This window comes from Panthera tigris, chromosome D2 (genome assembly GCF_018350195.1).
Source record: "Panthera tigris isolate Pti1 chromosome D2, P.tigris_Pti1_mat1.1, whole genome shotgun sequence".
NCBI lineage: Eukaryota > Metazoa > Chordata > Mammalia > Carnivora > Felidae > Panthera > Panthera tigris.
Window position 1 is genome coordinate 49,338,441 of NC_056670.1, and position 144,179 is coordinate 49,482,619.

Here is a 144,179-nt window from a genome sequence, read left to right on the forward strand (position 1 = left end):
ATGAACATGGATGCAAAAATCCTCAACAAGATATTAGCCAACCGGATCCAACAATACATTAAAAAAATTATTCACCACAACCAAGTGGGATTTATATCTCAGATACAGGGCTGGTTCAATATCCGCAAAGCAATCAATGTGATTCATCACATCAATAAAAGAAAGGACAAGAACCACATGATCCTCTCAATAGATGCAGAGAAAGCATTTGACAAAATACAGTATCCTTTCTTGATAAAAACCCTCAATAAAGTAAGGATAGAAGGATCATACCTCAAGATCATAAAAGCCATATATGTAAGATCCAATGCTAATATCATCCTCAATGGGGAAAAACTGAGAGCTTTCCCCCTAAGGTCAGGAACAAGATAGGGATGTTCATTCTCACAACTGTTATTCAACATAGTATTGTAAGTCTTAGCCTCAGCAATTAGGCAACACAAAGAAATAAAAGGTATCCAAATCGGCCAGGAGAGGTCAAACTTCCACTCTTTGCAGATGACATGATACTCTATATGGAAAACACAAAATATTCCACCAAAAAAATGCTAGAACTGATCCATGAATTCAACAAAGTGGCAGGATATAAAATCAATGCACAGAAATCAGTTGCATTCCTACACACCAATAATGAAGCAACAGAAAGAGAAATCAAGGAATCAATCCCATTTACAATTGCACCAAAAACCATAAAATACCTAGGAATAAGTCTAACCAAAGAGGTAAAAATCTATACACTGAAAACTACAGAAAGCTTATGAAAGAAATTGAAGAAGACACACACACAAAAGGAAAAATACTCCATGCTCCTGGATAGGAAGAACAAATATTGTTAAATGTCAAAACTACCCAAAGCAATCTACATATTCAACACAATCCCTAACAAAATAACACCAGCATTCATCACAGAGCTAGACCAAACAATCCTAAAATTTGTATGGAACCAGAAAAGACCCCAAATAGCCAAAGCAATCTTGAAAAAGAAAGCTAAAGCTGGAGGCATCACAATCCCGGACTTCAAGCTATACTACAAAGCTGTAATCATCAAGACAGTATGGTAGTGGCACAAAAACAGACACTCAGATCAATGGAACAGAATAGAAAACCCAGAAATGAACCCACACACGTATGGCCAACTAATCTTTGATAAAGCAGGAAAGAATATCCAATGGAATAAAGACAGTCTCTTCAGCAAATGATGCTGGGGAAAACTGGACAGCAACATGCAGAAAAATGAACCTGGACCACTTTCTTACACCATACACAAAAATAAACTCAAAATGGATGAAAGACCTCAATGTAAGACAGGAAGCCATCAAAATCCTCGAGGAGAAAGCAGGCAAAAACCTCTTTGATCTTGCCTGCAGCAACTTCTTACTCAACATGTCTCTGGAGATACAGGAAACCAAAGTAAAAATGAACTATTGGGACCTCATCAAAATAAAAAGCTTCTGCACAGTGAAGAAAACAATCAGCAAAACTAAAAGGCAACTGACGGAATGGGAAAAGATATTTGCAAACGACATATCAGATAAAGGGTTAGTATCCAAAATCTATAGAGAGCTTATCAAACTCGATACCCAAAAACCAAATAATCCAGTAAAGAAATGGGCAAAAGCCATGAATTGACACTTCTCCAAAGAAGACATCCAGATGGCCAACCGACACATGAATAAATGCTCAACATCACTCAAAATACGAATCAAAACCACAATGAGCTACTACCTCGCACCAATCAGAATGGCTAACATTAACAACTGAGGCAACAACAGGTGTTGGTGAGGATGCAGAGGAAGAGGGTCTCTTTTGCACTGCTGGTGGGAATGCAAACTGGTGCAGCCACTCTGGAAAACAGTATGGAGGTTCCTCAAAAAATTAAAATAGAACTACCCTATGACCCAGCAATTGTACTACTAGGTATTTATCCAAGGGATACAGGTGTGCTGTTTTGAAGGCACACATGCACCCCCATGTTTATAGCAGCACTATCGACAATAGCCAAAGTATGGAAAGAGCCCAAATGTCCATTGATGGATGAATGGATAACGAAGATGTGGTATATATATATACAATGGAATATTACTTGGCAATCAAAAAGAATGAAATCTTGCCATTTGCAACTACATGGATGGAACTGGAGGGTATTATGCTAAGTGAAATTTGTCAATTGAAGAAAGACAATTATCACATGGTTTCACTCATATGAGGACTTTAAGATACAAAACAGATGAACATAAGGGAAGAGAAGAAAAATAATATAAAAACAGGGAGGGGGACAAAACAGAAGAGACTCATAAATATAGGGAACAAACAACAGGTTGCTGGAGGGGTTGTGGGAGGGGGGATGGGCTAAATGGCTAAGGGGCATTAAGGAATCTACTCCTGAAATCATTGTTGCACCATGTGCTAACTTGGATGTAAATTATAAAAAATAAATAATTAGCTTAAAAAAAAAATCCAGGGGTGCCTGGGTGGCTCAGTCGGTTGAGCATCCAACTTTGGCTCAGGTCATGATCTCATGGTTCATGAGTTCAAGCCCCACATCAGGCTCACTGCTGCCAGTGCAGAGCCCGCTTTGGATCCTCTGTCCCCTTCTTTCTGCCCTTCCCTGGCTCACATGCTCTAAAAATAAATTAAAACATTAAGAAAAAAACACATCCAAATAAAAAGCAGGCAAAGGCTTGAACCTAAAGTTCACTAAAGAGGTCACTGTATATGAAAGGCAAGTAAGAGATCCTCTTTCTCCACAGTACCCAGTAGCATGGCTAATGTAAAAAGCACTGGCAATACCAAGTGATGATGAACAGGCAGAGTGCTAAAACTCTCTTTAATTGCTGGTGTGAATGCAAAAATGGAACAGCCACTCTGGAAGAGTCTGACAGCTACATTAGACCATATGACGTACTCCAAGGTATTTACGCTGCAGTAATGAAATCTTATGTTCACACAAAAACCTCCACACAAATGTTTATAGCAGCTATATTCATAATTGTAAAAAAAAATGGGAAAAACCACACCGTCCTTCCATTGGTGAATGGATGACCAGCTGTGGTCCATCTGTACAGTTGGATACTATTCAATAATCAAAAGGACAGCATCAACAATACACAGAAGAATTGGGATGAATTTCAAAGGCACGATGCTCAGCAAAAGTAACCAATTACAAGAGATTACATAACTCATGCTTCTACTTACATGACATTCTCAAAACAGAGCTATGGTGTGGAAATATATGTCAGTAGGTAGCAGGGCGGGGTGGAGGACAGTTGGGAGGGCTACATTGCATGAGTTAGTGCTTGGGAGAGAGGACTGATTGGGATCTTAGTTGTGGTACTGGTGACATGAATCTATATACATGCTAAAATACAGAGACCTACACACCTCTTTAAAATGGGACCAGACAGGAAATCTAACTTTGAAAATCTGTTCTGTAGCAGTCACTTCGAATGTAACCTCATTAAATCCTCACAGACCGCACGATTGGTTTATTATCTCTATCTTGCGGACAAGGAACCTGAAACTCAGAGATACTCATGAACTTGTATTGAGTCACATCACAGTGAGTGGTGTGGACACTGGAGTCCACTACCCAGACCCTTCCTCCACCTCAGCCCCTGGGATGGTCAAGTCTGCCCACAGAAAAGACAGGCTGTCCTATTTGTTGATGTCACTTACATGTCTGGCTTCTATGCCCAGCTGTGCTTGGCTGGACCTGCTCAGCTCTAGTCACGTGAACCGCAGCAGGATCCCTTGGGCTTCTTGGGCTGCTCATGTGCATATGCGGGTTGGACTTGGTGATTTTGAGGTATGTGATAATATTGACCTAATGGGAAGAATGCTGGACTAAGACCCACCTATGTTCAATTCTGACTCCTCCCTAGGTAACTCCATCCACTTCCAGGAAGGTGTTGCTGTCTCTTAGCAATGCATTTTAAGCCCAGATAGGATGTCAACCTGAGCTTCAGACAGTATTCCTAACTACCTCTTCAGACATATCTATGTGGCTGTCCCACAGGTACCATTTCCTAAAACCAAGTTCCTCACTACCCAGCAGCCCAGACAGCAAAATCCTCAGTGTAAGCCAGACACCTAGGAATCAGAGGGGTCTCCTGAAAACCCCTTGCTCCCCACAACTCTCAGATCCAACATACCTCCCATGTTACATCTAAAGCTCTAGCATCTACCACTTCTCCATCTCTGTACCACCTTCCTGCCTCAGCCTACTTCCAAGACTTATCCCTGGATTCCCTCCAAATTAGTCCCTACCCAGCAGTAATGGGAATTTTTCAAAAATACAAATCTGACCATATTGTCCCAACTAAGTATCCTCCAAGGGCTTTCCAGTATCTTGGGATAAAGATAGTATCTTAATGCAGCTTCGTTGCCTGTCTCTCCATTTCCTTCTCTATCTTCCCCTGCAGCTTCCTGCAACCCTGTGTCCATCCTGGCTTCAAACACAGCGGCTTGCAGGTATCGAGCTGCGTTGTGCCCAAGGCCTTTGGACGTGCATTTTTATTGGCTGACACGCTCTTCTCCTTCCCAGTCCTACCTTTTGCCAAGTTAACCTGCTTCCTTTAAGGAAGCCTTTCCTGATGTTCTACACTATAGAGCCACACTGTCCTCAACGTAGCCATTGGCCATGCAGTCCATCAAGCAACTGAAATGCATGACTGCTGCTGAGAACTGGACATTTTGTTTTAATTTTAATTAATTTCAACTTAAAAACCAGTACCAAGTTCAGTCATATTTAAAACGAGGGGGTATGAATCTTGTTTTTTAAACTATAAACTTAATGAAATCTAAATACAGGTCAAGTATTTCCACAAAATTTAGCATCTGAATTGAGAGGCACTGTAAAAGTAAAGTGCATACGAAATTTCAAAGACTCCACAAAAAATAGAAATGTCAAATATCTCATTATATAAAAACACAGGCTGTATGTTATAATAACATGTTAGATATAATGGCTTAAAAATAAGAATACTAAAGTTCGTTTCACCTGTTTCCTTTTCCCTTGCATTAGTCAACGTGGTAGCATCATATTTCTATCAGATTCAGAGGGCATCATCCAGAGCAGGCATGGATGGCCCTCCAGGCTGGGGTTCTCACTGCCTACCCTCAGTGGAGGGCAGAAGGTCTCGTGGGCTGGGATGGGTATCCTTGATTTGAGCCAGCCTTGTGTACCAGGCCAGTCTTCAGTTCTCTCTTCCGTCAGAAGCCCACCGAAAGGAAAAGAAATTTAAGATGATGGTAAAATAGCTCCACCTAGGTAACAAGTTCCCTACCAGGATATCATTACACGGTTACCTTTGCCAGAAATTAGTTTGTAAGGCACATTATCACATTCAAGTGCTCCCACCTGAGACTGGCAAGCCACCTTGGGTCTCGGGCAGGTAAAGTGTGCTCCACAAGGCAAAGGGAGGAGGCAGAAAGCTCGGCGGCAGCCCCCCTTCTGTCCCCCTATATGCTTTGCTGCCAGGCCACAGCGTATTGGCAGTTATGGAAAAATCGAAGCACATTTAGTGATAGAGCAGGAATTTAATTAATTCATCCCTGCACTTATTGTACTGGCACCAACAGCATTCGGTTCTGGATACACCATAGTGAGCAGCACAGGTGGTCACCTCAGAAGGGAGTAGTTTAGGGCTTGGATCTCCAGATCCTTATTACACTCTTAAAAATGACTGAAGGACTTCAAAGAGTTTTTCTTCAAGTGGGTTGTATCTATCAATTTTTACCATGTAAGAAATGAAAGCTGAGAAAATTTTAAAATATTTTATTAATTTGTTTTAACAGATCAAAACTAGCCCCATATATGGTGACATAAATTAATAGAAGCAGCTGGATTCTTCTATGTGCAGTCAGGTCAGCCTGTTGTGCTATTACCCATCACATGGCCTCTGGGAAATAGCTGTGCACTGAACCATACACTCCTTTCTAACATTTGAAAGCTGAGTTTTCAAGTTAATATTTTTCCCCTTTGGAGGACGCATCATGAGGATGGCAGAATCAGCAATTTATCCACAATCATCAAGCATTCATCCCTGATGAAAACTATTAAGCCAAAATTAAGTATTTTAGTAATATTTTTGTAGCACAAAAAATGAAAACTAAGGTAAGAGGAATGTGAAGGAATCTACAAAACCATAAATAATATTGCTTTAAATCTTGACACAACCTAGGCTCTGAGAATGAATGGGCGTCCTATCAGCTGAGTCTCCATTTCTCTTCTCAAAGGCACAATCTGGGCAACATATCCAACAAAGGGGTCTTCCTTGGGCTCCAGTGCCCTGCTGTCATTTACAGGTACTGTAGTATTTGAAACCATCCCCCTCTGCAGATGCAAAGACTATCTGTTTAAAGCTCATTTTGATGGCTCCCCAGACCCCTTCAGGCTGGACTTCTGATTTCTCCTTTCTTTTTGACCCTGAATTCGGAAGAGCTTCTTCCTGAGGTCCTTCTGTCGCTTCAGTTTCTCTTCTTCCTCCTTCTGCTTCACCTTGAAGTGTTCTTTATTGTGCAAATGCCGTTGTTCCTTGGCCTTCTTCATCTTCTGACTGTGCACCGTACTTAGAGCATCCAGCAGTGCAAGGATCTGACAAGGACAAAACGCATGAGCATCAGAATACTCTTACAGCATGCTTTCCTTCTAAGTTTCCAGGGGCCTAAACACCTCAGCTGATGTATCAAAACTAGAAGCAATCCATGATCCAAATGAACATTAACCTAGGAAAAATTTACCCTGAACTAGGACATCATAATTTGCATGGAAGCAGAAATAGGAGCGTATCTAGAGCAAAATACTTAAATAACGGCTTTCACCACAAAACCACCTTTGTTAATCACTCTGGATACTATGGACAACTACGATACAGTGACTTGTCAGCTGGATGCTTCCATTACTCCCCATTAAAATGTGTAAGACACAGCACGACTAAACAAAAGGGAAATGGACTCTGGCCTCTCCTCTAAATTTTGGTGCTAGTGCCTTGAATAAGTCTGGCCCTTACCCTTTCCCAATGAAAAATGAGAATGCAGTAGAAGCACCACATGTGCTACTTGAAAGTGCTATTTTCACATCTAAATGCAAGATGCAGGAAGCCATTATCGACAGTACCTTCCTTTCATGAGGTTCCCGTATGACGGCTGGTCTCCGCCTGTCCTTCGGTATCTTGCCTGCCTTTGCTTGGGTCTTGGGCTTGTTCTTAAATGGCAGGGCCTTCTGCAAGGCTTTTGGAATGTGCAGTGAATTAAAATGTTTCTTTTGCCTCATGATTGGCTGAAAAGAAAAATAAAGACAGTGATGTATTTGAATGATGCTCTATATGCATTTAAAACTTGCCTAAAATCTTCTCAGTGAATTGACTTTTCCATATGATCAGTAACACCAGAGTCTGCTGATCATCAGAAATGAGGATTCAATTGTCTATCAAATATGGATTGCCTCAATGGATGTATACTTCTCTGTTGCAAAACAGAGAAATACATAGAATATATTTATAGTTCTTCCAAAAAAACAACTGTGTCCATGTCTATGGTATGAACTATGGGGATCTCAACAGAGCAGATCAACAGATCCAAAGTTTCTTTTAATGGAAAACCCACACCTTATTTTGGGGGCACTGAGGTAGTTTCTTGTATCTGAAGAAGAATAATCTAGCTGTTCATCTTCACAGTCAACCTCTGTGAATTTAAGGTCATAGTTCTTCCTCCAATCAGCAGCAGCTGAAGTGTCCCCATCCCTGACTGCCATTAAAAAGTTTAACTTTATTCTGTTTCTAATGGAAAGCCAGCTGAGAAAAAGGAGATTAAAATGACAGATAAAGGCCAAACACCCTCTGCATTCAATTTTTACAGGAGTCTAATTTCACTGCTTAAATTGAGATGATCAAAATTCTTAGCTGCCTCAAAAATACTAATAAGTTGAAAATCTTGCCCTAGGTCTTTACCAAGGCCAACATCAACTATATAGAGAATATTTCTGCCACGTCTTTAAATTTACTATGAAAGACATCATCCATGATAATATTCAATATTCCTCTATTTAGGAACCTAAAATGCTTGGAATGAAGGACCTTGGAGAAGTCACATTCTGAAAAAAAGACTAAGCATCATAAGCTAGACAACAGGTATCACATCCTGTAATACATTTTAACAGAAATTCGCATAACATAATTCAAAACTGTATTATTAACTATTTCATTAAAAAAGTAATGACTGGGAAACTTCTGTTTCTGGCAGAATGGCAGACTGATATCCTGAACTACCCTCTTATTACAAAACAATTAAATACCCAGCATTAAAATAAATCTTTTCAAATGCATTAACGTGTGAAGAAAATAATAAAAGTTCTCCAAGACCAAAATCCAAATGAAATGGGATTTTGACAGGCACTGAGAACTTAAAATAAAAAAAAAATAGTGATGACGCCAACTACTGGCAACTATTGGTGGTGGGAATCTAACCTGGTATGGCTCCAGAATACTACAAGCATCATCCAGTGAAGCTGAACACATGCATACCCTATACCTGGCAATCCTAACCTGGGGGGGGGGTCTATGTAAAAGAAATGTGTGCATATGTATATCAAACAAGTCACACGTAAGTATTCAGGGTAGCATTTATAATGGCTAAAAACTGGAAATAATGTCCAACAATGGATAAAACTGACACTGTCACATAATACAATTCTACTTGACAGTAACAAATGAATGCCTGCTATACAAAGAACACGAATGAGTCTCATAAAACCGAATGAAAGAAAACAGGCAAAATAGTTTATGCTGTATTTTATAAAACTCAAAAAACAGGCAGAAATAATTTACCTGTCAGGAGTCAAGATAGTGGCTATCTTTGAGGTGGAGATGGGGTATTGACTAGCAGTCATAAGGGAGGCTTTTGTTGTGCTGGTAATTCTATTGCTTGATCCAGGTGACAGCAATTTTGGGTGTGTTAAAATTCATGAGCTGTATGCTTATGATCTGTGTAGTTTTCTGTATGCATGTTAACACTTCACTACAAAGTTTATTAAAACTTTCAAAAAAAACTCACCCACATTGCTTCAATAACAATTAGCACATTAGTGTTCTTAAAAGTAATACATGTATATGGCAGGAAAAAAACAGTTCAAAAGAGTATACAGTGAAAAGTCTGTCTCCTTTCCAACCCACGAAAACTATTACCACTTTCCTGCATTCTTGCCAAAATACTCTATGAATATACAACATGTTCATTCAAATTTAACATTAGATTTCCTACTTGAAAATTCAAAACATTCAAAAACATTATGTACAAAGCATCTGGATGACCCCCATCTACAGAGCACATGTGTGACCATACCTTATACAAAGAATCCTTGTTGGGCTTTAGTCGGACACCATGGGCAAGCCGGAGTTGACCGGTGGTCCGCATTCCTGACCATGTGTCTTTCTCACCAACTGGTTTTAACAAAGAAGTCACTGGGTTATAGAAGGCTGGAATGGAGACGGGATACCAAGTCCTCATGAAGACAATATCTGGAAAGAGAGGTAATTTACTTTAACATTTTCAAAAGAAAATTCGTAACGATCCTGTCAAACAAATGAACATTCACTCCAAACTTCTCTAGTTAGTTGCATGGTATTTGAAGAGAGACTTCACCAAGTAAAATTTTAAATATCACAAAACTCTTACTGGGTCTGAATCACATGGCTCCACACACAGCATGACTTAGCCTAAGATGCTCCAACTGGGGAGAGCTGGAGCTGATTCCAATTTCCTAAAACCTAAACTACAGCCTTGAATCCACACTGGCTAGAAATCAACAGTGAACGGTAACATGCTGTTATGATTACACCACGATTATATTTACCACTCATCAACAACTTATCCTCAAAGCTGGCCCGGAAAGCTCCTTCTGGAGCCCGAAGTGCTTTCTTGATCTGTCCCCTTATGCCACTGACAGTTCGAATCACAGCACCTTCAAATTTGGCCACTTCCAAAGCAGAGTTAAACATTCCCTACAGGTATAAGAAAAAAACAGCCCACATAACACAAAATCAGATACGTTACTTCCTAGTTTATAAATAAATCCTTGGTTAAAAAAACAACTCATTTAATGGTGATAAAATAATCAAAATGTATTTTCCCCACTACGAGTGAACTACTACGTCAAAAGGAATACAACTCTATTTCATTTTCCCCAAAATAATATTAAGATTCTACTGTAGGTTCATTAGCATGCTCATCACTGATATCTCTGTAGAAGAAAAGATCAAAAAGATATGTACTAGACTGAACAGCCCTAGATAGCCTCTGCTGTCATCTCACAGGGCTGGACTGCAGCTCATATCCTATGACTTAGGTGCACGTGCTCAGGAAATAATGAGTGTGGATAAATGCTGGTGATATTATTACTTTATATAAAGAATATTTTATGATCTTCACACTGTATTTTTAATGGAAACACCCTACTAATAAAATTTTCAATAAATGCCACTCAAACCACCTTCCCACATTACACTGCAGAACAGAGCGTCCATTTCTCTGTACCCCTGGCCAACAAGTATTTTACAAAATACTTGGTCTATTTTTCTACCGAGCTATTTAACAAACCTATGATCTTCCCCTTTTCTTAACACAAAACAAAAGGACAGGAAACAAAACCCAGTGAATGAGATTATATATTTTCACTATTAGCTCTGTCACAGTCTCACATGGAATAAGGAATAGCCTCAATTAGTAAATATCTCTGTTAACTTGATCTTAAACTTTTCTGAGCATACTTAAGTAACACAGAAACCAATATAAAGAAGTAAACCAATATCAAAGACCAAGTGTATAAAAGATTTCAATACTCTTTTGAATGCATCAGACTGTATTTTAGAAGTATTTCATTCCTTCTTTCACAAAATATACATTCATAAACGTGAATATACAGACATACGGACCTTAATGAATGATGTATTCTTGAAAATTTTATATGGAAAACCAGTTAGCTTTAATTTCTTCACAATTTTTATGGATTTATCCAGATCAAGGACAACTCCTGTGGCAGCTATCCGGAAATCAGGCTGGGAAGAACCCCCAAAATTTGAATACAGGGGTAACATCAAGGAGAAAAACTACAATTCTATGATGCAATAAATTACCATAGTGCATTTCACTTACAATCAACTAAGAACAAGAAAGAATATGTGAACATGCAAAGCAATTATTTTAGAAAAAACAATGTGAAACTATAATACATGTAATAAGCCAAACTAATGATGATGTCTTGAATATTCTCCAGAGGGTGATTTCATAATCACGTAATTTCACAACAATGACTGATTCAGAATGGAAAGCAATATGAAAATCTGGTTACAATGTTTAAGAAATTAAATTTTAGACCCCCAGGGCAGATTCCATCTGCTCATTGTTCAATTTTTATGTCAAACTGGGCCGATAAAACCTGCTCTGATTGATCAAACGAAGACTGTGTGAACATACTCTGCTAAACAAGCAGTACCAAGGGGTAGTCTTATGTCTACCTGGTATCCGGTATATCCCTAGAGCCGAGTACAATGCTTAGTACATGGTGAGCACCACTTAAATATTTTTAGAAAAATAAGTCCAAAAAACGCATACAAATATAAAATGTTATCAGTACCATAATAATTCTTCTACCTCTCCCTTCTCCATTCCCACACCTTACTTAAAAAGACACAGGAAAACTAAAAGCAAAGAGAAGCTTACTATAAATACTAAAAACATGTCACTTGCAACTTAAAGTTTCATGTACATATTCCATATTTAAGATATATTCCTCAAACATAATCTGGAAAATAAAACATTCAAGATATTTACCATTATGCCACTAACAGACTGTACTGCCAAGAACCCAGTTCCCTGTGGAGTAATAGGACCTTAAAGAAAATAGAAAAAAAAAAAAAAAAAAAAGAAATACAGTGAATCACAAATTTTGGATTCTATTTTAAATATGTACTCCAATCCAAAAACAAGAGAAAGAAAAATCTTATGAATTGAGATTTAATGGAGAAAAGCAAAACTATAATGATAACAAGTAAACGGTTTAAATCAATCTACAAGCAAGTTATTCTAGTAGCGTATTACCCCAAATAGTTGCTCCACAATGCATGTGCTGTGGAGTGTACTTTAGAAGCCTCTGTCTCCCATTGTGGTCTTCGATGTAATAGAGTGGAATGGTCTGAAACCTCCTCCACCCCACAGAGAAAATGATTGGATCTCGGGACTTGAGGATTTTCTTATACCAACGATGTTTCTTCAGACGCATCTGAGGGGAGAAGAGATTTCAATTTCAATAAGATTATTGGTGGAAGTACATCCAAAGAACCCCAATTGTCAAGCATGCAGCAAAGGGTACCTACCTGTACATATCCGACATTGCCTTCGCTATTGCCCAAACCACCCAAAATCATTGGGTAATGGGGGTCGAAGTTAAGCACAAATTCACAGGGGACATTTTCTATCTCAATTCGAACATACATCCCAGGTCGAAAACCCTCATATTGAACTCTAGCTTCATCATCTTGATCTTCAAATTCTGCTCGATTAAGCTATATATAAGGGGGGGAAAAACAATAAAAAAAACACATAGCTGTTATCTTAATAAATGTAAGGTTAACATTTTTAAGACAAGCAATTTCTCAATAGAGGAACATGGACAGAATCATTTACACTTTATCCTTATTAAAAATAACATGCACTCTTATCTTTACGGTTTGTTTTCTTCTTTGCTACTCCAAGCACAGCAAACGCAAACAACTCTGAAAGCAGCCCTTCATGCTGGTCAGCGAACACTCTTAACTTCTTTCTTTTCTTACTCTGCAAACAATTGTTTCACACTTTTCCTTTCTTTGAATATCCAGTATCTCCTCCCTCATTCTCACTCTCAGCTGCTGTTTCTTAATTCACTCAGGATCTAAGTAGTCTAAAAGAACTTCCACAGTCAACTCCTCTACCAGGGTTTACGCCCCCATTCAGCCTTTTATTATAGCTTGTTATCATTATATCTATAACTTATTATATTACTGCAATTAATTAAAATTAAAAATTTTAAATTCAGTCCCCCGGTCACAATAGTCACGTTGCAAGTGATCAGTATCAACACGTGGCTCGTGGCTACAATGCAAGACAGCACAGATATACATTTCCATTATCACAGAAAGTTCTACTGGGCAGCCATTATAGCTTATTTATCCGTGCCTCTATTCAATGCCAAACTTCACTTGCAATACTAGCTATCATTCACTTTTATTCTAACAGGTCTTGCCTGTTATTTCTCCGGTCTTAACACCTTCTTTTGACTCTTTCTCCAACTATTGCCCCATTTCTCTGCTTCTCTCTGAAGTAAAATGGCCCAGAATTTTTTTATAGTCATGGCCTCCAGCCTCTGCTCCCATTCTTTTGAATCCTCCCCAAACTGGTCTTTAATCCACACTCCATAACAATGCTTACCAAAATCATGTAAGGCCTCCACATTCCCAACCCAGTTGTCAATCCTGTCTTCATCACAGTTAACACATCAGCAGGATTTAAGATAATGTATCCCTCTTTCCACAGTGGTTTCCAGCATACCTCATGTTCTCTTAGATGTCTTCTATCTCCTGAGCGCTGCTCAATCCCACTGCTGCTTCCTCCTCTCCAGCTGGCCTCTTACAATGGAGCAGCCACTGTCAGTCCCCGTCCTCTCTCCTGTCTCCATGCTCACTCCTCAGGTCATCCCATCCATTTTATGGCTTTAAGTAGCATCTAGATGCTGAGGGCTGTACATCTGAGTCCCTGGCCCCAACCTCTTTCCAGAGCTCCTCACCGACTACTTGATGCTCCACTTGTCTGGGACAGATCTCAAACCAAACAGCTCTAAACTTCACCTTCCTGGACAAACCTGCACCAACTAGAGGCTTTCCTATCTTACTGACAACTCGACTTCCAGTAAGTCATCCTTGTTTCCTCTCACACACCCCACACTCAATCTACCTTTAATCCACCTTTCAAAAGTATACCCAGAATTTGACTCTCTTTTTCCTCCATGCCACACACCACCCCACCCCACAGTGTGAGTCACCTTAATCTTACTGAACTCTTGCCACAGCAATGCTTTCAAAGGTAAGCAGGTCACACATATCTCTCCTCTGTTCAAAACCCCCATTGATCCCCATTTCACTCAGCATAAAAAATTCAAAGTCCTTTACAATGGCCTACAAGATTCTAGGTGATTTTAAGTAATAAATGAATTGAAGCAAAGACTTCAGAACTAGCTTTACATGTCTTAGTTACTTCTATCAAAGGTCAGTACAGACTTGGAACCTACACATTAATGGCTAACCAGGAGGTACTTGAATAGATGAAGGCCTAGGTTGGGCAAAGCCTGCTGACCACATTTTTACAAATCACATTATTTAACCTGTATAAGATGTATTAGGGTATATTCTAGCTTAAAGGCATTCTTGGTACCCCCCACCCTTGTCAAAGCGCAATTCAAACACTCGCCATCACCTGCACACACATCTTTGCGTGTCCTTCAGAGTGAGTTCATCAGCTCAGTCTGTTTAGCATAGCAGGTAGGAGGGCCAGATTATCTCCTTTTCAGCATTCTACATGCTCCCTTTATCTCCATATCTGACCTGACACTTGAAATATCCTGTGAACTCTGCCCAAGGTGAGTATTTAGAAAAGCTTCCCTGGAGAGCATTGGTACATGCATAAGACTGGTATGTGCAAGAATCACCTGCCCATTCAAATTATTTAATTATGGTTCCAGGGACCAGTAATCAGAATGCTACAGCAATGCTTGTATTTAAATAAATAAATCACTACACTGTGAGATCCTCAACAGTTGCAGCCTATCTTAACCATTTTTGCTACCTCAATGCTTGGTACAAAATAGACACTGGTATCTTTCTGGTCCATTTCTGACTGAAGAAACTATCAGATGATCACATGAATAAACACTCATCTGCAGCTTGACCTAAGAGTCCAAACAGGAGGCACAGAAGCAGGTCAGGGAGTAGAGACCTAAACAAAATTACATATTCACAATACTGTACTATAGCCTTGAAATGAAGCTGATAAGAACCAAGTTTTCTTACCTGTGCTTGTTTATGCATTTCTCCTTTAAGATCATCAAAATATGTGCTTTCTCCTTCATCATATTCTGCATCAAACATCTCCTTCAATTTTCTCTTTTTATCCAAATGCTTTTTCTTGGCACTTTCCTCTGCATTGGGGTCAATTTCTTCCTTAACTTCTTCTACATCTTCAATCTTAAATTTCCATAAGAGAAACAGTTGTAAAAGTTTGTGGAGATCTTTTCTTTAAACATTAAAGCAGATTTTTAAAGTTCTTTTTTTTTATGTTTATTTCTTTTGAGAGAGAGAGAGAGAGAGAGAGAGAGAGAGAGAGAGAGAACAAGCAGGAGAGGCAGAGACAGAGGGAGAGAGTGGGTCCCAAGCAGGCTCCACAGTCAGCACATAGCCAGCACGAACCATGACCTTGGCTGAAATCAAGAGTCAGATGTTTAACCAACTGAGCCCTTCAGGCGCCCCAGATTTTTAAAGTTCTATCCGAGCTGCAAAAATCTTGGTTGTGATCATCATGAAAACAAAACAAAACACAGACTTTGGCTCTAAAAAACATGTACTGCTACAAGAGGCATTTAGGCATCTGCAGCACAATAAACTGTCACTCCTTAATCTGGCTGGAATGCCAAATATAAATAAAAATAACAAGTATTCCCACCCAGATGCTCCCCAGAAATTGTTCTAAAGAAATATTGGGGAGAATAGGGATTTAATTATTTTAAATGGTACTTAAATTTAAGAAGAAGAGAATGATGGCAAAAGGAACGGTAGAGAGAGAGACAGTGACTTGGGAGATAAACTTCTATGACTGAAGAATTATAATGATAACAAGAGGCAGTAGGTGTCACCCAAAAGATCAAGAATAACTAACAACTTTGATCTATTCACAACCTCCATATTTTAGGAAAGAATCCATCCACTCTGTAATCTACACAGATAGTAAGATGTGCATTTCTTTTTAATGATAATTTTTTTTAACGTTTATTTATTTTTGAGACAGAGAGAGACAGAGCATGAACGGGGGAGGGGCAGAGAGAGAGGGAGACCCAGAATCGGAAGCAGGCTCCAGGCTCTGAGCCATCAGCCCAGAGCCCGATGCGGGGCTCGAACTCACGGACCACGAGATCGTGACCTGAGCTGAAGTCGGACACTTAACCGACTGAGCCACCCAGGCGCCCCAAGATGTGCATTTCTTAATATGGGCCTCTCTCAAAACATAATGACCACAGATCAAGGACCATAATTCACAGCCAGCCACGGCAAAGTCATACCTGAGTATCTGGGCCTGGTTTTCCCTTGTGTACATCCCCTGTTTCCAGGTCTTCAAAGTCACCATAGAGCTCTTCTGGGAAAAGAACATCCAAATAAATCCTCTGTGAATAGGGCCAGCATGTGACACTCTAGCATTACCACATGCACTGTGCACTCTGAAGCCCAAACCTCATTTTTAGCCTTCTTATTGCTACACACCCCAGGAGAATCCTATACATACATAGCCTTCTTTTTCTTGTTAAATTATCAGTATTTCATTACCTGTTTAATTTTTTTTTTTAATGTTTATTTTTGACAGAGAGACAGAGAGACAGAGCTTGAGTAGGGAAGGACCAGAGAGAGACAGAGACACAGAATCTGAAGCAGGCTCCAGGCTCCAAGCTGTCAGCACAGAGCCTGATGCGGGGCTCAAACTCACGAACTGTGAGATCATGAACTGAGCTGAAGTCGGACACTTAACCGACTGAGCCACCCAGGCACCACTTTCATCACCTGTTTAGATGAAGCAAATGGACACCCGCATTTCCTTACTTTACTTCAACCAAGAGCGATCTTTCTAACACACGTGATAAACACTGTAGCAGAGACGCACACAGAGATGCATGGATTACCCTGCAGGTGAGTCCCCAAGACCAACAGTAACCCAAAAGTGACATGAAAAAAACATGGTTTGATTAATAAATCCCACATGGGAAAAAGAGTCTGAAAGTAAGATCAACACAGCACAATGAGTGACATATCTAGGAAAAGTCTCAGATTACATAAAATACAGCCTTTAGAGTAAGACTGGTAGCTAAAACAGTGCCAAACCACATGAAAAGCTCATTAATTCATTCATCCTTTTGTTTTCGGAACTCTAAGTTTAGCTCTGGGTCCTATCCTTAAAAGAAAAAGATACTGAAACTCCTTCAGGAAGCAGTATTTAGATAAAACATTTTCATATAGGGGCGCCTGGGTGGCTCAGTCAGTTAAGCGGCCGACTTCGGCCCAGGTCATGATCTCGCGGTCCGTGAGTTCGAGCCCCGCGTCGGGCTCTGTGCTGACGGCTCAGAGCCTGGAGCCTGTTTCAGATTCTGTGTCTCCCTCTCTCTCTCTGACCCTCCCCCGTTCATGCTTTGTCTCTCTCTGTCTCAAAAATAAACGTTAAAAAAAAAATTTAAAAAAAATTTTTTTCATATAAAAAAGAGCCAAAGAACCAAAGAGCCAAGGAAGATACAATAAATGAGAAGATTCCATTTGTAATAAAAACACAAAAAGGATAAAATACTTAGTAATGAGCCTAAAGAGAAATGTGCTGGAACTTTATTTTAAAAATTTAAAAAAGCGTTAATATGCTACCAAGGAACACATGGAATAACATTAGCTAACACTTTCAAGTGCTGTATATACCAGGCACTACTCTAAGTGTTTTACATGTCTTAACTACATTCTTCAACATGACCTAACTAAGTAGGTGTTATTAATGTTATCTACTAAACAAATATAGATTACCATATATTTGAAAAAGATGACTCAATATCAGGAAGCTGTCAATTCTCCCTTCACCAGTTATAATAAAAACCACCACCAAGAAAAAGACCACTTATGGAATGGGAGAAGATATTTGCAAATGACATAGCCAATAAAGGGTTAGTATCCAAAATATATAAAGAACTTATACAACTCAACACCCAAGAAAACAAATAATCCAATTAAACGTGGGCAGAAGATATGAATAGACATTTCTACAAAGAAGACAAACAGATGGCCAAAAGACACATGAAATGATGCTCAATATCACTTATCATCAGGGAAATGCAAATCAAAAACCACAATATCACCCTACACCTGTCAGAATGGCTAAAATCAACAACACAAGAAACAAGTGTTGGTGAGGATGTGTAAAAAAAGGAACCTCTTGCACTGTTGGTGGGAATGCAAGCTAGAAAGACACCATGGAGGTTCCTCAAAAAATTTAAAATAGAACTACCATATGATCCAGTAACCATACTACTGGGTATTTACCCAAAGAATATGAAAATACTAATTCAAAAGGAATATGCATCCCTTTGTTTATTGTAGCATTATTTACAACAGCCAAGTTATGGAAGCAGCCCAAGTGCCTATCAATAGATGTATATAAAGAAGATGTGGTATAAATATACAATGGAATATTATTCAGCCATCAAAAAGAATGAAATATTGCCATATGTAACAACATGAATGAATCTAGAGAGCACAATGCTAAGTGAAACAAGTCAGAGAAAGGCAAATACCATATGATTTCACTCATGTGTGAAATTTAGGAAACAAAACAAATGAATAAAGGGGGAAAAAGAGACAAACCAAAAGCCAGACTTTTAACTAGAGAGAACAAATAGATGGTTACCAGAGGGGAGGTGAGTGGGAGGTAAGTGAAAAGGGTGAAGGAGATTAAGTGCATACTTACCATGGTGAGCACTGAATAATATACAGAATTGTTGAATCACTACATTGTACACCCGAAACTAATATAACACTGTATGTTAACCATACTGGAATTAAAATGCAAACAAAACAAAACACCACCAAGGATTTTTGGTCTGGAAAAGATAGTATAGACATTTTCTTCTGTTCCTCCCAACTAAGTATAACCAACTCCAGAAATAACACAGGAGCCTAAGGAAAACCAAAGTACTCTGAAAGGTAGAAAGAAACAGAGAGCTGGCGAGGGTCCCCAGGACCAGAGGAATGACGTAATGACCAGTAGCTCACTACACCCACAGAAAGGCAACTTAGAGCCACTGTTTCCCAACCTCCAAGCTAGCAACCGAAGGTAGACCAGATAGACTCATTTCCTACCCCAGACAAATTTGGATCTCAGCAACACTGGACAAACGAGGCAGCACTGGCAAAGAAGTGCTTTGAGAGCCCCACTGACAATAAGTGATGAGAAGTGTTCACCTTCCTTGAAGAGCTTGAATCTCCTTTCCTCCACACCAAGATATACTAGGTGGCCAAGGGCTATTGGCAAAGGGACATTCTGCCAGGCCTGAGACTCTCCTCCCTCATCTAAAAACAACGTGTGCCCAGGCAGGACCAGCAAAGATCCTCCTACAGCAAGCAAACTTGCCCCACAAGCCAAGACAACCTTCCCCTACCTAGCCAAACCAGGGGGCCCAGACTGAGGAAGCTCCTCTGTCCTCTCAAACAGCACCTGCAGAGAGGCCAATGGCATAAGATAAACTAAGCAGATCAAAATAGCACCACAAAGGCTCTAAAATTGAATTGTCATTAGAACCGCCATCCACAAAGTACACCAGGACCTGCACACTAAACCCAAACAGGATGACTGCCTGCCAAAATAAAAAAATTACACAGGACCAAGTGTCTCCTAACGTAATAACCTAAATGTGCAGGACACAATAGAAAATCACTTTGTCATACCCAAAACTGGGAAAATTATAAGTATAATGTGAAAAGACAACTGACACCAACACTAAAATGAATCAGATGTTGAAACTATCTAAAATCTTACAGAAGCCATTACAAAAATGCTTCATCAAGCAACTACAAATCTTATGGCAACAACCCAAAAACTGAAAATCTCAGCAAAGAAACTGAAGAACCAAAAAAATTATAGAACTGAAAAATGCAATGAAAGAAATTTAAAAGCTTGCTAGATGGGATCAACAGTAAGAGTGGAGATGACAGAGGACAGAACCAGAGAACCTGAGGCTAGATCAACAGAATTCACCTAGTCTGAACAACATAGAGGGAAATAACCAAAAAACAAATGAATAGAGCCTCACGGACCTGTCGGACAGAAACAAAAGATCCACCACTTAGGAGATCTCACAAGGATACTGGGGTTGAAAGAAATACTGATTGAAGCTTCTCAAATTTGGTAAAAGACATAAACTTACAGATTCAAGAAGCTGAGAAAATTTCAAACAGAGTAAATCCAATGACATCTATACCAAACTTCTGAAAACTGAAAGCAAAGATAAAATCTCGAGAGCAGCTAGAAAGAAATGACAGATTACCTGTAGAGGCACACCATCAAAGTGACAGTGCTTTTCTCCTCTGAAATCATGAAGGCCAGAGGAAGTGGTACAATATTTTTTATGTGCTGAAGAAAAGAATGCTTTGCTATGAATTCTACATCCAGTGAAACCCCCCTTCTGAAATAAGGGGGAAAAGACATTCTCAGATGGAGAACTACAGGAATTTGTCACTAGCAGACCTCCCTTGAAAAATGGCTGAAGAAAGTTCTTAAACAGTAAGGAAATTATAAAAGGATAAATCTGGGACCATCAGGAAAAAAAGAAAAAACAACAGAAATAAAGATACATACAACAAACTAGCCTTCTTATGAGTTTTTAAAATCATATTCAATGATTGAAAAAAAATTATAACATTAATATTCAAGCCAATAATATTTAAATGTAGGAAAGATAAAGGGACCTAAATGGAAAAAAGGTTTCCATATATTACCCAAAATGGTAAAATGTTGGCACTAGTAGGCTACTATATTACAATGAGCAACCACTACAAAAACTATACAAAAAGATACTCTCAAAAACACTGAAAACATATCAAGATAGAGGGAAGAAAATGAAAACAGAAGAAAAACAGAAAAAAATAGAAAAACTAAAGCCAGAGTAAACAAACAACAAAATCAGGGCACCTGGGTGGTATAGTCAGTTGAACGTCCGACTCTTGATTTTGGCTCAGGCCATGATCCCAGGGTTGTGGGATCCAGCCCTATATAGAGGCTCCACACTCACTGTGGAGCCTGCTTGAAATTCTCTCTTTCCCTCTGCCCCTCTCCCAGACTCTCATGCTCTCTCTCTCTCAAGAAAAAAAATATCAGACTTAAGCAATTACATATCAGTAAGTACCTTAAATGTAAATGGCATAATGTACCAATCAAAATACAGACAAATACAGAGAGGACAGAAACACATAAAACTATTATATATGCTATTTACAAGAAATTCCTTTCAGATTTAATGACCCAAGTAAGCTGAAAATAATGGAGAAAGATATACCATGCAACTCATCTTTTAAAAAAAGCAAGAATGGTTATATTAATATGTCATAAAATAAACTTCGGAGCAAAGAAGAGGATCAGGGCCAAAGAAGGACTTAACTGAACTGTAAGACCTAAAATTTCATGTGCTGCCTTGACATCTTTGAGCCTCACAGGGTCTCAAAGACTTAGTTGTGAGCAGGCCTGCCAGCCATGTTCCTGCCCTACAAGAAAGGCTCCCCACCCTGTTAGTTCTTTTTCAGTTGGACCACCTGCACCCTACCTACTCCTCAACCTAATACATTTCACTTCACCTCTCTGCCAGCCCACGAATTTATTCAAACACATTAATTACATCATCTCAAGGGAACCAATCGTCATCCTATGCTATTTAGGTGCAAAGCCTGCCTCCCAAAGCCCCCTGGTTGTTCAATCCCTGTGTGGCATGCAGTGTTCTCTTCCCTCAGACTGTGAGCATATGTGACTGATAAACTGTTGTCAATCACATCTGTCCACTGTCAGGTGCTGTGTGTTTGGCCTTCTCCATAACCCTAGAGCGGGAATCTCTCCCTCACCAATGGGGTAAATAGGAGGTGACCATAATACATAGCAATAAAAGGATCAATCTACCAGAAAGACATAATAATCCTAAATGTGTGTGCATCAAACAGAACCTCAAATATAAAAAGCAAAAATTGATAGAGCTGCAAGAGATAGGTAAGTCCAGAATTATACTTGGAAACTTCAACATCCTCCTCTCAGCAACTGATAAAACTAGTCAGAAAATCACCAAAGATGGAGCACCTGGGTGGCTCAGTCAGTTAAGTGTCTGACTTTGGCTCAGGTCATGATCTCGTGATTTGAGACTTCGAGCCCCACATCGGGCTCTCTGCTGTCAGTGCAGAGCCCACTTCAGATCCTGTCTTCCTCTCTCTCTGGTCTTCCCCTCTCTCTGGTCTTCCCACACTCACTCTCTCTCCCCCTCTCTCTCTCAAAAATAAACCTTTTTTAAAAAATCACCGAAGATATAGAAAACTTAATACAACCAACCTAACAGAATCTGACATATATAGAACACTATACCCAACAATTTTTAAAGTACCCACAGAACATCTACCAACACAGGGCACAGTCTGGGTAATAAAGTGAATCTAAACAAATGTAAAAGATTTGAAATCGTAAGGAGATGTTCTTATAATATAATGTAATTAAATTGAAAATCAGTAACAGAAAGACAAGAAAATTTCTAAACATTTTGTAGTTAAATAACACACTAAATAATGCACGAGTCAAAGAGAAGTCTCAAAGGAAATTCATGAAAATGAAAATACAACATAAGAAAATTTGGGCAAAACAAGTAAGCAATGCTGAGAGAGTAATTTACAGCACTAAATGCTCACAGCAGAAATGAGAAAAGGTCTTACACCAATAATCTAAGCAGACTGAAAAGTACAAAATAACCTAACACAAGCAAAGAACAGAAATAATAAAGATATGAGCAGAAACCAACAAAATTAAAAACTGGAACACAGATATGAAACCAAAAGCTGATAATTTTTTAAAAAAATCAACAAAATTAATAAACCTTACTGACAAAGAAAAAGGAGGACACAAATCACCAGTATCAAGAATGAAATGGGGGGCATGTGGGTGGCTCAGTCAGTCAGCTAAACATCCAACTGGCAATTTCGGCTCAGGTCATGATCTCACAGTTTGTGAGTTCAAGCCCCATGTCGGGCTCCACACTGGCAATGCAGAGCCTGCTTGGGATTCTCTGTCTCTCTCTCTCACTGCCCCTCCCCTGCTCGTGCTCTCTTGCTCTCTCAAAATAAATAAACAAACTTAAAACAAACAAAAAAAACAGAACAAAATGGGATTATCACAACAGATTCTGCAGCTATTGAAAGGTTATTGGATGAACACTAGGATTACTACCCACCCATAATACCCAAGCTAGCTTCTTGGAGAAGGCACTTAATGAAACTTCCACTTCCCCAAAGCCTTCGAAATTCCTTGAAAACCAGATAGCAAAATTTGGACAAGATGGAATAAACTAAATTATTTAAAGTATCCTATAACTATTAATGAAATAAAATTTGTCATTATAACTGCCGAGAAAGAAATCTCCAGGCCCTGACCTTTTCACTAGAGATTATACCAAATATTTAAAAAATTACATTCTAATTCTATACAATCTCTCCCAGGAAACAGAAAATTGGGAATACTTTGCAGCTCATTTTATGAAGCCAGTATTATTCCAATACCCAAACTAAATGAAGATGGTACCAAAAAAAAAAAAAAAAAAAAACCCCAAAAACAAAAAACCAACAACACTATAGACCAGTATTTCATAAACTCAGATGCAAAATCCCTTCACAAAATACTATCAAATACGGGCGCCTGGGTGGCTCAGTTGGTTAAGCGTCTGACTTGGGCTCAGGTCATGATCTCGCGGTCCGTGAGTTCGAGCCCCGTGTCAGGCTCTGGGCTGATGGCTCAGAGCCTGGAGCCTGCTTCCGATTCTGTGTCTCCCTCTCTCTCTGCCCCTCCCCCGTTCATGCTCTGTCTCTCTCTGTCCCAAAAATAAACGTTAAAAAAAAAAAAAAAATACTATCAAATAAAGTTCAAAAACATATACAAAGAATTATATATTGGGGTGCCTGGGTGGCTTAGTTAGGCGTCTGACTTCAGTTCATGTCATGATCTCATGGTTTGTGGGTTCGAGCCCCATGTCGGGCTTGATGTGGACTCAGAGCCTGAAGCCTGATTCGAATTCTGCATCTCCCTCTTTCTCTGCCCTTCCCCTGCTTGTGCCTTTCTCTCTCTCTCTCAAAAATAAATATAAATAAATAAACCTTAAAAAAAAAAAAAAAGAATTATATATCATGACCAAGTGGGATTTATTCCAGTATGCAAAGCTGGTTCAAAATTCAAAAACTGGGGCACCTGGTGGCTCAGTCAGTTAAGTGTCCAACTTTTGGTTTTAGCTCTGGTAATGATCCCAGTTTGTGAGTTCGAGCCCTGAGTCAGGCTCCGTGCTGGTAGTGTACAGCCTGCTTGGGATTCTCTTTCTCCCTCTCAAAATAAGCAAATAATCTTAAAAAATTAAAAAATTAATCAATGTAATTTACTGTATCAAAATTCATACATGAAAAAAAATTCATATATGAATAAAATTCATATGATCATATCAACTGACACTGAAAGGCATTTGAAAAAATTTACTACCCATTCATAATTAAAAAAAAAAAAGAAAAACCACCTCCCAGTATACCAGGAATAGAGAGAAATGGAACACATAAAGAGCATCTAGAGAAAAAACAAACTAACATCATACATAACAGTGAAAACCATTGGGAAAAAGGCAGAATTTCCTCTTAGCACTAATCCTAGTCATTACATATAAAAAAATTAAAAATAAATATAAATATATTTAATATACATATAATTATAATTGCACTGCTGGTATTTACCCAAAAAATATAGAAACACTAATTCAAAAGGTACACGCACCCCATGTTTATTGCAGCGTTATCTACAATAGCCAAATTATATAGCAGCCCAAGTGTCCACTGACAGATAAATGGATAAAGAAGATATATATATATATACACACACACACACACACACACACACACACACACATACACACACACACACACAATGGAATATTCAGCCGTCAAAAGAATGAAATCTTGCCATCTGCAACAACATAGATGGATCTAGAGAGTACAAAACTAAACAAAGTAAGTCAGAGGAAGATAAATATGATTTCACTCATATGTGGAATTTAAGAAACAAAACAAACAAGCAAAGGAAAAAAGAGAGACAAACCAAGAAACAGACTCTTAGTGATAGAGAACAAACAGATAAGTTACCAGAGGTGAGGTAACTAGGGGGAGAGGGATTAAAGAGTACACTTACTATGATAAATAAATAAACAAAATGATTATTAATAAATAAAAATAAACGGCACACAGGTTGAAAAGAAACAAATGATACTGTCCCTATTTGTAGGTAACACAATTGTCTATGTAGAAAATCCCAAGCAATCTACAACAAAAATCCTCTCACAACTAATAAGTGAGTTCAGCAAAATAAGATAAACACACAAAAATCAATCAAAACGAAATACTAAAGTATAAACTTATCAAAATATATTCATTATCAGGATGCTGAAAATTACAAAATACTTATGAAGGAAATTAAAGACAAATAAATGGAGAGACATACCATGCTCCTGGATTAGAATACTCAAAATAGTAAAGATTCTCCCCAGTTAATCTATAGGTTTAATGCAATTCCTATCAAAATCCCAGCAGGTTTTCTGTAGACACAGACAAGATTATAAAATTTATACACAAAGTCACAGGCCCAAGGATAAACCAATCTTGAAAAAGAATAAAGTGAGAGGAATCATTCTACCCACTATTAATGTTTACTACATAATCACAGTAACCAAGATATGGGTGGTATGGGTGGAAGGACTGCACATGAATCAATGGAACCCAGAAATAAACCCAAAGATGCTCAACTAATTTTTTTACAAAGGTGCAAAAGCAAATAAATGAAAGAAAAATGCTGGAGGAATATACACCACAGGCAAAAAACATAACCTTTAACCTAAACCTCACACTTTATAAAGAAATCAAGATAGATCACTATCATACATGGAAAAGAACAGTTTAAAACTTTTGGAAAACATAGGCACCTGGGTGGCTCAGTCAGTTAAGCTTCTGACTCTTGATTTCAGCTCAGGCCACGGTCTTATGGTTTTGTGAGTTTGAGCCCTGCGTTGGCTCTGTGCACTGACCACACGCAGAGTCTGCTTGGGACTCTTCCTCTCCTCCCTTTCTGTCCCTTTCCTGTTCACGCTGTCTCTCTCAAAATGAATAAACAAGCTTAAAAAAAAAAAAATTAGGAGAAAAGCTTCAGGATCTAGGAATAGAAAATAATTCCTGGACTTGACATTATTCCTAAAAGTGAAAAAATGATAAACTGGACCTCATCAAAATTAAAAAGTTTTGCTCTGTGAAAGGAACTATATTAAGAAAATGAAAAGATATGCTACACACTAGGAGAAAACATCTGCAAACCACATATCCAATAATGGAATAAAATACATAAATAACTCTCAATATTCAACAGTAAAAAAAAAAAAAATCCAGTAAGAAAAAGGGCAAAAGACATCCACAAATATTTTGTAAAAGAATACATTGCAAATTATAAAATGCAGCAAAAATGGCAAAATGCTAAACATCATTAGCCATCAGGGAAATATAAAATGAAACCACAGTGAAATATCACTATCAGATTAGCTAAAATAAATAATAGGACACTGAATACTGGCAAGGACGTGAAGAAACTGGATCATTCATATATTGCTGGTAGAAATACAAAACAGCCCAACTACTCTGGCAGTTTCCTATAAAGCTAAGTATGCAATTACCATACAGCCCAGCAACTGTATTCTTAGGCATTCATCCCAGAAAAATAGGAAGTTTATATTTATATAAAAATCTGTACACAAATGTTCATAGCAGTTCAATTCTCAAAAGTCAAAAACTAGAAACAACCCAGATGTACTTCAGTGGGTGAATGGTTAAACAAAATGCTACATCCTTATCAGGGAATATTACTCTGCAATAAAAAGGAATGAACTACAGTCACATGGAACAACTTGGATGGACCTCTCTAGGAACTATGATGAACAGGAAAAAAAAAATCAATCATAAAAAGTTACATATTCTATGATTCTATTTAACATTCTTAAAAATTATAAAACTGTAGAAATGAAAAACAGGTAAGTGGCTGATGGGTCAGAACTTGGGGATGGGTGACAGAAAGGAGCTAAATGTATTTGTAAGAGTAATACAAGGTATCCTTATGGTGATGGAAATGTTCTGTCTGGTAACTGTGTGTAGACACATAAACCTACACGAACTAAATATAGAGAACTAAACACACACACAAACAACACATATGAGCATAAGTAAAACTGGGGAAATCTATATAAGATCAGCAGATGTTATCAACGTTAATATACAGGTTGTGGTCTTATACTATACAGTACCCAATACAAGATACAAGAAACCTATCTGTATGAAATATATATTAAAAAAGCTATGCATTATAAATGAGTGATTTGGCATGGTTGCAGGATAGGAGATTAATATACAAAAATCAGCCATTTCGTGTAATAACAAATAAGTGCCAACTAAAATTAAAATATCATTTAAATATTAATAACAATACAAAATATTTAGGAATATATTTGTTAAGAAATAAGTGAGAACAGCATCCTAAAATCACTGCTAAAAGAAATTAAAAAACAGAGGCAGCTGGGTGGCTCAATTGGTTAAGCGGCTGACTTCGGCTCAGGTCACGATCTCATGGTTCGTGAGGTCGAGCCCCGTGTCGGGCTCTGTGCTGACAGCTCAGAACCTGGAACCCGCTTTGGATTCTGTGTCTCCCTCTCTCTCTGCCCCTCCCCCACTCACACTCTGTGCCTCTCTCAAAAATAAACACTAAAAAAAATTAAAAAAAAAAAAATAAATGGAGAGATTTACTTATGTTCATAGATCAGAAAATTCAATATTGTTAAAATGTCAATTTCCCCAAAATTGTTTTACAAATTCCACAAAATCCCAATCAAAACTGCAGGGTTTTTTTTTTCTGGCAGCAATGGGTAAGCTCATCTTAAAACTTAAATGGAAGTGCAAGGGACCCAAAATCGCCAGAACAACTTTGGAAAAAGAATAAAATTTGAAGACTTAAATTACCTAATTTCAAGATTAATTATAAAGCTGTAATAGTGCAGGACACCTGGGTGGCTTAGTCGGTGAAGCATCCAACTCTTGGTTTCAAGCTCAGGTTATGATCTCATGGTTCGTGGGTTTGAGCCCTGTGTCAGGCTCTACACTGCCAGTGCAGAGCCTGCTTGGGATTCTCTCTCTCTCCCTCTCTCTGCCCCTCCCCTGCTTGTGTTCTCATTCTCTCTCTCTCTCAACATAATAAACTTTAAAAATAAATAAATAAAAATAAGTTAAGCTATATATAACAGTGCAGTATTGCTATAAAAATAAACAAATATATGAATGGAACAGAGCCCAGAAATCTTGCCCATATATGGTCAACCAATGAAAGGCAATTCATTGTGGGTAAAGGACAGTCTTCAACAAATAGTGCTGGAAAAAGTGGATATCCATAAGCAAAAATAAAAGGAAACCTTGATCCATACCTAATACCACATAAAAAATTAACTCAAAATGGATCACAGAACTAAATGTAAACCTAAAACTGTAAGAGTCATAGAAGAAAATATACAACCTTGAGTGGGGCAAAGATTTCTTAAATACATTATCAAAAGCACAGTCCGTTAAAAAAAATATGGCCTTCATCAAAATCAAAAACTTTTGTTCTGCAAAAGACACCGTTGAAAATATGAAAAAACAGGGGTGGCTGGGTGGCTCAGTTGGTTAAGCATTCAACTTCAGCTCAGGTCATGATCTCGTGCTTCGTGAGTTCAAGCCCCACATCAGGCTCTGTGCTGACAGCTCAGACCCTGGAGCCTGCTTTGTATTCTGTGTCTCCCTCTCTCTCTCCTTCTCTCAAAAATAAACATTAAAAAAAATTTTTTTTTAGGGGCGCCTGGGTGGCTCAGTTGGTTAAGCGTCTGACTTCAGCTCAGGTCAGGATCTTGCGGTTCATGAGTCTGGGCCCCACACTGGGCTCCGTGCTGACAGCTCAGAGCCTGAAGCTTTGCTTTGGATTCTGTGTCTCCCTCTCTCTCTGCCCCTCCTCTGCTCGTACTCTGTCTCTCTCTCTCTCTCTCTCTCTCTCAAAAAAATTAACATTAAAAAAAAATTAAAAAAAATTTTTTTTAAATATGAAAAGACAAACTACACACTAGGCAAAAATAATTAAAATCACAAGTGATAAATGACTTAAAGAAATTAAATAGATTAAAATACTGGACAAGAGGTTTGACATTCACCAAAAAAGAAACAGATGGAAAATAAGCACACAAAAATGCTCAATATCATTAGTCATTAGGAAAATACACAATAAAACCATGAGGTATCATTCTATATCTAAAACTAAAAAGACTATATCAAGTATTGGCAAGGATGTAGAATAACTGGAAGTCTCATAAAGTGCTAATAGCAATACAAAATGATACAATCACTTGGAAGAACAATTTGGCTATTTCTTAAAAAATTAAACATACATCTGCCATATCCATTTAACCCACTGTGAGATATGTACTCAAGAGAAATCAAAGCAGTTGTTCATGCAAAAACTTGTGTAAGAATGTTCACAGTAGCTTTATTTGCAATAGCCAAAGCCCAGAAATAACTTAAATGTCCACCAACAGGTGAACAGATAAACTGTAGTGCATCATACAATGGAATATTACTCACTAATGAAAAGAAATTAAGTATTCAGCAATAAAAATGGATGGAGATGCAAGAGCATGAACATATCTCAAAATAATTATGCTGAGTAGAAGTTAGCCAGAAAAGGGTACATCCTGTATGATTCCATTTATATAAAATTCTAGAGGGTACAAATTACTGTATAGTGACAGAAAGCAGGTGAGTGGTTAAAAGCACTCAAACACACAAAAATGAAGGATAAATATCCTTTAAAGAATAATTTGCAAATCAGAAAAAAAAAATCTATCTATCTATCTATCTATCTAGATAGATAGATAGATAGATATATCCCATTAGAAAAGTGAGCAAAGAACACAAAGAATTCGCCGAAGAAATGCCATACCCAACACATCTGAAATAAATATTTTCATTTACTGGTAATCAAAAGAATGCCAGTTATAAATTTAAGAAACAATTTTCCTTTATCAAACTGCCAAAAATAACATTTTTTTATGCGTGGTATTCAATATTGAATGAAAGCAGTAAAATGTTAAGTACTAAGATACACTGCTTATGGGCACATAAGAACAACTTTCTGAAAAAGCTTTTGGCAGTTGTAGTCCATAAAAATCACTCAATAATTCTAAATTTTATGAATCTAACTTATGAAAATAAAAAATGTGATCCAAGAGTTATTTCAAGGTGGCCCAGTGTAGAGTTAATTATAATACAGGCGAAGTAAATTGCTTAAATGACAAACTGTGAACTGAATTAGGATATGATAGAATAAAATCGCAAACATGAAACCTTTGAAAAAATTTAACACAGTGTATATAAAGTAGAATTATAACTAGAAAATTTTTAAATTTATAAAAAACTAGAAGGAAAAAAATCTCAAAAAATTAATAAAGGTTTTTTTAACACAGGCGGAGATTATGGTATGACATGAACTTTGTATTCTAAATGTTCTACAATGTATACTACCTTCATCATTAAAAGAAAATGTTATTTGAGTACATTTTTCACACACACAAAAATCCATTTTTAACAAACACATGATAAAAGTTATGGAAAGCTTCCTACTTTTCTTCAAGGTCCATATCTAATAAGTCAGTTAACCAAGGGAAGAAAGTAAGATCATGATAAAAAGAGGAACCAGAATACTACCCATAAACTCCTCTGTCAGCATTCCCCAAAGCATTTCGCGTTTGCCTATTATTTCCGACTGTTAAAGATATGGAATAAAACAAAGTATAGATAACAGTCTTCTCTGAAGAATACTGTCCTTTACTTACCATCTTCTGCTAAGATCTTGGCTGCATCTTTATCATCTTCCCACTTCCCAGTCACAAAGCAATCTCTGATACTGTTCATGACCTTACACAAAAAAGAACACTTAGCTGACATGCTCCAATTACTCAACAAAACAAGTGCTATTAAGAAACAGTAGCAGGTGAAAACTTGCCTTTAAATACTTTTCAAGATACATTTTTTTGGAAATTCTCATTTCAAGTGGGTGAATGAGATAACCTTATCTTTGATGTAGATAGTATAACCACAGAGATAAAAACTTGCGTCTTAACATTAAACAATGGTTGAAGTGCTATTAGCCCACTGACCTCGTAAGTAAACAGATATTTACCAATGCAACTGATTTTCAAAGTTCATTAGTGTTCCTAAGGCAATGCAGTTAGATAGCATTTAGGAAGTTGGTCTTACTATTTGTTAATCCAGACTTATTATGGTTATTTGAAAATTCAACTCTTTGGCCAATGATAATATTCTGACGATGGCAAAATGTCTTATATGAGCACAATAGGGCAAAAAGTACTGATGAGGATCCCAGTCTCGGACCTGCTGGATCATCTAGTATATACATGTAGTAGATTCTGGGTACCCCTCTTAAATATAGTAAAGCCTTGTACATAACTCTCTGTTTCACAGGCTGTTTCCTGGGGAACCTAAGATAGCACATGTCATTTACTACCAAGGCTTCAAAAAGCACACTTATAGAAATCTTCAGACAGGTCCTGGCTTTCACCTCAATCACATTCTGGTCATGAATCATGTTTTTCATACACAACCTCACTCTCAAAGAGTAGCCCTGAGGCTAGCATGATTACAATGGATACAGAATCAAATTCGTTAGCGTTGGTGGTATAGTGGTGAGCACAGCTGCCTTCCAGAATCAAATTCGTTCATTTACTCATTCCTTCATGCCTATAATCACTCACAAAATATTTAAAGAAAATCTGCTCTGTGCTCAGAAGCTTTGCAGGGCACTGAAGGATGAAAAACTGTTAGAAGAAAATCCTTACTTAATGAAGATTAACAACTGACTTAGGGAAACCAAAGACTGAAAAATAATAAAAGAGACCTTTGGTGATAAAAGCACTAAACAAACTAAGAGTAGAAGGGAACTTCCTTCACCTGATCAAGAGCATCCATAAAAAAACCCCACAGCTAGCATCACACTAAATGGTGAAAACTGAGGGCTTTCCCCCTAAGATGAGAAGTAAGACAAGGATGTCTCCTCTGACCACTTCTATTCAACACTGTACTAGACGTTCTAGACCGGACAATTAGGCAAGAGACTGAAATAAATGCATCTAGTTTAGAAAGGAAAACTACCTCTACTCACAAATGATATGATCCCATATATAGCAAATCCTAAGGAATCCACTGAAAAACTATCAGAATAAATGAGTTCAGCAAGGTTGCAAAATACAAGATCAATATAACAACAATAAATTGTTTCTATACACCAGCAATGAGCAATCCAAAAATGAAATTGAGAGAATAGCTCCTTTTGCAATGGTATTGAAAACAATACTAGGAATAAATTCAACAAAAGAAGGTCAGAGCTTATACCCTGACAACTAAAAAATGTTCTTAAAAGAAATGAAAGAGCAGGGGTGCCTGGGTGGTTCAGTCAGTTAAGTGTCCGACTTTGGCTCAGGTCAAGATCTCATAGTTCATGAGGTTGAGCCACGTGTTGGGCTCTGTGCTGACAGCTTGGAGCCTGGAGCTTGCTTCAGATTCTGTGTCTCCCTCTCTCTCTCGCTCTCTGCCCCTCCCTGTTCACAATCTCTCTCTCTCAAAAATAAATAAACATTAAAAAAAAAAAAGAAATGAAATGAAATAAAAGAGGCAAATAAATGGAAAGGCAGCCCATGTTAATGTAACAGGAGACTGACTATTGTTAAGATATCAATACTATCCAAAGTGATCTACAGATTCAGTGCAATCCCTATTAGAATCCCAATTGGCTTCTTTGGAGAAATGGAAAAGCTGATTCAAAAATAAAGAAAACACAAAGGATCCAGAAAAGGCAAAACAATCTTAAAAAAGAAAAGTAAAGCTGGAGAACTCATGCTTTCCAATTTCAAAACTTACACAAAGCATTAGTAATCAAACAGTAAGGTACTGGCATAAAGAAAAATAGAAGTCAGTGAAATATAATTAAGAGTCCATAAATAAGCCCATGTATCCATGGTGAAGTGATTTACACTCAGGGTGCCAAGATAAGGCAATAGGGAAAGAATAGTTTTTTCAACAAATGGTGCTAGGACAATAGGATATCCACATGCAAGAGAATGAAGTTGAACTTTTCTCACACCAAATACTAACATTAACTTGAAATGGATCAATGACTTAAATATAAGAACTAAACTATAAAACTCTTAGATGAAAACATAGGAGTAAAGCTTCATGATCTTGCATTTGGCAACTTTTTTTTAGACAGGATACCAAACATAGAAACAACAGAAACATAAACAAGTTAACCCTCATCAAAATTTAAAACTCTGCACTTCAAAGGGCACAGAAAAGACAACCTACAGAATGGGAGAAAATATTTGTAAATCACATACCTGACAAGTTGAATATATAAACAACTCTTACAACTCAATGACAAAAAGACAATGCAATTTTTTAAATGGCCAAACAGTAAGAATAGACATTTCTTCAAATGGCTAGTAAGCACATGAAAAGATGCCTGGGATGCCCAGGTAGCTCAGTTGGTTAAGCATTCAATGACCGGTTTTGGCTCAGGTCATGATCTCATGGTTTGTGGGTTTGAGTCCCATGTCAGGCTGTGCGCTGACAGTGCAGAGCCTGCTTGGGATTCTCTCTCCCTCTCTCTCCCTTGTTCATGCTCTCTCTCTCAAAATAAATAAATAAACATTAAAAAAAAAAAAAAAAAAAAAAGATGTCCAGCACCATAAGCTATCAGGGAAAGGCAAATCAAAGCTGCAATGAGATACTACTTCACACCAATAGAATGGCTATAATAATTAAAAAAATATATATGCAGATAATAACAAGTGTTGGTGAGGATGTGAAAACTCAGAAGCCACACACACTGCTGGTGAGAATGTAAACCTACGTAGCTACTTTTGAAAAGAGAAATGGGGAAACATGAGGAAAACAACTTTGTTTTCAGTAATCATAGTAATAGTAATACATGTAATGTTATTCTGACACTGTTTTGTACATAGGTGGGGTAAAGCAAATTAGTAATTTTCTAATTTCATCATCTTCAAAGTCAAATGGAATTAATTCTCTAGTGAAAAAACAAAGATACACATGTAAGATAAAAGAGGTTAAATAAGAACTCTGCAGGTCTGCATCTGAATTGGATTCTCCTAGCTCTGGTCACTGAAAGGCCTAGAAACAATGACCAATCCATAGCAGTGTGTATTCCTATGCCTAGACTGTGATGCTGAGATGGCATTTTCCTCTAAAAGGAATCAGGACTTCTTATGGCTGCTTCCAAGTCTGGCATCAGAAGTGTACGAGACGATGCTGGAACACCTCATCAGATCAGGCAGAAACAAAGCAATCAAAGACTACTATCCCATACCCCAAAGATATGGGATAAATATGAAAGAGTATCAAAAAGGATAACAAGTTCAGTGGAAGGAAGCATTCAATGATATTAAATTCTATGAGCTGAAAATGATACTAAAAAACAAAGTCACTTTTGGAGAATCATTCTGAAAACTAACAAAAAGAATCAAATATTCATCCTGCTTGTATAGAAATGGGTAAGCAAATAGATGAGGGGAAGTTTCCCTTTAGCAGGGTATTCCAGCTAATAAATTAAAAGCAATTTGAACAGAATATCACTATTTTACATCCTTAATAAATTAATGGATCTAGCTAGGCATTGAGGCTCAACAGATTTTAAAATCGTAAGATGATTTTATGTGCCTCCTAAAAACAAACACCACGATCTATGGAGCAGTCTTGACAAAACAACAAAAATCAAACCTAAATCTAATCAAATTCTAGATGTGCTGTCCATAGGGTAGTTGTAACCACATGGTTATGTACATTCTAATTAATTAAGATTAAATAAAACTAAAATAAAATTAAAAACTTAGTTCTTCTGTCTCATTGGCTACGTTTAAAGGTCTTAACAGTCACAAGCAGCCACACTGGGCAGCTCAATGATGTACAGATCATTTCCATCATCACAGACAGTTCTATTGGTATTGTTCTGTACCATTTTATAGGAAATACAGAGAGGAGCCTCATAAAGTGTACTTAAGGATGTAATGCAATCCACAGAAACCAAAATATGAGAAACTCTACACATCAAACAGTTTCTTAAATGAATAAAATATAAGAGGAAAAAAAAAAAGAGATGTGTGCAGGGGATTTGCAGACTAAGAGACTGAAAAGGCATAGTGAGAAATAAACCAAAAAAATCTGATAAAACTAACTTATGGTGTTTATTAATGCAAACTTGAAGGATGAAATTATGAAGAAAAGAAGGAAATGATTATCATAAAAGTCACGGTTCCTTCTGCAGGACTATGATTGGGACAGACACATGGGTTACAGGTGTAACCTCATCTAATCCATTAATTTAGATGGTTGTTTTTATGTGATTTTCTATAATCTGTATGAAGTTTTACTTCAAAAAAAATTTACATAAAATCTCTTAAAGTGCCTAAGTGCTACTCAGTGAATTATATTAGGAATATGATAGTGATTGGGCCTCTCTTGAGAAGTGATATTTAAGCTAAACTGAATGATCAAAAGAAGCCAGCCTTAAGAACATCAGAACATTCCAGAAGAGAAAACTGAGGGTTTTCTAAGATGGGATTAAGCCTGTTAAGTTTGAGAACTTAATGAATTCCGGTGTAACTAAAGAATAGTGAACAGGGAAAGAAAATTTACCAGTGTCACGGATTTGTTTGCTTACAAATAGTAGAAATTATAAATGTTAACTCAGGGTCGTGAGGTATATCCTAGTTATAAAACACAAAATATTTCAAATATATGAAAACTTACGTACAATGCTTCAAAATAAAGATTAACACTACCATCCACATTTTCCTTTTCTCCATAACACATGCACATAGTCTACCTAAACCCAAAACACATTATTGCTTAGGATGCATAAAATAAGTAGTCCAATATCTGGGGGAATGTCCTATTATCTTACAAAAATGAGGAGCCAATAACAAATAGGCAATACTGAAATCACATAATCTTCTTTTAGAACAATTCCTTAGATGTCTCTTAAGTCAAACATATTACTTCAGCCTTACCTCCTCTAAATCCCAATCATGGGGCGCCTCCACATGAAATCTGGAGCAGTCCAAAGAATCAAGCTTGTGCTTACATTCTCTTGAAGGCTGGCTGACACGGAACAATCCTCCGAGTTCCTCCCTGGTATCACCATCTTCTTCTTCATTGTCCTCTGTCACTGAAGAGACACCATGACGAAAAAGTGAGAAGAAATCTTCACCCTAAAGGACTGAGGGTCCCTGTTTGTGGTAGGTATGGCGGTGCCCCTGAGTGCATCAGCTATAGGCAGAGAAAAGGCCAGGGAACTACTGCTCACAATGTCTGGAGGACTTAGGCCCTCCTGCAAGAAAGCAACAAAGAATCCAGTAAGGAGATAGAATATTGGGGGCAGGGAAACGAAAGGACACTTAAAGGCAAGCTTTTAACCAGCATAAAGCCATTCTCTTGAAGACTGCTGAGTCTCTAATCACCAACAGTACTTAGGCAAAACCTGAAGGGAAATCAGTACACACCAACCCTTTGATTCAATGCTCTGCTCCTATACACTCCTTTGGCATTGTTCTAACCACACAGTAACTGGTGACCACAATACAAAATGCACCACTTTGTTCTTTTCTGGCACTCAATTCTACCCAAAAAAAATCCCATGAAGGACCTTGTATAGAGGGTATAAAATGACATAATAGAGAGTACTCTCATCAACAGTTTTATGGCAAACCTGTGAGCTGATGATTAAAAACATCTGCCACATACAAACTATGACAGTCAGGGATATCATACGGATATCAAAAGGACCACCCAAATCCTTCAGTCAACTTCATCTCCTTTCCAGAAAATTGTCTAAGAAACTAAAACGTTTCTGGATCTGAACTAGAGCTCTTACCTGTCCCATAAATAAGCTTTCGAAGGTTTGGAGTTGCCTGTTGCTGCCTCAGAAAGGCCTCAGCTGCCTTTCTGGAAAGGTCTTCCTTCCACTTGAGAGCACCTGAAAGGACCAACACCAACATCAGTTAAGTCTGTTTATTTGTCCTCTCTGTATTCATCCTGAAATCCCATGAGGTGCAATATTTGAACAGTTAACAAAATCTCCAAAACAGCAGACTCCCAAATGTAGACATTCTTTTTTTAATTTTTTTAATGTTTATTTATTTTTGAGAGAGAGAGCTAGATCATGACAGGGGAAGGGCAAAGTGAGAGGGAGGCACAGAATCTGAAGCAGGCTCCAGGCTCTGAGCTGTCAGCACAGAGCCTGATACGGGGCTCAAACCCACACACCACTAGATCATGATCTGAGCCAAAGTCAGATACCCAACGGACTGAGCCACCCAGGTGCCCCTGTAGACGTTCTATTGGTAGAACATTTTCAGTGCCAAGTTTATACCAACAGCTACATTAAATTTAAGCACACCTGAAGTTTCTGTGGAATAGTTATTTTCTTCCTTGTAATCTTCTTCCTCTTTGAGTAAGTCTTCTACATCACTGGTCTCATCAATTAAGTTCTCTGACCCCAGTCTCTGACCACTGGCCACTTTAGAAGACTCTGGAAACTTTTTCTTAATAGCCTCTTCATTTTCTGAGTCCTCGTCCTCTGTACTGAGAGAGGAGCTTTCTTCAGTTTCATCCCCAGATGCAAATGCCTCTTCAGCTGTGCAATGACCTGAATCTGAAGTGGTGAGGGTTGCTTTTCTGATTGTCAAAGGATTCTCCAGGTTCAAACTGTCACTCAAACCATTAGTCTGTAAAAGTCCTGGTTTACCACGGTCTCCAACAACCCTAGATTCTAAACTATCCCTCTCTCCTGAAGTGGAATCCTCTTCTTCACTGCTTTCATCAGCTTCCTCTGCGTCTCCTTCTTCCTCTGAACTCCTCTCAAGGTCATCATCACTATCAGCAAATGCTGGCAAATCCACCTCATTGTCTTCTTCCATCTCCTCAAGTCTCTGCCGTTTGACACCTTTACCCACCATATACATTTTATTAGTCATTTCAGCATCTGCTTCCTCTTCCGATTCATCAGCACTAGAGCCATTTTCCAACCTGTCGCCTTCAGACATCTCTTCATCATCTTCTTCATCACTATCTCCAGACTCATCTTCCTCATCTCCAAAAATGGCTTTCCGACGCACTCGACCGGTTTCCAAATCTATCTGCCTTTCTTCTTTTGGCATCCAGTGTCTATATTACCAAGGAAACACAAAATAACTCAATTTGTACAATAACTGGCTACTCTAGGAATGGCAAGTCAATAATTATGCACAGAAATAGAAAATAATATCATGGAATGGTTATAAATAACACAGCATAGAAAGGAATGATTTGATAAAAACTAGAATATATGATATGCAAACTTATGCACAGTTCCCTAACACCTCTCTTCAAACGAACTTACAGAGAATCAAAAGGTAAACTTCAAAAACAAAAATTCTGGCATTAGGGAAAAAGTGCTCCAAAGGGAAGTGACTGTTTAATCAATCTTTTAGAAGACTGATATTTTTTTTTTTAAGTAAAAAAAAAAGTTATTTTTGAGAGAGAAAAGAGCATGAGTAGTAGAAGGGAAGAGACAGAAGCACATACAGAACCTGAAGCAGGCTCTAGGCTCTGAGCCATCAGCACAGAGCCCAATGCGGGGTTCAAACTCACAGAACCATGAGATCATGACCTGAGCCAAAGCCAGACACTTACCCAACTGAGCCATTCAGGCATCCCAAGACTGACCATTTTCAAGCTCAAAATAGATGGTCCTTAAATACTGACTCCAGATCCAAGGCAAGGAAAGTACAAAGTAAGCCTGGAACACATCCTATTGTGTCAAAAGCAGTGCTCAAAGGCTAACAGGGAAGTGCCAAAAGGACAGGAGACAGACTGAAGGGACCATATAGGCATGAAAAAAGAATGATAGCAATGGGATAATAACAAATGGAATTTTTTAAAAAGTCAATTAGTCAACAGTGTTATTAAATAAAAAGGTATAAGAGCTTCCTGTTAAAGAATGACAGCTAACGAATGTAAAAAGAATAACATATCAAGAATATTGTACTTACCTACCATGCTATACCATCTGCTAGTTAGAGCAGATGAATGTTTCCAAAAAATTTTCCATGGTTTGCATACATTTATAATAAATTCTAACCTAGATAATTTCAAACATTTTCAGACTGATTTTTTATTGGGAGTCATACATAAATCACTACAATAAAACCAGAACATTCACTATGTATAAGGTATACAAATTCCCAACCCAGACTGAAAATAATTCACATGAGCCAGATATTAGTGGATACGACCCAGAAGATAATATAAAACAATTTAAAGAAAACTTTTAGAGACAAGATATGTAGCTTCTCAACAGCCACCTGAACAAGCTTCCTTACTCTGCCTGTACTAGTATTTGGCCACTAAGAGAAAGCCAAGTGGCCTCAGGTCTCCTAAGAAACCAAAAGCAACCTACAGAAAACATTTTGTGACATCTGAGGAGTATTCTGGGTCTGCTAAAAACTGAATCTTGTATAATATTTCAAGAATACCTCCACGTAATGTCACATAACTGAAAAGCCCTCAGAAACATATGTACATATAAAGCAGAGCAAACAAAACAAAACCAGCTTGGAATGCATCCCACCAAAATGTATATTGATGGCAGAATTATGGGTGATATAATCTTATAATTATAGGTAACATATTTTTTATGAAAAACAGGAAAATGGTAAACTTACCCTTGATTATCTATATCCTCAGATCCCAGTGGTTTAGAATCAGAAAAAAGTGTCACTCTACTTGAAGCCATCTTGGCATCAATAGTGGAATGGGTAGAAATGAGGCTCTGTACCAGTTCGTGGGTGGGCCTCACCTCGTCCTGTCAAGGCCACCAAGAAAGGGAAAGTGAGGAATACACAAGGATTCTGAAGAGAGACACACTGGTTTCAATCAGTTTCTCAAAATTATCCTAAACATAGTTCCTAAAATCATTTCTTACTGCCTCAAAAATAAATAAAAAGATAAAAAATAAAGAAAATTCTTATAACCAAGTCTAAAATTGACCTCTGTCTTCATTAAACCTTTCCCAGTTCATGGAGTATACAACCTGATAACCTAAATACTTAGCTACACAAACCGTAAGTGCCAATGCTACAGAAAATATTTATTCTGGCCCAATAAAACCCCTCTGCAGAATAAAGAAATGAAAATCTGGAGTCCATTAAAAAAAATTCTGTCTTTTCATCCAAAATTTTCATCTCAAGGAATTTACTGCATAAAAAGATCCCTCCCAATAAGCAAAACTGCATAATCAAGGGTACTAAGTGAGGCAATGTTCAAACCAGGGGAATCTAGGGGTGATCCCCCGCCCCCCGCCACAGACTGCCAAGGGTTGGTTCAATAAACAAGGTTTATCCATACAGCAAAATATCACACAGCTCTAAAAAAAGACCAAAGCAGCTCTACAAATACTAACAGGGAACAATGGAATCACATATTCTTTGGTGCCCCCCCTAAAGTTGCAAAAGCATTTAAAGTTGAAGCCCACATAATATTACTTCTCTCTGTCTCACAGACACCCCTACACACAAAGACCATATATGTACACAAATACATGGTATTGACATGTAATACGTAATAACCTAAATATACATAATATAACCTAGATAAATAAATATATGTTTAGAGAGAAAAATAAAAAAAGAGAAAGACCAAAGAGAGCTAAAAAACATACTGCTATTATGCAGGCATACTCCAGAGATACTGTGGGTACAGTTCTAAACTACCACAATAAAATGAGTCAAATGAATTTTTTGGTTTTCCAGTGCATATAAGAGTTAATGTTTATACTATACTGTAGTCTATTAAGTGTGCAATAGTATTATGTTAAAAAAGCAATGTGCATACTTTAATTAAAAATATTGCTAAAAAACGCTAATCATTACTTGAGTTTTCAGTAAGCGATAATCACTTATCACAGATCACTGTAACAAACATAATAATGAAAACAATCGTTAGAATTGCCATAATGTGACACAGAGACACAAAGTGAGCAATGCTGTTGGAAAAAATGGCACCAACAGACTTGTTCGAAACAGGGTTGCCACAAACCTTCAATCTGTAAAAAAGGTAAATTTTTGGCAAAATGCAATAAAGCAAAGCACAATAAAATGAGGTATGCTTGTATAGAGAGACGGGAAGTACAAGTACAGACCGCATGCAATGTTCACACTAGAAGACCTAGGATCCCCTGTGTGTCTTGGCAACAGAATGGAGGACATGACTTTTACTTTCTCCTTGGTAAAACTACATCATCTGTATATTTACGATACGCATTGTGGTTTTTACCGTAATTACAAATAGAGATAAAAAAGCTTCAGTGTGTAAAAGCTGACTACATCACTTCCTGTGACTTTCCTCTCACCGATTCCTGGAAGCCATGGCTGCCACCAAGATCAACATAGACCGCATCTTTGTCATACAGCACACCACCAACTCCAGACAGCGGCGCATAAACCAACTTCTCTTTCTCATTTAAACAGCGCTTCTTTTGTTGTTCAGGAAGCGCACAGGGGTCTGGGAGGAAACTGACATCACTCACAGCAAAATCTCCTACACCTGGAAGACAGACACAGAAAGACGGCTTCAGCTATAGGCGTATCAACTGTTGGCAAAAATGGCCCACAGTTGGAAGGCTTCAACCACAAGGGTATCATCTGACACTGGTCCCGTGCCTCTCTAGCTAGCTGACACCATCAGAGCAGAGGGATTTGGTCAACTCAACACCTTTGTGAGCTGAGGCAGAGTCGGGTTAGTCTTAAAACGTCTAGCAATGTAGCTCTATCTTGCTTGGCCATTTTTCAGCTTTCCTGAGAAATGAAGCAAGCCATCCTAATGGTTCTACAAATACAGTATATTTTATAACAAAACGATACCTGGCATGTGAATTTGGCTTTTACTTTTCAAGTGTGCTCCTCTTAAATAACCATAAAGAGATACTTTTCGGTCACACTTGATATTTTTTCGAATATCTTCTGGGTTTGTCAAATCTTCCATCCTAGAAAAATAAAACCCAATCATACAGCAGAAATAAATGTCAAAGTTCTTGTACCTCCCTTCACATGTCAAAGATGGATCAAATTCACTAGTTCACTAAACATATTGTTTAGAAAATTATAGAAAATACAGAAAAAATGAAGCACAGTTCACCATCTACCAGAGGAAAAGAAGCAAACAAATGATTGTATTGCTCTTAGGCTTTATGTGATATACGTTCTGTGAATAAGACACCAGAAATGGGAAATAATGTGCAATAGGGGTCAAGAAGAGATTAGAACATATCCAGAAAACCCCTTCATGGAAGAAGATTAAGCTTTAACCCGAGTTTTTTGGTGTGCCTTGAATTCTGGCAAGTAGAGAAAAGGGATTCCAGGCTGAGAAGACAATTTGAAAAAAGGCATAAAGGAAAGAAAGCACAGGACACATCTGGGTGACTGGAGCACAATGATTCAAAGACAGTTATCACTGAAAATTAAGGTTCAAAAAGCAGGATAGGACCACACCTTATAGCCTTAAATGCTCCAAAATCCTCACATTTTTCTAAATGTTTCATATTTTACTCCTGAAGCCACAGCACCTTTTAGGTAATGATGCAAAGAAGTAGATCTCTTCCGCCAACTACAATGGCCCCTTACTATTAAAAAATAAGCACAAAGTAAGCTCTATTACTGCTCTTTTTCTAACCTTTGTAGCTTTGAAATATATGGGCCAGGAAGAAAAACTTCACATGTAGTTTTTACCTGTCTGCCAGGATATAGGGATGAGAGGTCTGCCACGTAAGAGGCCTAAACTTCATAACTGTAATAAAACGGCCCAGATTGTGAATTTCTTGGTTTTGATATTCTCCATGTACCATTCCAGAAAGGTAGAACAGCTTAGCACCCTAAACATTAAAAAAGCAAAAAATTAAATTTCAATTAAATTCTTGTCAATACTACATCAAAATAAAGATGTGTAAATAAGACGCAATCCTAAGGGAGACTTCTGGCATGCCACTTCTCAATGTTTCCTGAACTTCTCCGCCTCTTTCAGGACTCATCTTTAAGGCTTAGTACAGTCAGAACTGCAAATACATTCAAGACTGCTCTCCAGCCAAGCAGTGGTGTCTGGAGTATTGCATGGAGAGGGCAGTGAGGCTCCCAGACACATGAAAAATTCTATGACGCTGAGCCACAGCAGTATGCAGGGGAGGGTGGAGTGGCGATATGTATGCACTGTAGTTGCTGGTCCTATAATTAGGAGAAACTTCTGACAAACTCTTTTAAACAATCACAAATGTAAAATACTTAGAGCCAGATACTGCCTGGTGCTGGGGGGGGGCTACAGAGTAAAGGAGATACACCAAAAGATCTGAAATACAGACTATTTTGAGAAAAAATTGATATATAAGAACAGATATATAAAGGAAATTCCAAAGGTGAATCCTGAAGGATGTTTGTTAAGCTCTCCTATTCCTCCTATTTTTTTTTTTTTTTAAGATTATAGTGTTAGTATTCAAAAACTAATTCTCGGGGCGCCTGGGTGGCGCAGTCGGTTAAGCGTCCGACTTTAGCCAGGTCACGATCTCGCGGTCCGTGAGTTCGAGCCCCGCGTCAGGCTCTGGGCTGATGGCTCAGAGCCTGGAGCCTGTTTCTGATTCTGTGTCTCCCTCTCTCTCTGCCCCTCCCCCGTTCATGCTCTGTCTCTCTCTGTCCCAAAAATAAATAAATAAATAAAAAATTAAAAAAAAAAAAAAAAAAAAAAACTAATTCTCTTCCTACCGGGTAAACTTCTGTCCAGAACCGGTGTTTTAATCGCTTCTTTGTCTTCTTCAGTTGTTTATTATACTTAAAGGAATCTAAGTGAGTGAGAACACCCATAATTTTAGGAAAGCCATGTACTTGACAGATGTTTAGAAACTCAAATGTTTCCATTTCAAAACCAAAGCTGGCATCTATAAGCATCAGAACCTAAAAACAGAAAACACAATTACTCAAGGAAACTACCCAAAATAGACCATAAGCAAACTATGGTCCGTGGACAAAATCTGAGCCATGACCTATTTTATAACTAAAGTTTTATTGGAACACAGCCACATTAATGTATTTATGTATTGTCTACCCCTGTGTCTGTACTCCAACTACAAAGTAAGTAGTTGTAAGAGAAAGTATGACCCGCAAAACTTAAGATATTTACCATCTGGCCCTTTACAGAAAAAGTTTGCCAACTCCTATTCTAGACTAAATCAAAGCATTACTTAGGGATCATCATGACAGAGAAAATACTACCCTCTGACATTCCCCAAAAGGCAACCATGAGGCAATAACCACCACAATATAAATTTCCACTTCAAGAATTTGGATATATTAGAAATAACTCAGAAAAAGCTAGGTCTAACTTGCCCCTCACCTGGAAAATTCCTCACTTCAAGAAATAAAGTTTTGTGTAAGGTATTTTTAAGCCAAATAACAGGTCTCTAACAGGAAAACCAAATAACAGATCTCTGACATCCAGAAAATGGGACAAAGTGGTAATCAATGAAAAATAGCAAAAATATAAGAAAATCAAACATTTTTGTTTCAGTCTTCTAACAGAGGGAAAAAAAAAGTTGCTGGGAGATATACAGTAGGAAAACTCTTCTATGTTAATTTGTAACATGCAATTGCTCAGACACTAAAAAAAGCTTCCAGTTTAGAATTAATCCAAAAATAGTAAAGTTATGAATGCTAAGAAAATAGAAGCATATAAGACAATCTTTAAAATTTTGACTCTTCTGGGGCACCTGGGTGGCTCAGTCAGTTAAGTACCTGACTCTTGATTTTGGCTCAGGTCATGATCTTACAGTTTGTGAGTTCGAGCCCCATGTTGGGCTCTGTACTGGCAGTGTGGAGCCTGCTTGGGATTCTCTGTCTCCCTTACTCTCTGCCCCTCCCCTGCTGGCTCTCTCTTAAAAACAAATATACATTAAAAAATAATAATAAAATTTTGACTCTTCAAACATGCAAAATAACTTCAGAGCTGATTCTTCTAGAAGAAACTTCCAGTTTTAACAACATATTAAAGACATCTCTGTTCTCACCTTTTTGTAGCTAATTCAAAAAACTACACACACAAAACCAGAAAAACTTATCTTTGGTTAAATTAAGGAACAGTCATAAAAGCACAAGATACATGAAGGTGGGCCACCAAGCACTACAAGAAAATGCAGCCGCCACTGCACACCGCAGGCCAAGCTGGCGCAGTTCTTCCTCACCACTGGACCAGGCTGAAGGTGAGTGAGCCTGCAGTGGAGTATCACCACACCCCATCTGACATCAAAGCGTGCCAAGGGGCAAGTGGTTCGTTGTAGAATCACAAGAATAGGTAGCAAACAGTCCTTTAGCGGACAATCTTGTCAACTAAAGATAAATGAAGCCTGTATTATTCCTTCAATGCACACACGTGCACATATACATAAATCCAGGTACTGTATGTGTCTTTGCTGGGACTTAGGAGGCTTTATGACAGACAACCCAGAGCAGAGCGATCAACATAAGACAAGTTAAGTAAATTATGGTACATACAACGAAATACTTAAAAAGAATGAAGTTGAGCTATAGTACTTACATACCTTTAAGACACATTAAATGAAAAAAAGCAAAGTACAGAACAGTGTATATAATAAACAGTGTGTGCTTTAAAAGGGTTGTATGTATATTTCCATACATATCTAGAAGAATACTGCTTTGAGGGAAACTGAGAGACCAGGGGTCAGAGCAGGAAAAACACGCATTGTACCCTGTAGTATAGTTTGAATATTTACCAAATACATGGGTTCCTAAATCTTAAAAAAAGATGTATATGAAAAATATCTTTCTTAACATGTGTATGCTTTTTGTACTTAGATATTTGGTATATTTTACACAAAAAACAAACTAATGGAAAAAAAACAAACAAAAAACAATGACTTATACATGAATCTACCTTAATCATTTCAAAAACACAAGATTTAATATGTTTATACTATTTTTTACTGACAATAACACTTATTTTTATTAATAGTAGCATTATATTAATAGTAGCATTCAAAATTTGAATGGTATTTAGTTTTCTGATATTATAATGGCACAGCTATAACATTCACATTAAATTACTTTTTATTTTCTATTTTAGAAGACTTCTTAGGCCAAAGGATAAAACCTGTAGCTCTTGGTCACCAAGCAGCTTTCCAGAAATTGTTGAACCAAAAACAAACAAAAAGAGGCCTCTGTTACCCCAATCTTCCTAATCAATATGGCCTTACATTTTTTTTAATTGGATTTATTTTTGTTAATTTAAAATGTAACTAGGAACACTTGGTTGGGCGTCCAACTCTGGATTTCAGCTCAAGTCATGATTTCACGGTTCGTGGGTTTAAGCCCTGCATCGGGCTCTGCGCTGACAGCTCGGAGCCGGCTTAGGATTCTCTCTCTCTCTCTCTCTCTCTCTCTCTCTCTCTGCCCTTCCCCTGCTCATGCTTGCTCTCTCTCTCTCTCAAAATAAATAAGTAATCTTAAAAAAAAAGTTAATGAACATTACCACTAAATGTAATCAAAGCTACACAATTTCCATGTGCTGCATACTATCTAGATTTTTTATTATAAATTCTGACAACTTCTCAAAGGCAACTCATGTACTTATTTTGTCACAATCATTAAGAATGGAGGTTCTGGGGGCACCTGGGTGGCTGAGTCAATTAAGCGTCTGACTCTTGATTTCAGCTCAGATCATGATCTCACAGTTCATGGGTTCAAGCCCTGCATCAGGCTCTGTGCTCACAGCTCGGAGCCTGCTTAGGATTCTCTCTCTCCATCTCTCTTCGCCCCTCCCCTGATCATGCTTGCTCTCTCTCTCTCAAAATAAATAAATAAACTTCAAAGAAAAAGTACTTAATGAACATTACCATTAAATGCAATCAAAGCTACACAATTTCCATATGCTGCATACTGTCTAGATTTTTTATCATAAATTCTGACAACTTCTCCAAGGCAACTCATGTACTTATTTTGTCATAATCATTAAGAATGGAGGTTCTGGGGGCACCTGGGTGGCTCAGTCAATTAAGCATCTGACTCTTGATTTCAGCTCAGGTCATGATCTCATGGTTTGTGGTTTCGAGCCCTGTGTCGGGCTCTGTGCTGACAGTGCAGAGCCTGCTTAGGATTCTCTCTCTCCCTCTCTCTCTGCCCCACTCCCAACTCACTTGTGCGTGCTCTCTCTCTCTCTCTCTCTCAAAATAAATTTAAAAAAAACTAAAAAGAAAAAAGAACAAAGGTTATGGCACCATCAAGAGCAGAGTCCCCATCCTCAGACAAACTACCTAACTTCTAGGACCTCCATTTCATCCTATGTAAACTAGAGAAAATACCTACTTACCTCCAGGGCCTACTGGGGGATTAGATGAGCTAAATTTCTAGAAAGGTGTTAGCACAGTGCCTCATAAGAGTCCAAGAAATAGTATTTACTATTATATATTTGTATGCCAGTATGTCTATCTGTATAGCTTAATTAGCAATGATCATTACACGTTTTCTCTGTAATTTGCTTTTAGATTTGAGAATACATTTCAATGTGCATATTCCATTTTTATTATAACAATATCATCATCATCAATTCAAACACATCTATGGTATCCCTGATTAGACTCATCATTCCTTTAATAATCATAAGCCTTTCTTTCCTTCAACATAAGATATAAAATAATCTACCACACTGCTGTTAAGTCCTCCTCAGAAATTCAGACTGTCCCTACTGACTTACCAAATCTGCCACTTTAGCCAGATCAATCATCATATTAATGTCACACCCACATTCAATGATGGTAAGTCTGCGCTTTTTACCTATAAAAAACAAAAAGTTTCCTTCTAAAAAAATCTTGGAAAAATGTAGCTATTAACGCTAATTACTATTTTAAATTGGGTCCAGTAAAGTACCATACACATGTACAGAAAGTATGCCAGAAGTTCAATTTTATAAGAGAAAACTAATAAATTCCATCTTCGTTTTCTTGCTATCTATATTCTTTAATTATAAATAATACCAAAAGTCTATGTACAAGAATAAAGTGCTCAAATAGGGAAAATTCTGACTGGAATGGACAGACAAGAAAGCTTCATGCTGACCGTGATCCTGCTGTTCAGTAGCAGGCCAACATTTCGTTCTTTATCAAAGTTTCCCATGTTCTCGCTATAGCTAAAAACATCCTCAAACCCAACGTAACAGAATCTTCATGGAACAATCGTTATTTCTAAATTAAAAGAAATCAGTCTGCTACTCTTGATCTCAGAGTCAGGAGTTTGAGCCCCAAGTTGGAGTTAGAGATTACTTAAAAAAAAAAAATTAGGGTGTCTGGGTAGCTCAATTATGAAGCATCTGATTTCAGCTCAGGTCATGACCTCACAGTTTGTGAGTTCAAGCCCTGCTGTAGGTGAGCACGAGCCCCACATCGGATGAGCACAAGCCCAGCTTCAGGTGAGCTTGAGCCTTGCTTCAGGTGAGCTCGAACCCCACTTCTAGTAAACACGAGCCCCACTCTGGGTGAGCCCTTCTCCTCTCTCTCACTATCCCTTGTGGGATTCTCTCCCCCTGCCTGTCTCTCTCTCTCTGCACCTCACTCACTTGTGCCCTCTTTCTCTCTCAAAAAGAAAAAAAATTAAAAAAAAAAAAAAAATGGGGCACCTGGCTGATTTAGCCAGAGCATGCAACTCTTGATCTCAGAGTCATGAGTTCAAGCCCCACAATGGGGGTAGAGTTTACTTAAAACAAAAACAAAAACAAAAACAAAACAAACAAAAAAAACAGTAAGAAAGAAAAAAAAAAATCAGTTAAAATGATAGAAATGCCTTTAAGATAAAGAAAAGTCTCAATCCAACTACATTACTGCTACAGTAAGAATTTCAGAAGCACCTAGCTGGCTCAGTAGGTGGAGTGTGCGACTCTTGATCTCAGGGTTGTGAGTTTGAGCCCCATGTTGGGTAAAGAGATTACTTAAAAATAAAATCTTTTTTTTTTTTTTTTAAATAAAATCTTTAAAACACCAACACCACCACCAACAAAGAAATCTTAGATTCTTCCACTGACATTTTGGGAATGTGTTTCACTTTCCCTCAAACAGAAATGTCACCATCTCCCAGAGCAGGCAGATTCTCACAGAAAAAGAGAGGAAAACTCCCTCACTTCCATAACAATGTGGCTTCATGAGGGCGAGTAGGTATGCCTGACATACTAGAGATACTCACTCCCTGTTAAAAGAAGGTGGTCACCGGGACCAACCCAGGGTGCCCAGGCCTGCCAAACCTTTCATAGATAGCAAATCCATGTAGCAGTGAGAATAGGGTATACATCTACATCGTTATTATTTTTGGGAATCTATCCTTTTCTGAAGCTACAGCCAACTCAGCACAAGAGAGGTAATATGAAGTGACAATATTACTTTAACATTTAGAAATGTTCAACAAAGCCAAGCCTGTCCCTCAGACAACATATGCCATATCAATCTGGGGTAGCATGCTCCTACCTGACACGATCGTAACAGGGCCTCTGATCTCTGTCAGTTTCTGCCTAGTGAAGTTCCGAATTAGGCACTGGATCAAAGTGCTCTTTCCAACTTTTGGAGGCCCCATCACCACTACCACTATTGGTGGGGGCTCTAATGGAGTTCGATCAACCACCGGAATGTGATGCTTTTTGGTCTTCAAATCCTGAGTCCTATTTGTAACAAGAAAAAAAAAAAAAGTAAATCCACTTTCAAAATATGAAGGACATCATCCTTATAAATAAAGATTTTTAAAAAGACAGCAGAACAGACAACATGGATACAACTAATTGGTTAACTTCTAGGCCCAATCCAAATGACCCCTTCAGTAAATACACAACAAACTGACTTCGACAATACAAAGTACTGAAAACTACACACAACTTAAATCTAATTGTTTTACTAGATGACTGTAATAGTTTAAAAAAAAAAAAAAAGGTAAACATGCAGGCAGAAGATCCAAATGAATAGCAGCAGAGGCTTTCAAGTTAAATTTGGCTCTCCTATAAGGAGAATTTAATTCAGCAATGTTTAAAGTACACTGCCTCGCATATAATAAGGACTCATTAAATAAAGCTACTCATTACTATGAGTTATATGAAACAAATTCAGAAAAAAACACAAGCACACCTATTACTACAGAACAAACAAATTCTATAAAGAAAAACTCAGAAGCTTTTCTCTTGGGCCAAAAAAAAGCCAATCAACAGGCTGACACTGGAGGCAAAGTGACTTCCACAGGGAAGACTACATGTTCCCATTTTAGTAAAAGGAATATCGCATGTATCTTCATGTCCTTCAAAGTTGTTACAGACTCAGGAATCCAAGCATCATCTGGGGAGGTGCCTTGGTGGCTCAGTCGGTTAAGTGTCCGACTCTTGGTTTCGGCTCAGGTCATGATCTCACAGCGTTGTGGGTTCGAGCCCCACATCAGGTTCTGCCCTGGCAGTGTGGGGCCAGCTTGGGATTCTCTCTCTCTCTCTCTCTCTCTCTCTCTCTCTCTCTCTCTGCCCCTCCCTCACTTGTGCTGTCTCTGTCTCTCTCAATATAAATAAATAAAACCTTAAAAATAAATAAAAATAAAAAGGATAAATGGAACAACAGCTAGATCCCAGCTAAACATACCTGTGAAAAGATCGAGCCATCCGCACAGCAGACTGTACTGCAAAGGCTTTGGGGTTTCTCTTCCGGGCATCTTCCTCATCTCCAATTTGGAGATCCTGCAGATGCCGTTTCTTCTTCTTCTCAGCTTTGGGCCCACTGTTTTTCTTTCTGTGTTTCTTCTGGTCCTTAGTCTCCATAGTGGCTTTTTACCAATTCACAAGTAACTCTAACCTACATTGATGAGGCAGGGATGGGGGAAGCATTTTACAATCCAGACAACACCCAAGGAAAAAGAGTAAATTTCATTTATTTCTTTAGGAAGAAATATGTGTTCACACAGGATAGAAACTGCTTAATACTATCCCTAATTTCATTTCTCTGTTATGCTAGAATTAGATCTGTTAGTTACTTCTGCTTAAATTACTTTTTATTCATCTTAAGTGTCTATATCAGCACTGCCCATTTCTTCAATGATGCAAATACTCCATTATATCTATACTTCCACAGTGGCCACTAACCACATGTGGCTTTGAGAATTTAAAATGTATCCAGTAAAACTGAAACACTGAAATTGTATATAATTTTAGTTAATTCCATTCTAAATTTAAAATGCCGTATGTGACTAGTAGTTACCATACTGGACAGCTCAGCACCTAATATCAATTGGACTAATGAAGTGGTTTCCAAGCTTAAAGTATTTTGAAGACATTTTTCTTTTTAAAACTTAAAGCATTTTAATGAACCTCCAACATGATAGCAGTGTTACTTTCTAGTACCTGTTGACACTGTAAAATTTTTAAATTATAATAATCACGTATATACATTTAAACAAAAACAGTAACATCTACATGTGTAAGATATGGCTGGTTGTGGAGGATGCCTGGAGACCACACGGATTTGCAGAAACTCTTACAAAGATTTCTGAGCATCCCGGAATTCATGGCCCATTAATGAGAACCACCGGATTTGGTGAGCTTTTTAAGGAAACCAGGCTGTATACAATCTGAGCGCTTGGTTAATTAAAACAAAACAAAAAGTCTCTTCACTCAGTTAAGGCACTGAATTAATTTCAGCTCAATAAATACTCGTGTCTGCCTATGATGTACGAGGCATTTTGCCAGGAGGGGACTACAGCTGTTACCTGACTAGCAAAGGAAATCCAAACCACTATCTTCCATGCCACACATTAAGGGCGAAGTCAGAAGGCTGCACTTAGGCGATCAGAGATTTCCCACGGGCACGCACCAGCGCAAACAGAAAGTCCACGTATATACCAGCATAACGTCAAGAAACACTACCCAGGAGTGAGGGGAGCCGAGTTCAGGGAACGCTTTGAAACTAAACAGATATGTGATTTCGGGGCATTATTTTTCTTCTCTACCTTGTTTTGGTCCCGAACTTGTACTGACACTTTTCGCACTTTCAGGACGGGGTGGGGGGAGGCGGAGAGGGATGGGAAAAGCACAACTGGGAATCAACAGATGTAGCTCAGGTCTGAGCCACCTGCTAGGATTACCCCGCCAAGAAAAAAACTTCTCACTTCTCCCTGTCACCTCCCCACCCTGTGCCGACTCTCCGCACGAATTCATTCAGCCATTCCCAACGACCTCGCAGCAAGTCTCCGGCAGGTACGACGTGTGACTCTCCACCTGAGCGCCTGAGGCGCTCTTTGGGGGCAAAGACTGTCCTGAAGGACCTCGTCAAGTGCGACTAGCAAAGCTCTTAGAACCCCAGGTCCCGGGACCCCACCACCGCCGCCTCCCCTAACCCGCGGCCGTTACCGGCTTCACAACTGCTTCTTCTCAAGTCCGCATGGACAGCGCCGGAAACGGAAATGCGCCCTACGCGCGGACTAAACACGCCGGCAGGAAACAGAGAGGCAAAAGAAAGAGACCGACGCAAGGGCGAGTCTGGGAAAAGCCTGAAGGAAGGCTCCTGATTGGCTGAGGAGGGGCGCAGGAGACGACTGCGCGCTGCGATCCAACCTGAAGCCACGCCCGTGCCGCCGCGCTTCCTGTCTGGCGGGGACAGCCGCCGCACTGCAAATACTGGGATTTAGAGTCCCATGCATCCCGCTCGCCCGGGATCCCAGGAGGCTGTGCTGACAGTGCGGCCTGGAGTTCGTTCGTTGGTGCAGGATGAAAGACGAAGTAATATATTTAGTCCTGGTCAACCGGAGTCACGGCACCCGTCCCCTCTAAATGCCAATGGCATCGCGTCCCTCCGTGGCCTAATGGAATATCCTACGGTTGGGAGTCTCTCTGACATATTTGCCTGCCCTTCCTTAAAGATGACAAGAGCTGGAGGCGCCTGGGTGGCTCAGTCGGTTAAGCCTCCGACTTCAGCTCAGGTTATGATCTCACAGTCCGTAAGTTCAAGCCCTGCGTTGGGCTCTGTGCTGACAGCTTAGATCCTGGATCCTGCTTCAGATTCTGTGTCTCGTCTCTCTCTGCCTCTCCCCTCCTCATGCTCTGTCTCTCTGTGTCGCAAAAATAAATAAAAACATTAAAAAAAAATTTTTTTTAAAGATAACAAGGGCTGACCATTTCTCGGACTTTTTTTTTTAATGTTTTATTTATTCTTGAGAGAGAGTACAAGCGGGGGAGGGGCAGAGCGAGAGAGGAACACCCAATCCTAGCAGGCTTCAGGCTCTGAGCTGTCAGCACAGAGCCGATGCTAGACTAGACCTCATAAGCCGTGAGATCACAACCTGAGCCGAAGTCCACGCCCAACCGATTGAGCCACCCAGGAGCCCCTCTCGGACTTCTTTAGTGCTGTAATTCCCGGGTTTTGCCAGCACCAACAGACTCAGGGAAGTGACAAACATCATCAGTTTTTACTGGACCATTCCCATCATCATAAAATATGCAGCTATTTCTCTCCTCTTCCAAAACAAACTCCTCTCGGTTCCATTTTCTGTAACAGACACCACACCTTTTCTCCGTGCCCCTTTGTAGCAAAATTTCACAAAAGAATTGTCAATATGTTCTCCAGTTTCTCTCCTCCTATTCTCTATTAGATTCTCTGCGCCCAGCACACCACCAACAATCTTGGCTGCTCCTTCTCAGTAGCCTTTGCTGAAGATTCTTCCACTCCTACCTGACATGCTTAAGTTAAAGACAACCCACAGGGCTCAGCCTTTGGTCTTCTTTTGTGTCTATACTTATTTCCTAGGTGATCTCATTCTGTGGTGTGATTTTACATGTCACCTGTATCAGTTAATGTATCTCGGCTACAAATTCATTCTTCATTGCCTACTTCGCAAACATTTTTCCTTTGACGCTGGCATATATGTTAAGTTTTGTCAGTAGAGGGCAGTGGAGAGACCTTGTAGGAGCAAGCTTTCCGGTCCTGCTCTGCTCCTTGGTCAGGATTCTGTAGATGGGTCATTTCTCCAGGGCCAGCTCCTCCAGTATGTGGTGGCCAGCAGTGCCCCACTCTTTCTCCACGTTCCTCCACCTCTTGGCATTTTTGTCATGGAGTGACTCCCCTGAGACACTTACCTTTTCCGTAGCACCCGGAGAGGGATTTCCAAGTTCCAGTGGTGCAGCATCATAGGGACCACCCTGACACCCGTGGGCCATGGCCATACCCCTTCAATGAGGTCTAGCTCTCCACAGATGGAGGTTGGGGGTGAGGAGTGGGATTGTTCCTGGGCCCTCTATCTCTGTCCTAGGGTAGTAGCTACTCCTCAAATCTGCTATTCTTAATATTCTTTAGAGTTCTCTTCTTACTAGCCCATACCCCATTGCTCCAATCCCCTGTTGTAGCTAGTAAGTTTTAATGTAAACTTTCCCTGTTCAAATTACAGTGTAGTTTCTCTTTCCTAATTAGACCTTTAAAATACACCATCATTTGCCAACAACTCCCATATTTGTATCAATGACTCAGACCTCTTTCTTGAACCCCAGCTGCCTCCCTCACATATCTATTTGGATGTATAATAGACATTTCAAATGTAACATGCCCAAAGAAAACCCATGATCTCTCTCAAACTGGCCGTCCAGTTTTTTATCTCAGTTGATGACTGTTCTAGCCATGAAGTTGATTAGGCCCAACACTTCAGACACATCCTTGTCTCCTCTCTTTTTCTAGCCTCCATATCCAACCTATCAGGAAATTCCTATTAACTCTACCTTCAAAATGCAACCGCAGGGCACCTGAGTGGCTCAGTCAGTTAAACGTCCAACTTTTGATTTTGGCTCAGGTCAGGATCTCTTGTTTCATGAGACTGAGCCCCAAGTAGGGCTCTGCACTGACTGTGTGGAGCCTGCTTGGGATTCTCTCTCCCCCCTCTCTCTCTGCCCCTTCTCTGCTGTCTTTCTAAGATAAATAAATAAATTTAATTTTTTTTTTAAAAAAAGACATGTACAAGAGTGTTCATAGCATTGTCCAAACTGGGAAAAAGCCAAAAGTCCATCAGCAAAAGCATGACTAAACTATAGTATATTGATACAATGGAATAATATGTAACAATGAAAATAAACTACCATGAGCAACAATATAGATGATATTTAGCAAAAGAAGCCAGACACAAAGGAGAACATATATGTTCCTATTTATATAGTCTGAAACTAGGCAGAATTGACATATGGCAATGGAAGTCAGGATAATTGTTCCTTTTGTAGAGGAGGGGAATATATGAGTGGGAGGGGTCTTGCAGACAGCTCTGGAGTGCCTAGTAGTGAGTGTTCTGTTTCTTCATCTGGTGCTAGTTTCTGGGTTGTTGACTTTGTAATTATTGAGCCATACACTTGGGCTTTGTGTATTTTCAGAATGTATATTCTATTCATGTTTACAAGTCATGTATTTTTTTAGTCAATAAATTGCCATTTTAGGTTCTTTGCCCATTTTTCTTTCCCTTTAATACTTAATTATGGATTAAGATTCCCCATTTATATTTAGGAACCTTCCAGAGATTGCTGAGGGGCTCTTACAGAAAGCGGTTCTTAGCCTACTGGGGGCAATAGATCCCTTGGAGAATTTTATGCATGTCCAGAAAAATTCACTTTTTCACCCTCATATACAGTTGTTAAAATTTCACACATTTCTGGACCCATGAAAGCCTACCATAGCCCAGATTAAAGTTTTCCAAAGTCTACTTCTAAAATTCTCAGGAGTTCTCCTACAGGAAGAGGAGCAGGTATCCAGCGCTGGGCAGGCCTTCTGGGCAGTGGGCCAGGCATGAGGCAGGGCATCCCTAGCGCACAGAGGCAGACCTGGGAGAATGGACAACAGTAAGTGAGGTCCTTATTCATGTCAGCTTATTGAGGTCAGGCTGTTCACCTTCACGGAAACAGCTAAGGTTGAGCATGGCTTCACTGGATGATTTCTGGGCCAGTTCTTGTCAGTGGGATGACTGTGTTCAAAGTTTACCATGAGCACGCCATGGTCAGGCAGGGGCACCCAGACAAAGTGCGTCAGGTTATGTGGCCACCAGCTCAGTCTCTATGGCAGCATAAAGATGCTGTGCACGAAGGACAAAACCATCTCTACTTTGTGGGTCTTCCATTTGCAAGAAAAGGACTTGTATCCCTGGTAAGGAGAAGTGCTCAGGGTGATAGAAGTCAGTACAGGACAAGCACTACTCCTTGGGGCTCCTTACTTGTAAACTCAAGGCAAGCTTCATGAGAGCAATTTCAAAAACAGGCTGGAGGACTTGGGGAGGTGGAATTGGAAGAGCTGATGGCCACAGTGAGTAAGAGGATGCTCTAGGGCCATGGTCTTCAAATATAGCACACATCAGAATCTCCTGTGGGGCTCATTAAAACATAGATTGACAGGGGTGCCTGGGTGGCTCAGTCGGTTGAGCATCCGACTTCAGCTCAGGTCATGATCTCACGGTTTGTGGGTTCAAGCCCCGCCTCAGGCTCTGTGCTGACAGCTCGGAGCCTGGAGCCTGCTGCGGATTCTGTGTCTCCCTCTCTCTCTGCCCCTAACCCACCGCATTCTGTCTCTGTCTCTCTCAAAAATAAATAAACGTTAAAAAAACTTAAAAAAACACAAACAAACATAGATTGACAGTCCCACTGGAGTTCTGATTCAGAAGTGCTTGGGTAGGGCCTGAGGATTTGCATTTTAAGAAGTTCCCAGGTGAAGCTGACGCTGCTGGTCCTGGGACCAGCATTGAGAGCCACCAGTCTACAGGATTTTGGGTTTCCAGGAGTCCCCGCCTTTGTGGATGTGTTGCCTATCCTGTTGATCTTGGAGACTCAGGTCCTGCCCATAATTGTGGCTTACCAAATCCTTCTTTATGGTACAAAGGATGACCAGGAGCCAGTAAGAACCATTTCCTGGATGCAGCAGAAGCCAGCCAAATGCTCCTAGCCGCACAATTCATCTTTCAGTGGCCTCGGTCTTCTCTCCTCTCCTCTCAGTTGCACCTGCTGGGGAATGAGGTGTGGATCTGGCCTCCCTAATAAGCCCTGTCATTCACTGTGGGAGGCAGGTCACACAGCTGCACTGGCCTCAGGTCCTAAGTTGTTAGGTAGGTGAGGGCAGGCAGGTGCTCACAAGAGCTGTGCACACTCATACACAGTCAGGGTCAGACACCTGGACATGCACCATGACTCAGGCCACAGGGGGCAGGTCCAGCAGCTCTAGGGGTCCAATTCACCTCTGCGGTCCTTAGTTAAGCAGCATATCCAGTTTGTAGAGAGAAGAGCAAGACTAAGAGAGTCTGAACACCGCTTTGTTCTTCAGTACTATAACCCCGAGCTCTCTTGCTTAACCCAGAGCCCTTGCTTTCTCCAGCGAGCTGCCCACCAGGGCACACCGTGAGAAGTGCTAGGATAGGAGGACTCAGGGCAAAGTCACCTGCCAGAGTGTGTGCGAGGTGGCATCAGGCCTGCTGCCTCTGGGAGCCTGGATGAATCTAAAGGAAAGAGAGAGGTGGGCCATGACCAGTCAGGTGGAGCTGTGCATCTTGGCCATGGCCCCACCAGGCCCCTGCTCCCCCTTTTCATCCTAATAATATCCATGAATGCCCACTGGATGATCTAGAAGCCATAGGGACAGCCCTGCCTTTAGGGACCCCACAGCCTTGTTGAAAAGAGCAGACACATTATGGATACCTACAAAAATGAAGTGGAAATAAATCAAGAGAGAAAACCACCACTTATTTGGGGAGCACCCAGGAGGGACATCCAGGTGTGCCCTTCCAGCTGCTTCGTTCCTCCGAGAAGCAGCCTAGGGCCCCTCGGCCTCTGATCAGGTGCATGTAGGTCTGAAGCAGAGCACATTTTATGCGGTGAAGGCCTGCCAGCTTGCTCTTCAACACTAGATTTCACCACCTGAGGAGAGCTCAGGCATCATACATAGTCCTTGGAGACATGAGCTCAGAAGATTGGATTCCCAAATATATTTTATGTATGTATATATAACTGATATATTAAAAAATCAATGATATATTAATATATATGTTCTATTATTACTTCCTATTACATTTCACATATTACCAGACCAATTTTGTATGTTCTACTTTTTTATGCTTTCCTTTTGCCTGACTGACCTTGACTCTTGATATTTTATTTTGTAAATTACAGTGACTGTTTTTAGACTCATAGTACGGAAGGGGGTAGTCATCAGAATCATCTGAGGAGCTTTTTTTTTTTTCTTTTGACAATCCATGTGTCTCTTTGTCTCTTTTATCTGAAATTCTCATTAAAATAGTCTAGGGTACAGCTCAGTCTTGGTTATTTAAATTATATATCCCCCAGGTCATTGAGATATGCACATCTAATTTAGAAGAAAAACAATCACATTCTGTAATAGAGCATCTTTAAATATTTCCTAAACATCTTTATCATCAATTTCTCTCACCCACGCAATAAGAATGGTAACCTTTGACCAATTTTTATGAAAAGCTAATTCTTTGTTCTCTTGTATTTTACAGTACTATCCTTCAATTTCCTGTTCTCTCTTGATTTACATTGGGCTGTTACATTCCATATTTTAGTTCTTCTATCATTTCCTTTAAAATATTTCTTTTGTAGTTTGGCATTGTGAAGGCTTCCAAACTAGCACACTTTACTTAGACTTATTAGCACACACTTTCTCCCATTAATGGTTTTATTGGTTTGCTGACCTAATGCTAGCCCCATCCCATGTTTATGTCATTGGCTTTTCAAACATAATGTTTCTCATTCAACAATTATTCTGTTTGTTTATGTGTCATTTCTTTTGAGTCATTGGATGTCTGAGAAAATCTTGGTTTCTCCTACGAGGGACAATCTATTGAATTAAAAAAAAATTGATGTTTGGTTTATTTGTTCTTCTTCAGGAAAACATTTGGGCTATACCGTAAGTATTGCTACTAAAATGTTTGCTTTGCAAACAAATACAAGTGATGTATTTAAAGAAAAAATTGTGAAAATAATGGAAAACTGGAACTATGATTTGTTTAGGTATGAAATTCTATGTCAAATTTTCCCACACCATTATTATCTTGTTTTTCTTAAAGCTTATTTTATTTATTTTGAGAGAGAGAGAAAGAGAATCTCAAGCAGGCCCCACACTGTCAGCACAGAACCCAATGTGGGGCTCGATCTCATGGACCGTGAGATGATGACGTGAGCTGAAATCAAGTGTCAGATACTTAATCAACTGAGCCACCCAGGTGCCCCTCACACTTTTATAGTTCTTAATGAGATGGTTACACTGGCTCCCAAATTCTCTGCAGTTCATGTAGGGACATTTGTCCAGCTTTGGGACTGTGTACTTCTTTTGTCCACTTTTCATGTCTGGGAGTTCCCCCCACTACATGTTGTGCTTTCCTGAGATGAAGTCGGAGCCAGCATTCCAAGATGTCCTTGCAGCTGGTGTGGCTAGACTGTGGGCTGAGTCTGCAGCCCTAATGCTGGGGTGTCCTCACCTGAGACTAATGTTGGTGGTGGGGGAGAGCCACAGACTGCAAAGAATCTTCTGTCAGTCGTGGCAACACAAGTGTTGGCCAGACCTGAATCTCTACCTCTCCTAATGACCAATATTTACAATTAATTTCAAAAACTGTATAAATATGGAAACAGTGACAACCTTAGTAAAATACGGGAAACAAGACTTTTTCTCTGTAGCTAAGAAAAAATACACAAAACCAATTTAGTAGATTCCTATTTAGACCATATAGAATTATAAATGCACACCTGGTACCCAGCTTCTTCTTAGCCCTAAATACATGAGTCAAATACAAACTAATCATCTAGAAAACTTGGAGAACATCTCTTGCCCTTCTCTTACCTTGGGGTGTTAAAGGGAGAAGTTAGGGTTAGGTGTTGAATGACTCAGGAGTGACAGTCTGGCTCCTTCAGGTGAGTGTGATTTTTTTCTCTTATCCATTTAGTTCACAACTACATTCTCCTGCTATGGTTTAAAAGCTAAAACATAAGGTAAGGTGGGTAGGGATAGTGTTATTTTCATCTCTCTATCCCTAACTGTTCTTAGAACACTCATTATATATGAATATCTATGAACAAAATCTCCACCTTCAGAAAAATATTTTCACATAATTATTGATCACAGGCTCATGTAGCTAAGGTGTGATAACCTTTCTAGTGCCAATCCTCTCCAGAGCTGAAATGCTAGAACCCCAGGACCCCAGCACAAAACTTTATTTTCCCCCTTAAAATGACCACATAATATTGTGCTTAAAAAAATTTATACTTGCCAATTAGAAAATAGAATATAAGTAAAGACATCAAAGAGGAGATTTCCATGGGCATGAAATTACATGGCATCTGCAATGGAAGTTAGGCCCCCAACTTGCATCTACCCTGTGTTACTTGCTTCCCAATACACATTCTCTTTTTCACCAGACACCACTATTTTTTTTAAATTTTTTAATGTTTATTTATTCTTAAGAGAGCGAGCATGAGCAGGGGAGGGGCAGAGAGAGACACACACACAGAATCTGAAGCAGGCTCCAGGCTCTGAGCCATCAGCACAGAGCCTGATGCAGGGCTCGAACTCAAAAGCTGTGAAATCATGACCTGAGCCGAAGTCAGAAGGTTAAATGACTGAACCACCCAGGTGCTTCAGACACCACTAGATTTTTCTCCTCAATGCTCCTCTGTTTAGTCAAGGGGGTTTCATAAGGCCTGAGCATATGCTGGAGAGAAATATATGTGGATATAATAGATGATGAGAGGATTTTCAAAAATCCAGGGAGAGAGAGTCAAAGGATGGTGACGTGTTAATACCCAACCCCTAGGCTGGAAACTTTTCCACCATCCTAAGATCATGCCTCCCTCAAAGAAAGACCCTCCTAGGAGACAGTATTAGTCAGGGTTCTCCAGAGAAACAGAACCAAGAGTACATACATACAGAGATAGAGGTAATAGGATTTATTTTAAGGAATCTGTTCATGTGATTTTGGAGGCTTGGCAAGTCCAAAATCTGATGAAGGAGGCTGGCAGACTGGAGACTAAGGCAAGAGTTGCAGTTTGAGTCTGAGGACTATCTGCTTGAAAACCAAGAGGAGCCAATATTGCAGAGGAACTCTGAAGGCAGTCTTCTGGAGAATTCCTTTTAAACCCAGGCCTTCAATTGATTGGATGAGGCCCAACCAGGAGAGCAATCTCCACCAATTTAAATGCAAATCTCACCCAGAACACTCTCAGAGAAACGTCCACAATAATATTTGACCAAATATCTCAATTCTGTGGCCCAGCCAAATTGACACATAAAATTAATCATCACCCTGCTTCTCTAGGGCATGGAAACAAGTACCATCACCCTGGGGCTTCTGCCAGGCTTCCCTTCTGGAAGATACCTACCTCCCTTAATTCCACTACATAGCTATCTCCCCATACTCACGTGGCTTGGTCTAGGGGACATCAAAGGGGCTTCAGATATAATATGAAAAAAAAGTCCGTGCATTTGTTCTATCAATGAGTACATCTGTTTTCATTCAATAAGTTGTCAATATTTTATAAGTAATCCAGAATCTTTTGGATACCTTAATGATGAGATCTAAATTATATTTAGATCTACACTTGATGGAGACAATTATATTGCAGACCCCCAGTAGTCATGTGGGTCTAAATAATGGTGCCTAATCTACTGGTGTTGGTCTTTCCTGAAGCAGCCTTGAGACTATTAAATTTACTGTTCTGCTTATCTATTGCCATTTAACAAACAACCCCAAAACTTGGAACAACCACAAAATTTATTTTGATAGCTTTGTGCAACCCAAGATCACAAACACTTCCTCCTTTGTTTTCTTCTATAAATTTTATACTTTTAGGTTTAACACTTAGGTCTGTATCCATTTTTATCTAACTTTTATATTGTAAAAGGTAAAGATCTAAGGGTTTTTTGCATAAGAATATCTAAATGTTCCAACACCATTTGTGGAAAATACTACCCTTTCTCCATTGAATTGCCTTTGCATTTTGCTCATACAGTTCTCCATATATACTCTGGTCTATTTCTGCACTCTGTTTTCTGTCCAAGTAATATATTTGTCAACATTTATGCCACTACCACCCTGTCTTGATTGATGTAGCTTTACAAAACTCAAAACCAGGAAATCTTTTCTTTTTATTTATTTTTTAATGTTTATTTATTTTTTTAAAGAGAAAAAGAGTGAGCAGGGGAGGGGCAGAGAGAGAGGGAGACACAGAATCTGAAGCAGGCTCCAGGCTGAGCTGTTAACACAGAGCCTGATGCAGGGTTCAAACTCACAAACCTGAGATCATGACCTGAGCAGAAGTCGGATGTATAAACCAACTGAGCTAGCCAGGCATCCCTCGAAACAAGGAAATCTTAATCCTCTTTGTTCTTGTTTTTCAAAGTTGTTTTCATTATTCTAGGCCCTTTATATTTCCATATGAATTTTAGAATCAGCTTCTCAATTTCTATCTTTTCACAAAAGCCTGCTGAAGCAGATGGACAAGGGCCTATAATGGCAGCTGCCAGCAGCTCCTTGCTCTGATTCACAGCAGGTATAGCAATGACCTCCCTCCCTACTCCTCTCCCAACTGGCCTCTACCCTGGCCAGCACAGGGCCACCCCTCCCCTAGCTGTAGGCATCTCACCCTGGGCCCTGGTAGCAGGAGGGACCTGGGACCTAGGAGAAACATGAGCCTTTCTCAGAGGGAGTGGGTAAAGGAAAGGGCCCTGTGATAGGCCCTAAGCTGTCCCAGACACAACAGTACTCCATCTGGGGATGGTGCCCTATATCCAGCTCTAGTGGGTTTGTCTGAAGATAGAATGGAAACACTCAGAGGTGGAAATGGGCCACGCTGCAAACCCAGATAGCATTTTTGCAAGGAGAAAGAAAAGATCAAGAAAACTTGAAGTACTTAGAATAAAGGTGTTAGCATGTGCACTAAAACAAGAAAGGGTAAAATATCACAAACTAAAGTATGGCACAAAACTGAGCCATGATGGTTTGAAAATGCTATCTTTTGAATCAGAACAAACCAAAGATACAGAGGCTCCCGTAGAACCTCAGAAGATCCAGTTAGAGTGGAAGCAAGGCAGCCAGCTGTTACGATAACATCTTCAGGAAGCAGGTTACACAGATACATTCTATGTACAGTGTCAGCAGGTAAGGTCATTACTTGGACAAATTCAGAACCAAATGGAGGGATGGACTCACCTGAATGGAGGTGAGTCTTCTAAGCAAAAGGGACAAACCCAACGGTCTTTTGGTGGTGTTCCTGAGACACTGTTTCTTAGAAAATGCTGATGAGAGTGATGAAGACGATAATGGCATGACTGAAGGCATCCCAGAAAGAAAAGACAAATGTCAGATAAATAAACACAAAATAGGTAATGAAGGTTTTGCTACTGACCTAATGATCCTGATACTGAGGAAGAACTGAAAGAATCTGATTTTTTAGGGACTGCTGAAGACAGTGATGGAGCTGAAGAAACTTGAGGTGCAGGGGAGGGCACAGAACTGGCTGAACCAATCACGTTTCTACCTGGAGGCGGCTAGTCATTTTTTAATGGGTTCTGATGCTAAGCGTATTGGACTTTGGAGACCTTGCAGACTTGCCAGTAATAAATCATGCAGACTATGGTTATGGCTTGTCTGGCTGTCAATAAAGATGCCTTTCAAAAGACATGGAACCCCAAGTATACACTATGGAAGCATTTTGATGGAGTACAGGCATTTGCTTTTCATCCTGTGGAACTTGTGCTGGTCACTGCCTCTGAGGACCTCTCTGAAACTTTGGAACTTAAACACACACACACACACACACACACACACACACACACACACACACACACACAAAACGGCTCCAGCCCCAAAGAGTGCTTCTGTAGATGTAGAGCCTAGCTACACATTTAGGGTCCACACTGGCCATGTTCTGTCATTAGCTATTAGTTCTAATGGAGAACAGTGGTATAGTGGTAGTAATGATGCAACCATCTGGGGGTAGAATATGCCTAGCCCGAATGTGGATCCATGATACATATAAACCAAATGTTTTAGCTGGCACTTTAATTGCTTATACAGATGCTGTTTGGGGTCTTGCTTATACTGGAATAAAAAAAAAAAAAGTCAGTTACTGTCTTTCTTGTTCAGCAGGTGGCACTGTTAAGTTGTGGAATCTGGAAGAAAAATTGCCAGGTATTTGCACTTACAATAGAGACAAGGCGGGTGTAATACTGAATATCGGTTCACTCTCCAGCTGGGATCCAGTTCATGTGGTGACCTCTTTCAACACTGGCAGAACAGTTAATTTATGATTTAGAAATATCAGTCATTGGTGATGTTTCATCACAGATAGATTCTGGTTTACAATTCAATAAACACATTAACAGAGTAGTAAATCATCCCATACTTCCTGTTACAAAAACTGCTAATGAAGATAGACACATCCATCAAAATTTTCACAATATAAAATGGGTAAAATGATCCATTCTATGGTAGTTCCTTTGGATGCTGTTACAAGTCTAGCAGTAGATCCTGATGGAATCTATTGAATGTCTAGAGCCGTGGTTGTTTCATTAGATTGTGGAATTTAGACAGCACATAGGAAGATACTTGGTAAATCAACATGTTATACTGCTTGCCATCCATCAAAAGCATGCATTGCCAGGGCAGAGGCTGATACCCTTGCCAAAGTATTTGTATGAATCAACAAAAACTTGCATCACAACAACAGATGTGCTTAGACAGAAAGAGGATTTTTTTGTTGTTGTCAACTACTGGATTTTCTGTATAGATGATCATGTTTCTGTGAAGATAGTATTACTTATACAATGTGGATGCGTTCTGTTTCTTCTCTGCATTATTGTACTAACTAAAATCCCTGGTACAATGTTCAATGGAAGTGATGAGAACAAATATCCTTTTGTTGTACTGATCTTTGGAGAAGAGCAGTCACTCGCTCACATTTAACATGGTGGTAACTGTACATTTTCATAGGTTTCTATTGTTTCTTTTTCCCCCCTCTTGCTCCTTACCTTTGTGCCTTGGTGATCTTCTGTGGTGGTATGCTCTGATTCCTTTATCTTTTCTACTCGAGGTAGAATCTACTCTAGGTTTTTGCTTTGTGCTTATCATAAAACATCTTATAGATATAGTAGTCCATTTACACTGGTAGCAGCCTATCTTCAATTCCATACAAAAATTCTACCCTTTTATTCTCTTTTGTTTTTATATCAAAATTTCCCTTTTATGTTGTATATTCGTTAACAAGTTACAGTAGCTATAGTTAATTTTAATATGCTTTTCCTTTAATCTTTATACTATAGTTAAGCGATTAACACATATTACAGAATTAGAGTTTTCTAAATCTCCCTATATATTTACCTTTATCAGTATGTTATATATTTTCATGTTTTCATGTTAATTAGTGTCTTTTCACTTTAGTTTGAAGATCTCCTTTCCCCATTTCTTGTAAGGCAGGTCTAGTGGTGATGAACTCCCTCAGCTTTTGTTTATATGGGAAATTCTTTGCTTCTGCTTCATTTTTGAAGGATATCTTTGCCCAATAGAATGTTTTTAACTGGTAATTTTGTTCTTTCAGCACTTGGAATATATCTGCTGAAAATCTAATCTTTTTTTCTCTAGCTGCTTTTAGGGTCTCTCTCTTTGAATTCTGACAGTTTAATTATAACGTGTCTTGGAGAAGATTGTTTGGAATTGAAATAATGGGCTAATGTATTAGCTTTATGAACTTGGATATCCAAGTCTCTCTGAAGATTTGGGAAGTTCTCAGTCATTATTCTCTTTAAATAAGCTTTATGCTCCCTTTCCCTCTTTTCTTCTTCTGAAACCCCAGTTCTGTTATTGGTTCTTTTGATGGTTTCCCAAGGATCGCATAGGCTTTCTCGGCTCTTTTTCATTCTTTTTCTTTGTTCTCTGACTGGGTTATTTCAAAGTGCCTGTCCTCTGGCTTCTGCCTGACCTGCTCTGCTGTTGATGTTCTCTATTGTATTTTTTATTTCATTCATTGAATTCTGCAGTTCTGGAACTGGTTTGGTCCTTTTTATTTTTTGTTAAACTTCTCAATTTGTTCATGTGAGAAATTGAATTTTGTTGAATTGTCTTTCTGTGTTTTCTTCTAGTTCATTGAGTTTCTTCAAAACAGCTCTTTTGAATTCTGTCTCTGGTAGACTGCAGATCTCCATGTCTTTGGGTTTGGTATTGGAGAATTATTATGATTGTTTGGTGATGTCATGTTTCCTTGATTCTTCATATTCCTTGGAGGGTTTTTGTTTTTGTTTTTTTGCATTGCTGTGTTTGCATTTGAAGTAGCAGTCATCTCCTCTGATCTTTACTAGCTGCCTTTAGATGAGAGATACTTTTTGTAGGTCCTGTTTATGTTCTGGAACTTTCCCTAATCTTGTATGAACATATCTTTTCCACACATCTTTCTCCCTCTTGTGGTAGAATTCCGAAGCATGTAGATTTCCTCTTCATCTTATAACTCACCAAGTCAGCTGATGGTAACCTCTTTAGTTTTCCCAAAGATGGCCAAAGAACTTAAATTTGTGGTTTCTCCCTTACCTGCAGACATTGGTTTGTTTTCTGCATATACTCCATCCCCTGATCTTGCTCTTGCTACTGCCCTTGGAAGTCCACATAGGAGCTGGCTGCAAGTGGGGAAAGGTGTGGGTTTGGCACCTGGGGCATTAGTGGTGCCCACACACCAGTAGAGGGGATCTCAGGTGGCACTTTCCCAGCGATTCATGAGTGGGCTTCCTGCTGAAGTCTAGAATGCAGTCAGTAGGAATTGCATCCCTTTAATGCCTTTTAATATTCTTAGCTGCATCTTTACAGATCTCCTCCCCCCCCCATCCCCCACCCCCGTCTTGGAACTCCAGCTTTAATACTCTGGGTGATGTTGGAGAGATGGGTTTCTTTAGCAGCATCCCACACAGCTGGGGAAGTTGGGCATTCACTCTCTCCTCTCCCTTTTCTCCCATGGAAGGGATCCCCAGCCTTTTTCTCTAAGCAGTGCTGCCTTGAGGAAAGAGATGAGGTAGGAAAGCTCCTCTTACTAATATGTCCAAAGTCACTTGTTGTTTTGTTTTGGTTTTGGTGCAAGGGAGTACTGGGATTTCTCCTCCTGAGACCTGGACTTCTACAAAGGATGTCGCATCAGTGGGTGTCTGCCCAATTCAGTGCATTCCAGGTGTTCCTGGACTGCAGCCAACAGGCATTTAATACCATTTCACAGGCTCCTCTCAGTTCCACAGCCCATATGGGGATCTGTCTGCTTATTATGTGAAGCACAGGTGGGTAAGGTACCTCCTGGGTCCCTTGGAGGATTGTACTGGATCTCACAGTTCCCACAAAGTTACTTTTGGTCATGGATAGATGCTGAAACTTAGGTGTTGAAAGAGGGGTGAAAACAAAGGATGTCTTAGGCTGTCATGATAACATTCAGTCCCCTGTATTTTTTCTTTTAATTGTGAAAACATTTTGCAACTTCAGGAAAGTTCAGTACAAAAATTCATGCATATATTTTACTCAGAGACCAAATTCAAGTTTCACCAACTGTTCTAATAATGCTCTTTTAAGAAGGATCCTTCAAGTGCCATGCAGTTTACTCAGGTGTCCAATCTTTCTAGTCTCCATCAATCTGAGATAGTTCCTCAATTTCCTGGACTTTGATTACCTTGGCGCTTTTGAGGATTATAAGGCAGTCACTTTGTAGAATATACTTCAATTTTGCTTGGCCTAGTATTTTCTCATGAGTAGACCCAGGCTATCCCTTGGCTGAACTGCCACTGAAATACTGTTTTCTCACTGTCTCCACTCAGGTATACATGATGTTGATCACAAGGGGCCCATGATGTAGATTAAACCATTTCTGATAGGGTTAACTTTGATCACTTGATTAAGATGCTGTCTGCCATGTTTTCCTGAGTTATCTTTTTCATCTTTTATAATTAATAAATGTTTTGTAGGGAGATACTTTGAGACCATATGATTCCTCATCCATTTTCATCCACTAGTTTTAGTATCTACTGATATTTGCCTGAAGTAATCATTCCTGTGATGATAACGAAAAGTTAATTTCTCAGTTCCATTATCTCCTTCTACATTTACTGATATTATTCTGTAAGTAAAAACATGTTCTTCTCCCCATTAATTCATTTATTAGTATAGACTCGTGGACCCCTATTTTGCTCAGTGTTGTACGATCACATTATTTCAATTCTTATATTGGCCCAGATTCTGTCAGTGGAAGTCCCTTTAAGTGTTCTTAAGCCATGTCCTTTTGACACAGTTCCATTATTCTTTAGCACTTGCTCCCTCTTACACAAAAAAAAATGTTCCAGGCTCATCTTGTAATTTCCCTGACCCAGTCCTGGAATCAGCTATTTCTCCAAGAACCCTGGTTCCTTTTAGTGAAGAATGGTATTCAGAAACCAGAATGTAGGAACTAGCTAGGTCTATTACACTGTTGCTGCTACTGTGCCATTTCAGTGGCCAGAGCTAAGAAATGTATGTGATTGCATACACCCACGTATGCACTTCTGTTTATTTATTATATTAATATTGGAAACCATAAATTCATGTTGGTAGCAATGCAACACCACAGTGTTTATTCCAATCTCCCTTATCTGTAAACGAAACTCTTATTCTGTTCAAAGGAGCCTCACGCAACAGAAATCCTGCCTAATACATATTCCCAAAAGTAAATCCTATTTCATAAATCACTTTTTAACACTTACAAGTAAAATGTAATCATTAGTATTAGCCTTTGAGATTTGTAATTTTTATTAGATTCATTTTCTCTTTCAATTTTCCCCATATTTGTAACCTAATGGGGCTCTCTATGATAGTTTACTCAGAAATTCCCTCTGAAACTTACATTTTTAAAATACACTTTCCAAGTCTTCTTTTTTGCCTTCTCAAAGGCATTTTTGAACAGATACTGAGTTTTTCACATACAGAATTTGGTATTTCTGTCAAATATCCTTAAATGTTGTACTACTCCTACTGATTTTGAAAAATCGCACCCCATCATGATTCCTTATAAGTGACTGATTTTCTTTGTTTGGAAGCTTAGAAGACTCTGGTCTTGAAGTTAAAAATTTTTATTATGATCTATTCATTGTAATCTTCTTAATTAATCCTAACCAGTACACAGTGCCTCCATAACTTTTATCTCTGAGAGAACTGTAATGAATAAGCAAATACTGAACATACATTTTTCATTTGATCCAGTGCCACTACTCATAAATATTTACACAAGTTAAATGAAAATCTGTGTCCACAAAAAGCTTTCTTACGTTAACGTTCATAGGAGATTTATTCATAATAGATGGAAGTTGAAAATAAATGAAATGACCTTCCACAGGTGAATGGATAAACAGGTTGTGGTACATCCACACAATGTAGCACTACTCAGCAATAAAAAAAAATAACAAACTACTGATGCATGCAATAACATGGATGAATCTCAAAAGCATTTGTGTAGACATAAACGATTAAATAATCCATGATTCCATTTATATGACCTTTGAGCAACGGTGAAGTTGTGGGGGTAGAAAACAGGTGAATGGCTGCCAGTCTGTCTTAAGCATGGAGGTAGATACACAATTACATATATTTGTCAAAACTCATCAAACAGTACACGTTTAAAATGGTGAATTTAATTTTATGTAAAATTATACCTCACTAACCCTTATTTCAACAAGGTCTGTCGTTTTCCCATTGCATGTTCTTTTCTCCTTTGCTAAAGATGAACAGATCCATAGAATTACGGGTTAAAGGACTTACTCTATAATAAAAAGCATTATAAAGCCCTATTAAAGCCATATTAAAGAGAACATTACCTTTGGCATAAGCATAAACAAATAATTTAGTGAAACAGAAGGCAGAAATGGATCATGGTACACAGGGGATGTTAACATTTGTTGGCTTAATAAAACAAGAACAAGACAGTGTGCATCTTTGCAATATGCAGAAAAAGGGAGTCAAGCACAGACTGGTTTTGTGCAACAGCAAGATTCCATCTGCCTCTTAAATGTTTCTCTCCACATGTTAACTATTTTCCTTCATGCAGACACTTTCTCATGGCTGCTGAAGTCCCAAGGTCACCAACCCACAGAACATGATGTTCTCCTATTACAAAAGTCCCAGGTAGGGCTCTTACTCACCCACTTGGATCAAACGTCCTTCCCAAAAATAAATGTTAAGCCAAGAATGTTTGGGAGATCTATTAGCTCCTGGGTCACGAGGGCAACTTGGTTACTAAAAAAATAAAGGGATGAAGTCCTGAGCAAAAATACTCCCTAAAAATGGTAATTTAGCACCTGATAAAGATAGTACTTCAAACTTCAATCACACAGTGTTGAGAACTGATTATTCATTTGGGAAAACATTAGATCCTTATCTCACACCATATCTAATCAAGCAATAACACAGAGACAGATCAATGGACAAATTTAACTTAATGTTCATTTCACATATTTTTAATGTGAGACACACGACGTAATGATTTTCCAAGTACTTCTCTTGTGCAGATGCAATGAAAGCTCAATGAATTAAACACTTGTTTCATATAACAGAATAACAAATAGCTTTATTTCTTTTTTTTTTAAGTATTTTTTAAATGTTTATATCTTTATTTTGAAAGAGAGGGAAAGAGAATGTGAGCAGAGGAGAGGCAGGGGGGATGGATCTCACAACTGTGAGATCATGACCTGAGCCGAAATCAAGAGTAGGACACTTAACCAACTGAGCCACCCAGGCGTCCCAAATCGCTTTATTTCTAATGGTTAGGCTCACTACATGGAGATTTACAGGACTGAAAAACAGCCACCCCTGAATCAGTTTCTCATAAGAACATATTCTCCCCTGAGGCTGATTAATATTAATGTTAATCAGTTATACCTCTTCAAAAAGGTATACCTGTAAGTTGATTAAACTACCTTCAGCTCTAAGAAACAGAAAATCTCAACTCAACTCAGGTATCATTAGAAAAATATATACCTCATATAAAGAAGCTCCAGGGGTGGTTAATTCACCTGCTCAAAAGACACTGCTGACCCAACTCCTTCCCAGCTTTGTATTCTGCCATACTCAGATACTACCTTAGGATCAAAAGATATAATTGGATGTCACATCCAGTCATAAAAATATCCAGCAAAATCATAGGCCTTTTATATCAAATGTCTGTTAACCACTGGGGAATCCTGTTCCCCCATATTTCACTGAAAATTATTTTAAAGTTTTTCCCCTGCCAGAGCTGGGTCAGATGCTTATTTCCTTTTCTCTTTAAAACTACCTTTTTAGGGGCACCTGGGTGGCTCAGTCGGTTGAGTATCCAACTTCGGCCCAGGTAATGATCTCGTGGTTCGTGAGTTTGAGCCCACATCGGGCTCTGTGCTGACAGCTCAGAGCCTGGAGCCTGTTTCAGATTCTGTGTCCCCCTCTCTCTCTCTGTCCCACCCCTGCTTGTGCTCTGTCTCTCTGTCTTTCAAAAATGAATAAACATAAATTTTTTTTTAAATTTTAAAACTACCTTTTTAACTTTATTTATTTTGAGAGAGAGTGTAGGGGCAGAGAGAAAGGGAGAGAGAGAATCCCAAGTAGGCTCCGTGCTCAGAGCACAAAGCCCAACATGGGGCTCGAACTCACGATCTGCAAGATCACGACCTGAGCCAAAACCAAGAGTCGGATGCGTCACCGACTGAGCCACCCTGGTGCCCTCAGATGCTTATTTCAAATGAATCATTAATCAGGACACATTTTTCAAAATTAGGTTAGACCATAAGGATCTAATGTATAACATGGGACTAGAGTTGATAACACTGTATACTGTATAAATGAAATTTGCAGAGAGTGGAATGTAAATGTTCTCACCAAAAAAAGCAGGGGTGGTAAATATGTGAGGTGATAGTTGTGTTAATTAACTTGATGGGGGAATCCTTTTACAATGCATACTTAAATCATCACATTATACATTTTAAATATCTTACAATTTTATTTGTCAATTATACCTCAATAAGCTGGGCAAAAATTAGGTTAGATCAATCATTATTTGTTTCCTGAATCATACAGAGGGAGGTGGACAATGAAACAAAAAAACTGGTCTGCTGGCATGGAGGGACAGCTGTTGAGTAGATAATCAAAAGCCTATAAAAGTTCCAACAAATCTATTGCTACTCATATAATAGCTATCATTTGTAACATTCTATACAATGGTCTAGTACATTATATTTATTAATTTACCAAATCCTCACTGGAACTCCATGTGGTAGGGTAATGTCATTATAATCATTTTGCAAATAAGGAAACTGAGGAACAATGTTCAGGGGTTTGCCCCAGGCCACACAACTAATATGCAGTAGAACTGGAAACTTGAGCCTAGGAAGTCTAGTTTCCAGAGTCCACTAGATCAGGGGCCAGCAAACTTGGCTAAATCTGGCCAAGTCTGTTTTTCAATGGCCCATGAGCTAAGAATGAATTTTGCATTTTTAACAGGTTGTAAAAGAAAAAAAAATGTTAACAGGAAGCATATGTAGCCTGTAAGGCTAAAGTATTTACTATATGGCCTTTTACAGAAAACGTTTGCCAACTCTTGCACCATATGTCATGGTTGTTAATACTAGGAAGTAAAGGCAAAGAACAATATATGGCATGCTACCGTACAAATAGTTCCCAGGCTACATCTAAGTTAGGTTTGGCATATTCAAACCTATTTAGGTTCCCCAATTAAACATTTCAGGATATTCAAAGATGGGGTTGTTTTCTTTCTTCCTTTCTCTCTTTCTCTTTCTTTCTTTCTTTCTTTAATGTTTATTTATTTTAGAGAGGGAGAGAGAGAGAGCATCAGCATGGGAGGGGCTTTGTGCTATGAGCACGGAGCCTACTTGGGATTCTCTCTCTCCCTTTCTCTCTGCCCCTACACTCTCTCTCAAAATAAATAAAGTTAAAAAGGTAGTTTTAAAATTTTTTTAAATTTTTTTATGTTTATTCATTTTTGAAAGACAGAGAGAGACAGAGCACAAGAGAGAGAGGAGACACAGAATCCGAAGCAGGCTCCAGGCTCTGAACTGTTAGCACAGAGCCCGAAGTGGGGCTCAAACTCACCAACTGTGAGATCATGACCTGAGCCAAAGTTGGATGCTCAACCGACTGAGCCACCCAGATGCCCCAAAGATGGGGTTGTTTTCTCAATGAGCACATTTTATGGTGGTAAGTACAATGAGCTTACTGTTCCCAGTGGCTGCCTTACATTCAGACTTGTGCTAAATGTAAAAAATGTGTACTTGGCCTTTGTATTTTCTGTGACAACTTAAACATTTTTTTTCTAAAATTTTTTAATGTTTATTTCTGAGAGAGAGAGAGCGAGAGAGAGAGCGGGGAACAGGAGAGGGAGAGAGGGAGACAGAATCCAAAGCAGATTCCAGGCTCTGAGCTGTCAGCACAGAGCCTGATACAGGGCCCAAACCCACATACCACAAGATCGTGACCTGATCCAAAGTCAGATGCTTAACGGACCGAGCTACCCAGGTGCCCCAAACATTTTTTCCTAAAGAAAAAAAAATTTATCTGTATTTTCTTTTCTTTTTTTGTGTTTATTTATTTTTGAGAGAGAAATAGTACAAGCAGGGGAGGGGCAGAGAGAGAGGGAGACAGAGGATCCAAAGCAGGTTCCATGCTGTCAGCACAGAGCCCCATGTGGGGCTTGAACCCACGAGCCACGAGATCATGACCTGAGCCGATGTTGGATGCTTAACTGAGTCACCCAGGCGCCCCTCTCTGTATTTTCTAAATTCAGTTTCCCTCAGTAATAATTCTCTGAAATCTAATAAATTATGTTTTGTTGCAAACTTTCAGAAAACCATGTATTTATAAGGTTTCAGTCTACTATTATTTACCTGAGGTTCAATGAGATAATAACCTTTTCAGAAAGGCTTTTCTAAATTTGTTGTGATCTCTGGGTTTCTCAGTTTGGATTCTCCAGTGACAGTAAGTTTCATTTATGGATTAGGTTTCTAAACATCAAGGTGATGTTTCTACTCTTGTGTGAGTTCACTAACACACAGTGTGTGCTGACTCCTCAACAGAAGGCTTTCTACGTCCTACCCCATAGAGAGGAGAGAACACGAAGAATTGCCGTGGGGGCCTTTATGTGTCAGACCTACAAGTGAATTACCTCATTATGCTCACATCCCATTGGCTAGCTCTCATGCATACTGTCCCACCTGGATGCAACAGCAGCTGAGAGATAAAGACTTGCTCTGTGTCCAGTTTGGTAAAAGCATTGCCAGCTATCTATTGTGTGTGAGTTCTATGAAGGCTGACTTCTGGTAGGACTTCCCACATTCATTACAACCACAGGGAGGGAGGGATATGGATATATCCATATGGATATACTGTCGGGCCAACAGTTCTGAGTTACAGCAAGATGGTTTCACACATCCATCTTTACAGTGTTTCTCTTCTATGTGTATTCTCTGATGTGTGGTGAGATTTGGTTTGTGGCTGAAGGTCTTCCCACATTCATACATTTATATAGGGTTTCTCCCCTGAGTGAATTCTCTTACGTTTAATGAGGGTCGAACTATCATAGAAAGATTTTCCACATTCGTTGCATTCAAAGGGCTTCTCTCCCATGTGTGTTCACTGATGTACATTGAGGGATGCCTTCTGGCAAAATGTTCTCCCACATTCTTTACATTCATAGGGTTTCTCCCCTGTGTGAATCCTCTGATGTTGAATAAGTTGGGACTTCTGGCAAAATGCCTTCCCACATTTGTTACATTCAAAGGGTTTCTCCCCAGTATGAATCCTCTGATGTTTACTGAGGGTTGACTTCTCAGAAAAGGTTTTCCTACATTCTACATATTCATAAGGTTTCTCCCCTGTGTGAGTTCTCTGATGTTTAAGAAGAACTGACTTCCCACAGAAGGTCTTCCTACATTCATTGCATTCATGTATTCTCTCCCCTGTATGAAGTCTTTGATGTTTACTGAGGGTTGACTTCATATAATACATTTTCCCACGTTCACTACATTCATAAGACTTCTCCCCTGAGTGTATTCTCTCCTGTACATTGAGTTTTGACTTTATACTGAAGGATTTGTCACACTCATTACATTTACAAGGTTTTTCTCCTATGTGAGATCTCTGATGCACAGTCAGGTCTGACTTTTGGGAGAAAGATTTTCCACATTCACTACATTTTAAGGCTTCTCCCCTGTGTGTGTTCTCTGATGTTGACGGAGGGCTGAGTTCTGGTAGAAAGTTTTCCCGCATTTAACACATTCATAGGTCTCTCTCTTGTATGAATTCTTTGATGTACAGTGAGGGCTGGCTTATGGTAAAAGGGTTTCCCACATTCATTACATTCATAGGGTTTTTCTCCTGTGTGTGTTTTCAGATGTACGATGAGGTTTGACTTACGGAGGAAGGTTTTCCCACACACATCACACTCGTGGTATTTCTCACCCATGTGAATTCTATGACATTTCTTCCAAAGGACTGACTTATCACAGGTTTCTCCAATTTCTCCAAGCACTCCTTAAATTTATAGGGATTCTTCCTTGAGTAAATTATCTGGCCTAACATGCGGTTTGACTCACCCCTGAAAGTTTTCTCACATTCATTATAATCACGGAATTTCTCCCCTGTGTGAGTTCCTTTATGTGTAATGAAGAGATCATTACTGTGGAAGGCTTTAATGCATTCACTATATTCAAACAGTTGCTCTGCAGTGTGAATCTTTTGTTGCCAAATAAAATCCTCATTATGATAGAAGATGCTCTCATTTTTATTAAATTCATTGAACTTCTTTCTAGTTATGAGTTTCCTCATGATTAATATCCGGAAGCAATTTCTCACGCCCACTGGCATCATCGGATTTCTTTCCTGAATAGTTTCTATTACTGGTGGGTAACTCTGACATATTTTTTAAACCAATTCCACCTAGATTATATTTACTAGACATTTTCCTGGAAGGAACAGATTAAATGTTTTCCTTAATACATTTTCTCTCTGTGTAATCACTTTTTTGTTATTGATAAATGCATCTTGCCATAAATGTCTGTCTTGGTTTTCTTTGCTTTCTACCATGTCATCAACTAGAAATAAGAAAAACATACCTTATGCATCTGAAACTAGTTCTTAAAATTGGGCCAACACACAAATATCTTTCATATACCCAACTCTTTGCTTTCAGACCCAGTCTTTTGGCATAAAAGCAATACCAAATAAATATTTTCCATTCCCCGTAATTTGCTGAGGAGCAGGGAAAGAGGTGACAATAACCCAATCAGTCAAACCTATTGTGGTGGAAGAAGGGAAAGTAAGACTGGCAATGAATGCACACACATTTATTTGGTCCTTCACAAAAGTACATTTCAAAATGGATAGAAGGGGTAAAATAAACATAAAGAATAGAAAATAAAGGATTCAGCAAGAGTGGATGGATTACAACGAGCAGAATTCACAGTAATATATGCTCAGTAAAAAAATTATATAGTAAATGTGACATGGAAAATAGGTAGACAAGAGTGTTGTTTGAAGAAGTTACCAGAGGAAACAAAGTGCTCAGAGGAGATGAATCAGAGTCTAGGTGCTAACTTTGTTAATCCTGCCTTCAAGAAGACAGCCAGAATTCCATCACTCTGCACACTCTATTACCTTGAACCTAGTTTATGGCACTGTCGTTTTTCCTAACTGGTCTCCTTGCTTCTACTCTCTTCTCTCATGGCGATCAGCTTCCTACATCTCTCTCCTGCTAATATAAATTCTGTGAGATCAAGGGACTTATTTCGCCACTGCTCTATCCCTTTCATTTAAAACATGACTGGCATGGAGCAAGTGTTCAGTTAATATTGGTTAAACTAATCTATTAATTCCTGACAACAAAAGAAGTCCTTGAAAATGAAGGGAATATGGGAAGGTGAGAATGCTAGAGTAAGGAGACTCACCAACATAAAATATCTTTTAAGACACAGGAATGGATTTTAAGGTACAAGTAGAAGGGAGTAAACTCTTCAAAAGGCAAAAAAAAAAAAAAAAAAAAGAGAACATCAATGTGTGAGAGTACATCTGTGGTGAATTTAGGTATCTGAGGCATGCGGGTTAAACATCCTTAGTCACTTCTAAACAGAGTCTCTTGAAAGAGAGTCTTGAAAACGCTCCGAAGATGCCTATACCTGAAACAACAACCTGGAATCTAATTTCCCTGGATTGCTCACGTAGGTAACACTGGCTTGCAAACTCCTCCTCTAATATCCATGATGCTCCTTGCTCTAACTTGAAGATCTCCTCTGGTTTGGTAATTGAATGTCCTGATAATGGAAAACAATATGGGACACAGGAAAAGCTGCCTGGCTTTAGGAATGCAGAAGAAAAACCAGAGTCCAGCTGTAGGTTCTACACACTGAAGGGACCCATTGGAATCTTTCAATGGGGTGGTGAAAACACAACAATATTCCTGGCGTCCAAACCTAAATATCATTAAACTCTGCAAAAGACCCATATGCTTTGGTCACAACAGGAGGACATGCGTGATGCTGTTGCTCAGAAAAGCTTTGCTTACCCAGTGAGATGAAGAAGCCATCGTTCTCCAACATCACATCCCTGTACAAGGTCCTCTGATCAGGGTCAAGTTGACCCCACTCCTCCTGGGTAAAGTTCACAGTCACATCCTCAAATGAAATCGATCCCTGTAACACACATATCTGATTAATCAGAAGTGTTCAAAACTGTATGACAGAGGAGGAACTAATTCTTCACCATGTTCACTACTGAGTTTACTCAAAAAAGTTTATATAGGAGATTTACCATATTGCCTGTTTTGTTTTATATGTGGTGACAGAAACAGAAATATAAGAAGAAGAAATACGTACTCATATACATGAAAGTGTCCTCGTTTCTGGAGACACTAAAATACATAAAACACTGTTTCTTCTACTCTCAGGAAGCTTACAATCTAGTATGGATGCAGACAGGATTAAATAATACCATAAGATCAGGAGAGAACTGAATTTGGGGCTTTAATGATATAAAATGCCCTAATGTGGTAATTTGGCATGGTTCATTTAGACAAGAGTTCTCCAGAGTATTTGGTGACTCACTCTTTTAGGGAGGAAAACTTTTAAGCATCAAACTGCCACAAATTTGTGGCAATATATAGGTATGTCTGAATGTTTATGGGCTACTCTACAGGGAGTCCATTCTTTGCATGGTCCTGACATGCACGAATTTCAGTTACCACAATTTATTTAGTTGAGTAACAACAGTCCCCAACAACATGATCAGATTTCAGTTACTATGGTAACTGTGAGTAATCACATCAAATATAAACTTCGCTGCTGGCTCTTCAATTCACAAATCACTACATAAATAACAGACACACATCATGAACAATGATCAATCACATCATTTCTTTCAAAGTCTGCCAGTGACTGACCACTGCACATCTGTTATTCAGTTCACACACAGGCAGCAAGACACACAAAAACACCTGTTGCCTCCTTGTCTCCTAGCAATATGGCATTTTCCAAAAATGGTTAAATGGTTTGCAAAAGGGAATTGGCCAACAGCGATGAAAGAGCAGCAAAGAAATGAGAAGTGATTACAGAAGTGAAATTCAAATTAAATATAGAGTTTTAGAAGAAATACCTGACTGTGGGAATTTGAACAATGTTTCCATTTGAGACATTCTAGATCTACAACCAAAGATCTTACTGAAGGAGTACTCAGTACTAAATATTACGGTATTTCTTTCATTTTTATATACATTTATAACCAACAGAAAGATTTTTAATGTTTTCACAAATATTTTTGAAGACTGCAGAACAGCTACCATTTTCCCCACTGATTAAGCCTGCTTTGCATGGTTTCAGTGTATATGCCCATTTTTCTAGCCCCACACTACAGTGCAAAGTGAGGACTGTCTATGTGCTACACATAGATATCCGCATACGTTCAGTATATAGTACATATAGCCACCAAATTCACCTAAGCTCAAAGTGGGCTGTGTGCTGATTGACTGGCTGAAGAATTAACTGAAGGATTATCAGAACACTCTGGGCATTTGCCACTCTGTATAATCACAGCTGGGGGCTGAAGGATAAAACATTAAAAACAAAAATGTTTTAGGTAAATGCTTCAGGGACTCTGGCAATGACCAAATCAGCCAGAAAGAAAATGGGTACTGGTTTTGTTTTAAGGCAGGTCTTTGATGCGATAGGTCATGATGGTCTAACTCCATGGTATGAACCATCTGTACTTCAGAAATCAATAGTCCCTTAAAGTTGCCTATATACTCCCTGCTGATAAACTGAAAGGAAATTCACCAGGTTATATCTTTCCAACAATTTCCTTTACAGATCCCTGAAGTCAGTTCTTTCATTGATGAGAGAAAATAAAGGAATAGCATTCTACATTTCTGAATAAACTCACAATAACCAATAGCTACCTACATGAATCAAACCAAATCTTCACACATAAACATAAATGGACAATGAAGGTTTCACTAGAAATTTAAGAACCAGTAACACAAAAGACATGCACCAGATGAAGTGAAAAAGAAACTATGAAGAAAACAAAACTATGTAATTATTATGATTCCAAGAAAAGGAAACGACTGTTTTTAAAGACACTGGAGATTAATAGTATTTAAAAGAACATCACTTCACCTTACACCCATTAGCAAACAAAAGTATTGATGAGGCTGTGGAAAAACTGGAACGCTTGTGCATGTTGGTGGGAATATAAAATGGTATATAGCTAATACAGAAAAGAGTACGGTGTGTCCTCAAAAGCTTAACAATATAATTTGCTAATTCTCCCATAACAAAAGTGCCTACCACACACTGGATGGCTTGAGCAAAGAAATTTATTTTCTCATTGTGCTGGAGGCTGGAAGCCCAACATCAGGATGTTAGCTCACTGACCTCCTCTTGTCTCTAGACATTTTAATCCAACTACCTTTGAGATTAGAGAGAATAACCAGGTAGTTTAGTCATATCTAACAAACGATTTTTAAAACTCTATCATATTAAAAACTAATTCAGATCATTTCTATAACACATGAGATGTGAGAGGAAAGGACAGCAAAATATGTAAAAGGTCAGGTCACATCTAGAAAACGGAAATTCTTGATGTTGATGGAAAAAATACAAATACAAACCTATGTTAAATGTTTCCAAGAGAACCAGTGGAAAAAAACAGAACCCTGAATTTCCAAACCACTAGAAGGCAGATATAGAATCGACAGAGAAAAATTAAAGAAAGGAAAGAGGGTGGGATAAATAAAAATACAAATAAAAAAGGAAGGACTAAAACTAAACATCATCAGTGACCATAAAAAATGTGAATGAGGGAAAATTCCCAATATAAAAGGAAATCTCAGGTCATGCACAAAAATAATCCAGCCAAGTACTGTTGACTAGTCACATGATCATAAAATAAGTATGTCTATATTTATACACGTATTTATTTATATACATACCACACACATATCGATACGTATGTGTATATTTATACAAAGTACATGCATACAATATAGAAAATAGATCAGCACCTCACTCATACCTTTCCTTTTTTTTTTTTTTTAATTTTTTTTTTTTAACGTTTTATTTATTTTTGAGACAGAGAGAGACAGAGAATGAACGGGGGAGGGGCAGAGAGAGAGGGAGACACAGAATCGGAAGCAGGCTCCAGGCTCTGAGCCATCAGCCCAGAGCCCGACGCGGGGCTCAAACCCGCGGACCGCGAGATCGTGACCTGAGCCAAAGTCGGACGCTTAACCGACTGAGCCACCCAGGTGCCCCACCTTTCCTTTTTTTTAATGTTTATTTATTTTGAGAGAGCACACGTGCGTGAGTGGGGGAGGGGCAGAGAGAAAGGGAGACACTCCCAAGCAGGCTCTGCACTGTCAGCACAGAGCCTGACGCAGAGCTTGATCTCACGAACCATGAGATGATGACCCGATCCAAAATCAAGAGTCAGCGCTCATCAAACTGAGCCACCCAGGCGTCCTGTTACTCATACCTTTCTTACAGGACTTGTGACGGTTAGTCTGACGTGTCAATTTGGTAGGCTATATAGTACCCAGTTATTTAATAAAACACTTACTATGGTGGCTCAGGCAATTGAGCATCCGGCTCTTGATTTCGGCTTGAGTCGTGATCTCACAGTTTCATGAGTTTGAGCTCCATGTTGGGCTCTGTGCTGATGGCACAGAGCCTGCTTGGGATTCTCTCTCTCTCTCCTTCTCTCTCTGCCCCTCTCCTACTTGCACTGCCTCTGTCTCTCTCAAAATAAATAAATAGACTTAAAAAAAAAAACATAACACTTACCTAGGTGTTACTATGAAGGTATTTTGTAGATGTGGTTAATATCTCAATCAACTGACTTTAAGTAAAGAAGATTACCCTCAATTGGGTGGGCTTCATCCAAATAGTTAAAGCCCTTTATGAACAAAAACTAAAGTTTTCCCAAAAAGAAGGAATTCTGCCTCAAGACTGCGGGATTAACTCCTGAGTTTCCAGCCTGCTGGTTTTCCTTCAAATTTTAGACTCACCAGCCCCCACAACCACATGAGCCAATTCCATAAAATGAATGTAACATGTGTATTTATATGTGCATATGTATTATATGATACAAGTACAGGCACATCCTACTGGTTCTGTTTCTCTGGAGAACACTGATTGATACAGGCTTACAAAATACTTTTCTTCATCTTAGTTTTTTCTCCATTCTATCTCCTACCTCTCTCCCCAAAGCCACCAGAAGCTGAAAGAGATGGGGAATGGAATCTCTTCTAAAAGTTTAAGCAGGAGCATACCCCTGACAACACCTTGATGTCAGAATTCTAGCCTCCAGAACTGTGAAAGGATAAATTTCTGTTGTTTTAAGCTACCAAATTTGTGGTAACTTGTTATAGCATCCACAGGAAACCAATATTCCAACTCTCTGCAAAAACCCGACAGAAAACCAAGTTTGCTTTGCTCAGTGAGAATATATATCACCAGAGATAGCTCTCACTTAAAACAGGCACAAAATTCAGCTTTTGAATTTCAAATTGAGTGGTTGTTCATCCTTTGATATAGTTAAAAAAACCATGGAGTATGATTCTCAGTCAAAAATAATAAGATAAGAATTATAATGGAACAAAGATAATCATGTGAGGCTAAGCTCTGCTAAAAGGCAACAGGAAGAGGGGCAATTCTGTGAAGCAGACAAAAGTAATCATCAATTTCAATCAGCTAAATTATGCTTTGACCTGCTGTTCTCTGTGCCCATTAAAGAACAACCAGAAGTGAAGATTATGGGCAGCATTCATTTCAGGCTTGTTGACTGAGGTTGTCAACTACCTTAATTTCATGAAGACAAAGAATTTATTTATTTATTTATTTTCAGATTTCAGGCCAGGAAATCTTTGTGTTCCATGAAGAATTACTCTTGTTTATTTTTGTGGTCAAAGAAAGCATTTCCCTTTTGGACAGAGTATCATATTTGCACATAGTTCTTATAAAAAGTACTATTATATAATACAATGTGTAATATATATGTTAACATAAAACAATTATAATTATCTCCGCAAAACTAACATCCTGACCTTTCCTTGCTTCGGATCTGTTAATTCCATGTATTCCTTGATAGTTTTTATCATTTTTATCTTTTATTGTTTTATGCAGTGGAAAACAATGTGAAAAATGAAAAAAAAAAAAAGCTCACCCGGGATTTGTTCTTTTTCTGTTCCTTTTGGGAAAGTATAGAGAAGGTTGAATGTATAGCTATAGGAGAAGAAAACAGAAGAAGGTCATGTGAGATTTGGCTGCTATAGACTTTTGAAATTCAGCTCCTAAAACCCTATGCCCACCAGGTGGTTAAATACCACCCTGTAGAAAAAAGTTCTTTGGCCCCTGAGAAGAGTCAGCAAGAACCATGTGCAGGTAGAATTCATATGTGTGACTCTGACAGGAACTGTAGAGCTTGGTTGAGCAATTTTTCACTGGGTTTACTTCCAAATGATTTATTAATTTCAGTTTTCATTTAGAACGAATCCAGAACTAACTTAATAATTATTATATCAGAAGGCAAATCGTTATTTTTCATCAACGTTTTAGGAAAAATACTCAAGATATTTGTTTACTTATATTCCTACTGAGTTGCTTACCCTTAGAGAAATCACTCTGCAGAAAAGGAAGGCGTTGCTTTACAGACAGGTCTACTTTAAAAACTGTTTCTAACTAAGTTGTAACAGACTTGGTGGGTGACTTACCTCATGGACAGTTTTCTGGTCCCGGTACTGACACTAACAAATTGGGTGACTCTGGGCAGATTACTTACACACTCAGAGTCAAGGTTTCCAGCTTTGAAATTAAGCACACAGGGGGCCCTACTCTGTGACTCTGTAAAGGCAGGGTAGGAGCAGTAGCATACCTCGAGAAGGCACATAAAATGAGGGACATACAAGAACATCTCAAAATCTAGAAAACGTGAGTGGAGGTTGGAGGCAGGGCATGTTTATTAAAGGCTGGTGATAGAATTCCTTCAGTTGTGCCTGGTGATCTCTCCCTGCAGACCATGCGGACAGGAAACCTCTAATGAATTAATATTTCCCATGCAGGCTGCCCCTCACCCACCACTCTCAGTGCTCCACTCACCTATCTTTTCTGAAACTTGGTCCCGACCTCTCATCATCATGGTGAGGCCCTCTGGATGTGGTGATAGCGAAACAATGCTCCTTCTGAGCAAAATAAAGAACGGCTACTTCAGACTACGCAAACCTAGGACCTGCTCCTTTCTAGCAGTTTCCTGCCTCTGCTCTAAAGACTGTGGTAAGAAGTCTGAAGTCAGAGGAGTGATCTTCAAGGTAGGATTCCTCTTCCTGGGGCTTCTTCCTTCTTACTTAACAAAAGCTGCTTTTTTCCAAGGGAGCTGGAACCTAGGCTTAAAGGACAAAATCATTTTATTTAGAAGTTTCATGCAGGGATCCAAATCTCACAGAACTTATCTGCCTAAACTCTAAGGCCACTGAGGATGCTGAAGGTTGGACAATGCAAACGGCCAACAACAGTTAATGCCACCTGACCCAAGGGTTCCTAGATGTCAAGAAATCCCAAAATACATGATCATAAGGTGAGATTCAGCTCATACACTTTAGGATTGTTTCCTTGGGAGCTGAGAAAAGTGCTGTGAGAAGTACGATGCCGGTTTTAGAGAGGGTTGTCTACGTGGGCTGTGAGTTCTTGAGTATTTCACTGGAGCCCTCTGAGCCTCAGTTTCCTTGTTTGCCAAAACAGAAAACAGTTACATAAAGGCTGTTTGCAGCATTAAATAAAGTTTAGCCAATTAAAAAAACACACAGTATCTCCCAAATAACTTAACAGCTAATATTAACTAAGCTCTGTTCCGTCTGTTAAAAACTATACGTACTTTCAAAACGTAGGTAAAAAACAGAATCCTCAGGACAACCCCACGTGGCACATAATACTCTTGTTTCCCCGAGCAGGCGACCACATAGCTCAGTCATCTCGCCTGCAGTAACTGATTTAACAGCCGCTCCACCAGGATCCAAAGCTCACGCCCCCTTCCCGCAACTGCGCAGACACGGCGGCCCCACGCTGGACACCGCCCCCTCTGCAGACAGAAGCGCCCACCCTGGCAGTCCGTCCCAGAGGCCGCCCCCGCCCCCGCCCGCCTTTGGCTGACCCACGTGCCGGGGGTCTCGCCGCCGGGCTACTCCTCCCCGCCCCGCGCCGCCGCCCCGCTGGTCTTTGCCCACCCAGCCTGGGCGCACCCGCCGCTCGCGCAGCGCCAGCGCCCCGAGCGCTGCAGGATTTCCTCAGCCGGGAGTGGAAACGCTAGGAAGACACCTGAAGACCGAAATACACATGCGCACAATGAGCCTCAAGCGAGTCTTTCCCCGCACCTGCGCTGTGCGAGGCAAGGAAACCTAGGACTACGTTTCCCATAAACCCTGGCCCCACGCCCCGTGTGAAGAGTTTTCCTTGAAGAGCAGAGGTCGCTCTCAGGGGCTGGGTGGGCCCGATTCTTTCTGGGCCGCGGGACGCTGCAAAATCATGCAGGGTGATGCGACGTGGTTAAAGAAATCTTGTTTAAGAGAATAAACTGTAAAGGACACGTTGGGGACCACTAGGGAACCGTGAGCTATGTGGTTAAAATATAAACAGGTTAATTTTGTCCATTGTAACAAGTAGAATAGTATTTCCTTGCCTTCAAATTCATGTCCATCAGGAGCCTCAGAATGTGACTTTATTTTTTAATATGATCATCGCAGATGTCATTAATTAAATTAAAATGAGATCGTGCCAGATTAGGGCGGACCCTAATCCAATGTCTGGTGTCCTTATAAGAAAATAGAGGAAATATAGGCCTTGTGCACAGGGAGACAGATTGGAGGGAGGTGCCTGTAAGCCAGTGGGTGTCAAAAGATTGCCAGAAAACATCAGAAGCTAGGAAAGAAGCATGGTACAGATTCCCTCTTAGAACCTCTATTAGGAAACAACCCTGCTGACACCTTAATTTTGAAGCTGGCATCCACCTTTTTAGTTCAGATGAAGTAATGAACACTAGGGGTCATATTGTCCCTAGGCACAGCTGGACCAGCCAGCCTGGGGCTCAGTGGGTTAAGTAGGGGACTTCAGCTTAGGTCATGATCTCACAGTGCTTGTTCTGGCAGTGCGGAGCCTGCTTGGGATTCTCTCTCTCTCCCTGCCCCTCCACTGCTCTGCTCTCTCTCTAAAAATAAATAAACTAACAAAAAACAAAAAACTCCACTGGCTTTTCTTTTTCTTTCTTTCTTTTTTTTTTTTTTAATGGAGAAGTCTATCCTCAAATGCATACGGAATTGCAAGGGGCTCCAATACAGTCTTGAAACAAAAGAACAAAGTTGGAGACACACTTCCTGATTTCAAAATTTACTACAAAGTTACAGTAATCAAAGCAGTGTGCTACTAGCATAAGAACAGACACATAGACCAATGAAATAGAAATAAACTCATGCTTCTATAGACTACTGATTTTCTACACAGGTGCCAAGGCTGTTCAATGAATGAGGAAAGCTCAGTGTTTCCAACAAATGGTGTTGAGACAACTCGATTTCCACATGCAAAAGAATGAAGCTGGCCCCCTCCCTCACAATATTTAATAAAATTAACTCCAAATGAATAAATGACCTAAATATGAAATAAAACCGTAACACTTTTAGAAGAAAACAAGAGTTGAATCCTTGTGGCTTTGGATATGGCAATGCATTCTTAGATATGACACCAAAAGTACAACCAGTCAAAGGAAAACATTAATCGATGCCATCAAACTCAAAAACTTTTCTGCATCAATGACACTATGAATAAAATTGAAAAGACAGCCCACAATTTAACGTTCCCAAGCACTCGGCTTACATAACCCAAAACAGATCAAGAATGAATGAGCTGGTATTAGCTGGTGCCATGGAAAAATAATCTCTCACCCAATCTCTCACCCAATTTTTATCCCTAAGCCAGTTCTGAGACAATTTTTGGTGGAAGGAAAGAAGGATTGTCTTGGGGGTTCCCAATGCCACAGCAATATATATATGATAGCTAGTCCCTTAATCTTTTCCTCAAAGAAATCTCCATCCATTTACCAGAGCAACAGTATACTGGCAAAAGAGGAATATCTAGATCTTTGAAATGTTTATATTCATAGTCTGAGCTGATACAAGGAGACCCAAATGCCATCATTGAGCTTGTTAGGTTGTGACCATACAGAGTCCTCATCCAAGTCCCTCTTAAAATCCAAAGCATATACAGAAATGCTTGCGTGAATAACTGAAATCAATACACTCAGCAGCTGATAGAACTCTCACACTGCCTTGCTGACTTATGGAGTAAGAGCCATTACTGAAGGAAAGGTATGTCAAGTGGTACCCATTACAACTATTTTCCTTTGCCTGGCTAAATCAGCAAATCAAAGTCAACATGGATCCCAGAATGTTAATAATCATAGCAGATGTGGTATCTTACTTGAAAAAATTAAGTGTCTCGAGCTTAATATGCAGCTATTACATTGCAAAAGCACTCTTTCCAATTCCCCTAAAGAAGGAGACTTGAAGCCAATTCATCTTATTCTGGGATGGGTAGCTGTACCTGTTCAATCTTGCCCTAATCATGTTTACTCTCCTGTTCTCTGTTACACCAGAGACAGTCTTCAGTCAGATCCACAAAACATCATCCTGGCCCACTATACTGATGATAAGTTAATGAAACCTGATGAGTAGGAAGTGGTAAGTACTCTGCTTAACCTGATAAGACAGATATTCAGTATAGAAGATAAAGATCATACATCAGAGGTTTGGGTGTCTGGGACAAGGGTGAATATTCCCCTCAATTCAAGTTCTTACACAACTTGCAACTCCCACCAAGAGAGAAAGTACTAGGAAGTTCCACTTACACCTTGGAAAAGCACCTACAAGACTCTGCTCCGTCCCATTTGTTGGGTGGCTTGTAAGGATGCCTATTTTGACTCAGGCACAGGGCAACAAAAGGTTTCAGCAGGTTCCATCTGTTGTTCTTAATCCAATGGTGTGAGTATTCTCAATGGTAAAACATGACACTATGTAGAGCTTCTGGCAAGTCAAGATAAGCAATCGCAGTGCAGACCTCTAGGATTCTGGAGCAAAGCCATGCCCCTTGCAGCAAAGAACCTCTCATTATTTTAAAAGCAGCTCTTGGGGTGCCTGGGTGGCTCAGTTGGCTAAGCATCCAACTTCGGTTCAGGTCATGATCTCACGGGAGGTGGGTTCAAGCCCCATGTCAGGCTCTGTGCTGACAGCTCAGAGTCTGGAGCCTGCTTCAGATTCTGTGTCTTCCTCTCTCTCTCTGCCCCTCCCCTGCTCACGCTCTGTGTCTCTCTGTCCCTCAAAAATAAGTAAACGTTTAAAAAGTTAACAATAAATAAATAATAAATAAACTAAAAGCACCTCTTACATGCTATTGGATCCTAGTAAAAACTGAGCAGCTAACTATGGCAATCTATAATTAGAGCTTCTCATCATGTGGAGACATTGTCAGACCCACCAAGTCACAAAACAGGTGGGGACATAACAGCATTTATTGTGCAAAAGAAATGTTGCATTGGGAATTGGGCCTGAGTAGACACAGACAAGTCAAGTAATTTGTTACATAAACAGGTGACTCATAGCAGTTTCCTGGGTTGTACAAATCTCTCTACTTCAGTTCACATCTAACACTATATGAGACTGTTCTCTGTGACCAACTATCAGAGGAAAAACCCCAGGCCTGTTTCCTTCATGTTGGTGTCTTTTCTGGCCACTCCAATTCCACTCAGAAGTATTTCCGAAAGGCAGTGGTGAGAAGGGTACCATCCTAGTAAGTAGCATTTTAAATTGTACACTTGTTCATCACCTTTGTGGCAGGAAAAGTGATCAGAGGTAGGGATATATTCATACTCTTGAAGACTAGCAAATGGTTTGACCAGTTGGAGCAAGACTGGAAGACTGGAGCCAAGGAGGTCTGGGAAAAAAGTACATGGCCGGATATATGGTGTTGGGCACAAAGTGTACAGATCTTTGAGACTTTGTCAATGTCAATAAGAGAGCAGCTACCATGGAAGAGCAATGAGCATTAGGGTAGATGGAATCATTCACCCAAGGTATGTCGCCCTCAGCCCCCTTAGTCCAAAAATGGAGTAATTGTAGCTGGGATGGAGACTATTCATGGGCCTGGAATTATGAGTTGTATCTATGTATTATTTGTGTTTATATTTACCATTTACTACTAAACAGCTGACCTTTCAGAAGTGGAAACCAATGCAGAGCACTCAGTACAGTACTATTTCTTTTTTTTTTTTTAATTTTTTTTAAACGTTTTTATTTATTTTTGAGACAGAGAGAGACAGAGCATGAACGGGGGAGGGTCACAGAGAGAGGGAGACACAGAATCTGAAACAGGCTCCAGGCTCTGAGCTGTCAGCACAGAGCCCGACGCGGGGCTCGAACTCATGGACTGTGAGATCATGACCTGAGCCGAAGTCGGACACTCAACCGACCAAGCCACCCAGGCGCCCCAGTACAGTACCATTTCTTGCAGAGATTCTTTTAGCAGATACTTTGGCAGGCAGATTTCACTGGAGTCCTTCCATCCTAAAAGGGCAATAATTTTTCCTATTTGAGATTTGAATATATTCTGATTATGGGTTTGTTTTTCATGCCCTGGACGCCTCTGTGTCTAATGTCATTCCCAAATCATGTGGGGAAGGGTGGATATCCAGGTTGACAAAGCAGGGAAATAACGTGGAATGACTTGTAGAGGAGGCAACCTAGTCCTAGTATTCGTTTCAAGGAATTCCAGGCAAAATTAGGAAGGGGGACTGGGGTGGCTCAGTTGGTTAAGTGTCCGGCTTCGGCTCAGGTCATGATCTCAAAGTCTATGAGTTCGAGCTGTGTGTTGGGCTCTGTACTGACAGCTCAGAGCCTGGAGCCTGCTTTGGATTCTGTGTCTCCCTCTCTCTCTGCCCCTTCCCTACTCATGCTCTCTCTCTCTCTCTCTTTCTCTTTCTCTTCCTCTCTCTCTCTCAAAATAAATAAGCATTAAAATTTTTTTTAATTAGGAAAACAAGAGGAAAATATACTATATGCAATATATAACTATATTGTAAAAAATAAAGCTACACAGAATTTTGGGGTTGTATAGTTTTGATGCTACACATATTTATTATACATAATAGCCATTCCATTGAAAAATAAAAGGGGTATTAAAGATCAGTTTAGCTGTTTTAAATAGTACTACTTTTTATTTTATAAACTTCGAGGTATAATATAGTTTACAGCTATTTCTCTCATAAAATTCATTTTGTAGTATTAACAATTGAACCCCCAGAATTGCTTATTTTATGTAAATTTTGATTTACCTGAACTGAATAAATGAAGAGACTAAAAGAGAGAATATTGTTATAATGATGATTCTCCCCAAATTTAACGAAAGATTAAATCCAATCTCTACTAAAACTTCTCTAGGCTTCTTGTGGAAATTGACAAGCTGACTCTAAATTTAAATGCAAATTCAAAGGATCTAGAATAGCCAAAACAATACTGAAAAAAGGAAAAATTTGGAGGACTTACACCATCTGATTTCAAATGTACTATAAAGCTACAATAATCAACCAAGTATGGTTCTGGCATAAGTACAGGCATACAGATCAATGGAATTTAATTGAGAGTTCACAAGTAAACTCTTATTGCACAGGATGCTGTGAGTCAATGGTCAACTGAATTTTGACACAGATGCCAAGGCCATTCTAGGGAAAATTAAGTTCTGTGCTAAGACAAATGAGATATCCATAACTACTGCTGGGACAATTGTATATTCACATACATAAAAATGAACTTAGACTCTAATAAAGCATGATCAACAAAAAGTAAAGCAAATGGACCAAAGACCTAAATATAAGAGCTTGAAGTATGAAATGTACAGAAGAAAATGTAGGAGAAAAAACTTTGTGACCTTTCCAAAGAATTCTTAGACAAGACACTGAAGGCACAATCCATATAAGAAAAAATTGATAAACTGGATTTTCGTTAAAGTTAAAAACTACTGTATTTCAAAAGACAGTATTAAGACAAAAGATAATCTACAAATTGAGAGAAAATATTTACAAATCATCTCTCTGATAAAAGTCTTCTAACCAGAATATATAGACTTAAAACTCAATAAGGCAAACAACTCTATTAAAAAAAATGTGCAAGACTTGAATAAGACATTTCACCAAAGAAATACAGAAATGGCTAACTAGCAAATGCAAAGTTACCAAATCCCATTAGTCATTGGGGAAATGCAAATTAAAACTACAAGATACTAGTTCAGACTTACTAGAATGATTATTAATTTTTTTTTAACGTTTATTTAGTTTTGAGACAGAGAGAGACAGAGCATGAACAGGGGAGGGGCAGAGAGAGAGGGAGACACAGAATCTGAAACAGGCTCCAGGCTCTGAGCTGTCAGCACAGAGCCCGACGTGGGGCTGGAACTCACGGACCGTGAGATCATGATCTGAGCCGAAGTCGGACGCCTAACCGACCAAGCCACCCAGGCGCCCCCTAGAATGATTATTAGAAAGACAGGTGATAATACCAAATGACGGTGAGGACGAGAGAAACTGGAACACCACATGAATGAACCTACAAAAACCAAGTTAGTTAAATAAAAGAAGTTAGACCTAAAGGACCACACATTTATTTTTTTTTTTATTTTTTTTTTTCTTTTTAAAAATAAAATCTTTTTTTTTTATTTTTTTATTTTTTAATATATGAAATTTACTGTCAAATTGGTTTCCATACAACACCCAGTGCTCATCCCAAAAGGTGCCCTCCTCAATACCCATCACCCACCCTGCCCTCCCTCCCACCCTGCCCTCCCTCCCACCCCCCATCAACCCTCAGTTTGTTCTCAGTTTTTAACAGTCTCTTTTTTTTTTTTTTTCTTTCCTTCCCCTCCCCCATGGGTTTCTGTTATGTTTCTCAGGATCCACATAAGAGTGAAACCATATGGTATCTGTCTTTCTCTGTATGGCTTATTTCACTTAGCATCACACTCTCCAGTTCCATCCATGTTGCTACAAAAGGCCATATTTCATTTTTTCTCATTGCCACGTAGTATTCCATTGTGTATATAAACCACAATTTCTTTATCCATTCATCAGTTGATGGACATTTAGGCTCTTTCCATAATTTGGCTATTGTTGAGAGTGCCGCTATAAACATTGGGGTACAGGTGCCCCTATGCATCAGTACTCCTGTATCCCTTGGATAAATTCCTAGCAGTGCTATTGCTGGGTCATAGGGTAGGTCTATTTTTAATTTTCTGAGGAACCTCCACACTGCTTTCCAGAGCGGCTGCACCAATTTGCATTCCCACCAACAGTGCAAGAGGGTTCCTGTTTCTCCACATCCTCTCCAGCATCTATAGTCTCCTGATTTCTTCATTTTGGCCACCCTGACTGGCGTGAGGTGGTATCTGAGTGTGGTTTTGATTTGTATTTCCCTGATAAGGAGCGACGTTGAGCATCTTTTCATGTGCCTGTTGGCCATCCGGATGTCTTCTTTAGAGAAGTGTCTATTCATGTTTTCTGCCCATTTCTTCACTGGGTTATTTGTTTTTCGGGTGTGGAGTTTGATGAGCTCTTTATAGATTTTGGATACTAGCCCTTTGTCCGATGTGTCATTTGCAAATATCTTTTCCCATTCCGTTGGCTGCCTTTTAGTTTTGTTGGTTGTTTCCTTTGCTGTGCAGAAGCTTTTTATCTTCATAAGGTCCCAGTAATTCACTTTTGCTTTTAATTCCCTTGCCTTTGGGGATGTGCCGAGTAAGAGATTGCTACGGCTGAGGTCAGAGAGGTCTTTTCCTGCTTTCTCCTCTAAGGTTTTGATGGTTTCCTGTCTCACATTCAGGTCCTTTATCCATTTTGAGTTTATTTTTGTGAATGGTGTGAGAAAGTGGTCTAGTTTCAGCCTTCTGCATGTTGCTGTCCAGTTCTCCCAGCACCATTTGTTAAAGAGACTGTCTTTTTTCCATTGGATGTTCTTTCCTGCTTTGTCAAAGATGAGTTGGCCATACGTTTGTGGGTCTAGTTCTGGGGTTTCTATTCTATTCCATTGGTCTATGTGTCTGTTTTTATGCCAATACCATGCTGTCTTGATGATGACAGCTTTGTAGTAGAGGCTAAATTCTGGGATTGTGATGCCTCCTGCTTTGGAAGGACCACACATTTATATGCAACATCTTGTTCCAGAAAACAGTTATGTATAAAGACAGAAAGCATATCAGTGTTGGCTGATGGCAGAGTAAAGGCAGAGTATTGATTCAACAGAATATTTCTGGGTGATAAAAATGTCCTAAGATTGGACTGTAATGAGACATGCACAACTCTAAAAATATACCAAAACCACGAAATTGTACAGATGGTAGGTGAATGTTATGGTATGTAAATTATACCTCAATGAAGCTGTTTTTTAAAAGCCAATGGAAATGCCTCCTAGGAACAAATTCCTCTCTACAGATTAATTTTTCAGATTCTGTAAGCTTACTTTTAGGTGGAGAGAGCAACCATTTCCGGGAGGACCCAAAGGTAAAGTATCTACCAAATACTGGTGTCAGCTAAAATGGTGTTTTACGGTAATCCAAACAGACAAGCCACTTTAAGAAGAGTGTGTTTGGCTATCACCTTCTCAGTACCTGAGGACAATAAAGAGCTCTTTCTCTCTCAGGTAAGATGTAAATATAATTGCAGAACACCAGACAACTTATTAAGTTATTCATTTCTTACACTAGGGCATCAAAAGTGGAAAATCCTAAAACTATACAAAGCTGCTGGCAATTAGCACCTCTGTGTTTCTTTACTGTAGGCAGTGTCCTCCAACAAAATCTGAAAATGATCTTTTGAGTAATGTCAAATCTACATATCCCTTTTGGAGTCTTATTAGGCACTCAGCATGGGACAGCTCAAACCAGGACTCTACAACACCCACTGAATTGGGTTAGGAGCCTATAGGAACAGACTATCATCAGCCTGTATTCATCTCTTTACAGGTGGACGCTGACAAATTTTATGCAGATGGTAAAAAAAAGTTATATATTTCCCAGTGAACAAATATTTGCTCTAGACTAGAACAAAAAGAAATTCCTCAGATTAATTTACTAAGAATTCCTTAAATTATAGGACCCTCTCAGCACTTAAATTATGGAAGCAGGAAGTAAATGAATGAACTAGAAGCCTTATCTTTTCTTTCTATTGTGCTTAAAGCTACCTTGACCAATACCCCCAGTATTTACTGGGTTGGAAATTTGTAGCAAGATGCTGCTTATCACTTATCATGGGGTTTTCGTGTTTTATATATAGCTTTCTGGCTAGTGAACTTCCTTTTTTCTTTCAAGCTGGCTCCAAATTTGCTCCTGTGCTAAATTACCTGTAAATATTCTAGATAGGAACCGTTGGAAATACCAACTAGTTAATAGAAATGACAGAAAATGAAAATGCTCAAACTAAGCAAAGGTTGCCACTGCAACCTTGCAAGATTCACTTTAAAATATTTTAAGTGATCATTATCATTTTGGTGGTAATGATCTCACAACTACAACTACCATGAGGAATTGATACTATATTTTTTTCATTGTACCAAAAAGATAAATGGTAAAAATGATCAAGATATTTTACCTTGTCAAGACACACATTTTAAAGGACTAAATGCTAATTCAACAGCACTGGCTTCCTCACCTGTCAATCCTATAAAACCCTGCACATTTCCACCCAAAACTGGAATATTCACACTTGTACAATCTTCCTCATCAGGACTGTAAGTTCCACTTTTCCTTTTTTTTTTTTTAAGTTTATTTATTTATTTTGAGAGTGAGAGAGAGCACAAGCAGGGAAGGGGCAGAGAGAGAGGGAGAGAGAGAATTCCAAGCCGGTTCCACACTGTCAGTACAGAGCCCAACAAACCGTGAGATCATGACCTAAACCAAAGTCAAGAATGAGTCGGTCACTCAACTGACTGAGCCACCCAGGTGCCCCTAAGTTCTACATTTTATTAACTGTTATCCGGTACTAGTTCATACAGCTTCTTACGACCAAAAAAAAAAAGGATGTTTTAATTAATTCTGGGGGGTTGGGGAGAGCTCTGTCTTCAGAGAGCTCTTGAAAATGTACAGTATAAATATATTGTAACTATAACAAAGACTCAGATTCTCATCTTGGGCCTGAAAGCTGGGCTATGTATTCCTCTTGTATTTTGTTGTTTCTTTCTGTAGTATGTCAGTAGTCATTTATTCTGTGAAATGAGAATGCACTGATAAAAGATTTTGAGTAAATGTCTAGGAGGTTTAACACAATTATCAGTTTCAGGGATATGCAATCCCTGTCTTTTCTGTGTGGTGCATTTTTGTTTTTCATATACTAATTAAAGAGGTGGAGATCAGTCTCTGTCTTTTCTGTTGAACTTGAAATAGCCACCATACTAATGGAAGTGAGACAGATATCCTTCCCATTTTGATTATATTCATTAATTTCAGTAGACATTTCTTCAAGCTTAATATTGAAAAGTGACTTTCCACATACATCACATCCATCAATCACCTTTCTTACCCAGTTTCTATTACCAATCGTTAACTCTGAAATATGTTTCAAACTTTTCTCCTGTGAGTCACATTTATAGTGGACTATTCTTGAACCTATAGGATTCATACCCATGTTAACTGCTTTCCCACATGAAGTATTTTTCTCATTAATCAGTGTTTGTTTGTTTGTTTGTTTGTTTTGATTAATATAAGTTGCCTGGATCGATGGTCTTGGATGTTCTGGCCTCTCCAGACTTTTTCTGGAATAGAGGAAAATTAATCACATCTGATGAATTATATTGGTTATGACTTGGCTCTCTAATTGTACTTAAATGTGGTTGAGTTTTGGCTTCAAGACCAGTCTCCCAGAAGAAAAGGCAAATTCCTCATAACTGGTGATGTTCCACCCATTGATCAATCAATCTATGGAAAAGAACCTTTTGCAGCATCAAAAAAGGAGATAAGACATAAAATACAAGTACCTTCAGTATTGTCCAAATGTGACCTTTAACATTGAGTAAGAAATATGTAGACCCAGTGGTGATCCTTGCATCAAGGCCAAATTAATAGATTTATTTTGAATGCTGATTTCGTTATTTTAGTTCATCAGTGCTGATTAATACTGAATCTACGCTAATCATGAATTCCTATTTCTTCCCTTTACAATATTCTAACTTACTGGGGTTTTTTCAAAGTATTGCTTTATAATAATCTTCTTAACTCGAGCTAATATCTTAGTTCACACATCTGTAATTTCTATTAATTTTAGGAGGGAAGAAAAAAGGTTTTTTCCTCAACTGGCTCCTCTACCAACTAATTAGATAATCACTGAATATATAGTTCTGGTACACATAAACATGAGGAAGAGGGGAAAAAAGGCACTTATCTAGAAAAATTATAAGTAAGTTGAGAGAAAGAAACTCAACACACATAAGTCTTGGCAGAACACCTATGTGCAAGTGGAAAACAAGGAGGGAGAAAACAATAACATCTGATGCTAATAAACACTAACCATATTTAATACTAAATCACACTTAATTTGTTTAATCCTCAGAACCCTTTCAGATAGGTTCTCTTACTGTCCCCATTTTACAGATGAGGAAACTAAGGCATATAAAGATTAAGTAGCTTGTCTAAAGCCATACATCTAGAGTGGTAAGGAACAGTTTCTTGAAAACAGGATTTGAGCATAAAATTAAAGGTTTAAAGTTTCTAAGGAGGCAAAACGCCGTTCAATAAAAGATCTAGATATGTTTCAGGATATTTAAAAATACAGATTAAATGGAATTTAGGATAAGTTTTGGGAAAATAGAGAAAAATAAAATTTGGACAGGCAACATAAGGCTATCATGATAGTCCTTATTTTAAAAAAAGTTGTAGGGGCACCTGGGTGGCTCAGTCAGTTAAGTGTTCGACCTCAGCTGAGGTCATGATCTCATAGTTCATGAGTTCAAGCCCCACGTTGGGCTCTGTGCTGACAGCTCAGAGCCTGGAAACTGTTTCAGATTCTGTGTCTCCCTCTCTCTACTCCTCCCCTCCTTGCACTCTGTCTCTCTCTCTCAAAAATAAATAAACATAAAACAAAGTTGTAGATTTCAGAACTATATAGTAAGTACCAGATTTATCTTCTCAGGTTAGCATCAAGATAAAGGTCACAATTTTGGTAATCAAATCTGACAAGCACAAATAAGAATTCACCTATGTGACAATATGGTTCTGGTCGAAGTTCATGATAACTGAGCACGCTGGGGGAACTGAAAGCGTAATAATAACAAGATACTGAGATAAAATGTATGAGAGGATGGGAGAGATGAAAATTGCAGGATGACTCAATCCATGCAAACGGGAGAACAACAGAGCCCAGTGACTAAAAGGAGAATTTGGAAAGTGAATAGACATTGTAAAATGGAAAGTTAATGACTTCAGTTTCTGACATTCAGAGGATGAAGCAAGTGTGACTTCTTGATGGAAGTGACCTTCCAACAGGCCAAATGCTGCTCTGTGAGGCAGAAGTAAAGTATACTAGAGACGACAGGCAGCACAGAACAGTTTTAACGAGCATGGTCTCTAGTACTAGGTAACTTGGGTATGAAATCAAGGAGCACCACTTATTTACTGGAGGACGTTGGGCATGGAATTTAATCTCCTGGGACTTCAGCTCATTTATCCACAGAAATAATAATAGTATATGTCCCAGGGGACGGTTGTGAGAAGTAGATGAATTAATACATGTGAACTGCTGAGAACGGTGCCTTGCGCATCACAGGCTGTAACACAAGTGTTGACTACAATGATTGTAATTTTGCCACCAATTTTGGAGCCATGAACATAAAGACAGGTGACGCCTTAAAAATCGATTAATAGATTTGAAACATCTAGGAAGAGTAGGAGGTATGAAACAAAGCCTTTTAAAAAATCCTAGATTGGGGTGCCTGGGTGGCTCAGTCGGTTAAGCGTCCGACTTCGGTTCAGGTCATGATTTCATAGTTCGTGAGTTCAAGCCCCGCATCGGGCTCTGTGCTGACAGCTCAGAGCCTGGAGCCTGCTTCACATTCTCTGTCTCCCTCTCTCTCTGCCCCTTCCCTGCTCATGCTCTGTCTCTCTCTGCCTCAAAAATAAATAAACATTAAAAAAAATTAAAATAAATAAATAAATAAATTAATTAATTAAAAATCCTAGATTGAGTGGAATGATTGCATAAATCAAGATTTATTGATTTAATTAATATTTCCTGTATGCCAGCAGTGTGATGAGCCCTGGTGCTGGGTGGTAAACTAGACAAACTTCAGAAGGATAAATAGTTAAGGAAGGTGGTGTGACCAAATTAGTTCTACTTACCGAAAACAAGTTTAGGTGTATTCTAGAGAGAATATTGAGCACCACCAAATAAAGCACAAAGGTACACAGGCAATTATCATTCTGGGCCAAAAACCCAATGGCTATGAAATCTTAGCAGCAGGGACAAAAGAGAAAATGGATAGTGAGTCAGAACACAGAAAAACATGAGGCACTTCACCATGAAAGGATAGAAGGAAGGAGTAGAGTTACATGATGGAGCACAGATGTTTGTAAATCACTAGACATTTAGCTATTCCTAAAGAAACTGGGGTGCCTGGGTGGCTCAGTTGGTTAAGCGTCCAACTTCAGCTCAAGTCGTGATCTCACAGTTTGTGGGTTCGAGCCCTGCACCAGGTTCTGTGCTGACAGCTCAGAGCCTGGAGCCTGCTTTGGATTCTGTGTCTCCTTCTCTCTCTGCCCCTCCCCTGCTCATACCCTCTCTGTCTCTCTCAAAAATAAATAAACATTTAAAAAAACTTGGGGCGCCTGGGTGGCTCAGTCAGTTGAGCATCCAACTTCAGCTCAGGTCATGATCTGAAAAACTTAAAAAAACTTAAAAAAAGAGACTATATCCAACATTGATGAAAATCAAAAGGAGTATATAAAAATGGGAAGAAATTGGGCAACTGAAGAATAATGAAGAAATAAATATTGAAGATACAGTAACTAGAAATTAGATTTGGGTAATGTCAGAGTGCGAAGTGTCTCTATAAACATCAAGTAGAAAATGAGCACATTCAAAGAGGAAGGTGATATTACAAAATGTTAATTTAAACATCTTGGGAGTGGTGGTCAGACATCCTTCAATATTTGTGAAGGTATGAAGTCTCTAAAATAAGATTTCCAAAAATGTTTCAGAGATCTCACAGTAGTCTGAATAATGTCCCCAAAGTTCATATCCACCCAGAACCTCAGAATGTGATATATGGAACTAGGGTCTTGGTAGATATAATTAGTTAGGATGAGGTCATGTTAGATGGGGGTGGGCCCTAAATTAGGGGAGGACACAAAGAGGGAAGGCTAGATGATAACAGAAACAGGGATTAGAGTCAGCTGTAAGTCAAGGAATGCCAAGGATTGCTAGCAACCACCAGAAGTTAGGAAGAGGTAGGAAGAATTTTCCCCTAGAGGCTTTGGAGAAAGTATGGCCCTGCTGACATCCTGATTTTGTACTTCTAGCCTCCAGAAGTGAGAGAATACATTTCTGTTGTCTTAAGTAACCCAGTTTGTGGTATTCCATTACTACGGCCCTAGGAAAATATTACAGGTGCCAAGTAACCAACTGTCCACTTTAAGATCTGATTTCCAGTAGCTTCCATCTCTTGGGTACACAATAACTCACCTGGAAGACTCTGGCTTGAGAACATCACCTCTATTATCCATGGTTCTTCTCCTCGCTCCAACTGGGAGATCACATCTGGTTTGATTGTAAGACACCCTGTCAATGAGAAATGACACAAGACTCACGTCTACACACCTTGTGCTTCATGATGCCTAAGGACTGTCATGCATGATGACATTGCTTATTTCAACCCCAGCAGAACAGTACCTCTCACTAGAGGTGAAGACACTGACATCCTTCCTGAAGGCCTAAAGCAATTAAGTTTTTTTTTTTAACCAAACCCTTAGCAATAAAAACAATTCAACTCATGTCAACTATACTCAAATTATATATATATAGATATATATAATAAAACAATAAAAATTAAAGGGGTTGCCTGGGTGGCTCGGTCGGTTGAGTATCCAACTCTTGATTTAGGCTCAGGTCATGATCCCAGGGTCATGGGATCGAGCTCTGCATCAGGTTACCTGCTAAGCATGGAGCCTGCTTAGGATTCTCTCTCCTTCTCTCTCTGTCTCTGTCTCTGTCTCTCTCCTTCTGCCCCCTCCCTCGTGCACACACACACTCTCTCTCTTTCTCTCTCTCAAAAAAAAGTAAAAATAACAATAAAAACAATTCAAGCCTTTAGAGGTATGACATGTTTCATCAACTCAGAATGGAAATTCATGCTCTAGGAAGTTACTTGGGAAACTCTACTTACCCACTGAAACCAGTTTGCTGTAGTTCTCCAGCATCACATCCCTGTACAGGATCTTCTGAGCTGAGTCCAGCCACTGCCACTCCACCTGGGTGAAACTGACTGACACATCCTTGAATGATACTAATCCCTGTAAAAACAGTACATTCTGTTTAATCTGAATTAACAACTGAGGAATGTGCAAAATGTTTGCTGCATGCATTGATAGAGCTTATAAAAAAATTCCATTTGATGCATATAATGCACCTGTTTTCATTTTTAGGGGAGAAATAAATACTGTATTAGAAATATCTTGTCACTATGCTAATTGCTAGGGGGCGGGGAAGGCCTATTGAGCTTTCTATACCTGTATATGGAAACACTCTTGTTGCTGTGAAAAATCAAGATGTGTTTGTTCCTGTTCTCAATAACATTCTGGTAGATATGCAAACACCTTTACAATAAGGTACTACAGGAGCTAGGTTAGAAATGTTCACAAGGTATATAGCATAGACAGAAAGAGGGAAAAGTTAGTTCCATTCATGTTACTAGGTCGGTGCTATGAGGCTGAAAATCTTTGCACGAATATGCATTAGCCTCCACGTGGTAAAATGCACGAAGTATTTTAAAAGTTAAGTATAGGGGAAAGCAAATAGCATAGTGTGTTAGATGAACAGGATGAGCAGATGTGGTAAGAAAAAGATACTCAACAGGTATTCAGGGGCCATATATGGAATAATTTTGGACAAGTTCCTATATATCAACGGTTTCCAAATACCCTTTGATCATCACTCCATCATTTCAAATGATACTATTTGTACTTATGTATATAAGTACATATAATGACAATCCAAGCATTATTTCTTAATTATTTTCTTAATTTTAGATAAAAATAAAATGCAAATTGTAACACATTTTTCAGAGACCCTGGTAGGATAGCTTTGCACACTTCCTGAGATGTCTACCTTCCTTTCTGGAGACCCCCATTCCAGAAAACATGAAACCAGTGAAGAGATGTGAATAAGCCCTGGATGATCCAGATAAATCTGGATTTCAGATTTAACATTCTAGAAAAGGTGGTTCTCTTAGAAAATATATAAATCAGGCTCAATGATGCTATTTTTTAAATGGGAAGATGTCAAACTTACAGAAAAGATGCAAATAAAATATGCACAGAGAACACCCATATGCCCAGACTCATTTATTGTTAACATGTGACTCCATTTATCATTTGCATGTATTCTCTTCCCGTCTACATACAAACACAAAAATAAGAAAATACGCACACATTTTTTTTTTCTGTGCCATTTTGAAGGTGAAATTATACACATCATGGCTTTTTACTCCTAAATAATTCAGGGTGTATATATAACCATAGCAATTATCAAATTCAGTACATTTAACATTAGCATGGTACTTTTATCTAAGTAACGTTTCTTATGCCAGTTTTGCTAGTTGACCCAATAATCTCTTTTACAGCATGTCCCCCCTTCCAGTACAGATCTAGCCTAGTGTCCATGCATTTTGTTGTCATGTCTTTTTTAGCTTCCTTTAATCTGGAACATTTCCATATCTTCTATCTTTGGACATAGGCATCTTTGAAAAATATGGTTCTCCACTCTTTTTTTTTTTTTTTGAAAAAAATAGCACGTTCACTCTTGGTTTGCCTGATATTTCCTCATGGTTAGATTTAGGTTATGTGATCTAGACTGGGAAGTCCATAGGTGATGTTTCATGTTTCCTTCACAGGTATCCCATCCGTGGCATATGCTGTCATCTGTCCCTCAATGGAAATGCTAATTCTCATCATCCAGGCAATGAGTTGTTTGATCTCTCCACTGTGTAATTACTGCCTTTTTATCTCCCTGAGAACAAATAAGCAGTCTGTGGGGAGATTTTAAGACCATGTAAATCCCTTAATCCTCATTAGACTGTCTCCTACGTTTAGCATCAGTTGAGGATTCTCGCCTGATGCAATCTCTACTGTGACAGATATAAAATGCTGCTTTTCTAACTCCTACGTTTCCTCCACATTTACCAGTTAGCTCTTAGCATTTTACCATAAGCAAGAAGCCTCTCTTCAGCGCCATTTATTTAAGTATAGACTCATGAATTTCTATTTTCTTCCAATGGTTTACAATTGATTACTGTACTTAATTATTTTGGTCTTCACATTGTCCCAGATTTGGCCAGTAAAAGCCCCTTCAAGCTGACATGCCAGCATGATTACTTTGAGTGCTTCTCACTTTCTGGCATAAAATGATGTTCCACACTCATCTTATATACACCCTGCCCAGCCCTGGAATCAGCCATTTCTCTAAAGAGCGAGCCCTGGTTCCTTTTAGTGGGGAATGGTATTAGACACTAAGCTCTAGACCATACACGTATGCCATGATATGGTTTTTATTTCTAACTTTCTAATTCGGATTTTCAAACCTGAAAAAAAAAGTTGAAAAACACATAAAATGAACACTTGAATTATCATCACCTAAATCCTTTTTTGCAGTATTTGCTTTACCTCTTCCTATATATAATTGTATCTTTTGCTGTATCATTTGAAACCTGCAGCTATCATGACAGTTCACTCTTCCATATTTCAGCATGTATTTCCTAACAATAAGGCCACGTTCTCATACACCACATCCACACCTAAAGAAACTAAAATTAATTCAATTAAATTGTCTAAAACACAATCCTTATTTAAATTTCTCAAGTGCTTCAAAATAGTTCCTCAATCCAGAATTCAATCAATTCTCACACATCCCATTTGGTTCCTATGATTGTTCCATCTTCTCTAACCTAGAACAAGCCTCTCTACCATTTTTGTTTACTTTGATTTTTTTTTTAAAGAATCCAGGCCAGTTGTCTTATAGAATATCCCATTCTCTGGATTTGTCTGATTGTTTCTCTATGATTAAATGCAGAGCAACTTCTTATCTTTCGGACAAAAAAGCAAGAGATGATATCACATGCCTCTTATTGCAACATATAGGGGAACTAAACATCCCATTGTCCTTCTCTTGGTGAAATTTAGTATGATTGGTTAAAGTGGTGGTCACCAACCAGCTCTCTCCTTTGCAAAGGCATATTTTCCCAGTAACTGATAAGTAATCCATGGGCAGCAAAGCAATATTTTGAGGCCATATAATTATCCTGTTCACCTTCAACCTTTCAATCAGTGGTTTTAGTATCAATGGATGAGTCCTGCCAAATTAATTATTGCCCTAGGGCTTACAAAATGGTGATTTTCTTACTCTCTTCCATATTTGCTAGTTGGATTTTTTTTTTTTTTTTTAAGTAAAGAAGAGCTTCCCCCTTCCTCCGAAGTCTTTTTCTCTCTTCTGTATCACTAGAAACTCATGGACATTTTTTTGGTCACTGTGTAATAATAACCAGTCACTCTTTTTGGTGCTAAGCTACTCCAATTTGGTCAATGATGGGGTTCTGTGTCCTTTTATGAATCCTTTCAGTACATCTTGTTTCTAGCATAAAATTATATTCCAGAATTAATTTATACTTTACATGTTCCAGAGTTAGATTTCTTTCAGTGGAAAAAAGAGTATTTGGGAACCAAGATTTGGCTATTAGGTACACAACAGATGGGCTAGTGCTTCTAGGCCCTTTCAGAAGCCAGAACAAAAAAATATTCATTTTTTAAAATATCATGAGTGGATATTGATTCCTCCAATTCATATCCAACAACATTTTCCCATTCAATATCTGTAATTCCCTTCTAATAGAACCTGGTTTCTAAGCACTGCAATATATTTACCCATTCAACTGATACAAAGTAGTTTTAGAAATTATAGTACCAATCCAGTACCAATAACAGATCTACTAAGTTAAAGATTTCTTTGCAGTTCTTAACTTTTTATTTTTAAATAATTTTAGACTCTGTGAAAAGTTGTATATATTGTAGAGTTCTTGCATACCCTTCACCCAGTTTTCCCAATGTTAAGATCTTAATTAACATATATATTTACTAAAATTAAGAAATTAATATTGGTGTGTTATTAACCCTCCCCTGCTTGTGCATGCGCTCTCTCTCTCTCTCTCTCTCTCTCGCTCTCTCTCTCAAAATAAATAAATAAACTTAAAAAAAGTATTTAAAGGGTTGACATGTATATCTCTCCCCAACCCCATGTCACTACAAATGGCGATGGTGTGGTGCATTAACACTACAGACATCAGAAAACACTACAAACCAGGGGGTGGGATTCTCCTAAGAGAACTAGTTGTTAAACATTTACCAGCACACCACTGACAGTATCCTAAACACATAAAATATTGCCTAGCTAAAAGCAATGCTCAGTTGACAGCTAAAGAACTAAGGGATACAACTGACTTCCAGCAGAAGTACAAAATGATACAACCACTGTTCAGGGCAATTTTGTAGTATCTATGAAAATTATGAGACGGCCTAATTTTGACCTAAGACCCAGTTATTCTAATTCTAGAAAATTTTTCCTTAAGTTTCACACATACGAAATTACATTTACATAAGGTTATTCAATGAAACATTGCTAGTATCAGCAAAAAACTATACATACATGTCCTTCAACAGCAAACTGGTTAAATAATCAATGATAGAGGCACCTGGGTGGCTCAGTCAGTTGAGTGCCCAACTCTTGATTTTGGCTCAGGTCACGATCTCATGGTTCATGGGATCAAGTCCCATGTCAGGCTCTGTGTTAGCAATGCAGAGTGTGCTTGGGATTCTCTCTCTCCCGCTTTCTCTGCCTCTCCTTGCTCGTGCACTCTCTCTCTTTCTCTCTCTCTCATTTGATCAAAATAAATCAATAATTGTTTAATTAAAAAAAATCGATGACCAATGCATACAGTGGAAACCATGCAGCTATACACGATGAGAAGCAGAAGTAATAAGAAGCAGAGTCAGGACTTCCAAAAATTCCTCCATAAAATAAATAAGAAAACTAGCAAAAATTCTAAGAATCAGCTTTTTTTAAAGTTTGAAACTAACCACAGTCTTGCATAAATCCAGGGAGCATTCATTCAATAAACACTGCTGGTTTGAGGTTTGTGAGGTTTGTGGCATTTTAACTTGCTCCATTTGCATCCTTTACCATCCAGCTCCACGGGAGGCTTGAAAACAAACAGCTTGTAATCACAGTGAAAAGCAGCAACAAGGCAGCCACCTGAGAGAGCAGAAGAGGGATAGAGCTCTTTCAAAGCCTCATCCCCAGAGAACTGTCATTATTTACCTGTCTGATGGTTCCTTGGAAGACTCTACTGTCTTTAAGCTAGCTTGGAGCTTCCACAGTACAAACAGCCTTTTGCCCAGGGGACATGCTTGGAAAAGAATTAGAGGAAAGTTATTCACTTCGCAGCCACCTGAGGTGGTGAATAACAGTTGGAGCAAGCAAGAGGCTAATTTAAAAGCTAAAAAAGGAAAATCTCATAATGCCCATAGGAACTTTGAAAGCTTCAACGTATTCCTAGGAATCTAGAAAGCCACATACATGCCCAGGGACACGCACATGCTCAGGAAAGACCTAAGAAGACCCTAAGCTCTTATTCTCAGCTGATCTTGAAGCTCTGTACATGCAGAAGTAAAGACTAAGGCAGAGTTGTCAACAGCACATCTGAGTGTTGAAGGTGTGTGCCACCAATGCACAGAGAGCACCTGGGCACAGACCAGGAGACTTATTAACTCCAAGCATTTGAGGAAATCTGGTAAATCATTAGCTGACTAGCCTCCTGAGTAGAGATTTCAGTGGCCACACATGATAAAGAATACAGACTTTACACAATCAATCAGTTTAGAAAACTCACTAAACAACATAACAATGACAGCGATAACAACAAACACTGGGGAGGGGAGACTCTGAAAGCTGCCAAGTAATATTATTTAAAATGTCTAATTTTCAACAAAAATTATGAGACAAGCAAAGAAACAAGGAATAGTATCTGACACAATAGAGGAAAAAAAATAATTGATACAAATTGTCCCTAAGGAAGCGCAGATACTAGACTTGCTAGACAAAAGACTTTAAATCAGCTATTTTAAATATGTTCAAACAACTAAAGGGTAACCACGTCTAAAGAACTAAAGGAAAGTAATAGAACAATGTCTTACTATGTAGACAATATCAATAAAGAGATAAAAATTATTTAAAAAAAACAAAAAGATATTCTGGAGTTGAAAAGTACAATAACCAGAAATTAGAAATTCATTAGAAGGGCACAAGATCAGATTTGATGTGGCAGAAGAAATAATGAACAAACTTCATTGACGACAGAACAGGTCAACTGAATTTATCCAGTCTGAAGAACAGAAAGAAAACAGTGAAAAATGTTGAACAGAGCCTCAGAGACCTGTGGGATATCAAGTATTCAAACATATGCATAATGGGTTCCTCAAAAATTAAAAATAGAACTACCCTATGATCCAGCAATTGCACTATTAGGTATTTACCCAAAGGATACAAAAATACAGATTCAAAGGGGTACATGCACCCCGATGTTTATAGCAGCATTATCAACAATAGCCAAACTATGGAGAGAGCCCAACTGTCCATAGACTGATGAATGAATAAAAAAGAGGTGGTATATATATATATATAGGTGGTATATATATATATATATATATGTATATATATATATATATATAAAATGGAATATTACTTAGCCTTCAAAAAAAAAAGAAATTTTGCCATTTGCAACAACACAGATGGAGCCAGAATGCATTATGCTAAGCAAAATAAGTCGACCAGAGAAAAACAAATACCATATAACTTCACTCATATGTGGAATTTAAGAAACAAAACAGATGAATGTATGGGAAGAGAGAGAAAAAGAGAAGAAAGGGGAACAAACCATAAGAGACTCTTAACAATACAGAACAAACTCAGGGTTGACGGAGAGAGGTGGGTGGGAAATGGGCTACATGGGGGATGGGTATTAAGAAAGGCATTTGTTGTGATGAGCACTGGATGTTGTTATATAAGTGATGAATCACTGAATTCTACTTCTGAAGCCAATACTGCACTGTATATTAACTAACTAAAATATAAACAATTTAAAAAATGGTTAAATGAAGAAAATATATATGCATAATGGGAGACCCAGAAAGAGAAAAGAGGAAGGGACAGAAACAATAGCTGAAGAAATAATGGCCAACATCTTCCCAAATTTGACGTAAGATATGAATCTATACATCCACAAAGCTAAACAAACTACAAATAAAAGTTAAAAAAAATCAATTAACCACACACATCATAATCTGTTAAAGGTGAGAGACAGAATCTTGAAAGCAGCAAGACGAAAACAACTCATTGTGTACAATGGATCTTCAATAAGATTAACAGCTAGTTTTGCTTCAGAAATCACAGAGGCAAGAATGCAGTAGGAAGAAAAAGACTATCAACCTAAACTATCCTTGAAAAATGGAGGAGAGGGAAGCCTGGGTGTCTCAGTCAGTTAGGCATCTGACTTTGGCTCAGGTCATGATCTTGTGGTTCGTTAGTTCAAGCCCCACGTTGGGCTCTGTGCTGACAGCTCAGAGCTTGGAGCCTGCTTCAGATTCTATGTCTCCCTCTCTGCCCCTCCACTGCTCACCCTCTGTCTCTCTCTCTCTCTCAAAAATAAATGAACATTAAAAAAGAAAGAAAGAAAGAAAGAAAGAAAGAAAGAAAGAGAAAGAAAGAAAGATGGAGGAGAAATTTAAAAAATCCCTGGATAAACAAAAACTGAGAGAATTCATTGCCACCATCTCTGCCTGACAAAAAGTACTAAAAGGAGTTCTTCAGGCTGATAAAAGGACATTAGACAGCATCACAAATCCACATGAAGAAACAAAGAGCACTGGTAAAGGTAATACTATGTGAGTAAAAAATAGCATAAATGAATGTATTCTGTAATTCTTTGTGTCTCCTACCCGATTTAAAAGACACTTTGCAAAGAAAAAAAATATAAATCTGTGTTGATGGCACACAATACATGAAGATCTACAGGACAATAAAAGCACAAAGGAGGGGTAAAGGGATGAATAGAGCTATATAGGAATAGAGCTATATAGCATATTAAGTGTATATATGCTATTGAAATTAAGTTGATATTAATCCAAATTTGATTTTTTTAATAGGTGAAATGTACTGTAAATCATTGTTTACTTTCCTGGTTAAAGAAAAAAAACCTTATAGTCAATTCTCCACTCACAAGTAGAAGAGGAATAGAAAAAACTCGATTGTTTTTAATCTGGCGTTTATGTGTACCTTTCATTTCACACGTACAGTTTACTGGGTGTTACTACCCACCACCAGCAGAATAGATACAAGTAAAACCAAATATCAGAAAGGAAAAAGTATTAACAAAAGGAAGCTCAAAAAGATGTCTTCAGGAGAGTGGCCAGGCTAGTCAGTAGGAGCAGACCGTGTGCAGTAAGACTCTGCTGCTCTTCTCCTCCAACTCCTACAGCAGCTCATCAGTCTCATTCTCTATAGCCTCCGTGTGCTGAATGCAATGGCACAACTCACAGATAAGGAATGCGTCCAGGGTGGCCTCTTTATGGTTGTCCTGGATGTCCACATTGGTTACATGCACTGGCTGGCAGGTATCTTGCTCTTTGGAATTCAGATCTTCCACCACCTGATTGTACACTCTCTCTTGACAGGTGAGAATCAGCTCAAACAGTCTCTGCAGCTCTGAAACCTTTCTGGCCAGGGCTTGATCCTCTTATTTCTATCCAACAGATGTAAAATGCCATTCTGCATATAGAGTTCTTTGTCTTTCCTAAGGAGATTGTGGTACATCTGGTCATATGTAGTTTTGAAATTGTAAACTTTTGTCTTGTCAAGTGCCGGTCCTGGGAGCTTGACATGAGTTCCTGTTCCAAAGGACCAGAAACTGAATCTCTGTTTGCTGAGAATGTCGTGCATCTCCATGCTCCGGTTCTGGTTGCTCGAGCACACCACTGCCACAGACAGCAGCAACGATGGCATACTGGTGACTACACTGACCACAACACACCCATTCAGGGACTCCCACCCAGCCATGGCACTTCTGTGCAAGCCAATCCAAACCTGATTGTTAAAAACTAAGATGTTAATTGTAAATCCCAGGGCAACCATCAAGAAAATAACTAAACATAGCAAAAGAAATGACAAGGGAATTAAAATGGTACACTAAAAGATATCTATTGAACAGAAAAGAAGGCAGTAATGGAGGAATAGAGGAACAAAAAAGCTGTAGACCACAAATAAGAAAACAACAGACCTAATCCTGCTCTATCAGGAATTACGCTAAATGTAAATTGCTTAAACACTCTAATTTTTTTTTAATTTTTTTTTAACGTTTATTTATTTTTGAGACAGAGAGAGACAGAGCATGAATGAGGGAGGGTCAGAGAGAGAGGGAGACACAGAATCGGAAGCAGGATCCAGGCTCTGAGCTGTCAGCACAGAGCCCGATGCGGGGCTCGAACTCACGGACCGTGAGATCATGACCTGAGCCGAAGTCGGACGCTTAGCCGACCAAGCCACCCAGGCGCCCCTAAACACTCTAATTAAAGGGCATAGTGGATACCATACTGGATAAAAATAACAAAACAAAAACGTGATAAATAGTGTCTGAAAGAGACTCACTAATAAATAGTGTCTGAAAGAGACTCACTTGAGATCCAAAGACATAAACAGAAAAAAGGATGGACAAAGATACACCATGATGAGAAAGACTGTCTCACGTGTACAGTCTTTCAACCCCCACTCAGCTACATAAGAATGAGCCTTAGGTCTGGAACCTTCCTTACCAAGAGATAAAGAGACCACACAGCCTATATAAGCCATTCACCTTGTCAGAATATCTTTTATTTAATTGCTCCTCTGTTCTGATTAAGCATATACTAAATGCCCCTCTGGCACAACCTCAGCTTTCAGTATTCTGGATTCGACAGTAGTAGGGTTGGACTCCTGCTGTGGCATAAGAGGTGTGTGCATAGGCCAACTTCCCTGCATCAGATGCTGGGGGCACCCACTAGCCTTGGGGGTCCAATCGCATATTATCAGAACTGATCTTGCTTTACCTCTTAAGTGTATAAAAGCACCGTTCCATCCAATGCTTGACTCCATTGTGTCTTCCTTGGTAACTCTGAAACCAAGATGCAGTGGCAGGAGTATTTAAATTTTTATTCCTGTACACTGGCATAATGACAATGTTTGCTACCTCCATCAAGGTCAGTGTTGGCATTGGCAACTTGCGAGAGGCATTCTGCTCAACACTCTCACCAAAAGACAGCTGGGAAGGCTATATTAATATCAGGTAAAAGAGAGTTTAAGACAAAAATTGTTACTTTGAAGAAAACACATGGTTAAATCTTTAAGATTTTGGATTAGGCAATGGTTTCATAGATACGACAAAGCATGAGCAACTAAAGAAAAGATAAATTGGACATCAACAAAATCATTAAATTTTATGCCTCAAAAAACATTACCAAGAAGGTGAAAAGACAATCCAAAGAATGGGAGAAAATATTTATAAATTATATATCTGACAACAGTCTATATCCAGTATATAAAGAACTCTCAGAATGATAAAAATTAAACTAATTAAGGGGCGCCTAAGTGGCTCATTCGGTTAAGTGTCCAACACTTGATTTTGGCTCAGGTCATGATCTCACACTTTGTGAGATCGAGCCCCGTGCCCAACTCCTCACTGACAGCATGGAGCCTGCTTAGGATTCTCTCTGTCCTTCTCTTTCTGCCCCTCCCCTGTTCACGCTTTCTCTCGCTCTCAAAATAAATAAAAATATTTTTTTAAATGTGTCCAAAATGGAACCAAGAAGTTCAATCTAAATAGTAATCAAATCTATCCTTAAGGCATATAGAAAAACCACTAAGCATCATGGACATTCAAAACTTAGGCTGTAGGAAGAAACTTCTTTAATGGGATAATTGGTGTGTACCGAAAACCCACAAAGACCATTCCAGCGTTGGCTAACACTTCTTGAGTTATCTTTGAAAAATCAGGCACAAGGTAAGGATGCCAGGTTTCATGAAGCAAGACTGAAAAAGGTGTAAGAAAGAACATGATGAACCTAAAGAAGAATGAATTAAGGACTAATGCAATGAATTAGAATGTCCAGCAACAGATGTGTGCAGACATGGTAATATACTGGATAGATGTGCCATTATAATTCATTGAGAAAAACATTAATAAAGAATTGGTGCTTTATGTGTTAAAAGATAAAACTAGATTCCCTCCTCGTATTATCTACAATAACAATTTCCAGATTGACTCGAGGCTTAAATATTTTTAATCGCACTAATATTAATTAAGCAAAAATTTTAAAATATCCTTATCTTAAGTTAGGGAAGAATTTTAAAATTCAAAAAGAAAACAGAAAAGTTAAAAAGACTGGCCTATGGAAAAATATAAAACTCTAATAAGGCCAGAGGCACTCTAGAGGTAAAGGTCAAGGGACAGACTTGGAGAAAACATTCACAACAAATGTAACAGACAAAGAATTACTGTCCAAAATACATAAAGTATTCTTTAAAATTAATACATAAGAGATGATTAAAAATGAAATCATTCACAAAAGCAATGAAAAGCCAATAGATATATGATGTGCAAGATCATCAGCAATCTCAGAAATGCAAATAAAATGGTGAGTTTTTCTCAGAAGTTAGATCGGCAATAAATCTAAAGTCTGACAACGCCAGGAACTGGCAAGTAAGTAGCGGTTAAGTACAGTCACAAATACTACAGTGCCACAGTCTAGGTGGGGGAAATATTTATGCAGAGCCATTTAAAGGGCATGTCAACCATTCGGCTGTCTTCCAGATATTCTACACCGCTGGACCAAACAAGACCATTAGAAAATTGTGTCCTCAACTCTGTTATGAACTGAATGCTTGTGTCCCCCCACCAAACTTCACATGTTGAAGCCCTAATCCCCAGTGTGATTTTAGTTGGTGATGGGACCTTTTGGAGGTAAGTGGGTCATTAGTATGGAGCCCTGATGACATTAGTGCCCTTAGAAGAAACTACACGAGAGAGCTGGCCCTCTATTCTCTCCCCACCATGTGAAGATACAATGAGAAGAGGGCCATGGGCAAACTGGATGAGGGTCTTCACTAAAGAATCAAATGTGTTGGCACCCTGATCTTGGACTTCCCAGACTCCAGAATATGAGAAATAAGTGCTTGTTGCTGAACCACCAGTCTCTGATAATTTCTTACAGCAGTGCCAGTGTGTTAGTGCCCTAAGAGACTCGTTTTTCTGGTTCTCCTTTGCTGTCAGCAAACTTGCTGTTCAACTTTGATAATTCTGGGACTTTACAGGACCAGCATATATCTATATGCTGACTTTGCTCAACTCTTGACCTGATAGTCTACATTTAATCTGATGTTGATTTTCATCTATTTCTGTTTTTCTATTTTAATTTCTGTTCCCTTACACACCTCACAAAATCCACTGCAAAACAAAGCAGGAATAAACAGCTCACCTGTGATTCAGTCATTTCCTGCTGCTCTTGGAAAACTGAAGAGAACTGTAAAGGTACAGCTGGGAAAGAAGGAAAGAAAATGAGGTCCTGTGCAACCAAGTGAGCTGAGCAGAATTATCTGCCTAGCAAGCTTCACACAGCAGCTACATACAAAGCCCCTGTGGGCCATGCGCTTCAACCCTAAGGGCAGGGCAGAGCTGATGGAGGAGTACCCATTGTCTATGCAGACTCTGACCCGTCACAGCTCAGAATGCGATTTTTCATTAGGTGAATATAAACATTTCCTACTAACTTCCTGCTAAAAAGAATTTACCTTCCCCTCTATAGTGACTAAAATAAATAAATAAATAGTAACAACCAAGGACTAATCAAACAAAGAACAAACAACACAGGAAGACATTGCCTTTATTTCTCTGCATTCCTAGGGACAGTGTTTGGCCCTTGAGTTACAAAATCCTCATCAGCATCCCCCTGGAAAGTGCAGGGGTACTTTGTTTATTCTAACTTGGTTATGGTTTCTCAAAAGGATCTTTTCATTAGAAATTTGAGGGGCGCCTGGGTGGCTCAATGGGTAAAGCATCCAACTTGGGCTCAGGTACATGATTTCGTCATTGGGGGGTTCGAGCCCTGCGTTGGGATCTGTGCTAAGTTCGGAGCCTGGAGCCTGCTTTGGATTCTGTCCCTCTCTCTCTCTCTGCCCTTCCCTCACTTGTGCTCTGTCTCTTTGTCTCTCTCTCTCAAAAATAAACATTAAAAAAAAATTGATGTGACATCATTGTTAAGGATAGACAGCAAGAAGTTCCCTGGGCATGCCACTAATAAATTATGTTACTCTAGACAAGTCACTCCCTTATCTTCTAGGCCCTTTTTTTTTCACCTCTTAAATACAGACAAAATTTTAAAATCTTTAAACTCTTTATACATTAGTTATTTGATTTTTTACTATCAGAACAGAATGATGCACCCTCTAGGTTGTAGAGCAAGTGCAGTGAAGGGAGTATGGCTGATGAGGGTGAACAAGGTCAATTTCTCCTGTGGCTGGTGATTCCTTTCCCTGAACTGTGTCCTCACAAACTTCCTGTGAGGTACCCTCTGGTGTGCTGCCCTTTGCTCATGTTGCCAGCTTTATTTCAAATCTCAAAGCTGATCAGTGGACAGCCTGCAATGATTTCTGGTTATGGTGACATCACCCAAGCATTGCTCATTCTGTAGAAGGACCAAGAATTACTTCTGTCCTGGAAGTCTGAGGATATAGTCTTTCCTGGGCCTCTTCTGTTTCTGTTTTGAGTCTTTGATGAGAGGTCTCAGATCAAGGGGTGATTTTCCAGGTGGGGTTCCTGGGTGATAAGGTTTTGGGGGTGATCCAGAGTTGACAGCCAAGAAAGAATTCTTGAAGACATCTTTGGTGCAAAAAGGTGATTTTATTAAAGCATGGAGATAGGACCCATTGGCAGAAAGAGCTGCCCTGGGACCATGAAGAGACATTGGTTACATACTTGGGAGTTAGGGGAGGTAAAATCAAGGGGACGTTTCCAATGAGATTTTCATATGCTAAAGAAGACAGTAGGAAGTTCCTGGAGAAACATTTTACTCTGCCAGCCTCAAGTATTTGTCAGGGGGCTGCAGGTTATAAGGAAATTCAATTTTATCTGCCATTTCCTTCTGCCTTTGTTTCCCACATCTCACCTCAAGAGCTGTTTTGCTCCAGGAGCCCCTGGGTGGCTCTGTTGGTTAAGCCTCCACGTTTGTGGGTTTGAGCCCCACGTGGGGCTCACTGTTGTCAGTGTGGAGCCTGCTTTGGATTCTCTGTCCCCCTCTCTCTCTGCCCACCCTGTGGCGTGCTCGCTTTCTCTCTCTCAAAAATAAACATTTCTTAAAAATTTAAAAAAGTACAAGAGCTGTTTTGCTCCAAAAGAGATGGGACCTGGGCAGTGGGGACAAATTAAATTTAGTTGGAACTTTCAAACAGGGCTCCCAACCTGACTCTAATACATACTTTCCCCAAGAATCAAGAGCTTTGGCCATCAACAAACTCAAATGAAGTTCTCCAAAGACAAAAGCTAGACAGGGCAGACCGGACCCAGAAATTGTGCTACCTGACGCAGGCACTCAGAAGAGTAAGAAGAATAATCAAATATCCCAGAAACCCAAGGCCAAGACATTATGCAGTCCCCATATACCTCATAATTATTTTCCTGATATTACAGTATCAGACATCATCAGTGCTCAGTGCTGTGAATAACAATGATGGGTTTTAGGCAAGACAGTTTATTAGAAGGAACATGAGACGTGCAGAAAAATGGATTGAAAACTAGATTCCCACCGCTGCTGTGTGGTCTTGGCACTTCACCTCGCCTGGTTTACTATTCTCTTAACATGGAGACAATTAAGCTTACCTCAAATATGGCCGTTGAGAGCCTTTGATGGCAAAAATCTACGTATATCTAGCATAGACATTAGCAGCGCAGAACAATCGCATGGGTCAGGTATAAAAACATTCTCATTCTGCAGAAGATAAAACTGAACGTCTTTGCCAGGATTGCTCAGTAACTAGAACCGAGCTCCGCCCGCGGCTGCCAGCGCCCCCTGCTGCAGCAGCCGCCTTTGCGCACGGACCCTGCAACCTCCCAGGACGCGCGCCCCCGCGCCCCCGCGTCCCCGCGTCCCCGCGTCCCCGCGTCCCCGCGTCCCCGCGTCCCCGCGCGAAGCCGGCCCTTTCCGCTGAGAGAGGAGACCTGGCCCGGTCGTCCCTCCTCCAGGATGAGGCTGCCCCAACCCGCCCTTGGGGGGCTCAAGTGCCAGAGGTCCCGCCGCAGGGTCCCCCCACAACCCTAGACCCGCCGGCTCCCGAGCACTGCGGACGCTCGTTTGCCTTCGGCCAACCCCAAACTCCCCTGTCCTGTCGCACTGGACCCTAGGGAGCGCAAAGACTCGGTGATCCGAGAAGCGCCACCCAGGAGAAGGTATACCCTAGGGGAAAGATTTACAGACCTGGAGGCAGTGAGCACGCGCAGAGTCAGCCCGGAAAGCCAACACCAGAGTGAAAACTACATTTCCCATAAGTCTTTGCTCCCGCACTTTTGGGGGTGTTTACCAAACTCCCCCCTTTTCCCCTGCTCTTTTTGGTTTGAATTGACCGATCCAGCTTTACTCCAGGAGCCCCAAGACATTTTATTCAAAGAACACCATAAAAGCTTGTGCCTCAGGTGATGCCTCCCTCCCTCTCTCTCTGCAGCCTGTCTTGACCTTCCCACTTGGGTCCAGGGCCTTGAGTAACATACATGTCTATTTCAATTTCCTTTGTAGTCTTTTGTTAAACTGCAAAGAACCACCTTTTCCCATATTACTTAAATAAAACTCGCCATAGACCCGTTTACCTGCTACAAAAGCAGACACACAACCTAAAATTCCCATTCTATGTCTCATAAATGATCAGCTGAACAATTTGTTTCCATGACTAATCAGAACAAAATACCTGTAAATTTAACATAACTAAATTTCTATTCTCCCCCACACCGTCCTGAAATTTGACTTCCTACTAAGGTTTAACAAGTATAGGAATGCCAAACAAGCCCTCTCAAAACTTGGCTGACAATAAGGAAAGTTGTTTCCTGATCTTGCCACCTACTCCCTGCTCCTGACACCCAGTTCTTTCTAGCCTTGTTTACACCTCCATTAAAAGAATGAGTTTCCCTCTTTCGTTTTCATTTCTCTGCTACCAGTGGGAGTCTGCATTGTGTGAATGGAGATGTGGGTTCTTGGATTACCCAGGAAAGATTTACCTGAGGATCAGCACTCCAATGAAGACAGGAAAGTAGCAAACCCAAAGCAGTTTAAGGACAGTACACTCTCAAAAAGGGAGGAGACTGGGCAGCCCCCGGAAGTGGCAACCCCAGGCGGATTAAGGGTATCTTTTCTTTTTGTGTTTGCAGAGGTTATGGGTCATAGTTACGGCAGTCTCTGACAGAAGTTATTTCTATTCGTCTACGGGACTCCTGCCAGTTGGGAGGCAGAGTTTTGGGCCCTACAAGGTTCTTGCAGGAACTATCCTGGCCATCTTCCCCCATTTGGGTAGGGGTGGGTTGAAACCACAATGTAAATGTATGATAATGAAACCATAGGTTACCCTGGGGCAGAGGTTGAGGGTGGCTCTTGGTTCTTCAGTCCCGGGGTGTTGGAATCCCTAAAGCCAGGATGTTAAAAGCCACAAGTCAGGATGTTGTGCCCTCAGTCTTCTAATGTGTCATCTATTTATCCCCACCTTTGTCTCCAGCTCTAACTGCCTACTCTATGAACTCTTTCCTATTTGTAAATACACACACACACACACACACACACACACACACACACACACAAGTATGTGTGTGTGTGTGTGTGATTTGTGTGCTTACACACAAATTTGTGACTACTCTTTCAGACATTTGCAGATCTTCAGAGCTGCTTCCCTATTGCCATCATCACCCTCTTCCATTGCAGTAATCACCCTCCCTTACTGCAATAGTTTTTTTTTCTTTTTCACTTAATACATTTTATTTTTAGAGCACTTTTAGGCTTGTAGAAAAAGTGCACAGGAAGTACAGAGTTCTAATATACCTGCTTCCTCCACACCCTCATCCCTCCTACAGTTTCCTTATTATTAATGTTATGGAACCCAAGTTTGGCTGCCAGTCCCTAGAAAGGCCATTACTCAAGAGACAAGTTTTGGGGGCACCAGGGTGGCTCAGTCAGTTGAGCCCGACTCTTGATTGTGGCTCAGGTCATGATCCCAGGATCGTGGGATCGAGCCCCACATTTGGGCTCCACACCCAGCTTGGAGCCTGCTTGAGATCTCTCTCCCTCAATCCCTCTGCCCCTCTCCCCTGCTTGTGTGCTCTCTCCCTCTAAAAGAAAAAAAAAGAAAGAAGGAAAGAAAGAAAAAGAGGTGAGTTTTTGATTGGAAAGGAATTTGAGAATAAAAGATTCAGGAGGCCAGCAACCTTGGGAGAAGGTACTCTGAGGTTTCTGCCTGGCTCAGGGGTTTTTAAAGGGGTTTAGGGTAGTTAATCAGCAAAGGGAGTGTAGCGGCCTGCAACATTTCTTGATTATGTGCAGATTCCATGATGTCAGCTACAAAAGTTATCCTAGTACTTGGGGGTTGTGTGAGGGAGTCTGGTTCTTGTTTTATTATGTGCAGGAGTACTCTGTTCTTTCTGCAAAGGAAGGCAATGTCTATGGATACACAAAGGGAAGTCAGTAAAATCATTTGTGTGACCAAAAAAAGAAAAACATTTTACTAAAAAAATTGCCGGGCTAATCCTAAAGCTGAGTCAGCCTCAGACAGACTTGCTGGTTTTTTGGGCCTGGGAAAAGTTCTGGTTCTTCATTCCTCGAGGACAGTGGTCTGCAAATCTCAAAGAAAATTAGTTCTGTTGAAGATCAAGGGATTTAGGTCAGCAAGTAAGGAGAGTTAACCTGAAGCAAGTTAATCCTTAAGACCTGCTGGAGTGCTGTTACACTAACATCTTGCATTTGTGTGGTATATTAGTTCCAGTTGATGAACCAATCAATATCGATACATTATTCCTAAAGTCCATAGTTTCCAGTACAGTTCATTCTTTGTATTGTACATAACATCAAGTATCTACCATTACACTATCATAAGAAGAGTTTCACTGCCCAAAAATGCCCTGTGCTCCACCTCGACCACTCCCCCTAAACCTCTGGCAAGGACTGACCTTTTAATTATTTCTATAGTTTGGCCTTCTCCAGAATGTCATATAGTTTGAATTATACCATGTGTAGCCCTTTCAGATGCTTCTTTCATGTAGCAATATGCACTTAATGTTCCTTCGGGTCTTTGTAGCTTGATAGACCATTTAACTGCTGAATAATACTCCATTGTATGGAGGTACCACAGTTTATTCATCCCTTCACCTGCTGAAAAACATCCAATTTTGCTTCCAATTTTGGCACCATAGAGGGTACCTGATCCCTGAGAGGGAATGGGTATGATCTAGCTCTGTACCTTTGCTTCTCTGAGTCTATTCTGTTCCCAGATGGTATTTGCCTGGAAACGTAAGGACCTAGATCTCACCTACAGGCCATTGAACAGTTGATGACCTTCAGGAGCTACGACTACCAAGACACCTGAAACAAACTCATGCTCGAGTGGACACTAAGGACATATACCAAATACTGGGCCCTATTATATATATTATATATATATTATATATTCATATATATTATTATATATTTTATATATATTTTATATATATTTATATATTATATTTATATATATTATATATTATATATATTATATATATTATATATTCATATCTATCTATCTATATATATATATATATATTCCATATACCAAATACTGGGCCCTATTATCTAATAGGCCCTATTATATATATTATATATTCCTATTTCTAGAATACCAAGTTGGTTGTCAGCTGGCACTTTCACAGACACATATTCCCTCTTACCTGCTTCTGCAGGATTACTGTGACTTGACATAAAGATCTGATTTGGTGGTCCCAGGCCAGGGCCTTCTGGAAGCTTTAGTATGTGCTGCCAGCATCACTGCACATTGCACGAGTCGCTTCAAACCTTCAACCTCCCTTAGCAGAGAATATTCCTTTGGGAGTATTCTGTAAATAGAGAGCCAGCAGGACTATGATTCTGCCAAATGCTTCAGCCAAAAGATCAAGAGTTAACTGAAGAAGGTTTTTTTCTGTACCTAGGGCAACCAACATATACTGCATTTGAATAAATGCTTATGAATCTGTCTCTCCGCCTAGATAGCAAGTCACTTGAGAAGAGGAAATATGTCATACACAGATACCAAAAGAGCAGCATGCATATAACTAATGATTGTCCGTGGCTTGCTGACTTTTTAAAAAATAAGGAGCTAATGGCAACGAAGGCTACCTCCGACAAGCCAGCAACATGTTTGAACTGCAGGCTCCCTAAACATCTGAGGGCTTCACAGAGCTATGACAATGACATGAGTAGTGGAACTAATGCTTTTCAGCCCAATGTAGAATTCTAAACTTCAATTGCAATTAGAAAATATCTTTGGGGTGCCAGGGTGGCTCAGTCGGTTAAGCGTCTGACTCTTGATTTTGGCTCAGGTCACTATCTCATGGTTTGTAAGTTTGAGCCCCACATCGGGCTCGTGCTGACAGTGTGGAGCCTGCTTGAGATTCTCTCTCTCTCCTTCTCTCTCTCTCTCTGCCTCTCCCCTGCTTGCGTGCTCTCTCAAAATAAATAAATAAACTTTAAAAATAATAAAATAAATTACTGGTAATTCTGATCCCTGGTCCTCACTGCCAGAGATTCTGATTCCCTGGACTAGAGACTAGCTCACATGTCAGTATTTTCTTCTCTTCTTTCTTCTCTTCTCTCTTATTTTCTCTCCTCTCCTCTCCTCTCCTCTCCTCTCCTCTCCTCTCCTCTCCTCTCCTCTCCTCTCTTCTCCTCTCCTCTCCAAAGATTCTCAAGGAGTTTTCTAGTTTGCAGCCAGGGCTGCAAACCACTATCCAAAGCTAACCACTTTATTTAACTGATAAGGGAACTCCTAGAATTTGACTCACCCAGCTTGTCAATCCAACACAGAAGTGATCCTGGGATTCTGATATTGGACCTATAGTTCTATGCATAAGTTTCATTTCTTCAAGTAGAAACCCTATCCGTCCAAAGTGAGTTTCCCTGTTTAGTTTTCATTGCTCTTTCCTACTTGTAAATACACACACACATACACACAGACCCATTTATAATGGCTGTTTTCTCTCTCCTTAATGCTGCTGTCCTGTGTAGTTTGTGGGTGTGCTTATGCCAAAGACACAGTGGGTAATATTCTGCATACCTAATCAGCTGAGTCAGAGCCCCACAGAACCAGGACTGCTGCCAAATTCACAGTGATCACAAGGTAAACACTTGCTCTGTTTCTCTGGCACACTGTCACTAGGTGCCAATAGGTGAAGGGGATGAAGAGGTTAAATCCCTCAGTTATAAAACAAATAAATTATGCAGATATAAAGTACAGCACAGGAAATATAATCAATAATATTGTAACAACTTTGTATGATGACAGACGGTATAGACTGACTGTGGCGATCATTACATAACGTAGATAAATGTTGAATCACTGTGTTTTACTCCGGAAACTAATACAATATGTCAACTACTTCAATTGAAAAATAATTTTTATGTGCAATATTATTGCGCAAAAAATTCCAAAGCCATACTGCTATTAGTGCAAACAGCCCTTCCAGCCTTTATTTCAGTATTTGCTGGCATTTCCATGCCTTTATTTCAGAGTTAGGTTAGAGATGGTGCCTTGCAGAAAATGTTTTCACCTGAAAATTCAGTTGGTCTGCTAGAAACATCCCATCTGATACAGAACGAGGAGAGAGCTGAGAAGTGATCCCTGTTCCAAAATTTCTTCTCCCCCACACAAGTCAGTCCCTCCAAGGGAGGGGCTGGATGCTTGCCATCCAAGAGGCTTTGCCAGTCTCCATGTATGGGCATGCCCAGGGCTTCCTGACTTGGGCCCTAAGGTGGGAAGATCTAGGCTGCCCTGGCTTGAGGATCACAGCAGAGTGCTCTGCCTTAGCAGCTTCACAGTCAGAGACATGACATAATCCCCCAAATCATAATGGGGAAGGGTTGCAGCTGGAGGTTAGAGCAGACTTCCCACTGCACAGATGGAGGGACGTATCATACGTCATGAAAATAGCACCCACAGTTACTGAATGCTCTTCAGTATGAGAAGAATGAGACACGCTTTCCATGTGTTATTCCATTTCACTTCACCACGACCCCATGAGGAAAGATCTATTACTATCCTGATTTCATAGGCATGGAGTTGTAGCGTAGAAAAGTGAACCAGGGTGCCTGGCTGGCTCAGAGAGAAGAGCATGCAACTCTTGGTATCAGGGTTGTGAATTTGAGCCCCATGTTGGGTGTAGAGATTACAATAAACAAACAAACAGACAAGCAAACAACCTTAAAAAAATGGTGGACCAACCAGCTTATGATCACACAGCAAGCCGCAAAGTTCAATATTGAAACTAGTGTGATTCCAGGTTGCTTTTGCCACTGTGTCTTGTGAACACAAGAGCAAATGAAGATGAAATGTCTTAATATTTCTCATTGTGCCCCATCTGGGAAGGAGTTAAAGGAATCTCAGGAAAAAATGTCTCACTGGCCTTCTATCTGGCAATAAAGATTGTTCTGTGATGGAGCTTCATGCTCTTGTACGCAGCGCACATTCCCCTAAAATAAGTGAGATGGTGTATGTCTGAGAAATCCCCAGCCATCACGTAGTTCTGTCAAGGGACAGGTCTAAGAGGTTCTAATGCCTTAGGTTCTCACCTCCAGGCAGAAAACGGTTTGTCTAATAGGCACTCTTTCCTTTATGTGCATTTAGGCTTCCATAGTGGGTCAGCCAGGCCATGGTCCCCCTTCTTTTGTTCCATTGGGTAGTTCTACTCTCCCTTTCTGTGCTTTCATTTTGCTTGGAGAGTTTTACAGCCTACTTCTATAATTAGGCACACTTAGGGAGTGGGATTGGGATTCTTGTTATTTAGGTAATCTTGATTTGTTGGGTTTGGAAATGAACACATGGATCTAAACCATATCTTGTGGTCATAAGATGTCAGGAGGGTCAGCACATTCTTCTAGGAACTAGGAATGGACAGATGTGGTCTACCTCAAGTTAACTGAAGTTAATTAACTTCAGTGAAGAAAGCAGACATTTTCCCCAAACCTAATGCAGCTAACAATCTAGTGAGAAAAAACAGCAAAACAAGAACAGAGTCAATTAAAGGTCAGCTTTCTCCATAAAGAAGTTTGGAATGTAATTTGTTCAATTGTGCTAAGCAGTTCTCTTGTTTTATGCCATCTGGTTTGAAGCACTATTTATTCAGTCATTTGCTGGTATTGATTTAGTTGCATCAAAAAAACATGAAAAGGTTGCTACATTATTTGAGAGATCATCACTAGCAATCACCTTTGATCATGACATTTTATTAAAAGGCATTGCACACCAAGTAATATTTTTAAAAGGAAAAAAATAAAGAAACAATGTTACTGTTTTCTCATTTTTGTATTTGCTTTGGGGGAGGATGTATTAATTTCCCATTGTGGCTGTAACTACCACAAAATTGGTAGCTTAAAACCATACAAATTTATTGTCTTATAGTTCTTGAGGTCAGAAGACTGAAATGGGTTTCAGTGGACTGAAATCAAGGTGTTGGCACAGCCACACTGCTCCCAGAGGCTCTAGGGGACAATCATTCTTGTACCTTTTCCAGCTTCTAGAAGCTCCTTACATTTCTTGGTGGGGACCCCTAATCCACAAGATTACAAGTCCCCAAGGAATTCAGAGAACTATCTGATAGGATTTTGGATTTCTACTGAAATTCTACAGGAATTACAGAGGAAGCAAACTTTATATCATTGAGAGTAGGCATCAGAGTCAAATAGAAGCCATCTGCCCAACTTCTTTATCACTAAAACAAGAGATTTGTTAGTTTTAACAAGAATGATATCTTAAAGTGCTTGTGTTTGGGGAAAAATTCTGTGTGTTGCCAATTCTCCCAGAGTGAGAAATATTAAAGGTAAATAATTGTTGGATGATTGCTTGATTCTTCATCAGGCAACTCTTCCCAGTATTGCTATATATCATTTGCACCCAGAAAGCAGAGCTCATTGATGTAAAATAAATCTCTGGATTATGTGATGTGTTTGTGTGAGGTGTGTTGGACAATCTCCAGAGATCATGGCTACTAGAGTGTCTTATAACCTAATACCATGTCTCTGTCCCATCCTTCCCCATTCTGGGAGAGATCTCTGCACTTCCCAGGGCTCAATTAACTCTAAAGTGTGGGACAGGCTGGATGTCTGCAGAGAATGACAACAAGCAGCAAATCCAGGAAAACAGATGCTCTTTGGTATTGAAAATGCTTTTGCTAAGCTTACACATCAATATTTCCAGGCACTAACAAGTGGTCTCTTTAGATTAACAGCTGAAGTTCATGAGCTTGTTACTCCCATGCACATGACTGACAGCACCCCATTGGTGTCCTTTTTTATTTATTTATTTTCTTCCAATTTCTTAATTTAAATTCTAGTTAGTTAACATGCAGTGGGATATTGGTTTCAGGAATAGAATTCAGTGATTAATCACTTACATACAACACCCAGTGATCATTATAACAAGTGCCCTCCTTAATCCCCATCACCCATTTAGCCCTTCCCCCATCCACCTCCCTCCATCAACCCTCAGTTTGTTCTATGATTTGCTTCCCCCTCTCTTTTTTTTTTCTGCTCCCATATGTTCATCTGTTTTGTTTCCTAAATTCCACACATGAGTGAAACCATATGGTATTTGTATTTCTCTGACTTATTTTGCTTAGCATAATACACTCTAACTCCATCCACATTGTTGCAAATAGCAAGATTATATCCTTTGTGGTGGCTGAGTAATATTCCAGTGTGTGTGTGTGTGTGTGTGTGTGTGTACATACATACCACCTCTTCTCTATCCATTCATCAGTCGATGGACGTTTGGGCTCTCTCCATAGTTTAGCTATTGTTGACAATGCTGCTATAAACATTGGGGTGCATGTGCCGCTTTGAATCTATATTTTTGTATCCTCTGGTAAATACTTAGTAATGTAATTGCTGAATCATAGGGTAGTTCTATTTTTAACTTTTTGAGGAACCACCATACTGTGTTCCAGAGTGGCTACATGAGTTTGCATTCCCACCAACAGTGCAAGAAGTTTCCCCTTTTTCTGCAACCTTGCCAACATCTGTTGTTTCCTGTGTTGTTAATTTTAGCCATTCTGATGGTATGAGGTGGTATCTCATTGTGGTTTTGATCTGTATTTCCCTAATGAGGAGTGATGTTGAGCATCTTTTCATGTGTCCGTTAGCCATCTGGATGCCTTCCTTGGAAAAATGACTATTCATGTCTTCTGCTGCCCATTTCTTAACTTGATTATTTATTTATTTATTTATTTATTTATTTATTTATTTATTTATTTATGGATGTTGAGTTGGATAAGTTCTTTATAGATTTTGGATACTAACCCTTTGTCAGATATGTCATTTGCAAAAGTCTTCTCCCATTCCCTAGGCTGTCTTTGAGTTTTGTTGATTGTTTCCTTTGTTTGGTGTCCTTGTTTAAAGTTACCCCCACTCAAAAATTTCTCCAAGTGTGCAGGGAGTATCTCTCATGTTCTCCTAAATGAGGCCAAACCACAGTTCCTGCCATTCACTACTGTTAAGGTACTCCAGCCCAGGTCTTTGCTAATTGCTATCTACACCCTACTACTGGCTCTGGCTCCTTGGGGATCACCCTAGCCACCAGTGTCTTCATTTCTATGATGCTGTTAGAGCTGGAACTGCATTGGGACTAAGGGCCCCTGCCTATAGCCTGCCCAACTTGAATGACCCACCCTCAGTCTGAGTCCACTGCTCTGTAGCTTATCCCCAGCCATGCCAAATGTGATACAGCCACCTCAGTCCTGGAGTACATGGTGAAGGGATTAGGCCTCCTGGGACATTCCCCTTGATATCTCTCCTTTCACCCAGGCCTCCTCCAGCAGCACCCCCAACTGCTTTTATCTGTATTCAACCATTCCTCTCCTACCTGAAGCCCACTTCCTAGCCCTTTCAGACTGTGCTGTGATGATCAATTCAAATAAATTAGGTGTATAAATGAGGGTGTTATTTACAGCAGTGATTCTCAATGGGAGTGGGACATAACAGGGGAGAGGAAGATTTGGTGCCTCAGAGCAAATAAAAAAGCTGCTTTTGCTAACTTATGGAGACAATTTTTTTTTTGGTCACAACTTCAGAGTGCTGCTGACATCTAGTGGGTTAAAACTCTGTCTTAAAAAAAAAAAAAAAAAAAAAAAAAAAAAAAAAAGATGCTTCTTAAACATCCCACAATGCTGGACAGGTTCCCACAACTAAGACTTATCCAGCCCAAATATTAATAGTTTCCAAGGTTGAGAACTCTGCCTTATATCTATTTCTTAGAGGAGCTACTACTTAACTTTCAGTTTCTCAAGCAGATTTCAGAATAGTTGCCATGTTTCACTTTCTATTTCCCTTTTTCTCTAGTTTCTGTGTTTCACATCTTGATAAGAATCAATTCAAAAGACAATGCATTACTGATTTTCCCAAGAATGCACCCAATCCAACATTCTGTGGAAAAAAAAAGATTGATATCCAAATTTCATCTAGTAATTTTAATATGTTCAACACCCACCCACCAGTCAGGTCTTTGTTCCTCTTCAAACCTGAAAATGTATATTCTTTAAATTTTTTACAGATGGTTTTTGCCTTTCTGAATTTGAATTCCCAACAATATAAGTAGACAACCAGGATTTTTTTTCCTTTGATGTTTACTCTGATTGCTTAGTTGCTATCCATTTAAACTCTAATAAGTAAAGACCATCTCTTGGCCCAAATGTAGCTGAGAGAAAGGAAGGAAAAGAAGTAGGAACAAAGGAGAAAACACATGATCAACACACTGGAAATTAAAAAAAAATTTTTTTTTCATTTTAGAGAGAGCAGGGGGAGGGGCAGAGGGAGACAGAGAGAGAGACAGATAATTTTAAGTAGGCTCCACACTCAGAGTGGAGCCCAACACGGGGCTGGATCCCACAACCCCGGGGTCATTACCTGTGCTGAAATCAAGAGTTGGACAGTTGGACGTTTAAACAACTGAGTCACCCAGTTGCTCTGGAAATTTTTTTCAAACACTGGACCACTATCAGATTTTTCTAATTCCTTGGGAAGGAGAAAATTCTGATTTTATTTTTCTGCCCACAGTAAAACATTCAGGGGAGAGGAGTTAAGATGGCAGAGGAGCCAGGGGACCCTAAGTTTGCCTCATCCCTCAAACACAGCTAGATAAATATCAAACCATTCTGAACATCCAAGAAATCTATCTGAGGACTGAGAGAACAAAACTGCAAATCTACAAGCAGAAAAATGACCACCTCATGGGAGTTGGAGCTGCACAGAGTCGATTTGGGGGAGTTGATAAGAACTGTGGGACCTGTGGAGGGGAGAGAGCCCTGTTTACAAGACTACTGCAAGTTATTATAAGCAGTGGAGTGTAAAATCTGAAGTTTTAGAAGTCTGCACCATCACTGGGGTTGGGTCTGGCCAGCTTAGTGGTGCTCCTATGGGGAAGGAGGGCCAAGAGGAGCAGGTGGTGTGGTCTGAGGATCCCCTGGGTCACACAGGGAGAAACAGTTCCCCAGTTTGGAGTGCCCTTGGGAGTGGCAGCATGGCCTATCTGGGGACAGAAGAACTGGTGGTGCCAATGTCCTACACTGTTCCCCAGCATAGGAGTGGGGACACTGGCTGAGGTCAGTGAGCCTTGATGCCAGCTTTCTGCTGTGCTTTACCATAAACTCCAAACTGCTGCACGCTCGTGCAGCTGCTTTTCTGGGAGAAACTGACAAATGGCAAAAGTGTGGTGAGACCCTCCACCGGAGGATCAGTGAGGGGTCACACTGCACAAGTCCCTAAAATGTGGAGTTTTGAAATCCAGCCCTGCGCCTGAGATAAAACACAGGAGTACTGTGCCACCTGCTAGGCAGACAGCTCATTCACAGACAGGGTGAAGGCAGGCATCTGATGGAAGCTGGGGACACAAGAGCGGTAATTGCTCTTCTGTGAAGTCTTCCTGAAGAGTGGTGGGTGGGCGTGAACTCTCCACTCCAGGGACGAGACACCCAGGCAACTGACCAACTTCAGTGAACAAAACAGCACCACCAAGACACTTACACAAAACCCTGCCCCCTGCCCCCTGAAGGTGCATCTCCACTAGGGCAAGTCCACCTGGGAATCAGTGCAATAGGCCCCTTCCCCATAAGACCAGCACAAACCCTTCACATGCACCAAGTTTACTGATCATGGAGTGCTGCCAGCTGTAGGGAAAATAGGATCTAGCTTCCTTTAGATTTTTATTTTTTAATTTTTAATTTTTAAATTTTATTTTTTGGATCTAGCTTCTTTTAGCAAGCAGACCAAAACACACCTAGGATCTAGCTTTTTTTTTCTTTTCTTTTTTTCTGGACAAAATGACAAGGTGGAAGAATTCACCCCAAAAGAAAGGACAGGAAGAAGTAATGGCCAGGGATTTAATCAATACAGATATAAGTAAGATGTCTGAACTAGAATTTAAAGCAATTATAAGGATATTAACTAGGCTTGAAAAAAGCATAGTAGACACTAAAGAATCCCTTACTGCACATATAAAAGAACTAACATCTAATCAGGCTGAAATTAAAAATACTATAACCGAGGGACACCTGTGTGGCTCAGTCAGTTAAGCATCTGGCTTTGGCACAGGTCATGATCTCACAGATCATGAGTTTGAGCCCCACGTTGGGCTCTGTGCTGACGACTCAGAGCCTGGAACCTATTTCAGATTCTGTGTCTCCCTTTCTCTACCCCTCCCCCACTAGCACTCTGTTTGTCTCTCTGTCTCTCAAAAATAAATAAATATTTTAAAAAATACTATAACTGAGATGTAAATGTGAATGGATGCCATGACAATGAGGATGGATGAAATAGAAGAACAAATCAGTGATACAGAAGATGAAATTATGGAAAACAATGAAGCTGAAAAGAAGAGGGAAATAAAAGTATTGGATCACAAATGTGGACTTAGGGAACTCAGCGACTTTAAAGCATAATAACACTTGTATCATAGGAGTCCCAGAAAATGAAGAGAGAAAAAAAGGAGGCAGAAGGTTTATTTGAGCAAATTATAGCTGAAAACTTTGGGGAAGGAAAACAGATGTTGAAATCTAAGAAGCACAGAGAACTCCCATTAAATTCAACAAAAGCTGAGACATACCATAGTCACCAAGACATATCACAGTCAAATTCACAAAACACACAGATAGGGAAAGATTCCTGAAAGCAAAAAGGGGAAAACAGTCCTTTACCTACAAGGAAAGACAGATCAGGTTCACAGCAGATCTGTCCACAGAAACTTGGCAGGCCAGACAGGAGTGACAGGATATACTGAATGTGCCGAATGGGAAAAATATGTGGCCAAGAATACTCTACCCAGCATGGCTTTCATTCAGAATAGAGGGATAAATTAAAAAGTTTCCCAGACAAACAAAAACTAAAGGGTTTTGTGACCACTAAGCCAGCCCTGCAAGAAATATTAAAAGGGACTCTTGGGGTGGGGGGTGAAGGAGATCAAAAGCAACAAAGACTAGAAAAGAACAGAGAAGATAACCGGAAACACGAGCTTTACAAGTAACATAATGGCACTAAACTAATATCTTTCAATAATCACTGTGAATGTACACAGTGCTACATGCTTCAATCAAAAGACATATGGTATTAGAATGGGTAAAAAAAAAATAAGACCCATGTACATGCTGCCTACAAGAGACTCATTTTAGATATAAAGACACCTGCAGATACAGTGTGAAGGAATGGAGAACTATCTATCATGCTAATGGATGTCAAAAGAAAGACAGAGTAGCCATAAGTATATCAGACAAACTAGATTTTAAACAAAAGACTATAACAAGAGATGAAGAAGGGCATTACATTATAATTAAGGGGTCTATCCATCAAGAAGATCTAACAATTGTAAATATTTATGCCCCCAATGTCTAAATATATAAATCTAAAATATATAAATAAAATCTAAATATAAATAAATCTATAAAAAAATAAATAAATCTATAAATAAATCTAAACATATAAGTCAATTAATCACAAACATAAACAAACTCATTGATAATAATAAATAATAGTAAGGGACTTTAACACCCCATTTACAATAATGGACAGATCATATAAGCAGAAAATCAACAAGGAAACAATGATTTTGAATGACACACTGGACTGAGTGGACTTAACAGATACATTCAGAACATTTCATACTAAAGCAAAAAAATACACATTCTTTTCAAGTGCATATGGAACATTCTTCAGAGTAGATCACATAGTGGGTCACAATCAGCAAGGAAAAAAGATTAATATCATGCATATTTTCAGACCACAACACTATGAAACTTCAAGTCAATCACAAGAAAAAATTAGGAAAGACCACAAATACATGGAGGTTAAAGAAAATCCTACTAAAGAATGAACGGATTAACCAGGAAATTAAATAAGAAATTTTAAAATACATGGAAGCAAAGGAAAATGAAAACAAAACGTTTGGGATACAGCAAAGGCAGTCCTGTCCTAAGATTGAAGGATACTGCAGGGCACCTGGGTGGCTCAGTCGGTTAAGCGTCCGACTTCGGCTCAGGTCATGATCTCACAGTCTGTGAGTTTGAGCCCTGCGTCGGGCTCTGTGCTGACAGCTCAGAGCCTGGAACCTGCTTCAGATTCTGTGGCTCCCTCTTTCTCTTCCCCTCCCCCAGTTGCACTCTCTCTTTCTCTCAAAAATAAACATTAAAACATTAAAAAAAAAAAAGTAATACAGGTCTACCTCAAGAAGCAAGAAAGTTCTCAAATATACAACCTAACTTTACACCTAAAGGAGCTAGAAAAGGAACAGCAAATAAAGCCTAAAGCCAGCAGAAGAAAGGAAATAATAAAGATTAGAGCAGAAATAAACACTATAGAAACAACAACAACAAAAAAACCAGAACAGATCAATGAAACTAAGAGCTACTTTTTTGAAATAATTAGTAAAATTGATACACCCCTAGCCAAACTTATCAAAAAGTGAAAGGACCCAAATAAATAAAATCATGAATAAAAGAGAGAAATCACAACCAACACCACAGAAATACAAATTACAAGAGAGTATTATGAAAAATTACATGCCAACAAATTGGGCAATCTGGAAGAAATAGACAGAGTCCTAGAAACATACAAACTACCAAAACTGAAACAGGAAAGGATAGAATATTTGAGTAGACCCATAATCAGCAGAGAAATTGAATCGGTAATCAAAAATCTCCCCCCAAAAACAAAAGTCCAGGGCCAGATGGCTTCCCAGGAGCATCCTACCAGACATTTAAAGAAAAGTTAATACCTATTTTTCTCAAATTGTTCCAAAAAATGGAAATGGAAGGAAAACTTTCAAACTCTTTCTACAAGGCCAGCATTATCTTGTTTCCAAAACCAAAGATTCCACTAAAAAGGAGAATTACAGGCCAATATCCCTGATGAACATGAATGCAAAAATTCTCAACAAGATGCTAATCAAATCTAATAGTACATTAAAAGAATTATTCACCACGATCAAGTGGGATTTATTCCTGAGCTTCAGGGGTGGTTCAGTATTTGCAAACCAATCAATGTGATATACCACATTAATAAAAGAAAGGATAAAAACCAAGTGATCCTCTCAATAGATGCAGAAAAAGAATGTGACAAAATACAGCATCCTTTCTTGATAAAAACCTTCAAGAAAGTAGGGACAGAAAGATCATAACTCAAGATCATAAAAGCTATATATAAAAGACCTATCACTAATATCATCCTCAATGGGGAAAAACTGAGATCTTTCCCCCTAAGGTCAGGAACATGACAAGGATGTCCACTCTCACCACTGTTATTCAACATAGTGTTGGAAGTTCTAGCTTCAGCAATCAGACAACACAAAGAAATAAAAGGCATCCAAATTAGCAAGGAAGAAGTCAAACTTACACTCTTCTCAGATGACATGATACTCTATGTGGAAAACCCAAAAAACTGCTAGAACTGATCCATGAATTAAGCAAAGTTGCAAGATATGAAATCAATGTACACAAATTGGTTGCATTTCTGTACACCAATAATGAAGCAACAGAAAGAGAAATCAAGGAATCTATCCTATTTACAATAGCACCAAAAACCATAAAATACCTAGAAATAAACCTAACCAAAGAGGTGAAGATCTATACACTGAAAACTATAGAAAGCGTATGAAAGAAATTGAAGAAGACACACACACACACAGACACACACACACACACACACACACACACACAATGGAAAAACATTCCATGCTCATGAATTGTAAGAACAAATATTGTTAAAATATCAATACTACCCAAAGCAATCTACACATTCAGTGCAATCGCTATCAAAATAACACCAGCATTCTTCACAGAGTTAGAACAAACAATCCTAAAATTTGTATGGAACCAGAAAAGACCCTGAATAGGCAAAGCAATCCCAAAAAAGAAAACCAAAACTGGAGGCATCACAATTCTGGACTTCAAGCTGTATTACAAACTGTACTCATCAAGACAGTATGGTACTGGCACAAAAATAGACACATAGATCAATGGAACAGAATAGAGAACCCAGAAATGGACCCACAAATATATGGCCAACTAATCTTTGACAAAGCAGGAAAGAATATCCAATGGAAAAAAAGACAATCTCTTCAGCAACTGGTGTTAGGAAAACTGGACAGCAACATCCAGAAGAATGAACCTGGACCACTTTCTTACACTATACACAAAAATAAACTCAAAATGGATGAAAGACCTAAACATAAGACAGGAAGCCATCAAAATCCTAGAGGAGAAAACAGGCAACAACCTCTTTGACCTTGGCTGCAGCAACTTCTCACTTGATATGTCTCCAGAAGCAAGAGAAACAAAAGCAAAAATGAACAATTGGGACCTCATGAAGATAAAAAGCTTCTGCACAGTGAAGGAAACAATCAGCAAAACTAAAAGGCAACCAACGCAATGGGAGAAGATATTTGCAAATGACATACCAGATAAAGGGTCAGTATCCACAAAATCTATAAAGAACTTATCAAATTCAACACCCAAAAAACAAATAATCCAGTGAAGAAATGGGCAAAAGACGTGAATAGACACTCCAAAGAAGACATCCAGATGGCTAACAGATACATGAAAAAATGCTCAATATCATTCATCATCAGGAAAATAAGATCAAAACCACAATGGGCTACCACCTCACACCTGTCAGAATGACTAAAATTAGCAACGCAGGCAACAACAGGTGTTGGCGAGAACGTGAAGAAAGAGGAACCCTTTTGCATTACTGGTGGGAATGCAAGCTGGTGCAGTCACTCTGGAAAATAGTATGGAGATTCCTCAAAAAATTAAAAATAGAATTACCCTATGACCCAGCAATTGCACTACTAGGTATTTATCCAAGGGATACAGGTGTGCTGTTTCAAAGGGGCACATGAACCCCAATGTTTATAGTCCAAACTTTCACTAATTGCAAATGACATGATATTCTATGTAGAAAACCCAAAAGACTCCAGTAAAAATTTGCTAGAACTAACAGATGAATTCAGCAAAGTCACAGGATATAAAATCAAAGTACAGAAATCTATTATATTTCCATACATCAATAATGAAGCAGCAGAAAAAGAAATCAAGGAATTGATCCCATTTATAACTGCACCTAAAACAATAAGATGCTTAGTAACCTAACTAAAGAGGTAAAAGATCTATACTCTGAAAACTATAGAACACTTATGAAAGAAATTGAAGAAGATACAAGGAAATGGAAAAGCATTCCATGCTCATGGATTGGAAGAACCAACATCTTTTAAATGTCTATACTATCCAAAGCAATCTACACATTTAATGGAATCCCTATCAAAATACCACCAGCATTTTTCATAGAGCTAGAACAAACAGTCCTAACGTTTATTTGAAACCCAAAATGACACCAAATAGCCAAAACAATCCTGAAAAAGAGAAGCAAAGCTGGAGGCATCACGATTTTGAACCTCAAGCTATATTACAAAGCTGTAATCATCAGACAGTTATGGTACTGGCACAAAAACAGACACATGGATGAATGTAACAGAATAGAAAACCCAGAAATGGACCCACAACTATATGGTCAACTAACATTCAACAAAACAGTAAAGAATATCCAATGGAAAAAAGCAGTCTCTTCAACAAATGATGTTGGGGAAACTGGACAGCAACATGCAGAAGAATGAAACTAGGCAACCTTCTTACACCATACACATAAATTCAAAATAGATGAAAGATCTAAATGTGAGACAGGAAACCATCAAAAATCCTAGAAGAGAACATAGGCAGCAACCTCTTCCACCTTCCAACCTTCTACCTTCCATCCACCAGTGGATGTAGCCACTTCTTACTAGACGTGTTGCCAGAGGCAAGGGAAAGAAAAGCAAAAATGAACTATTGGGACCTCATCAAGATAAAAATCTTCTGCACCACGAAGGAAACAATCATCAAAACTAAAAGGCAGCCTAGGGAATGGGAGAAGACATTTGCAAATGACATCTGATAAAGGGTTAGTATCCAAAATCTATAAAGAACTTATCCAACTCAACATCTAAAAAACAAACAGTCCAGTTAAGAAATGGGCAGCAGAAGACACAAATAGTCATTTTCACAAAGAAGACACCCAGGTGACTAACAGACACATGAAAAGATGCTCAACATCACTCCTCATCAGGAGATCAAAACCACAATGAGATACCACCTTACACCTGCCAGAATGGCTAAAATTAACAACACAAGAAACAACAGATGTTGGCAAGGTTGCAGAGAAAGGGAACCCTCTTGCACTGTTGGTGGGAATGCAAACTCTGGAACACAGTAGGGAGATTCCTCAAAAAGATAGAAATAGAACTACCCTATGATCCAGGAATTGCATTACTAAGTATTTACCAGAGGATACAAAAATACAGTTTCGAAGTGGCACATGCACCCCGATGTTTATAGCAGCATTGTCAACAATAGCTAAACTATGGAGAGAACCCAAACGTCCATCGACTGATGAATGGATAGAGAAGAGGTGGTATGTATGTACACACACACACACACACACACACACACACACACACACAGGAATATTACTCAGCCATCGTAAAAGGATGAAAGCTTCCCATTTGCAACAATGTGGATGGAGCTAGAGTATATACTATGCTAAGCAAAATAAGTCAGTCAGAGAAATACAAATACCATATGGTTTCACTCATATGTGGAATTTAGGAAACAAAACAGATGAACATATGGGAGCAGAAAAAAAAGAGAGAGGGAGGCAAACCATAAGAGAACAAACTGAGGGTTGATGGAGGTAGGTGGCTGGGGGAAGGGCTAAATGGGTGATGGGGATTAAGGAGGGCACTTGTTATAATGATCACTGGGTGTTGTATGTAAGTGATGAATCACTGAATTCTGCTCCTGAAACCAATATCCCACTACATGTTAACTAACTCGAATTTAAATTAAAAATTGGAAGAAAAAAACCCCTTTCAGTACTTTTTCTAAAATGTGGCTTCCCACTTAAGATAAAGATTACAATAGCCTTCAGGCCCACCACATTACCTCTCTGATCTATATTCTTATGATTTTTTCCTTGTTCTCACCACTCCAACCACACCATCCATGCATGCCAAGTATGCTCCCACCTCAAGCGATTTGCACTTAGTGTTTCCCATGTCTGGAATATTCTTCTCTAGCTCCATATCTACAGTGTTCACTTCTTCACCCACCTCGGATTTTTGCTCAATTGTGACTTTCTCAATGAAACCGGCCCTTATGAACATATTTATGCTAGCAAAAATCACCCTGGAGTCAAAACGTCTCTATGCTTTTTCTCCATAGCACCATCTGGTATATAATATTTTATTTGTTCTTTATTATTTCTATCTCCCGTACTAGAAGATAACTTCCATAAAGCTAGGTCCTCTATCTTCATCATTGCTATATTGACAGTGCCTTGAACAATGGTTCTTAGCAGTTGTTCAATATAACTTGTTGAATGAATGAACGAATAAATCCAAGAGGAGCAAAAATTTTGGTTTATGGGTATTTGGCATTTTCTGCTTAGACTACCAATACCACCCCCATCTTTACGAATCTTATTATAGGGAGCACGGTTGGCAAAGGCACAGAAAGCAGGCACTCTCACACAACTGTGAGTGGAGGTGTATAAACCTCTTTGCAAAGGTATTCTGCAATACCTATCAACTTTTTAAATGTATATGCATTTTGCCCCCCAAATCTCTTTAAATTTGCGCAACGGAAATAATGGCACGGGGGCACAGCACTGCACCTGTTTTGTTTGTTTGTTTGAATCAAGACTGGAAGCAGGGGCTTCAGTTTCAGTTTAGGATGCGGGAAGCTGGAAAGAGCATCGCTGCCACCCTCACGACAAAATTAATGCTGAACGATTTCCTGGCGTTTTATTTAAAAATAAATGAGGTTGCTCGAGCGCCACGCAGGCTCAGCGAGACAGGGGAGAGCCCAAAGTCCAGAGGGCCAGCTGCAAATTCCACACCGAACCACCGCGAGGTCCGTAAACGTGCCCCCCACCCCCACCCTGGGTTCCTCAGCCCCGTTGGGGCCCCACTCAGCTCTCGCATAAGTTTCCGTTTCCTGGAACTGGACTCCGCCTAGTCCGGGATCAGATTCACTTTTCGGTTTCCTTTTCCCGCTCGGGTCCTGCGTTTAACAAAGCCCACGCCTGGGCAGCGACCTCGCGCCGCCGACGCCCCGCGGGAAGCGCGCGCCGCCTGCCCGCACTCCCCGCGCACGCGCACACGCCCGCCCGCGCGCGTCCCGCCGCTCGGCAGCTGGGGAGCCCAGTCCTGAGGAGAAAGCCCGAGGGGACAGCCGCCCCTCTCCCCCTCCCGGACGGCCCGCAGCGCCCAGCCACCATGAGGTGAGGGCTTTCCCCGCTTCTGCTCTCAGACTGCGTAGGCCTTTGTTTCAAGCCGGTGTTTTTCTTTCATCCCGTTGCCAGCGCAGCGGCACGGCCCTGCTGGGGGCCGAGCCCCTTGCGCCCTGCAGCCGGGCGTCGTGTTCGGAGCGCTCCCCGAGAGCCCTGTCCCGGTCCCGGGCGTCTGGAGTCGGGCCTGGCGGGGAGGGTGACCGCGCGCGCTTCCCGGGAGCTCCGACCCTCCAGGGCGTCCGCGGTCAGGACTGTCGGGTCGGGGAGCCAGGCGACGCGCCCCGGGAGCCTGTGCCCTCCCTGCGGCTTTTCTCCGCGGCGGCGACGGCCGTGCTTGGTTGTCGTCCGCCCCCGGGCCGTTCCCGGGCGGCTTCTACGTGGCACGCGTCTCCTGAGGCCCGTCGCCTTCCTCCCCCTCCCGGGGCCGCAGCTGCCATTCCCCCCGAGGTGGACAGACGCGGTTTGGCCGCAGCCCTGCAGTTGTCACCTAGGTCTACTACTGCCATTTTGCCTTTCCGATTCTGGGTCTGAGTCCTTCCCTTCCTGGGAGCTGCCTTTGTGCCGCGTCCAGATTCTTATTGTTCCCCCCAATCCGCTATTTTACGGGGGTGTCTTCGTCTGTCTCCTTTACTGCCTTTTGGTGGTGGGGTCCTTTTCTCGCCCGTTTCGTATCCCCGGGGGCTGGCACCCTGCCCGGTGCGTGATGAGTGAAGCAGTTAATGAGTTGACGGATGAGATTTGGGGCTCCTGAAGCTGAAAGCCCTTTCTTCTCAATCCCGACTCTGAACATCTACTAGTTGGGTGACCCAAAGCAAAGTTGCTTCCACGCTCTGAGTCTGTTCCTTATCTGTGCAAATTACTGGCATCCAAATCTTAGGCCTGTGGGCTTAATGCACGGCGTAGTACCTAATATTTGCAAATGTTTACTATTATTTTAAGTAAAAAAGAAATTTAATAAGTGCCTCGCTTCTCACATCTGTAACAAGGGAGGGAGGTATCAGGAAGGTGCCTGAAGAAACGAGGAGGAAAGGGGGGGTGCTCTGTATGTGTATGCAGGATGGGCTGGAAGAGGGGTGGACCCCAGTGGGGACTTTCTCCCAAGGACGATGAAAGACTGCTTCTTCCTGAGAAAAAGCCCCAAATTGCCTAAAGATAAATGTTGCCTTTTCAGACACAATAGCCTCTCTCTGCCAGCCTCCCAGAGACTGAATTTAAAAATTAAGCACAGTTTAAAAAATAACATTTCTCGAGGCATCAAGTTGTGCATAAATTCCAGAGCCTGGGCAAGGCACTTCAGTGACTGAATAGCCCATTGAGATCTCACAACCACATTCGAATTACCTGAGGCAGCCCTCCTTATCGTTCTTGAGCGGGGCTGGTGTAAACCTTCACAACAAAAGCAGATGTTCATTTTACTCTGTGGATGGACAGGGGGCTGGTTAGCCCGTTTGTCACCCATCTGGGCAGGCTGTTAAGGAGATGTCTTGCCTCTGAGTCTGGTGCAGTTACACCAGAGTAAGGAACAAACTACCACGGGACAGCCATACCAGGTTTCCCAGTCAGGGCCATAGGAAATAGTCCAAAACTTATTTTCAGAATCAAAACATGGAGCCAGACAGAGAGTATGCCAAGATATAAAGACAAGTGGGATAGGGAGAACTGCAGTGGGAGAAAAGTTTGGAGCCATTAGCAGGAAGCGAAGAACTAGTAAGAATTCCCTCCTCTGGAATCCAGGTACTTGTTATGCTGATCGCCTATACCTCTGGGCTGGACGTGCCAGAAGTTGTCAGCATGTAACTACATTCATTCAACAAATATTTATTGAGCTTCTGTTAATTGCCTGGACTAGTAGATTCCAGGGACACAGTAGTGAAAGATACAAAAATCAGAACAAGGTCCCTATTCTTATGGGGCTTAATTTAAAATGGGGGAAATAGGGGCACCTGGGTGGCTCAATCGGCTGAGCATCCGGCTTCGGCTCAGGTCATGATCTCACAGGCTGGTGGGTTCGAGCCCCACATCGGGCTCTGTGCTGACAGCTGAGAACTTGGAGCCTGCTTCAGATTCTGTGTCTTCCTCTCTCTGCCCCTCCCCAACTCGTGCTATGTCTCTGTCTCTCAAAAATAAATAAACATTTAAAAAAATTGCCTTTAATGGGGGAAATAGATAAACAATAGATAAACAATAGATCAATTCAGAAAGTGTTAAGAGCTACAAGGAAAATAAAATAGTGTAATGGGCTAAGAAAGTGATCTAGAATGGAGGGGGCTATTTTAGATCTGCCACAGGTGGCCTCCTGGGTAGGGAATGTTGGAACTGAGTTACAGGAAAGAACTAGTCATGTAAAGACTTAGGAGCAGAACATTGCAAGAATAAACACAACAGGGATAAAAGTCCTTGAATTTGATATGTTTGAGAGAGGAAGAAGGTCAATATGTCTAAAACAGTGAATGAGGAGGAAAGTAGGAGGAGAAAAGGTTGGACAGATAGATAATACCAAGTCCTTTAGGGACTTCTAGGACATGACAAGGGTTGGATTAATTTTTAAGGGTGTTGGGAAGCCATTGGGAGATTTTAAGCATGAGACTGACATATCTGGTTCACATTTTCAAAAGTTTACTAGTACTCTGAGGGGATCAAGAGCCAACGCTGGGAGACCAGATATTTGCTCCATCTCAAAGGAAAGATGATTGTGGTTTAGACTAGGAAGAAATGGAGTAGAAATGGAGAAAAGTGGATGGATTTGAGATGTATCTGGGTGATAGAATTAACAGGACTTCCTGTTGTATTGGATGAGAGGTTGAGGGAAGAAGAGAAATCAGCTTTCTCCTAGATTATTTGGCCTGTGGAACTAAGAGATGCCAAAAAAGATGAGGTTCTGAGGAGCAGGCTCAAGGAATCCAGATTTCTGGATTGGCTATGTTTATTTGAGATGCCAGTTGATGTTTATTTTTAATGTTTATTTATTTTTTTTAATGTTTATTTATTTTTGAGAGAGAGAGAAAGACAGAGTGTGAGCGGGGTAAGGGGAGTGAGAGAGGGAGACACAGAATCAGAAGCAGGATACAGGCTCTGAGCTGTCAGCACAGACCCCAACCCGGGGCTTGAACTCACATCTGTGAGATCATGACCTGAGCCAAAGTTGGATGCTTGACTGAGCCATCCAGGTGCTCCTGAGATGCCAGTTGAACTTCTAACTGAAGATGTGAATAAAAAGTCATTAAGTTTGGAATTTAGGGAAAAGATCAGAGATCAAAGAAATGTATTGGAAGATCATTAGGTCTACGTTAGAAAGTCTTGAATTGTGGGAAAAAATATTTTAATTCACTTCTCTTAATAATGATGATAATTGGATCTTGATAACTAAGAGTTTTGCCCTTCCTTTGCACCATTTCAAAAAAATGTTTTAATCTTTATTTTTGAAAGAGAGAGACAGAACAAGAGGGAGACACAGAATCCAAAGCAGGCTCCAGGCTCTGAGCTGTCAGCACAGAGCCCAACTCCTGAGCCAAAGTAGAACGCTCAACTGACTGAGCCACCCAGGCACCCCTGGTTCATTTTTAAAATATTTTTACCCAGCTTTTTGTTGTTTGAGAGAATCACTAATCATCCTTAAGTAAATCTCTCTGCCACTCCTTATCTAAAGCACTGTGCACAGCAAATCCTGGCGAGAAATAGTTCATCTAAAACAACTGCAGCAATGTACAATGTTGTGACTTTAGAATGAGGGTTCATATTTGAAACCATTGTTTTCTTAACCTGAGACCTTTAAGTAAATATCTGGCATATCCTTTCTAATGGGCAGCCACACAGACCTCTTACCTGCTCTTTAAGCTGCTCTCTAAAATCCCTTTATTTTTATTTTTATTTTTGTAGGTCCTCCTGAGGCAAAGTGAATTTTAAATACATTGTATATATCACATATTTTAAAGCAAGCTCTTTGTAAACAACCTCTAATTTTTATATTGAAGAAGTAGTATACCATTATGGTCGAAAGGCATTAGCTTTTCAGTCAGGCAGAACTAGGTTTGAATCTGGGCTCAGCCAGTTGATAGCTGTGTAACCTTGGAAACGTATTTTAAACTCTTATCTCCCTGTCTTCATCCATAAAATTGGGAAAATAATAAAAGATTCTTAGAAAAATTACATATAATTCGTATAAAGTGCTTGGCACACTGCCTGGAATATAGTAAACCAGGGTTGTTGTTTTCTTTTTTTTTTTTTTAATGTTTCTGTATTTGCTTTTTTTTTTTTTTTTTTAAGTTTATCCATTCACCTTGAGAAAGAAAGAGATCATAGGGAGAGGGGAAGAGAGAGTGAGAGAGAGAATCTCAAGCATCTCTGCACTGTCATTGCAGAGCCAGATTCAGGGCTCGAACTCACCTGAACCGAAATCAAGAGTTGGATGCTCAACCGACTGAGCCACCCAGGAGCCCCAGCTTCAGGGGTTTTTTGTTTTGTTTTGTTTTGAGTACTCATCTGATTCTAGATAGTATGTTATAAATAATATAACATTCATACTAACAAACTGAATCTGCAGTGAGCCCAGGTCCTTTGTTTAAGTTGTTTTTTTTAAATATGTCCTTGTCTGTCATTTAATTTAGCTCTTCACCTTGAATAAATAGCAGAAATTTCAAGTTAAAGGAAAGCTCTAACCTGTTGGGCTTGAAATCTTTTTATCTGTTAAGCCCTATAGGCCCAGTGTCTCTAACTCTCCCATCCCATATAGTAGCCATTAGTCATATATGTGGTTATTGTAATTAATTAAAAGTAAATAAAAAATTAGATTCCTTACCTGTACTAGTAACATTTCAAGTAATCAGTGGCCACATGTGGCCAGTGTGTCATATTATACAGCACACATAAGAACATTTCCATCATTGCAGGAAGTTCTTTTGGAAAGCTCTGGTGTAGAACCTACTACATATGCTAAAATGTGAGACCTGTATATTCAATTTTATTAATTATAAACTTAAATGCCCCCTAAATATAATATTAAGTCAATTATTTATGTTTACATTTAGTATTTATAAAAATTGGAAAACAATTCATGGAGTAGTATTTAAGTTATAAATATGAAATGGTTTTATTTTTCCAATCACTACTGCTAATGTGCAATTAATTCAGTTCTCTAACTCTTCTGTTACTTTTTGCTATTAGGACAGCCCCTTTCCAGTTCCTAAAGACTCTGTCTGATTCCATTTAAAACCTCAATCTCCTATTTTTTGGGTTTTTTTGAGAGAGAGAACATGCATACACAGGCAGAGGAGGGGCAGAGGAAGAGAGAGAATCTTAAGCAGACTCTACACCCAGCACTAGCCTGGCATATGAGATTATGACCTGGGCCAAAATCAAGAGTCATACACTTAACCAACTGAGCCACCCAGGCGCCCCACCATATGTGATTTAAAGCATTCTTCTCATCCTTCTCACCCCCCACCAAATATTGATGTAAGTGCTCTACAGAAAGGGAAATATGATAGACTAGACTTTAGGATGACTGGTAAGGTGGGGGTGCAGCTTTAGCTAAGGTGATTAGGGGTACCACTCTTTAAAGCGCTGACATTTGAGCCAAGACCAGAATTGTGAGAATAAGTAAGCCCTAGAACTCTCTTAGGAAAAGTTCACAGAATGTGGGAATAAAAAGTACATGCAGATACCCTTAGGTAGATACGTACTTCGCAGAAGAAGTAACAAATTTTTTTAAAGGACTGTATGGCTGGAGTGCAGTGAGTGGGAGGAAAGTTGTACAAAATGAGGCCAGAGAAGTAGTCAAGGGCTGGATGACATGGTTAGGAGTTTGAGACTGGAGATAAAGATTTGAATATTAACAATTTATAGCTTTGCTTCTGCGTCATGTTCTATCTTTCTTGCAGTTATCCTCACCTCTCTCCCCCAAGCATCATTTTCTCCCTTACTACTGGATCATTCCTATTGGTATATCATTAAGTTATTAAAAATATTGTGAGTAAAAATTATTTTGACGATTCCCTCAGCCTCCTACCTTCCTTCCAGATATAGCTCTATTTCTCTACTTCCTTCATAGCAAAATTCCTTGATAAGAGTGGCCTGTATTCCCCATATCCACTTCTTTACCTTGCATTATCCCCTTAACCCACTCCAGTAATATTTTCATCCCTACCATTCTAGTGAAACACTTAACATGGTCCTCCACAGCTTTACTCCTGCTAAAACTGTGATCTCCTGTCTGTCCTCGACTACTCAATCTCTTAGAATCATTGTACACTTGAATATTGATCTCTCTTTCTCAAAATAAACATTTTCTTCCTTAGGCTTTCATTGATACTAGGTTTCTTAGTTTTCCAGCTCCCTCACTGATTATTCTTTCTTGGCCTCCTTTCCTGGTCATTCTACTCTGCTTCATTTAGAGTGTCCTGCGGCTTAGTTTTTGACCTTCTCTGTCTATGCTCACTCCTCAGGTAATTTCATTCTAGATATTGTGGTTTTAAAGTTCATCTGCATGTTGATGACTCCCAATTTTACATCTATAGTTCTAACTTCACTCCTTGTTCCTGGTATTTTCCCTTATTAATATCCAACTTCATACTTGGTATCTTCACTTGAGTGTGTAATAGACATCTCAAAATTAATATTTCCAAATAGTCCTCTTGATTTATCAACTTACTTCCTGAAGTCAAAAGCATAGGCATCATCCTGCATTTCCTCTTTTCCTTATGGCCCTCCCTACACCCAGTCCATCAGAAAGACCTGTCAACTCTGCCTCAAATATAACCAGTCCAGTCCTCACTAACCCCATACTGCAACCACAGTGTAAGCTTGCATCATCTCTCCTTGGATTTTCTCTACAGCTTCTTTCATGTCTCCTTTAGGGAGATTTGCTCTGGCCGTGTTCTTTAAATTTTAACCACTTCTCAGAACCCCTGCCAACTTTCCATTCCCCCACCACCACCCTTTCGGCTTTATTTTTCTTTTTATTACCATCTCACATACTCTATACTTTCATTTATTTTTTTTCCATTTATTTTTTTGTCTTTTCTTGGTACACACCACTGCCCTATCTATTATAAGCTACATGAAGTCAGGTTGTTTTTTCTCTTTTGTTAACGGGTGTATCCCAACACTTAGAACAGTGCCCTCTACATTGTAGGCTCTTAGTACATCTTGGTTGAATAAATAATTTCCCTATCAGTTTCCCAGCTTCCTCTCTTGATCCTTGATTGTCCATTCTCCTCAGAGCAGCCAGGGGGATTTTTTTTAAAAAACTCTTACTTCAAATTGCCCCTTTCAAAAAGGCTATTCATTCACAATTATAACGGAAGTACTCCCCCAACCACCAAAACCCTTAATCCCATTACTCTGATTTTTTTTTTCTTAGCTTAATTAACACTTACTACTATCTGGAATTATAGTGTCCGTTTGTTTTCATATTGATTTGTTTACATATTTGTTTTCCATCAACTCATTTTGTTCCGTCCTCTCCCAGAATGGCATTGCCATGAAGAAAGGGCCATTTTCTAACTTGTTCACTGCTATATCCATACAACTAGAATATTGCCTGGCATATATGACATGAGGTGGTCAATAAATGTTTTGAGGGCACTATTACTATAATTCCCAAAGACATTTATATAACTATATATTTCACATACAAGTGGGTGGAGGATTCTGTGTGCATCAGAAAGGGAAATAAACATACATTCACACACACATGCCCTGTATACTGTTCATCCCATAATTAGGGCATTTTCGTCTTTGAGAGAAGACTTAAGGAA

General features: G+C 39.5%; 3 protein-coding genes and 2 pseudogenes across 7 annotated transcripts in view; 2 read left to right on the top strand and 3 right to left on the bottom strand.

The window, feature by feature from the left end:
- Positions 1-5,761: 5,761 nt before the first annotated feature.
- Positions 5,762-99,711, bottom strand: BMS1 (BMS1 ribosome biogenesis factor). Of its 5 annotated transcripts, XM_042960222.1 has the most exons (30): positions 99,641-99,711; positions 83,995-84,280; positions 83,063-83,121; positions 77,913-78,039; positions 71,348-71,448; positions 70,513-70,606; positions 64,531-64,612; positions 63,536-63,654; positions 50,959-51,168; positions 49,816-50,006; positions 48,060-48,139; positions 44,063-44,251; positions 43,043-43,185; positions 42,179-42,300; positions 41,668-41,861; positions 39,983-40,122; positions 37,678-38,444; positions 37,153-37,254; positions 36,290-36,447; positions 31,022-31,103; positions 16,355-16,428; positions 15,093-15,266; positions 12,369-12,557; positions 12,094-12,274; positions 11,827-11,885; positions 10,929-11,051; positions 9,851-9,998; positions 9,340-9,515; positions 7,118-7,279; positions 5,762-6,595 (listed from the first exon to the last, which is right to left on the bottom strand). In XM_042960222.1, exons 9-30 carry the CDS (start codon positions 51,132-51,134, stop codon positions 6,365-6,367), a joined length of 3,861 nt encoding a protein of 1,286 aa, XP_042816156.1. In that variant the 5' UTR covers positions 51,135-51,168; positions 63,536-63,654; positions 64,531-64,612; positions 70,513-70,606; positions 71,348-71,448; positions 77,913-78,039; positions 83,063-83,121; positions 83,995-84,280; positions 99,641-99,711; the 3' UTR covers positions 5,762-6,364. The 5 variants fall into 5 exon arrangements, with proteins under 5 accessions (XP_042816156.1, XP_042816159.1, XP_007080132.3 ...); XM_042960225.1 differs by lacking the exons at positions 63,536-63,654; positions 64,531-64,612; positions 70,513-70,606; ... (3 more) ...; positions 83,995-84,280; positions 99,641-99,711 and adding an exon at positions 52,923-53,228; XM_007080070.3 differs by lacking the exons at positions 63,536-63,654; positions 64,531-64,612; positions 70,513-70,606; ... (3 more) ...; positions 83,995-84,280; positions 99,641-99,711 and adding an exon at positions 52,719-52,889.
- Positions 56,326-65,025, top strand: LOC102951656 (annotated as a pseudogene).
- Positions 74,987-100,539, bottom strand: LOC107179446 (zinc finger protein 566-like). The gene is made up of 8 exons (XM_042960063.1): positions 100,341-100,539; positions 99,641-99,736; positions 84,916-85,162; positions 83,505-83,520; positions 77,913-78,039; positions 77,527-77,661; positions 75,815-76,005; positions 74,987-75,514 (listed from the first exon to the last, which is right to left on the bottom strand). The coding sequence occupies exons 1-8, from the start codon at positions 100,537-100,539 to the stop codon at positions 74,987-74,989; spliced, it is 1,539 nt and encodes a 512-aa protein (XP_042815997.1).
- An 8,153-nt stretch (positions 100,540-108,692) lies between these two features.
- LOC102952234 lies at positions 108,693-109,276 on the bottom strand (annotated as a pseudogene).
- A 26,896-nt stretch (positions 109,277-136,172) lies between these two features.
- The window catches only part of IFIT5 (interferon induced protein with tetratricopeptide repeats 5), a 12,384-nt gene continuing 4,377 nt past the window's right edge, over positions 136,173-144,179 (top strand). Inside the window, exon 1 of the mRNA XM_042960976.1 lies at positions 136,173-136,416. Within this exon, the coding sequence (XP_042816910.1) occupies positions 136,412-136,416 (5 nt within the window). The 5' untranslated portion in view covers positions 136,173-136,411. The remainder of the gene's footprint in view (positions 136,417-144,179) is intronic.

Excerpts from the sequence above, each read along its gene's own strand:
- BMS1 (XM_042960222.1), bottom strand. The coding sequence starts at position 51,134 with ATGGAGACTAAGGACCAGAAGAAACACAGAAAGAAAAACAGTGGGCCC. Across the intron at positions 42,301-43,042 it reads CCCTATATCCTGGCAGACAG|GATGGAAGATTTGACAAACC; the intron begins GTAAAAACTACA and ends TTATTTTTCTAG. Across the intron at positions 16,429-31,021 it reads CAAGATCTTAGCAGAAGATG|AAGAGCTCTATGGTGACTTT; the intron begins GTAAGTAAAGGA and ends TTCTTTTCCCAG.
- LOC107179446 (XM_042960063.1), bottom strand. The coding sequence starts at position 100,539 with ATGCATGCAGCAAACATTTTGCACATTCCTCAGTTGTTAATTCAGATT. Across the intron at positions 99,737-100,340 it reads CAGCAAACTGGTTTCAGTGG|GGTGTCTTACAATCAAACCA; the intron begins GTAAGTAGAGTT and ends TCTCATTGACAG. Across the intron at positions 75,515-75,814 it reads ATGTCATAGAATTCACATGG|TCAGACCTGACTGTGCATCA; the intron begins GTGAGAAATACC and ends TTCTCCCAAAAG.